The sequence below is a fragment of the Cucurbita pepo genome, chromosome 15 (assembly GCF_057944985.1).
Source record: "Cucurbita pepo subsp. pepo isolate OVF chromosome 15, ASM5794498v1, whole genome shotgun sequence".
NCBI lineage: Eukaryota > Viridiplantae > Streptophyta > Magnoliopsida > Cucurbitales > Cucurbitaceae > Cucurbita > Cucurbita pepo.
Genome location: NC_141812.1, coordinates 9,136,152 through 9,272,001, shown reverse-complemented (window position 1 = coordinate 9,272,001; position 135,850 = coordinate 9,136,152). Strand labels below are relative to the sequence as shown.

At 36.3% G+C, this 135,850-nt stretch overlaps 22 protein-coding genes, 2 non-coding genes and 1 pseudogene across 32 annotated transcripts; 15 read left to right on the top strand and 10 right to left on the bottom strand.

Moving 5' to 3' along the window:
* Nucleotides 1-361: 361 nt before the first annotated feature.
* On the top strand, nucleotides 362-3,016 carry LOC111811267 (gallate 1-beta-glucosyltransferase 84A24). The gene is made up of 2 exons (XM_023698035.2): nucleotides 362-1,634; nucleotides 2,462-3,016. Exons 1-2 carry the CDS (start codon nucleotides 654-656, stop codon nucleotides 2,930-2,932), a joined length of 1,452 nt encoding a protein of 483 aa, XP_023553803.2. The 5' UTR covers nucleotides 362-653; the 3' UTR covers nucleotides 2,933-3,016.
* Nucleotides 3,017-3,297: 281 nt separating this feature from the next.
* LIP1 (lipase 1) lies at nucleotides 3,298-9,348 on the bottom strand. 3 transcript variants are annotated; one of them, XM_023698048.2, is made up of 10 exons: nucleotides 9,109-9,348; nucleotides 8,266-8,376; nucleotides 7,589-7,729; nucleotides 7,067-7,177; nucleotides 6,159-6,302; nucleotides 6,034-6,074; nucleotides 5,854-5,930; nucleotides 5,262-5,357; nucleotides 3,780-4,091; nucleotides 3,298-3,643 (listed from the first exon to the last, which is right to left on the bottom strand). In XM_023698048.2, the coding sequence occupies exons 1-10, from the start codon at nucleotides 9,283-9,285 to the stop codon at nucleotides 3,633-3,635; spliced, it is 1,221 nt and encodes a 406-aa protein (XP_023553816.2). In that variant the 5' UTR covers nucleotides 9,286-9,348; the 3' UTR covers nucleotides 3,298-3,632. The 3 variants fall into 3 exon arrangements, with proteins under 3 accessions (XP_023553816.2, XP_023553815.2, XP_086974166.1); XM_023698047.2 differs by having other exon boundaries at nucleotides 3,298-3,617; XM_087118040.1 differs by lacking the exon at nucleotides 3,298-3,643 and having other exon boundaries at nucleotides 3,666-4,091.
* A 1,397-nt stretch (nucleotides 9,349-10,745) lies between these two features.
* LOC111811307 (16.9 kDa class I heat shock protein 1) lies at nucleotides 10,746-12,598 on the bottom strand. Its single transcript, XM_023698088.2, has 2 exons — nucleotides 12,392-12,598; nucleotides 10,746-11,314 (listed from the first exon to the last, which is right to left on the bottom strand). The coding sequence occupies exons 1-2, from the start codon at nucleotides 12,531-12,533 to the stop codon at nucleotides 10,854-10,856; spliced, it is 603 nt and encodes a 200-aa protein (XP_023553856.2). The 5' UTR covers nucleotides 12,534-12,598; the 3' UTR covers nucleotides 10,746-10,853.
* A 2,767-nt stretch (nucleotides 12,599-15,365) lies between these two features.
* LOC111811301 (uncharacterized) lies at nucleotides 15,366-15,740 on the top strand. Its single transcript, XM_087117926.1, has one exon. It carries the CDS (start codon nucleotides 15,366-15,368, stop codon nucleotides 15,738-15,740), a length of 375 nt encoding a protein of 124 aa, XP_086974052.1.
* A 629-nt stretch (nucleotides 15,741-16,369) lies between these two features.
* On the bottom strand, nucleotides 16,370-17,712 carry LOC111776403 (uncharacterized). Its single transcript, XM_087117925.1, has 2 exons — nucleotides 17,338-17,712; nucleotides 16,370-16,828 (listed from the first exon to the last, which is right to left on the bottom strand). The coding sequence occupies exons 1-2, from the start codon at nucleotides 17,710-17,712 to the stop codon at nucleotides 16,370-16,372; spliced, it is 834 nt and encodes a 277-aa protein (XP_086974051.1).
* A 1,845-nt stretch (nucleotides 17,713-19,557) lies between these two features.
* On the top strand, nucleotides 19,558-19,630 carry TRNAE-CUC (transfer RNA glutamic acid (anticodon CUC)). The gene has a single exon. It is a non-coding gene; the product is annotated as a tRNA-Glu (tRNA).
* A 1,183-nt stretch (nucleotides 19,631-20,813) lies between these two features.
* LOC111811302 (uncharacterized) lies at nucleotides 20,814-22,295 on the top strand. Its single transcript, XM_023698080.2, has 2 exons — nucleotides 20,814-21,162; nucleotides 21,935-22,295. Exons 1-2 carry the CDS (start codon nucleotides 20,814-20,816, stop codon nucleotides 22,264-22,266), a joined length of 681 nt encoding a protein of 226 aa, XP_023553848.2. The 3' UTR covers nucleotides 22,267-22,295.
* Nucleotides 22,296-23,163: 868 nt separating this feature from the next.
* Nucleotides 23,164-36,194, top strand: REV1 (DNA-directed DNA polymerase). Of its 3 annotated transcripts, XM_087118092.1 has the most exons (25): nucleotides 23,281-23,420; nucleotides 23,582-23,678; nucleotides 23,750-23,894; nucleotides 24,178-24,293; nucleotides 24,390-24,466; nucleotides 24,781-25,418; nucleotides 25,692-25,835; nucleotides 25,988-26,120; nucleotides 26,215-26,303; nucleotides 26,436-26,486; nucleotides 26,565-26,768; nucleotides 27,043-27,162; nucleotides 28,654-28,746; nucleotides 29,305-29,364; nucleotides 29,454-29,540; nucleotides 29,676-29,759; nucleotides 29,902-29,974; nucleotides 30,251-30,319; nucleotides 31,268-31,366; nucleotides 32,583-32,873; nucleotides 32,971-33,026; nucleotides 33,241-33,818; nucleotides 34,045-34,105; nucleotides 35,390-35,490; nucleotides 35,683-36,194. In XM_087118092.1, the coding sequence occupies exons 3-24, from the start codon at nucleotides 23,754-23,756 to the stop codon at nucleotides 35,429-35,431; spliced, it is 3,306 nt and encodes a 1,101-aa protein (XP_086974218.1). In that variant the 5' UTR covers nucleotides 23,281-23,420; nucleotides 23,582-23,678; nucleotides 23,750-23,753; the 3' UTR covers nucleotides 35,432-35,490; nucleotides 35,683-36,194. The 3 variants fall into 3 exon arrangements, with proteins under 3 accessions (XP_086974216.1, XP_086974217.1, XP_086974218.1); XM_087118090.1 differs by lacking the exon at nucleotides 23,582-23,678 and having other exon boundaries at nucleotides 23,164-23,420; XM_087118091.1 differs by lacking the exon at nucleotides 23,582-23,678 and having other exon boundaries at nucleotides 23,164-23,420; nucleotides 35,678-36,194.
* Nucleotides 36,195-40,136: 3,942 nt separating this feature from the next.
* LOC111811300 (basic helix-loop-helix (bHLH) DNA-binding superfamily protein) lies at nucleotides 40,137-41,798 on the bottom strand. 2 transcript variants are annotated; one of them, XM_023698077.2, is made up of 4 exons: nucleotides 40,859-41,798; nucleotides 40,718-40,780; nucleotides 40,510-40,611; nucleotides 40,137-40,425 (listed from the first exon to the last, which is right to left on the bottom strand). In XM_023698077.2, the coding sequence occupies exons 1-4, from the start codon at nucleotides 41,240-41,242 to the stop codon at nucleotides 40,285-40,287; spliced, it is 690 nt and encodes a 229-aa protein (XP_023553845.2). In that variant the 5' UTR covers nucleotides 41,243-41,798; the 3' UTR covers nucleotides 40,137-40,284. The 2 variants fall into 2 exon arrangements, with proteins under 2 accessions (XP_023553845.2, XP_086974018.1); XM_087117892.1 differs by having other exon boundaries at nucleotides 40,137-40,611.
* A 2,092-nt stretch (nucleotides 41,799-43,890) lies between these two features.
* LOC147789300 (uncharacterized) lies at nucleotides 43,891-51,315 on the top strand (annotated as a pseudogene). The gene is made up of 3 exons (XR_015411905.1): nucleotides 43,891-48,629; nucleotides 49,524-49,739; nucleotides 51,076-51,315. The product of XR_015411905.1 is annotated as an uncharacterized LOC147789300 (transcript).
* A 42-nt stretch (nucleotides 51,316-51,357) lies between these two features.
* LOC111811304 (zinc finger protein 7) lies at nucleotides 51,358-55,006 on the top strand. 2 transcript variants are annotated; one of them, XM_023698082.2, is made up of 3 exons: nucleotides 51,358-51,495; nucleotides 53,920-54,129; nucleotides 54,189-55,006. In XM_023698082.2, exon 3 carries the CDS (start codon nucleotides 54,223-54,225, stop codon nucleotides 54,877-54,879), a length of 657 nt encoding a protein of 218 aa, XP_023553850.2. In that variant the 5' UTR covers nucleotides 51,358-51,495; nucleotides 53,920-54,129; nucleotides 54,189-54,222; the 3' UTR covers nucleotides 54,880-55,006. The 2 variants fall into 2 exon arrangements, with proteins under 2 accessions (XP_023553850.2, XP_086974139.1); XM_087118013.1 differs by lacking the exon at nucleotides 51,358-51,495 and having other exon boundaries at nucleotides 51,506-54,129.
* A 2,226-nt stretch (nucleotides 55,007-57,232) lies between these two features.
* Nucleotides 57,233-61,961, bottom strand: LOC111811286 (cyclin-A3-1). Its single transcript, XM_023698059.2, has 8 exons — nucleotides 61,500-61,961; nucleotides 60,593-60,834; nucleotides 60,431-60,506; nucleotides 59,442-59,515; nucleotides 59,318-59,351; nucleotides 59,088-59,237; nucleotides 58,843-58,977; nucleotides 57,233-57,688 (listed from the first exon to the last, which is right to left on the bottom strand). The coding sequence occupies exons 1-8, from the start codon at nucleotides 61,929-61,931 to the stop codon at nucleotides 57,599-57,601; spliced, it is 1,233 nt and encodes a 410-aa protein (XP_023553827.2). The 5' UTR covers nucleotides 61,932-61,961; the 3' UTR covers nucleotides 57,233-57,598.
* A 3,783-nt stretch (nucleotides 61,962-65,744) lies between these two features.
* On the top strand, nucleotides 65,745-67,550 carry LOC111811310 (uncharacterized). Its single transcript, XM_023698090.2, has 2 exons — nucleotides 65,745-66,311; nucleotides 66,751-67,550. Exons 1-2 carry the CDS (start codon nucleotides 65,760-65,762, stop codon nucleotides 66,832-66,834), a joined length of 636 nt encoding a protein of 211 aa, XP_023553858.2. The 5' UTR covers nucleotides 65,745-65,759; the 3' UTR covers nucleotides 66,835-67,550.
* On the top strand, nucleotides 67,386-67,548 carry LOC111776522 (U1 spliceosomal RNA). The gene has a single exon (XR_002812259.2). It is a non-coding gene; the product is annotated as a U1 spliceosomal RNA (small nuclear RNA).
* Nucleotides 67,551-68,553: 1,003 nt separating the features above from the next.
* Nucleotides 68,554-70,977, bottom strand: LOC111811261 (pentatricopeptide repeat-containing protein At2g20540-like). 2 transcript variants are annotated; one of them, XM_087117848.1, is made up of 2 exons: nucleotides 70,123-70,977; nucleotides 68,554-69,888 (listed from the first exon to the last, which is right to left on the bottom strand). In XM_087117848.1, exons 1-2 carry the CDS (start codon nucleotides 70,774-70,776, stop codon nucleotides 68,959-68,961), a joined length of 1,584 nt encoding a protein of 527 aa, XP_086973974.1. In that variant the 5' UTR covers nucleotides 70,777-70,977; the 3' UTR covers nucleotides 68,554-68,958. The 2 variants fall into 2 exon arrangements, with proteins under 2 accessions (XP_086973974.1, XP_086973973.1); XM_087117847.1 differs by having other exon boundaries at nucleotides 68,554-70,975.
* Nucleotides 70,978-71,898: 921 nt separating this feature from the next.
* Nucleotides 71,899-74,005, top strand: LOC111811315 (uncharacterized). Its single transcript, XM_023698096.2, has 2 exons — nucleotides 71,899-72,285; nucleotides 73,681-74,005. The coding sequence occupies exons 1-2, from the start codon at nucleotides 71,986-71,988 to the stop codon at nucleotides 73,795-73,797; spliced, it is 417 nt and encodes a 138-aa protein (XP_023553864.2). The 5' UTR covers nucleotides 71,899-71,985; the 3' UTR covers nucleotides 73,798-74,005.
* A 604-nt stretch (nucleotides 74,006-74,609) lies between these two features.
* Nucleotides 74,610-77,589, top strand: LOC111811254 (Pentatricopeptide repeat (PPR) superfamily protein). The gene has a single exon (XM_023698015.2). The coding sequence runs from the start codon at nucleotides 74,686-74,688 to the stop codon at nucleotides 77,170-77,172; it is 2,487 nt and encodes an 828-aa protein (XP_023553783.2). The 5' UTR covers nucleotides 74,610-74,685; the 3' UTR covers nucleotides 77,173-77,589.
* Nucleotides 77,590-78,850: 1,261 nt separating this feature from the next.
* LOC111811283 (putative protein phosphatase 2C 63) lies at nucleotides 78,851-82,618 on the bottom strand. Its single transcript, XM_023698056.2, has 4 exons — nucleotides 82,198-82,618; nucleotides 80,523-80,896; nucleotides 79,468-79,704; nucleotides 78,851-79,385 (listed from the first exon to the last, which is right to left on the bottom strand). Exons 1-4 carry the CDS (start codon nucleotides 82,454-82,456, stop codon nucleotides 79,116-79,118), a joined length of 1,140 nt encoding a protein of 379 aa, XP_023553824.2. The 5' UTR covers nucleotides 82,457-82,618; the 3' UTR covers nucleotides 78,851-79,115.
* A 1,547-nt stretch (nucleotides 82,619-84,165) lies between these two features.
* Nucleotides 84,166-85,749, bottom strand: LOC147789299 (glutamate racemase). Its single transcript, XM_087117805.1, has 2 exons — nucleotides 85,703-85,749; nucleotides 84,166-84,637 (listed from the first exon to the last, which is right to left on the bottom strand). Exons 1-2 carry the CDS (start codon nucleotides 85,747-85,749, stop codon nucleotides 84,361-84,363), a joined length of 324 nt encoding a protein of 107 aa, XP_086973931.1. The 3' UTR covers nucleotides 84,166-84,360.
* A 1,530-nt stretch (nucleotides 85,750-87,279) lies between these two features.
* LOC111811305 (leucine-rich repeat protein 2) lies at nucleotides 87,280-90,505 on the top strand. The gene is made up of 7 exons (XM_023698085.2): nucleotides 87,280-87,536; nucleotides 87,910-88,042; nucleotides 88,128-88,199; nucleotides 88,462-88,605; nucleotides 88,839-88,910; nucleotides 89,007-89,078; nucleotides 90,192-90,505. The coding sequence occupies exons 1-7, from the start codon at nucleotides 87,458-87,460 to the stop codon at nucleotides 90,256-90,258; spliced, it is 639 nt and encodes a 212-aa protein (XP_023553853.2). The 5' UTR covers nucleotides 87,280-87,457; the 3' UTR covers nucleotides 90,259-90,505.
* Nucleotides 90,506-90,575: 70 nt separating this feature from the next.
* On the bottom strand, nucleotides 90,576-93,319 carry PUT5 (Amino acid permease family protein). The gene is made up of 2 exons (XM_023698036.2): nucleotides 92,294-93,319; nucleotides 90,576-91,254 (listed from the first exon to the last, which is right to left on the bottom strand). Exons 1-2 carry the CDS (start codon nucleotides 93,238-93,240, stop codon nucleotides 90,750-90,752), a joined length of 1,452 nt encoding a protein of 483 aa, XP_023553804.2. The 5' UTR covers nucleotides 93,241-93,319; the 3' UTR covers nucleotides 90,576-90,749.
* A 918-nt stretch (nucleotides 93,320-94,237) lies between these two features.
* On the top strand, nucleotides 94,238-95,737 carry LOC111811317 (small ribosomal subunit protein uS14z/uS14y/uS14x). Its single transcript, XM_023698098.2, has 3 exons — nucleotides 94,238-94,397; nucleotides 95,316-95,415; nucleotides 95,513-95,737. The coding sequence occupies exons 1-3, from the start codon at nucleotides 94,336-94,338 to the stop codon at nucleotides 95,519-95,521; spliced, it is 171 nt and encodes a 56-aa protein (XP_023553866.1). The 5' UTR covers nucleotides 94,238-94,335; the 3' UTR covers nucleotides 95,522-95,737.
* Nucleotides 95,738-105,163: 9,426 nt separating this feature from the next.
* LOC111811257 (QWRF motif-containing protein 2) lies at nucleotides 105,164-115,144 on the top strand. The gene is made up of 6 exons (XM_023698020.2): nucleotides 105,164-106,973; nucleotides 110,305-110,424; nucleotides 113,892-114,008; nucleotides 114,103-114,192; nucleotides 114,501-114,608; nucleotides 114,701-115,144. The coding sequence occupies exons 1-6, from the start codon at nucleotides 105,492-105,494 to the stop codon at nucleotides 114,779-114,781; spliced, it is 1,998 nt and encodes a 665-aa protein (XP_023553788.2). The 5' UTR covers nucleotides 105,164-105,491; the 3' UTR covers nucleotides 114,782-115,144.
* A 2,023-nt stretch (nucleotides 115,145-117,167) lies between these two features.
* Nucleotides 117,168-118,092, bottom strand: LOC111811299 (zinc finger protein ZAT6). Its single transcript, XM_087118162.1, has one exon. It carries the CDS (start codon nucleotides 118,019-118,021, stop codon nucleotides 117,455-117,457), a length of 567 nt encoding a protein of 188 aa, XP_086974288.1. The 5' UTR covers nucleotides 118,022-118,092; the 3' UTR covers nucleotides 117,168-117,454.
* Nucleotides 118,093-120,476: 2,384 nt separating this feature from the next.
* LOC111811285 (uncharacterized) lies at nucleotides 120,477-130,685 on the top strand. The gene is made up of 9 exons (XM_023698058.2): nucleotides 120,477-120,620; nucleotides 121,011-121,091; nucleotides 127,586-127,703; nucleotides 127,814-127,908; nucleotides 128,341-128,412; nucleotides 128,607-128,894; nucleotides 128,989-129,097; nucleotides 129,985-130,171; nucleotides 130,259-130,685. The coding sequence occupies exons 1-9, from the start codon at nucleotides 120,597-120,599 to the stop codon at nucleotides 130,359-130,361; spliced, it is 1,077 nt and encodes a 358-aa protein (XP_023553826.2). The 5' UTR covers nucleotides 120,477-120,596; the 3' UTR covers nucleotides 130,362-130,685.
* The last annotated feature ends 5,165 nt before the right edge of the window (nucleotides 130,686-135,850 follow it).

Below are 135,850 nucleotides of genomic sequence, written 5' to 3'. Positions count from 1 at the left end.
TCTTTATGTTTCTTTGTTTGTTGCCCTTGTCTTGATGCCTTTGGTTTCCCCACCATATTTTTTTTTTTATATCTACAAAACTTCATTTTTTTCGTCAATCTTTATCTTCAATCGAACGCTTTGTTCTAGTTCATTCATTTGGAAAAAATCAAGAGACGGCGTTTCAAAAAAACGACGATTAATCAAAATTCATAGTCTTATCTTCCAAGCTACGTACTCAAATCAACTACGTGAGTGGTAGAGAGAAATTTAGTGATGCCCGTTTATGTTTTATTTGGGTAACCTTATCGTTTTCCCTAATTTGATATAAACACGTGTGATCCGTGCTCATGCATTATTAGGATGTTAACTGAAGATATCAGATGTGTATAGGGACGAAGAGGAAGCTCCCGTGACTTGAAGTGGGCAGATTTGTTCGAAGGGTGGCTAAAGTGTGGCACTTGTTCGAGTAGAAAATTGTTAGATGCCCTCTCGAGTCAAGTTCGCTCGGCAAAGAGTTCGAGAATAAGGTAGGGTCCTGCCCTTCAAATGAATGGTTTCAAATGTTCGAAAGTAAAAACACGAGAATTTATGTCTAGACGATTTAGGTGTGATTGTTGATTGGCTCTTTCTCGCTATATAAGTGCAATCCATCAATCATACCACCATCCAACATGACTTCCATGGATTCCCTCCCTCATGTCTTTCTCGTTAGCTTCCCCGGCCAAGGCCACATCAACCCCATGCTCCGCCTCGGCAAAAAACTAGCCGCCACCGGCCTTCTCGTCACGTTCTCCACCACCGCCAACGCCGGTCGCAGAATGAAAAACGCCGGCAGCATCTCCGACGACCCAACGCCTCTTGGCAATGGCTTCCTCCGCTTTGAATTCTTCGACGACGGCCTCACCGACACCAGCCCCGCCATCCCCTTCGACCAATACATGCCGCAGCTCCGGCGACTAGGCGAGATTTCACTTCTCCAAATCTTGAAAAACCAAACCAAAGAAAACCGACCGGTCGCCTGCGTTATTGGCAACCCTTTTGTGCCTTGGGTGTGTGACGTGGCCGACCACCACGGAATCTCCTCCGCCATCTTATGGGTCCAATCATTGGCTGTCTTATCCATTTATTATCACCATTTTCATGGCTCTGTCCCCTTCCCATCTGAAACCCAACCAAATCTCGACGTTCAGCTGCCTTGTTTGCCACTTTTGAAGTACGATGAAATCCCGAGCTTCTTGCTTCCAAACGACATTTATCATACAATTGGGAAGACTATTTTGGATCAATTTTCGAACCTCTCGAACCCCTTTTGTATATTGATCGACACTTTTGAAGAGCTCGAGGCTGAGATCGTTGAATACATGTCGAAAATTTTTCCCATTAAGACGGTGGGGCCGTTGTTCAAGAATTGTAATGAAATCAAAACTAGTATTTCTGGTGATTGCTTGAGAATTGATGAATGTATGGAGTGGCTCGACTCGAAGCCAAAAGGGTCGGTGGTTTACGTGTCGTTTGGAAGCGTGGTGTATTTGAAACAAGAACAGGTTGATGAGATTGCTTATGGACTCTTGAATTCTGGGTTTTGTTTCTTGTGGGTTTTGAAACCTCCGGCTTCAAATCTCGAGGTCAAGCGCCACGTTCTTCCCAAAGAGGTTAGCAAAAATTTTTAACTGTGGTATGATATTGTCAAACTGTTGAGGATGGTTAGAAGATGAGTCTCACGATTGGCTAATTAAGGGGTTAGATAAGTAAGGAATACATTTTCATTGGTATGAAGCGGAGCCAAAAGTAAAGCCATGAAAGCTTATGCTCAAGTGACAATATCATATCATTATGGAAGGTCGTGATTTCTAATATGGTATCAGAGTCATGCTCTTAACTTAGTCATTTCAATAGAATTCTCAAATGTCGAACAGAGAAGTTGGGACCCTTAAAAGTGTAGTCAAAATTGACGAAGTGTCGAACAAAGGGTGTACTTTGTTCGAGGGCTCAAAGGGTCGTGATTCCTATCATGGTATTAGAGCTATGCCCTTAACTTAGTCATGTCAATAGAATTCTCAAATGTCGAACAAAGAAGTTGGGACCCTTGAAAGTGTAGTCAAAACTGACTCGAGTATCGAACAAAGGGTGTACTTTGTTCGAAGGCTCCAGAGAAAGGAGTCGAGCCTCAATTAAAGGGAGGTTGTTCGAGAGCTACATAGGCCTCAAAGGAGACTCTATGATATACTTTGTTTGAGGGGAGAATTGTTAGAGTCCCACTTCGGTTAATTAAGAGGTTAGTCATGAGTTTATAAGTAAAGAATACATCTTCATTGATACGAGGCATTTTGGAGAAGCCATAAGAGTTTATGCTCAAAGCGGACAATATAATATAATTGTGGAGAGTCGTGATTTCTAACGTTCTAAACCCAACAAAAATTAAACCAATATATTACCATGAATTCAATTTTTATTCATATTGTTTCTTGTTCTATTATAGTTCATGGAAGAGGCCGGCGAGAGAGGGAAGGTGGTTCAATGGAGTCCACAAGAACGAGTACTATCACACCCATCGGTGGCATGTTTCATGACGCATTGCGGATGGAACTCGTCCGTGGAGGCGATAAGCTCCGGCGTGCCGGTGTTGGCATTTCCGCAATGGGGGGATCAGCTCACCAACGCCAAGTTTCTCGTCGATGTGTTCGGCGTCGGTCTCCGCCTGTCTCGTGGAGTTGGAGAAGACAGAGTAATCAAAAGAGATGAGATTGAGAAGTGCCTGAGAGAAGCCATGGTAGGACCCAAGGCGGTGGAGATAAAACAGAAGGCTGTGGAGCGGCAAATGGCGGCGGAGAAGGCGGTGGCTGAAGGTGGGTCCTCCGACAGAAATTTCAAACACTTCATTGATGAGATTAGGAAACGGTCGATTGGTTGTGGTGAGAGATTCCATGTCACTTGTCCCTCTACTACCTAGAAAATTACAAACTTTCAAGCATCATGTTTTTTTGGTTTTTTCTTTTGTTTTTAGTTAAAAAGAATATATATATATATATATATATCGTTCAATTATGTTCATATAACTCATAATTTAAGAGTTTATTCTCAATCTAAACATACATTAGCCAATAAGATGCTTATTTAGATCGTATATCTTTATTTAAAAAAAAATTGTGGGGACGGCAAGATTTATGTGAGTAAATAAGACAGGTACGTTAACACATTTGAGTTTTAATACATATAAAGAAAAACATGTGAATTTGAGTTATAATTTTGTGAATTTGAGTTATAATTTGGAGGAGAAACATTAACGAAACAGAAGAAACTCAAGAACTAAAAAGATGAACTAAAAAGATTATCTAAGCTAAATGACTTTTCTTGGTTACAAAATATTCGCCTCGCAAGGCAATCCACATTGATGTAATGAAAGTGAGGGACCTATAACAATCATAAAACGTCCTAAATAATCGACCCGTTTGTCAAGTAGAGTTTTTCGAAATCTTCCATCTTTGCCTTCAATGACGTCAGAAAACAATTTGTAAACCTTATTATGGTCATCCCTCATTGGTCCGCGGATTCCATTATCGAGAAGTGTATCCACGGCTCCCCAACAAATTACCTGAATTCAGAAGGATTTTGACCGTCATCTCCATACTCGATCCCTGCATGTGGAGGCCTTAGTCGACCACTACCAAAATGAAACTGGCTGATAAAAAGTTCAAGAACTAATACATACATAAACGCAACATTTAACTCCCCATACATCAACACATACTTACAATGAATAACATTAACCAGAACTCATTTTGTATTTTACAAACTACCTGACTTTCCCAAGGATTTCAAGAATTTGATCATAGGATCATACACATCTTCCTTCGCTTTCATGCTCAAAATGAAGTCCACATGGCCATAATTTTCAAGGTAAACCAATTCTGGTACCGACTTCAGCTCCTTGATCGTGTGCTGCAGATCTGTCCAATCGGACAACTCGTCGCTGCCCCCGTATGCCATCCACAGCGGCAAGGACTTAGGAATACGGCTGAGATCAAATGCAGGAGGCTTCCTTTGGCCGTAGACTCTCAGATTCTTTAACAATCCGTAGTCATACCTGGAAAAAGTACCCTTGCGGATCACTGGTAAAAGAAAAGGAAGGCAGTTAAATCAGCTGTATCGAACAGCCTCCCCATTCCCTCCAGGAGGAGAAAAACATTCAATTTCAGTGAGGATATTAGTGATGGTTTAGGATCGGTTTTTCTTTTAAGGAGAAGTTTCTGTTGAGGATTGATCATGAGTTTATAAGTAAGGAATACATCTCCATTGATACGAGACCTATTGAGGAAGCCCAAAGCAAAGCCATGAGAAAGCTCTATCATCGTAAAGAGTTGTGATTCCTAACAGTTTTGTTAGTTCGGTAATACGGCAGTTAGAGACAAATAGCACTATCTCCAAATCTTTGAAATAGATGTCAGAATACATTCTTGCTTAATTCTTCTTCTTTCAAATTCTAAAGTATCAACAGATTTAACAACAGAAAAACTGATCCTAAATCATTAGTACTGTTCTCACTTTATTACGATACGACAAAGATGACTCGCGTTAGAAAACAGCTTGGAATAATAACCGAAGTTCGGTGTCACGGTCCAAGCCCACCGCTAATAGATATTGTCCTTGTTGGGCTTTCCCTTTCGAGCTTCCCCTCAAGGTTTTTAAAACACGTCTGCTAGGGAGAGGTTTCCACACTCTTATAAAGGGTGTTTCGTTCTCTTCCCCAACCAATGTGGGATCTGACATTTGGTCATGTTGTTTGCACCCAGCCAACGTGAAAGGAAATAAGAAGATTTTAAAACATCAAGCAGAAATTGGAGCTTTGATTTAAAGGAACAGGGGAAGGTGGAAAGGGAAGGTACTAGAAATTCAATCAAGGATGGGAGGATCCTCGGGCTTTTATAAGGGGATGATGGTTCTGGAATTTCTTGAGCAGCTGGAGGGGTAGCTTGAATCAGAGACAAAGTTGATGAAAACTGGAAAGCGAGGGATTTATTGGAGATGAAAAGTCGCTCAGGAAAGAGATTAAAGAGCATATGGAAATCCCTTTATGGAGTAGTCTCACGGGAACACTAAAAGTAACTTCCCTAGAGAAGTCTCACAAAGTTTCACAATCAAATGTTTAAGGATTTATATTAGACTTCACAAGGGAACACTAAAAGTAACATCCCAACAGATATGCAAGTGAAAAACTTATAGATTCATCGAAATCATAGTATAATAGAACATGAAGCTAAAGAGGATACTGCAGAGCGTACTTTGGAAAAGATGGTGCAAGTTTTTTGCTGATGATGGATGTGGTTCGTATTCGAAAAATAAGTCGAACCGTGAGCCATTCAGGCAACAATTTTCACCTGCCACATTATAAGAAGGCCTTGTTAGGAAATTTAACGTCTGCAATTGAATAGATTGAACATTCAAACTTGATACTTTCCTATAAAGAACAAAGCAACATTTTGTAGTCTTTCCAATCAAAAACTCATTATCGAGTTTCTTTTCTAGTTGTAACCAAATTGTTTCGACTACAAGAAGAAACATGACAATCCTGACATCAATAATTATTGAATCATGACATTTTTTTAAGTCCCATAATTGAAATTTTCCCATCCAAGGGCATTTAGATTCTGAAAAAGCTGTATATAAAGTTAAGTTCAACAAAATGGATGAAAATGCAGATATGCATGAGAGTAAAAAATGGAAGCTTAGCTAGTAGGTAGTCCATTTCTTGAATTGCTAGACAATTAACTAAATAATTAAAAAGTAGCAAGAATTTCCTATCTGGATTGGAAGCCAAACAGAAGGAAAATAAGAAAAGAGAAAGAAACATGATGCGCTTTGCATTTAGAGAACCTGTTATTGAACTTAGAACATTGATGCAGTTAACGAGCCGATCACAAAGATCATCTAAAAGGACTGTTCCCCAATCGCTGAAGTAGGGTACAAAAGATAGACATTAGTGTCATGATTATACTGAAGCTAAAAATGCAACCAATTACAGAATCAAAATAGGACATAGCATAGGATGACAACCTTTTAAAGTTGAGTTCATGAAATCCCGCGGCAAGAATTATCTGCCGAGAAAAATATAGGAACAAGCTTATTACTAGTATAATACATTTAACAATGCTAATTACACAATAACAAGCCAGGAATACCGTATCGAGATGTGTGTCAACCATTAGACGTACTAATGGAGCAGTGATATGCTCCAAGTACGATATGGGACTTAAAAGAGCAGCTGCTTCAACTTTCTTGGCTATGTCTGGCTGGGTAAGAGCAGCAAAAGACATAATTGTTCCCTGAGAAAAAAGACAAAAGATGACACATGTAACGGCCCAGATCCACCGCTAGCAAATATTGTCCTCTTTGGGCTTTCCCTTTCGGGCTTCCCCTCAAGGCTTTAAAACGCGTCTGCTAGGAGAAGGTTTCCACACCTTTATAAATGGTGGTTTGTTCTCCTCCCCAACCAATGTGGGACATCACAATCCACCCCCCTTCGGGGCCCAGCATCCTCGCTGACACTCTTCCCTTCCTCCCATCAATGTGGGACCGCCCCCAAATCCACCCTCCTTTGGGGCCCGGCGTTCTTGCTGGCACACCGTCTCGTGTCTACCCCTCTTCGGGGAACAACGAGAAGGCTAGCACATCGTCCGGTGTCTGGCTCTGATACCATTTGTAACGGCCCAGATCCACCGCTAGCAGATATTGTCCTCTTTGGGCTTTCCCTTTCGGGCTTCCCCTCAAGGCTTTAAAATGCGTCTGCTAGGGGAAAGTTTCCACACCTTTATAAATGGTGATTTGTTCTCATCCCCAACCAATGTGGGACATCACAGCACAAATGCAACAGTAAAAAATTTCAGATAAAGAATGTTAGGAATCACGACTCTCCACAATGGTATGATATTGTCCATTTTGAGCATAAGCTCTCATGGCTTTGCTTTGGGCTTCCCCAAAAGGCCTCATACCAATGAAGACGTATTCCTTACTTATAAACTCTAGCCCAACTTGGGATCCCTCACAACAATCCTCAACAAAGAATCTTATAACAGAGGGTATGTGAGACCTGTGAGTGCCCAACAACATAAATTTTCCTCTTTGTCAATGAATTTATGTAGTCAATCATGCCTGCAAGATCATACAAAGCCAAGTCTTCCCAACTCCAATCCCAAAACTCCTACAATCAGAATATGCTAGAGTCAAAGACATAACCAGAAACTAAACATATTCAACTTATGTTACATTACTGTCAATATAGTGCAGAGATTCGACACAAAATAGGCTTTAGCAAATGAACACAGTTAGCATGAAACAAATGGTTCTTAAATATAATCTGTCATGTAACTGCAAAACTCCGAAAAAAACTCACTCAAATTTGTTTGAACCTCCAAAATTAACTGTATGATACTCTCCACCTCAACACATTGAGCACGGAGAGCAGCAGCATGTTTGTATGTTATATAACTTTCTAGATACATCCAATATACACATAACACAATGAAGAAATTTTCTATTAATATGTTCTTACTCTGCATTTAATTAGCATCTTACCCACCTTAGGCATATTATAATAAAGTAATATAAGTACCTTCTCATCCTCTGATAGGGATGTATGCCCATGACTCCACCGAGTTCCACGCACATTTCCTATCCACACATCAAATCCATTATCTGCAAGGATAAATCCTAAAGATTCTCTTGCAGAATTCAAAAACCATGCATCGCCACCCTGCACAGCACCAGTTCAGGCAATGAAAGAAATAAAAAGCTAGTAGTTGAAACTCCTATCTGTAAGAATGATCCCAGTCTACAGATTATTCAAAATTCACAATCCATGTTTCAAAATGCTTTGAAATGTGCAGCAAACAGAAGGGAGAAGAATAACAAGGAAAAAAAAGAAAAAGAAAGACAGAAGTATAAGATACTTTCTTGGCTAAAAATTTTCCAGGAGCCTTTATGTCATTCATCTTACAATACCATTCTTTAAGCGAACTCGAAGGCATGTTTGAACAATTGGACTGTAGAAGTTTAAGGTTAATACTGACCTAAAAGAAAACCATAATTACTTTTTCTTGAAAACTAATCATTTTACTGGAATTTGTAGAAATGATGCAGTTAAAAATTTCAAAGAAACGAGATAAGTCTCAATAGTATAATAAAAATATCAGGCAACCTTGAAATCTTTCTAACTATCGCTGATAGGGTTGAACCATAAAGAGTAAAGTAATTTTGCAAATACAGTTGCAAAACTGTAGGAAGACTCACCATGAACAGTCCATGGAGTAGCAAAATTGGAGGGCCCCTTTGCTTTTCCAATTCTCCATCGCATGAAGATACTCGTTGAAGACCCAATAAAAATCCATCCTTCGTTTGTATCTAAGAAATTCATAACAAAATCACGTCCGTCAGTAATGCACAACCGTAATCAAGTACGCCCCTAAAACCACAATTCATCAGCCCGGTCTGCAATAATGAATAGCATTCCTCAGAATTCAAGAGAGTGATAAAAAGAAGATACTATTTAAAAATACATATGTATAACACGACTCTCCACAATGGTATGATATTTCCACTTTGAGCATAAGCTCCCATGGTTTTGCTTTGGGCTTCCCCAAAAGGCCTCATACCAATGTAGATAGTATTCCTTGATTGATCGTTCCTTAAATTAGCCGTGGGACTTTCATCATCCAACATACGCTACAAATGCTTGAGCCTCCAAATAGCTAATGAAAATTCGATAAAATCAAGCCAATACGGTCATTTTCCTTCGCGTATTATCTCTGTACTCATACTTTCTATCATGAACAAAAAGAACAATACAAACGCATCGGACTATCCAGAAACTCGACAGAAACAAATCAAACCAGGACAGACATCGAATCTAAGAATTAAATGAAAAATCATTCCATCATTCTCACCTCAGGAGAGAGAGGGAAAAAAAAACTCTCAAACAAGAAGCGTTAGAGCCAATTAGTTGACTAAATCCACTCCAGTTTCCCCAGTCAAAACAGAGCAATGAACACTAACATCCACAAACAATTCCTAATCCACTACTTCCACTAATCAATCAACCAAAGAATCAGAACCGATACGAGAGAAGCACAGTACCTGATGCTCCGCACAAGGATAGCCAACAGGTTGAACAAGTTGAGAGCACAAGGACTTCTGGTCAGACAGAGCGCGAGGGAGAATCGAGTACTCAAGGGAACGATAAGAGGAATCATCGGCAGAATGGAGAGCGAAGAAGCAAAGAAGAAATACCATAGCCATCAATGGCTTCGCCATCTTCAGGAACAAGATTGACCATCAAAGTAACAGCGAGCCAAATTAGACGCGAATTTGTAAGACTGGCCGTCCATTCAACCCATCGAATCCGTTGGTGGTTGCGCCCACGCGCTCACGCGCAACTGAAAGCGCGTGTAGGTTATTCCTTGCTTGAGAAGGGCAGGATTTTCATTTGGAAAAAACGTGTTTCTTAATCAAAAATCGATTTAGGAATTAAAAAAAAACATCACGACAAAAAAAGTCAAATTATCCATTAATGGAACAAATTTTAGGAGGAACATAAATTATTATTTGAGCCATAAATTGATATTTTTTTGGGAAATAATAATTTAATAATTTTATTTGGGTTATTTTAAGCCAATTTTAGATCAAATAATAATTTTATTTAGATAATTTAAAGCCAATTTTAAATTAAATAATAATCTTATTGGATAATATGAAGCCAATATTAAACAAAATAATAATTCTGGGCCAATATTAAACAAAATAATAACTGTAGGGGCCAATATGAGTAATTTTGAGAATAATTATAAAATAAGTAAAAATAACTATAATTTTTTTTATTAAATTATATATATATTATTAATATTTGACTGATCCCAATTCTGTATAGTCCTATAGAAGTTCCCGAAAAATTCATTAGAGGAATGTTTCCAATAAAAATTGTTTGTTCTTGTATATCCCTACGGGTTTTCCAAATTAATGGATACGTATAATTTAGAATAATATGTGAGTAATCATAGACAGCATCTCTTTCTCTTATCAGTGGTTGTCTATGAATGAAAATGATACCAAGATCTAGTGCTATGAAAATGATACCAAGATCTAGTTAATTCCTGCCTGTGTATTTGCCGGATTGTCCACCTAAAATAATAAAAAAAAAAACAAAACTTCGTAAGAAAATATATATAATAAACCCAAAGCTCTTATAGATGCAATAACAATATATAATAAACCCAAAGCTGTTATAGATGCAATAACAAAACTTCGTAATAAAATATCTCAAAAAATCTATGAAGATCGAATTAAGTCTCAAGAGGAGAATCGGTGTTTTACTACCCACCACAAATTTCATGTTGGTCCCATACTATTAATAAAAATATATATTAATATATATAATTTAATATTTTTATTAATATATTAATTTAATATTTTAAAATATATATTAATAAAAATTTATATTTTTACTTATTTTATTCAAAATTATTCGAAATTAGTTCGAAATCATCCATGTATATGATCTTTACCTAGAAATTAATATTCATTCATTAAATTATATTAATAAAAGTTTCTAGTTATTTTTACTTATTTTTGTTCGAAATTAATTCGAAATCATCCTCTATATATATATATATATATATATATATATATATATATATATATATATATATATAATCTTTATCTAAAATTAATATTCCCAATTTTAAATAAAAAAAATTATTAGTGAAAATAGCTATAAATTTTGATTAAATCATATAATATATATTCCAAAATTTATTATTCTCATAGAAATTACATCCAAAGCATAAACCTATTAAATAAGATCCTTCAAAATCCGTGTCATTATTTTAGACGTCAGCTCTGGAAGGCTTCAGATCCTCGCCGCCGGACATGCTCCCTTCCTCGATCTTCACCACCTTCGCCTCCTTCTTCTCCTCCGGCAGCTTCGGCACCGTCACCTTCAGCACCCCGTTCTCCAAGTGGGCTTTGATCCCTTCCATGTTTGCGTTCCCCGGCAGCCTGAACTGCCTCCAGAACCTCCCCGATGAACTCCTCTCCGCCCGGTGCCATCTCTCCCCTTCCACCTCGCTCTCTCCCTTCATCTCTCCGCTGATTCTCAGCACGCTTTTCTCCTCCACCTCGATCTTTAAATCCTCCTTCTTCACGCCGGGAATGTCCATCCATATCATGTGCTCCCCGCTTGTCTCCTTCCAGTCTGTGCGGGCTATTGACACTGTGTCCACCGCTGACCTTGGAACGCCTAGGGGACTCTGCTCTAGGATTCTGAATGGATCCTCCGAGAACCCGCCTGTGCGGAATAATAAGGATTAAGGTAAAACCATGAGAGCTTAGGTTCAAAACATTAAGTTGGTAACATGATATGATATGATATCGGAGCCATGCCAACCAGCCATCGAACAAAATGGTGCAATTTTAACGAACAAAAGGGTTATATTATTTTTGTATAGAGCTCCAGGAAAAGAAAAAAAAAAAAAAAAGCCAAAAAAAAAAAAAAGCCACGATTAGGAAGAAGCTATTTAAGAAGGTAGTGACGGAAATTCTGACACTAAATCGAAGTTCGATACCGTCAAAAATTCTTAACTATTGAATGGAACCAATTTCCGTCGAGCAATCCCGCTTTTTCGATCCAAAAAATGCATTATTGGAACTGGGTTGCCGCTACAAAAAAAAGATAGGTACCCGCTTTCTCGATCGGAAAAAAAATAGGTACCCGCTTTCTCGATCGGAAAAAAAATAGGTACCCGCTTTCTCGATCGGAAAAATGCAAAATGCATTATTAGAACTGGTTACCGCTATAAAATAGGTACCCGCTTTCTCGATCCAAAAAATGCAAAATGCATTATTAGAACTGGTTACCGCTATAAAATAGGTACCCGCTTTCTCGATCCAAAAAATGCAAAATGCATTATTAGAACTGGTTACCGCTATAAAATAGGTACCCGCTTTCTCGATCCAAAAAATGCAAAATGCATTATTAGAACTGGTTACCGCTATAAAATAGGTACCCGCTTTCTCGATCCAAAAAATGCAAAATGCATTATTAGAACTGGTTACCGCTATAAAATAGGTACCCACTTTCTCGATCCAAAAAGAAAACTGGTATTATTAAAAAAAGTACTTCGATAGTATATCATAATTAGTCAAGATGAGACGAATCAACTCCTTATGCGTTGAAGATCTTACCATTATTCGAGAAAGATTGAGGTGAATCCTATAATTTGAAGGCTTCATAGGCCTCAAGAAAACACTATAGTGTACTTATGAGAAGAAGACGGTTAAAAATTGTCGAGAATGAGTCCTACGTTAACTAATAAATGAGGTGATTATGAGTCCAAATAAACAATATCAGAAGATTCAACTTTACCTTGCATGATGGCTGGTTGCATGATGTCCCAGATGGAGCGGTAGGGCATGAGAGCGTGGGCGGCATGTTGGTGGGTGACAAACAGCAACACTGCGAGTGGAAGAAACGTGCAAACCATGGTTCGTGGTAGCCCCATACTCATCGCCGTCTTCTCAAATACAGAGAACAGAAAGCTTCGTTGATTGCAGTTTGGATGGTGGGATTGTGGGTGGAGGAGGCTTTTATAGGACGCCCACGGCGATGTATGAGGCGCCATTTGTGGATAAACTGTTCGCTTCTGACTGCTTCCACACCCATCTAGATGTCTCTAGACCACACCACCGCTCTCTAGCACTTCGCAGAATGCTCTCACGACACGACACGTGGCCTACGTTAATTTAACTTTTATAAAGAATAAAGTAACCAAAAATACTCTTTAAAAAAATTTAAAAATATTCTTAAACTAAAAAAAAAAATCTAAAATATCTCTTTTTATTATTATTATTTTATAAATAATGGGTTTTATAAATTTTTATAAACTTTTTTCATAAAAGTTAAAATGGTGTTAATGCTATGATAAATGATTTTCGTCTAACGGTAGAATTTTTGTAATTTTGTAAAAGTAAAAAGAATTATTATCTTAACTATTTCATATAAATTTTATTATTAACTTAATTGTTTATTACTAATATTTACCTAATTATTTTAAGTCATTAAAATTAAATTACTTAATTTTCAATATTACTTTTTATTAATGTTTTGATGGATAATTATATTTTCATCAATTAAGTTATATGGCAATATATGAAATAATACTCATTTTAATTTATTGTAAATTCAAATATAATATTTAATTCGGAAATATTAATTATTTTCATATTACAATATCCACATTCGATATTGACTTTTATGTTAAAATGACTAACATAAAAAAATTTAAATTGAGTTTTTCCTAAATTGAATAGAAATATCTCTATTTTCTTAAATAATTTAAAGTTTAAATAATTATAAATATTTTAACACATTCTCACCCCTTATAAAATAAAATATTTACTAATATAAGAAAAGCTATAATTAATGCTTTTAATAAAAATTAGTAAATAGTCTAAATTATCTCACTTATTCATTATTATATTTTTTTAAAAGTAAAAATTATAATAATGTTAATTATTTAATTATTTTTATTTAACTGTAAAATAAAATAATTACCATTCTCACTTATTAATTCTACCATTTAAAACTTTTAAATATTGAAATAATGTTAATATTAATTATTTAAATATTTTCAAGATCGTAATCTATTAATTAGTTTCATTACTCCAAGAGTTCAACTCAAGTCAAGTTCAATCTCGACTAAAAACTTAGATTATTTATTCAAATGATTGAATATAGAACATTATTTTAAAGATCAACGGGATCCACGAACGAACTCATTTAAAGAATATTTGATTCGGGTCGGTCAAGTAGACTCATTGAGCTACACTATATATTGGGCTGACCCAATTTAAGCTCGTGTCATATTTAGTTTATATTATTAATTTAAAAGAACAATTTTGTAATTTTTTATTTTAAAAAATATATATTATTTTTGGATGGTATTATCTAATTTAAATATTAAATATTAAAATATTAATTTACCAATTTTATTTAAAAAAACAAATGAAAAAAAGATTATTTGAGGAGTAAAAAACGGTAGATATTTTGCAGACCATAGATTAAAACGGTAAGTTTCGTAGTTGACTCAGTCAACAGTCAACTAGTCCACCTTTACGTAAAAATATTTATTTATTTATTTATGTAAAAAATATATTAATAAAATTTTGAAAAATAACAAATAATTTTTAAACAAAATACTCATTCGTTTAATAATTAATGACAATATATTAATAAAATTCTTAGCAAATTTTTAATTTATGGATATTTTTTAATAAAAAAAAATATTTATTAAAAAGTTCCTCACATTAATGAAATGGTCGGCAGAGACTTTTCAAACCAGATATGTTTGGTCTGCAATCAATACCAGGTTGACGATTGACTTACAGTCAACGATAAGGTCTTTTTTGTATTATTATTTTTATTTATGAAATTTCTCGGTAAATTTAATAAAGATATAATGTGCTTATAAATTATAAATACAATCATTAATACCTACAAATAAATAAAATATAAACTAATTAAATATTTAAAATAAAATAAAATATACTATAAATCAAATCGTTTTTATAATTAATATATTATTCAAATATTATATCTCAAACATTACCATATAATAAAAATATTTTACGATAAATTGTTACATACTAAAATTTAACAATTAAATTATTATATACTTAAAAATATAAATATTAAATTATTATGAAATAAAGTTTAGGGATTAAATTAATAGATAAAATATTTTTTTTTTTATCTATTATTTTAAATTAGAGATTATAATTTTGTAACATAGCTCATTCTTATTTTGACCCACTTGGGCGACTAGCTCGTGAACTGCTATTTCAGACAATAGTTTATTATTGGGTCCGAGAGTATGATCAGCCATATTGAGATTTAGACACGACCCAGACTGTTAAAGATATTTAGTAATAAATTATTGTTTACCATATATATCATATTTGATATTTTATTAGACAAATGTCTAGATATTTGCTGTAGGTTCTATTTATTGTTATTTCTGTTTATTACTGTTTAGATATGGTTGTAATTTATCATTTAGGTGGGGTGGATTAAGCAAACATTCTCATAGACTCCTGCAAACGGTCCATCAGATGGATGGTGCAAAGGACAGGAATTTAAAACACATTGATTCCACTCATTTCCGTCCTTTGCTTCACGGCTTACCGCTCGGTGTGTTAATACTCCGTGTTCATACTCGATCTAAATAAAAAGAAATAAAAATTTATGAAATTTCTAGGAAATGAGTTTGACAAGACAATTCTTCCATCTTCCTTTATTTAAAGCAACGAAGCTCACCACCTCAGCCTCACAAGCAACAATTATGGCTTCCAACAACATAATATTCTTCTTCCTCTCTCTCCTCCTCCTACAGGCGGTTTCCGCCGTTGATTACACAGTCACCAGCAACGCCGGTGGCACTCCCGGCGGCGACCGCTTCGACACCCAAATTGGAGCGGATTACTGCCGTCAAACACTGATAGAAGCCAGTGGTTTTATCTGGAGCATTTTCCGTCAAAACACTGACGCCGACCGGAAAAATGTGCGGAGTGTCAGCCTGTTGATCGACCGAGATTACGACGGAGTGGCGTTTGCTAGCAACAACCGAATTCACGTTAGTGCTAATTACATCGCCGGCATCACCGGGGACGTGAAGAGGGAGGTAACAGGTATAAAACTATCATTTTCATGCTCTTAAGGTTGTGTCTTAGATCGATCTATCAACATGATGCAATATGACACTCATCATTATATAACATGCTTAATATGGAAAACATCAATATATTAAAATAAAAGTCATGCAATCATCATATTCATCACAATGTCATTAAGTGCATCAAACATATCATGTACGTCATACATCAAAATATATAAATTACGTACATTATCATGCATCACAGCTCAAACATCATAACTCATACATCATCATACCTCATACATCGTAAATATAACTGTAACACATACAATTTCTAGTCTATCTTATAGTTAGACCACTTACTTGGTTGCCCTTGATCGAAGTATTCCCTAATTTTCCTTTATACTTGTCGAGTATGTTAAGCTAACGATGCCGTTGAAAAAGTATAACAGTGACAATATTATTATTATTATTATTATTATTATTTGATATAAGTTTTGAAGAAAGAAAATGTTCAAACATGCTTGAAAAAGTCAACATGTTCAAAGGTGCTTGAAAAGGTCAACATGTTTTTTTTTTTTCTTCCATAAGCTCCGACAACACAATTAAAACAAATAAAACTTAAAATTTAAATATTGAAGAAAATTACAACGACGTGCAAAAAATATTTAATTTTATTTAATCATTTGTAATTAATATTTAATTATTTTGTCGTACTCCGCCTTGTACTCCGCCCAAAGCTGGTCGGCCGTCGCGGCCATCAGCTCCACAAAGTAATCTTCGCTATAACCATTTCTCATTTTCCGGTTAAGCTCCGCCACGAACCCACTTCCCAACCCCTCCAAATACTCCAGAAACCTCGCCGTCACTCCTCCGCCGCCCTCATCCCACCTCTCACCATCTCCGGCCGCCGCCCACTCTCCTGGGACAAACCCGGATTTCAGCCTCACGAATTCCGCCACCCCTTCGATGAGCCCGGCCGGCGCCTCACCGTTTCCAGTCCACTGCCACACTTTAGTCAGCTCCTGGTATAAAATTCCGGCGAATTCGTTCCTCAGGTCGCCGGGATATTCAGCGATGTAGTTTGCGGCGATGAATATGTCGGTGCCGGAAGTGTAGGAAACGACGTCGTATTTGTTAGACGAACACGACTCTCCACAATGGTATGATATTGTCCACTTTGAGCATAAGCTCTCATGGCTTTGCTTTGGGCTTCCCAAAAGGCCTCATACCAATGGAGTTAGCATTCCTCACTTATAAACCCATGATCATTCCCTAAATTAGTCGATGTGGGACTTCCATCATCCAACACCTCCCCTCGAACAAAGTGCGCCTCCCCTTAATCGAGGCTCGACTCCTTTGGAGTCTTAGTCATTTTTGACTGCCTTCGAGGAGGGGCTTGACTCCTTTTCTTTAGGAGTTCTTTGTTCGATATTTGAGGATTTGAGGATTTACCAATTTATTGGCACGACTAAGTTTAGGGCATGGCTCTGATACCATGTTAGACGAACACGACTCTCCACAATGGTATGATATTGTCCACTTTGAGCATAAGCTCTCATGGCTTTGCTTTGGGCTTCCCAAAAGGCCTCATACCAATGGAGTTAGCATTCCTCACTTATAAACCCATGATCATTCCCTAAATTAGTCGATGTGGGACTTCCATCATCCAACAGTATTCGGCGTCGATGACGAGGCGGATTTTGTGGACGGTCTTTATGTCGGCGTCGGCGTCGGCGTCTTGCTGTTGGAATGTTTTCAATATGAAATCGGTGGCAATTTTTAGAGTGTTCTCTGCTTTGGAAATTCCGATTTCCTGGTCGAAACGAGTGCCGCCGGCGGTGTTTCCGGCGGCGTTGGTGACGGAGAAGTCGACGGAGTTTGTGGGTTTTATGGAGGATAGAGTTATAAGGAAAGCTAGGAAGATTAGATTGGGGGAAGCCATGGAATTTGGTTTATGAATGATTTTCTCTTCGGAGAAGACGATGTTGTTTATATGGGGAAACCTGCGATGGGCAAATTGGTCATTGGACATTTTAAATGATTAGATTTATTTGAGCTCGCTAACCCTTTCTCGTGATCCTGACTCACTAAATCTGTAACTGTCCAGACCCACCGCTAGGATATTATCTCCTCTCCAACCAATGTGAGATATCACAATCTTTCTCCTTGAGGGCCAGAGTCTTCGTTGGCACTCGTTCCTTTCTCCAATCGATGTGGGACCATCACCAAATCCACCCCCTTCGAGGCCAGCGTCCTTGCTGGCACACTATCTCATGTCTAACCCTTTGGGAAACAGCCTCTTCGCTGGCACACTATCTCATGTCTAACCCTTCCGGAAACAGCCTCTTCGCTGGCACATTTCCCGGTGTCTAGCTCTTGTATCATTTGTAACGCCCTAGACCCACTGCTGCAGATATTATCCTCTTTGGGTTTCCCCTTTCGGGCTTCCCCTCAAGACTTTAAAATGTGTCTACTAGGGAAAGGTTTTCACACCCTTATAAGGAATGTTTCGTTCTCTTCCCCAACCAATGTGAGATATCACAAGGCCGCCCTCGTAATTATATTATCTGATAGTGGCTTTGAAAATTACATTCTTTTAAATGACGGTACGTTGTAGGGATGAACTTTATGATGATCTTACCTCGAGAACAGGGTCCATACGTGCGTTTTATTGGTTGAAAGATGATAGATCGGAGTTGCACACATCCTATGAGTCTACGAGGCCCTACAAACTACCTAATCGATGCACCGAGTGTTAAGTTAGGGCCATGAGTTTATATGACCATCAAGCTACTAGCTATTTTAGGCTACCCCCTATTAGAGAGTTTATGGATAAGAATTAGAGAAAATAAATTAGTTAGAATATCTTGAAAAGCTCCAATAACGATTGGTCATTGGACAAATAGTCGATTTTAAATGATTAGATTTATTTGAGCGAGCTAACCTTTTCTCGTAATCCTAACTCACTAGGTCTATAACGGCCTAGACCCACCGCTATCAGATATTATCCTATTTGGACTTTTTCGAGAAAGGTTTCCACGCCCTAATAAAGGGTGTTTCGTTCTCCTCCCTAACCAATGTGAGATATCACAATCCACCCCTTTCAGAGCCCAGTGTTTTTGCACTTGTTCCTTTCTCTAATTGATGCGGGACCACCATCAAATCCACCCCATTCAGTGCCCAGCGTCCTTACTGGCACACCGCCTCATGTCTACCCCCTTTAGAGAACAACTTCCTCGCTGGCACATTGCCTGGTGTCTAGATTTGATACCATTTGTAACGCCCAAGACCCACCGCTAGCATATATTGTCCTCTTTGGGGTTTCCCTTTCGGGCTTCCCCTCAAGGCTTTAAAACGCGTTTGATACGGAAAGGTTTCCACACCCTTATAAACGGTGTTTTGTTCTCCTCCCCAACCAATGTGAGATATCACAAGGTCGGCCTCGTAACTATATTATCTGATAGTGGCTTTGAAAATTACACTCTTTTTAATGATCGTGTGGGGACGACTTGAGGTTGCTAGATGGCCTCTACTGATGATCTTACCTCGAGAAGCATGGTCCATACATGTGTTTTATTAGTTGAAAGATGATAGATCGGAGTGGCACATATCCTATGAGTCTACGAGGCCCTACAAACTACCAAATCGATGCACTGAGTGTTAAGTTCGGGCCATGAGTTATATAAAACTACTAGCTATTGTAGGCTACCAAAGAGCCAATAAAACGACTCATATTTGGCTGTGGGTAAGTCTATATGAACTTGGGTTTATGGATAAGAATTAGAGAAAAAAGAGATAAATTAGTTAGAATATCTTGAAAAACTCCAATAACAATAAATTGTAAATAAATAATTCTTTGATACGAATGAATATCAAATCCGTTGTAGTCTAGTTGGTCAGGATATTCGGCTCTCACCCGAAAGACCCGGGTTCAAGTCCCGGCAACGGAAATTCTTGTTTTTATTTTATTTTATTTTATTTTATTTTATTTTATTTTATTTTATTTTATTTTATTTTATTTTATTTTATTTTATTTTATTTCAAGAGAAAAAAAATAACGATTGGTTTTAAGGTAAATTTTTGCATTGATATGTTTTGAAAATTGTTTTCAAATGCTATGATAGGAATATTACAAATATTAAAAATAATATTTTCTATATTTAAATATATTATTTGACTAAAATTCTCGCAAAATTCCTATAAGACCCTTTGTTGAACCAAAATGCATCCCACACAGTGTCTACCCGAGAATTATCTCTAAATTCTTCATTCTCCAATCCCTTGAAGATTTTCTTTCGAAAGACTTCTACCCGTCTTAACTTTGTATTTGAGTCATAGTAATTATTTAGAAAATTTTAATTTAAACCATAAAGTAATTATTTAGAAAATATGATTATATTGACATTGATAATTAAAATATTTATACCAATTTGTTTTTTATTTATTTTTTTCTTGAAGATGGAAAATTCAAATGTTAATTACTTTTTTTTAAATTATTCTTTTGGTTTTGGACATTTCGTATTGGGTCATTTTTCAACGTTCAAAGATATATATAAAAATATTGTAACCATTTTATTTTATTTTATTATATAAAATGAGATGAGCGGAAAAGACAATGAAGAAAGCCAAAGAAATAAGACAAAAAGGTACGTTACAAGAATTAAGATTTAAAAATAAATTACTGTTGAGCTATACTCCTATTGAGATTATATTTATTATTTATTTACTACTATAATTTTCAATTTATTTAGTAATATAATTTTCAAAAATTATAAATATTTTGTATTAATATTTATGATTATAAAAATTAAATTGATTTTTTTTTTTGGTAATAATTTTAAAGAAAATATGAGAACAAATTTATTTTATAAAATTAAACTTGTTTATTAATATTATAAAAATATATATTTTTGACTAATTCTTTTCCAACAGTTTGATTTCCATATCTAATATTTAAAGACGTTTTATTTAAAAATTTTGATAATAATTTTTTAATTACTTTTCCAAATCCACGTAAGCAAAAAAGTCTTTTATTCCACGTCAGCGTTTTTAGTGGGCCATGGCAAGACAAGTCAACAGCTGATCATTCTTATTTAAACCAGCCAAGCTGCTAGCTAAGCTTCATAAACAACCATGGCTTCCAACAAGATCGTCTTCTTCCTTTTATCCTCTCTCTTTCTCTTTCAGGCTGTTTCTGCCGTTGAGTACACCGTCACGAACGATGCGATCGGAACCCCTGGCGGTATCCGCTTCGACAACGAAATCGGAGCGGATTACAGCCGGCAGATATTGGCAGCTGCCACTGATTTTATTTGGAACATTTTTCGGCAAAGCTCCGATGATGATCGGAAGAATGTGCAGAAGGTCAGCATGTTCATCGATAGAGACTATGATGGAGTGGCGTTTGCTAGCAACGACGAGATTCATGTCGGTGCTGACTATATTGCTAACTATGACGGGGACTTGAAGAAGGAAATAACAGGTATTAATATATTTTAATTTTAGGTCAAATAAATTTGTTCATTAATTTAAAATTTTTTCTTTAAAGATGGAAAATTAAACCTTTAAACTTTTTAAATATTGAGAGTTTTGAGAATTTATTAAATATAAAATATAAATTTAAGGATTTTGACAAAAATATCCCTAAATTTTAGATTTTGGCTAATTTTTAAATTTTTTTTATAATAATTTTAAATTAAAAAAATTAAAAAATATCTTTTAATTTTAGTTTTAGATAAAATTAGTTAATATTTTATTTAAAAATACACTTGATTATAAGGTTTAAAAAATATTCATTATGTTTAAAATAAAATTTTATTATACCTTTAAATTTTTAAAATTTTTTAAAAATCTTAAAAAACACTTTTTAAACTTTTAAAAAATATTTAAAGATAATTTACTCATAAATTAAAAAAAACATTAATATATGTAAACTTTTAGAAAAAGGTTAAATAATATATTTAAAATCGAAGAAAAAATAATATATAAAATGTAAATACAATTTATGAGGTGTAAATTCAACTGTAAGAATTAAATATTTTAAATAAATGTCTGAGAAGATAAATATTACTTTTGAGAGTCGAAGTGTATTTTTTATTTTTTAATTTTAAAAAATAATGTGTATTAATGAAATTTTTTTAAAATAAAAAATATTTATAAAAGATTAAAGATATTTTTGAAACAAAATAAAAACTATTTCCACCCCAAATTAATAATAATAATAATATATATATATATATTTTTTTTGAGGACAGGAGTGCTATACCACGAAATGACCCATATTTGGCAATGGAACGGGAACCCAAGTGCACCGGGCGGGCTGATCGAAGGGATCGCGGACTACGTACGGCTGAAGTCGGGGTATATTCCGGGGCACTGGGTGGGGCCGGGCGGCGGGAGTAGGTGGGACCAAGGCTACGACGTGACGGCCAGATTTTTGGACTATTTAGAGGGGCTGAGAAGTGGGTTCGTTGCAGAGCTGAACCGGAGGCTCAAAAATGGCTACTCCGCCGATTACTTCCTGCAGTTGCTCGGAAAGCCGGTGGATCAGCTCTGGGCAGATTACAAGGCCGCGTTCGGAAATTAGAACTCTTTTTTTTTTTTTGAATTAATTAATCAATTATTGCTTATTAACATATTCCATATTATGTATCCAACACTTTTATAATAAAATAATTCAGAAGGCTAATTAGGTAATTTTATAATTAATTTAATATTATATCACACCGCACGAATATTATATATATATATTAGAGAGGTACATTCAACACGACAATCTGGACCAACTCAGCTGAAATTATAGGGATTGGGTTGTATTAATTTTGATGAACCCGAGTTGATTCGATTCGATTTCGAGTTCATAGAATAAAAACTTCGAGTTGACCCGAACTAAACAAAAATTTATACATATATTAAGAAGTTAAGCATATTTCGGTGTCCGGTAGAGTGATAATGTGGCTTTACTAGAACTACTTGTACTGGATTTGACTTTAATCCAATATATATTTTTCAATATTTTTAGAGTAATTAATTGTAAAAAATGATGATATTTAGTTGTTAGGATGTTACAATTTTTGCCCGTTGTTATTGATGTTTTTTTAAAAATGATTATAGATTAATTTGTGTTAGAATGTTACTATTTTCGCTGGTTGTTATTGATGATTTTTTAAAAATGATTATAAATTAATTTGTGTTTGTGAATTTTTAATATTTTTATTTGAGATTTTATCAAATAACAGTGAATTTTGCATAAATAATTTTTTTAAAAAAATTAATTTTAGTAATAACCCTACAACTCAACCTGAACTTCTAGGTCGGTTAAAAAATCCTTCCATCCAACCTAATTCCTCGCACGCTAATAAATATTTAAAATGATTTTACATAAAAAATAAATAAATAATAATAATAACAATAATTTTTCCAATTTTGTTTGCATTTCCACGTGTCATATAAATATCGACGTTCAATTTGCCGCCTCATTTTAAATGCTACTCTACGTTTCCTTCCGCGGCACTCTTTTGCTTCCACAGGAGCGATGAATTCTGGTTCGTCTCGCTCGGCTAATTCCCCCGCCCAGAGATCCAAGCGAATTCTCGACAATTCTTCTCCGTCGAGCCCTTCCAGTAGCGGTGCCAACAAGAAGAAACGGATCGACCAGAAAACCCTAGGCGTCGCATGGGGAGCCAATTCCAGTTCATCCTCTCGCTCCTCTCGCAAATCGCCCTTTCCAGATTTCGGAAGGTTTTTTTTTTTTTTTTTTTCCTCTCTTTGCTTTCACATGTTCGAATTGTTAGATTGGGAGATGGCGGTAATTTGAATTTCACCTTTGCACTTTACTTGGAAGCAAGTTTGGTTAGTTGAATCATATATCTTGTAACGGATGTTCTACATGAATTTTTAAGTGAATTTTGGAGTGTTGGAGGGCCGTTATCAAACTGATGCTCTATCGGATTATAATTGAATTCGTTTAGCTTCTTAACTGTTGTTGAGGATTTTTTGGTATGACGTGATTAAAACTTATATAGTGTCTTTATCAAATTTTCTCCCTTAAGTTCTTTTTCTGAACACAGCTATATGGTAGAAAAGAACAGAAAACTGCACAATCAGTTTAACGTTGACGCTTCAAGTGCTTCACATAGTGGTACGAACTCCGGAAATCAAATATTTCAGGGCGTTTCTATATTTGTTGACGGTTTCACGATTCCTTCAAGTCAGGTAGTCTATCTAATAATTTTAAGTTGAGCCGTGAATGTAAAGTAAAACTACCAAGAAGTATGAGTTTCAATTTACAATTTTGCACTTGTTTTTTTCAGTTCTTTTAGCAATTTTTAAATCTTTCCTTTGAGAAGGAATGCTCGTGAAAGTTATGTAGAGAACTTTAGACTTTACAAGTTATAACCTTTTTAGGCCTGTCCTTATCTATTATTATTTTCAATTAGAATGATAATCTTGTTGAGCGTTTTGTGGGCAATTGTTACTGACAACAAGTTAAATTCAGGAATTGCGGGGTTATATGTTGAAGTATGGTGGCAGATTTGAGAATTATTTTTCAAGACGTAGTGTTTCTCATATAATTTGCAGCAATTTACCGGACAGTAAAGTAAAGAATCTCAGGTTTGGTTCGTGATATCTTCATTGTAAAAAAAAAATTATAGTAGTCTTGTTTTGGTGAAGAATTAAGATAAAACTCTTTTGTTGGTTATAATTCAGGTCCTTCAGCCGTGGACTTCCAGTTGTAAAACCCACATGGATCTTGGATTCTGTTGCTTCTAATGAGCTATTAAGTTGTAAGTTATTGCATTGCTTTTATGTGTGATACGTAAATTTAATTAGTGGATAAATGCTTCAGGAATACATTAGGAAGTATTTAATACCAGGTTGTTGGCACTTGAACAACATCAAAGCTATTTCATTTGTCCCGAAAAAAAAAAAACAAAAGGGTCTCAAATAGAGATGCAAATTAATATTTCCACCCGACAGCTGAAATGGATCACATTTTTTCTGTATAGCTTTGTCCCAATAAACGAAAAGGTCTCAAAGAGAAATGCAGACTAATTTTTGCGCCTGTTAGCTGATATGGATATCATTTGTCTGTTTCTAGGGGTTCCTTACCAACTTGATCAGCTTGTAAGTAATCAACCAAGATTATCAGCATTCTTTTCTATGAAAAAAGGTCCGATGTTGGAGAAACGCAAAATGTGCATGACTACTCAAAAGAACTATGGAACAGAGGATTCAATGTCCCTGGTGGCTGTGAATTTAAAGGTTTCACGGTCTGAAGTGAATGAATTGATAGAATCTAGAGCAGAGATGCATTCCGACTCTGAACTGAATCTTCAAGATAATGCAGATAGTGAACTGAATGAGAAGCCAAGTGATGATTTAGAGGCTGGCGAATTAAAGGATACAAGTATATCTGATGTAGATGAATCTATTGAATATGTACCACAAACCTGTGAAAGTTTTGAGATGCTTCCTCGAAATAATGCTGATGTAGAAGTAAAGAAAGAGCCAAGCAATGAAAAATGTGATCATGCAGATGAAGAACCAGGAATTGTTGATGTGGGTCAGAGCAGGGAAGAAAATATATCTAGTTTGCATGGTTTGTCTAAGTCAACTCACAATGATAGCACCAATAATTATTATAGCGATGGATCATCAAGTTCTTTGGTGGCCGGGTCTTCTAAGCTGCGGCATTCAAATTTTGGGAAGGCAGATTTTGTGGAAAGTTATTTCAAGGTACTTTAGGTTATGCAAGAGTTTTTTCCTACAGAGTGTCTTATTTGATAGTGATTGTCTTACCTACTATACTTTCATTCATGTCTTCTAAATCTCAACGTGTATCAATAGAGGGCTGTTGAACTAGGTCCAACCAGGTGCCTTAGTGAAAAATCAGATGGAGTAGAAAAACTATAGGCCTTCTTTCTAGTATTTATATTATTTCATTACAGTTTGATTTTAACTTTTCACTTTTCCCATTTCATAGACTAAATTTCCATTTTCAATCTGCAGAAGTCTAGGCTGCATTTCATTGGAACTTGGAGAAATCGTTACTATAAGCGTTTTCCACGTTCAGCTAGTGGGTCCAATTTTGTAACTTCTCATATCAGTGCTTCTTCCCATTATCAGTCTACCACTATTATCCACGTTGACATGGTAATTTTTGAGCAATATTGGTCCTTCAATATCTGTATTTTGGCTCTTTACCAAGAATTACTTGATTGAACTGGGGAGTTATTTTTTATTCATCATTATATTTTCGTTAATTCATTTTGAAATATACTAATACCAGTATGCTGCCGCCTCAGGACTGCTTTTTTGTCTCAGTGGTTATTCGAAACAGTCCACAATTTAAGGATAAACCTGTAGCTGTGTGCCACTCGGATAATCCTAAAGGAACTGCAGAAATATCATCTGCAAACTACCCAGCTCGAGGTTATGGTTGGTCTTCTAGTTCTCTATATACAAGCTATAACTCAAATCTAAGGCTTTTCTAGAGTATCAATTGATTCTCTCTTTACCCATGTTTATCAAGGAGTCAGAGCGGGAATGTTTGTTAGAGATGCGAAAGCTCTTTGTCCCCAACTTGTTATTTTTCCATATGACTTCAAGTCCTATGAGGAGGTAAGTGATTGGCTATCCACTGGGTTGGGATTTGTCAATCAGTTTGCTAAGGGAGGATGACAATCATATTCTACTTCTGACATCTTTCACATACAACGGTTTTTTTTTTTTGGCATGTGTGGAAATATGCAGGTAGCCGATCAGTTCTATGACATATTGCATAAGCACTGTGAGAAAGTGCAGGTCTGTTTCAGATAGCATTTCTTGTTGGCAATTCAATGTGATTTGCTTTGTTAACGTCCCAACGCATGTCAAATGCAGGCTGTAAGTTGTGATGAAGCATTTTTGGATATCTCAGGCACAGACAAGGTAGATCCTGAGGTTTTGGCTTCAAAAATTAGAAAAGAAATTTTTGATACAACTGGATGTACTGCAAGTGCTGGAATATCTACAAATATGCTAATGGCTCGCCTTGCTACCAGAACTGCAAAACCTGATGGCCAGTGTTACATTCCTTCGGAGAAGGTAGGTGCTAGGAATTCTTGCACTAAACCTTTATTTGATCAATCCATCATTCCTTACAACACTATGATTCAATTCTTGTTGGATTATTCATTTTGATGTCTAGAATGTTGTATCGTGTATTTTTGTCTTATGAATCACTTCACTATTTTTATGTGCAATCTTGAAGGTAAAGGGATTTGTCCTTTTTGTATGTTATTCAAGTTATACTTCCTTTTATTGTCGAGAAGAATGTATATAAGTTGTTCTTTCTACTCAGTCCATTTCATTTTTCTAGGTTGATGATTATTTAGATCCGCTTCCCATTAAGGATCTTCCCGGGATAGGGCGTGCCTTGGAGGAGAAGTTGAAGAAAAGAAGTGTATTTACTTGTGGTCAGCTGCGTATGATATCCAAGGTGGCTCATGACTTGTTTGTTTGGTTACTCGAGGCTTACATTAATGTCAAGGAATTTAGCTTTCTTTATTGCTAGACATATCTAATATTTTTTTGAGTTAGTTGCAATTTTCAAGATGATGTGCCATTAAACCTGTAAACATGTGTCATACACATACTCCTTTCTATTACGTTTCCTATTAAAAAAAAACATAATCTGACATTGACTAAAAGTGGTAAAAGACTCAGTAAAGGCAACAACTACATAAGTATAATGCTTTTGATGTAGAATCCAAAAGTAATTATGCGGGCGTAGGCCCAAAATGAATAAACCTCATACCATTATAGAAATATCGAGATGCTTCGCTGTCCTAACTAGTAGAAACTTTGGACTTAACCCTATTGATGAAATTATCAAGTGCCTTGCAAAAGAGTGATGAGTGTCGGAGATGTAGTCATAGAGGATCGTTAAAAAGATCTTGTATGTCAAATAAAAAATAGTTGTCTCAACAATGTGGTTTGTGGTAACTACCATGGGTTGGCCTAAAGGTTATTGAGACTAGGGAAAGAGTGAAAGAACTTAGAGGGAATGAATTCAAACTCCATGTGTGGATATTAAAATCCTACAAATTTCTTGTCAACCACATGTCCACATATTGTAGGGTTAGGTGGTTTGTTTTGTGAGTTTAGTTTGGATGTGTGGAAACTGGTTGGATATAAATATAAATCAATGTGACTCGTGTTAACTGTAATCTATTTATAAATCTATGTGATTCATTTTAGTGTATTACCAAACAAACACTCTACTCTGATAGAAATATTGTTGAAGAGAGGTTGGATAGATCTTTATTGGAGGGGAGGATTGTTGAGGATGCAACAAAGAGTAGTTGGTGTGACAAAGATGAGAGGATTATTTCATGATATGATTTGTAGTTGATCCCTTTCAACATATTGGCTTGGGAGAGAAGTGGACTTGGAATGTGATAATTGCGTAAATGTATTGATGAAAATTGTTATAAAAAGATGGTAATGTCTTTAATTTAATGTGATGATTTTGAAAATATTTTATACGTAGAAGATAACTGATTTAGTATTGCATACCATTTGTTTGTATGTTATTACTATCGTTTTCTGTTAATGTTAGGAGACTTGTGTATTTAGGCGCTCCTACTTTGACATGCATATGTTGTCCAGCATGGCAGAGATGTAGGAATTGTTGTCTTTCCTGTCTTGTTTAATTTGTGGCCTGGCGTGAGCTAATGCTAAAAATTATATTAATTCTCTTAGAACCTTTTTCTATTATTGTTGTACTGATTAGCAGTTACTCCTCAGTAGTGTCTCCGTAATGGATTTGCTGGTGGGTGGAGATTGATGTAGGGTTGCATGTAGAGGTCCATTTACATCCTAGAGAGTTTGGTTGTGGCTATGCTACGACTAAGTTATTTTGCTGAGTTTGTTATTCTCAAACTAAGTTATTTAGAACGCTTACTTAATTTACTCTCGACATGTCCAGGATTCTCTTCAGAAAGACTTTGGATTGAAAACAGGGGAGATGCTATGGAATTATAGTCGGGGGGTGGACAATCGTGCAGTTGGGTTGATCCAGGTTTGACAGAAACAAAATAACCACATAATTTTTCTTTAACTTCCAAGTGTTGTTTTGCTGATGTGAACTCGATTTTTTTTTTTTTTTTTTTTTTTGTCTTCTTTTAGCTCTTTGGTTGATTTTTCTTTGTTTAAAGTACAATAATAGATATATTCCTGCATTGGATTATACAGTACTGAATATACTAAAACCATTCAAAATCTTCATTCTAGGGTAGACAACGCAAATTTATCATTGTGATTTGCGTTGTAAAATGATAAAGGCATTATTATATGTCTATATAAATAGGATTTTATTAGTCTTTTGGTGTCATTTTACTATTGGTTTAGGGCTTCTATTTGTGCCCATTAATGTTACTTCCTATGGAACTATTGAAAACTTTAAAAAAAGTCCTTTTTTACATAAATCATGATAAAAGATGCATTATTTTGTCTCACTACCACCTTTATATTTTCCAAATAAGATTATCTCCTAACTGTGGCCTAGTTTTGCTGTCTAGACTTTCTTACATTGTCTCATAATTTCATATTTTTCATGTTTACCCTGCTTATGGTTCAGGAAAGCAAATCCATAGGAGCTGAAGTGAATTGGGGTGTTAGGTTCAAGGACTTTAAAGATGTGGGTAACATAAAGGGTTGCGTGTTTACTCATTTTAGACGAAGAAATACATATGAACGAATTAATAACTAATACTTTAGCTATTACAGTGTCAATGCTTTCTCTCGAACCTTTGTAAGGAGGTTTCATTACGATTGCATGGATGTGGAGTGCAGGGACGCACCTTTACCCTCAAGGTAGATTCTCTTTCTTTTGTATTCAGTAAGAAATATTATTGAGTTATTGTCCCTTCAAGATATGGATGAGATTTTTCCTTCTCAATTTATGTGAAAGTGCTATTAGCAATTCTTTTATGTGATGTATTGATTTAGATAAAAAAACGAAGGAAAGATGCCGATGAACCGACAAAGTATATGGGCTGTGGAGATTGTGAAAACCTGAGCCACTCGTTGACGGTATAGTTGTCTGACAAATACCTCCCATTTCCTTTTCATGAATGGATTAGTTTCTATCACCATGTTCATGCTATTGTATAATGCTTATTTATTACTTGTGTGAACTTTGACATCTAAAGTTTTAAGTTTTTTACTGTACTAGGTTCCTGTTGCCACTGATGACCTGGAAATTCTTCAGAGGATTGCAAAGCAGCTTTTTGGGTTTTTTGTCATAGGTAAACTAGGCGTAATTATGATTTTTCAGTTAATGGTAACATTTCTGCTTGCCATCCTGAATCACAGTGTCATTAATATATTATATTGTTTCAGCAACATTTCTAACATTAAATTGGCATAAGAAAAAGTAATACCGCTGGTTTCTTTCCCCCGTATATTTTAATTACTTTCTAGTTTTCCTTACTTTCTGGACTGAAAGACGTGCCTTTTTTAATTGAGTTAAATACGTATTATTTTCTTTAAGAATCTCTATGTTACCCTATTTTGTCATGTAGATGTCCAAGAAATTCGTGGTATTGGTTTACAAGTTTCGAAGCTTCAAAATGTGGATATCTCTAAGCAAGGTAAGTTCGTCTGTGTTATGATTTTCAGATACTATTGATGTTGCTTCTGTGGAAATGAAAATATGTATGAATAATGAAGAGAACTAGGGGGGACCTCGATGGATGAAAACAATTTCAGTGAACAAATCAGAAACTATTTTAACGAAGAATATTGAAAAAGGGTGCTTTTGGGAAGTGATCCCTCGGTGGTCGACATTGGTTTTGTTAGGAGAAGGAATAATAATCCTTCACATTGAGACACACGATCATGTCACTTCCCTCATAAACAGTCAACATTATCGAGATCTATAAGGGATGTGTTACTGTAGTAACTGAGAAGATCTTTCTGAAACTTTTGGGGAAAATCTTTTACGCAGTCCAAAGAGTTCAACATAGGAAATTCATCATCAACCCTTTCCTTTTAGTCAAAGCCTTATTGAAATGTACAGTAGAGGATAGTGCTTGGTTGCTTTGTTTGAATAAACGATGTTCCTGAAACCAGGAAATTGAATTCGAAATTTTATTGAATATTGATAACTTGCTGAATAAGAAAATACTGCAAAATGCTCCAAGTAGTATAAGAAAGTTTTCTACACACCATTTATTAGATCAACATGAAATCGCTTTGAAACCTGCGATCCATTTATTAACATCTTCGTTCCGACACTCCTTCACTAGGCTGTAATTTCTAGATAGGTAGTGAGGGGCTACTGATATCTAATTATATATCTTCCTAGAATCTAATATATGATCCACTCAAATTTTGAAAGAAGCATCCATTTCATATTTAAAAGACAAGTAATTAAACAAATGCTTGCAATTTGCAAAAGAAAATAAGGAACTCTTTGCCAAATTTTTATGTATTCATTTAATTAAATAATAGGTGGATTATTTTTATGTATTCACTTTTTTTTATATATTTTTTTTGGTGGAAAAATTGGTTTCATGTGAGTGTGTTTTCTTCTGAAGGGATGAAAAGAAATTCTTTGGACGCATGGCTTCATTCGTCTGGAACGACAAATGTGGAAAATAGTACTGGTCCTTTGGTAAAGGAAAGGGCTAATATAGGTATGGGAGTTCATCTTCCAATGGTCTTTATTTCTTCTCTTTTTTAATTTTAGGATTGATGTACTTCTGTTCTTTTCCACTGAATCGACTCTTTTAAGTTGAAGCAATAATTGGCGGGAATCATGCTAGCTCAACAGCTGTATTTTTCTTTGCTTTTTCCTCCTGTGACATATTGATATGTTAGTGATAGTAATACTATCTGATTTGATGAGATAGGTGGTGGTTAGTGTCACAATCGCACTTGTGTGGCAGCGGGATAGCGATTGTGCAACACTTGTTCTAATCCATGAACAAGTCAGCCGTGTGAAATTCAGACTTTGCAGACAATATTGGCGTATGCTCAAGTCTCAGGTCACGTTTGAGAGAAATGTTTTAGAAAACGTGAACGATAAAGAAAACAATGTTATAAACTAAAAGCAAGTAGGCAACAACAACAGCTTTGATAGCATATAACCTGAGTAGAAAGATTTGACAACTAGTCACATCCCCCTATAGTACATTTTTGGGGCATTTTAGCCCTGGTAGGTGTAAACATGGTTTTGGTGACCGGTCACACTCCGTATTTACACAAAATAATAGTGCATACCTATTTAGCATGAAAGCAAGTAAAAAGAATTTGGAACAGGCATGCGGTTATGGACAACACGTCCTGGACAAGCATGATCGAGACATCTGACATGCGGCTATAGGCAATACATCTTAGACAAGCATGACCGTGACAATTAGCATAGCTCTTTTAGTCATAAGGATTAGTACTTGCTTACCTCGTGAGCAGTTCAACCCTAGGAATGATGCTAGAAATCTTGTTGTGAGGCATCAGTATTTCCATATTTGCATACTAAGAATTGAGATCAGAAACGAACATGCAAATATGGAAATACTGATGCCTCACAACAAGATTTCTAGCATCATTCCTAGGCTTTTCTAATTTGTCTTCTTTACTTGCTTTAGAAGTGTCCCTACAGGGTTCCACATATAATCTGAGTACCTTAGTTCTCACGTGTTTATTACTTGTCATACTTCGTTCGTTTATGTATTCTAGTTAAATTAGGAGCCACATTTAACCTCGTCATCCATTTCAAATCTTCGGATAAGGAACACCACCTTTTCCTAAGCATTTATGACCACTATCCCCGTACTGATCTTTTGCATACGACTCTTTAAATTGGTTTAAAGGTGAAGCATCATTCTTACTTTGTTATAATAATCTTTACAGATAGTGAGAAACGGTGTGACTCCGGAGCTTTAGATCAGTTATCTGCTGATCCTACAAGCCATCTAATTCAATTGGAGAATAATCAGCTCCACTGTGAATCTTTGAACCCGGTTTCAGCTCCACCTCTGTGCAATCTGGATGTTGGAGTTATAGGGAGCCTACCTCCTGAACTCTTTTCAGAGTTAAATGAAATCTATGGTGGAAAACTAGATGATCTCCTAGCTAAAAGCAGATACAAAAGTGAAGCTTTCTTGTCTTCTTTAAGGGTTTCGTCTCAAGGACCAGTAGAAGGTGAAATTTATCTATGGAATAGCTTATTGTCCGGTTTTTGTAACTGATAAAGTTGCTGATTTTTTTTTCTCCCTTTTCTACTGTCAATCAAATGAAGGTGATAGACTTACTTCATCAGATGCCCAAGAAAACAAAACACAGTTGGAAAATAAGGTATTATTTAATGGACACTTTGGAATATATCTCATATTTTTCGTGTGCTATCATTCAGTATTTAACAATTATGCTACAAGTTGATTATGCCTATTTTTTTGTTTGTTGCTTCACTCTTTTTTTAATCTGAACGAACAGTTTACTGGGGTGAGAGAAACACCCTTCAATTCATTCATGTACTTATGTGCTCTTTGGTGTTTTTGGTCCTGTGCAGCACATTGTTGAACGTTCCCCACCTGCACAGATTTCTGGGGAAGGATTGTGCAATGTGGTGACTCCTATACCCACCTCTGGATCTCATAGAATTGATTTACTACCTTCATCTCTAAGTCAAGTAGATCCGTCAGTATTACAAGAGCTACCTGAACCACTGAGGGATGACATACTTAAGCAACTCCCAGCACACAGGGGAAAAGAGCTTTCTTTAGAACATTCAGTAAAAATTCATCACGAATCTTGTGATGCCACTGCCAGTACGTCTGGCTCAATAGACTCTTTCACGGAGAATGGTCTTTGGTGTGGGAACCCTCCTCTATGGGTTGATAAGTTTAAAGCCAGTAATTGCTTGATATTACAATTTCTTGCAGAGACGTATACAGAGTCGGGGTCACCCGAAAATCTTTATGGGATTTTGCTAAGGACTTTATCTAAATCTTGGCATCCTCCAGTTCCGGAATCTGATGGTTGGGATGGTGCTATTTATGGTTTATGTGAGCTTCTTAAGCAGTACTTTAAGTTAAAGATAGAGCTGGACATCGAGGAGACCTATGCTTGTTTTCGTCTTCTTAAGAGGTAATTTTGTATGTTTGTTGAGATGACCAGGTGATGCAGGCTTGAAATTTTGTGCCTCTGTTTCAAGTGGTCTTGCGTTGCTATCTGGTTTTATGATATTTATCATCCACCCTTTTTATTCTTCTTTTCTGGAATTTTAGACATGACCATGCTGATATAATGTTGGAATTACATTAGTTCTAGTCTTCATTGTGTTATCCTTTTTTTTTTTTTTTTTTTGTTTCAGGTTAGCGATGAAATCCCAGGTTTTTCTGGAAGTCTTCAACATTATCGATCCTTACCTTCAGGTTATTGCCTTAAAATGCTAATTGAGATCTTTGTTTCTTTTTTTTTTTTTGATAAAAAGCCAATTTTCATTGTGAATAAAATGAAAAAACATACAAAAAAACAAGCTCACAAAAGGAAACTCAGTCAGCTTGGTTCTTGGCTTTGCCATTTCCTCTCTCAAGCACTACTTGAAATGAAAGTGCAAGATCAATCAAACAAAGACTGATTTCAAACCTCGCTGTCGCCGAGTCAGTTCTTATGGCCGAATCCGCAGCAAGCGAATGCCTGAGTCATGGGACATTCCTTTCTTCAAGTCATTTTGCTTTCCTTTCCTTCTCTGTGGGCGGGCTAACTAGAAAAGTACCCTAGAGAAAAGAGTGTTGATCCAAAGTATTGATTCTTCCATAGATAACCTACCAGACATAGAACTTCACCTTTTTTAACATTTTCACCTTCCGAACGGAGGCAAGATCTATGGAAAAACCCTCAGGGACTAGGACTCCAAATATACAGTTCTCTTATCCCTTCTAAGTTCAAAGTCTCCCAATAAAGAAAGGATAGCTATAACCTTTGTCGTTCCCTATTAGACAAATAACAACGGAACTCGAATGAAGGAGAGAGAGCTCCGAGAATGAATCAAGACATCAACCATACAACAATTTTTCAGTTTTAAATCAGTGGTTTTTGATGTCAATAGTGCCCCTTTTTAGTTTTTGGCATCGGTCTTTGAAAATGAGTACAGAGGTATGGTTAACCTTTATGTGTTGGTCTTTTTATAAACAACGTGCAACATGTATTGATTAGGTGCTTCTCATTCTGCACTTAATGGCAAGTGGAAGTGACTCAAGGCCTTTTAGAGTCCTACTAGAGCCGCACACAAGACATTCACTAGCAAACGAAAATATAATTGGTGACAAGGAATTAACCCAAAAGATCCTTTCGTCTGCCGTTGGAAAAAATTAATTTTAGTTACAAAAATCTGAAAAATAGTTCTGCAAGGAGAAGGGGTAATCCTTCTAAAAACAAGTTTGCTCCCTCTCGATGTATCCTTAAGATAAGACCCTAGCCTGTGATTCCTCTCACAAACTGCTCATGCAATTCCTTCGATAGAATTGTTCTGTTGGACCTTTCCTTTCTTTTAATATGTCGTTGGAGATGGATATATATATATATATATATATATATTCTGTATTGAAGATACATAATTTAACAGGCTAAATTTTGTAGCTATGACATCTTTATGTCTTTATTGAAGTTGTTCAATTTTTTGTGTACTCTTTTCTCATTGCACTTCAAATCATCAGGGAGCAGTCAATGAATTCTACGGCGGAAGTTTGAAGGTGTAGACCCTTCACTCATACTACGTTTTGACCAGATAGCGTTGCGATGGAAATGTATGTGCAGGGTAAGATGCCTTCAATAATTCAGTGACGCATATTACAACTTGATCATCATTTGACAATCTTTAAACAAGTAATGTCTGTCGTTAACAATATACTTCAAATTGAATCATCAAGAAACTATTTTTGCTTTATCTAAATCCTATGACTTGAATGGATTGAAGTCTTACTTGTTCTTACAATTGTATGAAGTATAGGTTAAATGTTCATATGGAAGTGCTACCACTCTACTAGGTGATAAAGAAGTTAAGCTGTGGAGAACGAAGTATCTGCTTCTTCAGAAATTTCCTTTGGCATGGTAGTAAAGACAGGCCCAGGGGGTTCCCATCTCACTAAATGAAAAGAAGGTACAATCTCAAGCCCTTCTAGCAAAGTGGATATGGCGCTTCCAAGCTGAAAAAGTGGCACTTTGAGAAGAACTAGTGCGGCCGAATATGGTACCTTCCACTTAAATGAACATTAATTGAGATAGAAAGAAAGTCCGACCATAATATTGCCCGATACCCCTGGATTTGAGGTTTGAAGGTCCAGAAATTTGGGAAATATAAATGTTGGATGGTCAGTCTAATGGCACCGTAAACAAAATCACCCGAGTGTCCGGCCCATAAAGTATTATGACTTTCCTGGATGAGCTTCTTCCTCAATTCTCTCGTTATCTAGACATACAATCTGTTTTCTTTTGTCAGTAGAAAGCTCTTCTTTGCGTTCATCTAGATTGTGTGCATTATTGTGCGATCCTAACGGACATGGAAATATACCCTACAGGTCCAACAAGATGGAAAACCGTGTTAAAATGAGGAATGAAAGAGAGGGAGATGATAGTTTTTTTTTTTTTTAGATGAATATGGCTAGGAAATGAGGATTATATTTAGTTGATATACATATACGTGTTAATTATGTTGTAATATCAAATTTTAATTCTTTTTTTTATAAATGATGTTGAATACTATATTATATATTTTTTTTGTTATGAAATAAATTAGAATGTGATCATAGAGAATTTTCAACAAACGAAAATTAAAATAAATGACAAAAATGGTGGCAGAAATGGAGACACGAAAAAGAAATAGGAATAAACGTGATTACCATGGAAGGTTGCATTGAATGAAGTTTGAGAATATTTATTTTTCCATTATTATTATTATTATTATTATTATTATTATTATAATTCTTTCAAGCAAATTTTAGTCAAAACTAACAAACATGGGTTCTCATGGTTACATGTATCACACTTCATTTTTATTCAAACATGTGCTATGGCCGGCCAAGTCCCTATGACAGCAATTTTGTTTGTATTCTCCTTTTTCTTTTTCGATTGAATTAATAATTCAACGTACCACTACGATCAAACTTCTAAAACATGGTTAGACATTGAAATTGTTATTACGTGTGTACTATTAAGGGCGTTCATAACCAAATCAGGTTTAGAATAGTGAAACAATTTATTTAAAAAAATAAATCAGATGTTCCTATTTCAAATAAAAACGTGCTTACATAAGATACTCTCGCTAATATTCTATCTTAACTTTCCCTCGGTTTCTAACAAAATGTTAGCATTAGGAATTTCCTACTAGAACTTAATGCAAAGATTACGAGACCAAACTCTGCTTTTAACATTTTTGACCCGTAACCTAAATCACAACATAAAATAATGAATTTAAGGAGATCTGATTTTTGTTGCTAAAATGTTATTAACTGTTCTAAGAAACACTAAGTCATTACGATCATTTATTGAAAGGGTTGAGAGTGATCGAGAGAGAATCAAAAGGCAGCGAGCGACTGAAAGGAAAAAAATTAAGATGAAGCTGAGAAAAAGGACGTGCGACGACTGCTTCCAAAACGATTTTTTAACCTAACCCTGATCGGGCTTGACTTGGTCAACCCTAATACAATAATACAAACAACGTGGTTCACTTCTTAATATTTCATAATTTTATTTCTAGTTATTTATTGGTCAAATTTCATTCAAGTCTAATCGTAATAGTTTGAATATTTTCTATTTGAGTACAATACAATTTCTATTTTCTTTTCTCATTGTCCAAACATTTGCTATGTAAGTCCCAACGAGTTAAGACCATAATTGAACTTAAGTTGTGTTGTCTTCATGTTGCACGACCTAAAATTGCGTTGTCTTCATGTTGCACGACCTAAAATTTAGCAACTAATGTGAGAGTCTGATATTGATTGAGGAGGAGAACAAAAACACTGTTTATAAGGGTGTGGAAACCTTCCCTTACCCGACATTGAAAATCTTGAAGGAAAGTCCAAAGAGGATAATACTTGGTAGTGGTGGGTTTGGGCTGTTACAAATGGTTTCAGAGCCAAACATCGGACGATGTGTCAATCTTCTCGCTGTTTCCGAAGGGGGTAGACACGAGGCAGTGTGCCAGTAAGGACGCTCAGCCCTAAAGGAGGGTGGATTTGGTGGTGGTCCCACATCGATTAGAGAAAAAGGAACAAGTGCTAGCGAGAACGCTGGCCCCCGAAAAGGAGTAGATTGTGAGAATCCCACATTGGTTGAGGAGGAGAACAAAACCCCTAGCAAACGGGTTCCTTTTTATTTATTTATTTATTTGAATTCAACAATTATATCAAAAAAGATTGAACCATCGATATTTAGAACAACCACTATATTGACATAATAAATTCATAGCAACACATAAATACAATAATATTTATGGTCAACCAGAATCAATTAATTAACCATTCCACCACCTACCCATATTTATGTTCTTACATCCATTGACTTGTTTCCCGTTCTAATCGGGTTCTAATCTCATTCAACTTTATCTTATTTTTTTAAAAAAATTAAGAATATTTAATGTTTATAACTTAATATTAGTGATGCACTGTGATTTATAAATATTTGAACGAGTTATCATCTTGTTACGTATATTGGAACGAGTTAAGACCATAGTTGAGCTAGAGTTGCGTTATCATCTTGTTGCACGAACCAAAATTTAGCAACAAATGAACTCACATGAACCTAGCTCAGTGATAACTGACATGCACCCTGAAAACAAAGGGTTAAGTTGGGTTAGGTTGTGAACTCTATTTAGATTGTTAGGGTTATCAACCCAACCAATCGAACTTTCGAGTGGGTTCAAAAGTTTTTTCAGTCTAATCCAACCCAACCAATGTACACTCCCTATGTTCATGACAGTATGAGATCCCACATCGGTTGGAGAGGGGAACAAAGCACACTCGTTATAAAGGTGTGGAAACCTCTCCCTAACATATGTGTTTTAAAACCGTGAGTCTGATGACGATATGTAACGGGCAAGAGTGGACAATATCTATTAGCGGTGGGCTTCGGTTGTTACAAATGAAATCAGAGAAAGATATCGGGCGGTGTGCCAGTGAAGACGTTGGGCCCTTAAGAGGGTAGAATGTGAGATCCCACATCGGTCGGATAGTGGAACCAAATACTTCTTATAAGGGTGTGGAATCATCTCCCTAGTAGACGTGTTTTAAAACCGTGAGGCTGATGACGATACGTTACTGGCCAAAACGAACAATATCTACTAGCAGTGATCTTGAACGGTTACAGACTCTAAGATAATAATAAATAAATAACACACCTATGCCCTAAAGTCAAGACACCAAACCTCAACCTTTTCTTATATAAACACTAAGCCTTTCTCTTAACGCCATTGTCATCTTCATCTTCTTCCTCTTATTCTCTTCCATTCAAGTCCACTCCTCGAGACCTCTCGAACACGACCCTTCTTCCTCGACTTCTCCGGCGACAAAACTTCATGTACACAAAGCTTATTCCGGACCGAGCCACCGTGGTGTCGGCCATTGACTGTCTTGAAAGCTTATCCTTGTTGTTTGATTAGTTCTAGAGTTTTTATGCACGGTGAGAACGGTCTTAGCTTTTGTATATCCAAACAATTTTAAAATGGATTAAGATTGTCGCGAATTCGAAGGTTAAAACGATCAACTCCATCAAATGACTTTTCGAATTGTCACAAATCTACTGTTTATGACCGCTACTCGTTATTGTTTCATTAAATTTACTTCGTTAAAAGGTTCATGATTCGACTTTGGATGCTATAAACCGGTATCGAAATTTCATCCTAGATACATAAGATTTGATTTTGACGACGGTACAATATCAATAAAAATGACTCCTAAACTTGATGAGTCCTGTAATAGTTTCGATCCAGCTCAAAATACCCAAAAGTCGTGAAATAAAAAAGGGCCAATAAATGAAACGTCGATCATAGACTATCGAGATGGAAAGAACTTGCACCAAACCGTCAACGTCATTTTTTGGCTTTTCCTTTATTTGGATTTTTTCTTTCGAGCCTCCAGTCAATGCTAAAAGAGGTTTCCATACTCTTATAAAGAATTCCATTCTTCTCCCCGACCAATGTAGGTCTCAAAATCCACTCTCTTTAGGGCCCAACGTCCTCACTGACACTCGTTCCTATCTTCAATCGATGTCGTTCCTCTCTTCAATTGATGTAGGATCTCACATACGATGCTAAGGAGACTAAACTTATAATTTGACGTTTTAATACGAAACTTTTGAAGCAAACAAAACCCACAAAACAAAAGTGCCACTCATCTCTCTACTCCAAAACAATCATCAAAATAAACAAGTCCGACAACTCAAACCCCAAAAAACAGGAAAAGAACAAAAAAAAAGAACATCTTTTCACATCTATTTTCTTTCCCATCAAAAAAAGAACTGTCGATTTACAGCTTCTTCTGCTCTGTTTCTGATTCATTTAACTCAAAAAAAACACCAAAACTATATACACATAAAACTCCAAAACCCTCCTTCCTTCTCAGAGCTTCCTCCCCATGCCCATCGCCGGCGACCAAAAGTCCGCCACCGTACAGTTCGCCAAATGCAAGCTACACTCCACCGGAATCAAACACAGCCCTCTCCCTTTCAGCTCCCCCTCCGTTTCCCCATTTCCTCCTCCCTTCGGCGAAACAAAGCGAAGAAATGGCTTAAAATCAAATAAGAACAGGAAAATGCTCTGTTTTTTTTGAAACAGAGTGCTTACCAGCTGATTCTTGTCCAGGTAAGGACTGTACAAGACTTGAATTTGTTCGTGTAAAAATTTGATGTAACCCATTGCCTCGTGAAGAACTGAAGCTGTGTCTGTCTGTTTTGAAGCCATCAACATTCAAAAATTGATATCAAGTTCTTGAAAATGGACAAAAATGTAATGAAATTAGATACTCTGTTTTTTTTTTTTTTTTTTCTGCAACCTTCCCGAACGGCGAAACCAATTGTTGTAGCGCTGTGATTCTTTCTCCTAGCTTCTCCTTCTTCTAATATCACCAAAAAAAAACAAAACCCATTTCATAAAAACAGAGAAAAAAACAAGAACATGGCAAGAACTGACTGACCTTTGCATGTCCGGCAGAATAGGGAGCTTCAGGTTTGGTCTTTTTTGAAGCTTTCTGGTTCGACAATGGAGCTGGTTTAATGGCGGTTGTTTCTGGGTTTGATCCATTTTTTCTCTTTACGGAATCGCTGCATGCGTTGGCTGATCTAAGTCCCAGCTGGGGATGTTCTTGCTCTTGTTTGGTGCCGAAACAGAGCATCTTGGGGGGGTTTTCAATGGCGAATGATGAAGAAACAGAGTACTCAAAGATTTGGTGATGAACATGATGATGTTTATCAACATCGATATCATCATCTTCATCATGATCTGCGGAGAATAGAAGCTGAGAAAAAGTGGTAGCTGCTGCTGTTTTTGGGTCCCGACCAGAGGATTGATTTTCCGCCATTAATGGGTTGGAAAGAAAACAGAGCCCCAGATAAAAACAGTGTGAAATCGAGCTGCTGGTGTTTTTAAAAGTGTGAAGAACATCAGTGGGAGAAAAAAACGGAAGCTTTTTATGTTTTTTCTTTTGTCTCTGTCTCTGTCTCTGTTTGTGTGTGAGTGAGAAGCAGGGGATTATTGTGGTTTTGGTTAGAAATGGAGTGTGTGGAGGGCTTGGAAAGTTCCGAGATTTTGGTTTTTGGAGCGTTTTGGTCAAATGTTTTGGACCCGAGATGGCTGTGGATTTCGATGTCCGAAGTGGAGGCAGAGGAAGCCATTGTTATTGCCATTGCCACGGTGCTCTGTTTTTGATATGAGGCTCGAAGAACATGAGTTTCTTTTTAATTTGGTTCTTTTGTTTCTACTTATGATCTAATTGTGTGTGTATGTGAGTCCCTTTGTTTGATGATTTGATTCGATGGTTACCGTGAATGATCGATGTGATTATGTACGAGACGGAGAAAATTAGTGTGTATAGGATGTGCCAATATGTGAATGAATGAATCGAGACCATCTTCGAATGATAGCGATTATGAGAATATGATGGTTAAGAAAGACTAAGAAAACGGAAAGTTACTACCAGTATCGACAAGGGGTGTCTTTTTTCTCGGTGACTCGATCAAAGAAACTCTGAAGTTAACGTGTTTTGCTTCAAGGAATTCTATGTTAGGTGGTTGTGAGATCCTATATCGTTGGAGAGGAGAACGAAGTATTTTTTTTATATAGGTGTAGTAACTTCTCTCTAGTAGATGCGTTTTAAAACTATGAGGTTGATGACGACACGTAACGGGCCAAAGTAGATAATATCTACTAGCGATGGTCTTATGTTGTTAGAAATGGTATCAGAACCAGACATTGAATGGTGTGCCAACGAGGACTTTGGACTCTCAATGGAGTGGATTGTGAGATCTTACATTGGTTGATTATGAGAACGGAATATTTCTTATAAAATGTGTAAAAACATCTCTCTAGTAGATGCGTTTTGAAACTGTGAGGCTGACGGCAACACGTAACGGACCAGAGCGGATAATATTTACTAGCGGTAATCTCACGTTGTTACAAATGGTATCAAAGCCAGACACCGGGTGGTATGCCAATAGGACAATGGGTCCCAAGTGAAGTGGATTGTGAGATCTCACATCGATTGGCGAGAAGAACAATACATTTGTTATAAAGATATAGAAAACTCTATCTAGTAGACGTGTTTTAAAACTATGAGATTGACGGCGACACATAAAACGAGTCAAAACAGACAATATTTACTAGCTGTGGTCTCAGGCTGTTACAGTGGCATCTTAAGAATTCCACTAAAAAAACATGTCGAAAAAACTCATGTTTATTTGTAGGAACAGTTTTCACTTTTAAAGTGAAAAGTAAGTAACATGGTCATGTCGCAGAGACGGAGATAATTCTCACTCTTAGAAGTAAGAAATAAGTAACATGATTATGTCGCACGTGACTAAAAAAAAATATATATATATATATATCTCGATATCATCATATACTGGATCCTAATTTCGACTCCTAGGCAACGTAGTAAAATAAGGTAATATTATAATATTAGAAAGGGTGAAGTTGTAGTAAAAGAGGAGGGGGGGTTGGGGGTGCCGACATTTGGTGGGATTAATTCATAGGATGCCGTGTTTCCCCGACACCTCGACGGTTGATTGCTCTTATTTTCTCTCGCCGCCCTCCAATGTCTCGGCCACTGCCACGGCCCTACCTCCCGCCTGTCCTTACTTGCTTTTTTATTTATTTATTTATTTATTTATTTATTTATTTTAATGCAACAAAATCTATATATTTTATTTTTTATTATTTAAGTGAAAAGTTGAAAATTAATTCAAATATAATTTTTCTTAAAATATGATGAAATTTTAAAATAAGTATAATAATAAATGGAAAAACGGGGTCGATCTCGCGATTAAGATAGTCGCGTTAGAGGTCGCGCAACAGCTTCCCGTGGAGCCTCCTATGGATCATCTGGTCCGCTCGGGGAAAGATCGAGAATTTCTAGAATAAGCATGACACAAGCCTCCGTCTATGTATCGACTATTGGGCTCATAACAATACTACAATGGACTTATATGTTCGAAAACATCTTAGTTGCTTTAGTAATCCGTTCATCTTCTTTGCCAGCAAAGCTACAACACTGTTTGATAGTAATCACTCGTGTGCATCATGGTGTTCTCAGGCTTGTTAGTCCTCTTTTTTCCATGGTGTTCCGGCTATACGATGCCATGAATCTCGACCGGTGGTTGTCGGTGTCGTGCTCGTCGTGAGGTAACTCAACAGTCTTTTTTTCTGATCTCCCTCGTTTTCCCTCTATATTATGTTATTCTTCTTTGTCGGTGGATTCTATGAGGTGCGGCTAAAGGTTGTTGGTATCGGAAAAACGTGTAGAGTGAGGGTGCGAGAATTTTGACGTCGTCGGAATTCTCATCCCCTTTTTTCCGGCGGCCTCGTTTTTTTTTTTTTTTTTTTTTTAATCCTTGCATTGGTAAAAATAACAATAAAGAGAAACAAATTTATTTTTTTTATACTAAAAATTTGTAAAAATAACAATAAATAGAAACAAATCAATTATTGGATGAATTTTAAAGTAACCGAAGAAAGGAGAAAGAAGATTCCAATAATCGCGGGCCTCCACACGATAACCTCCAAACTCCCTCGATCATTGTATGAATGCGACGACGATCTTTCTTGGCTGCTTCGATCGGTTGCTCCATTTAGGTATTCCACTCTCTTCGTTTTGATTTTTTAGAAGTGATCACAATTTTGCATCGGTTTTTTGTTCTTTTTCACAATTTCTTCACTTCATTCGTTTGTTTGATTTCCAATCCACTCGAGAATAGCAATGCGTTTTGTTTCTCATTCGTTTGTGATGGAATTTTAGTTGCTAAACATGATTTTGTCGATCAACATTTTCGCGGCCTTTGAATTTTATCATTCGATGTGATTTATATGGGATTATCATAGATGAAGAGGATTCACGTTCTTCTTGGATGTGATTTATGTGGATTATCAGTGATTTGAACTTCTATGTGGTGGCCGGGAACTGGCTGAGCTACTCACCAAAGATTCATAACTGCTTCTTTTTTTATTTATTATTAATTTTTTGTAGGTTAAAATAGTTGACCATTTTGATTGTAATGTCCATGAGTTGGTTTATTTAATATATATTTTTCTCTCTTTTCTTTGTTCTTTGTTTTAATGTATGTAGGAATCTCTTTATCAATTCAGTATCTGTTTGGGTTTACAGGGATGTTAGGCATTTTTGTTTTTTTGGAGTTGCTATCATAAGGAAAAGGTGTTTTGAAAGTTTACAATTTCGATTTTATGTTTAGCCATTTGGGTGAAAAGGAATAAGAAGATTTTCAGGAACATGTTTGAATTTTCAAAATGTTTTGGATTGAATTCTAAAAACATAAAGCCTTTTTTCTTTGAGATTTTAGTATTATCCCATGATCTCGATTGCTTTTGTTGTTGTAATTACCTTGTTCAATATGTTTACACGGATTTTATGAAATATAATGTTGAATTTGCATTACTATAAATGTAGAGTCGAATTGTTTGGTTCTTTGTGTTCAAATTTGGCTCTGTCACTCTTTTCATCATGATTCATGTCGTGAATGACTCGTTGTTGGCATTGATCTTAGTGTATTATTAACGTCTGAGGTCAAATTGGAAGACTCTCAGAAATATTGTAATAAAAATTGTGGGAAGATTTGATGTTGCATATAGAACTTGGTTCTCACCATCCCTTGATTAGGATCTTGTTGCTTGCAGCACCCTGAGCTCGTGGTATATACACCTTTTGAAGTATCTTTATGTCCTCTGTCTTTGGCTGTAAAGATTAATCTCTACACTGTTGGACATTTGTTATACTTGTATTGAAATATGTGATAATATGTTATAAATTCGCGTTATAATTCATGCTTTCAAGCACTGCAGAGGGTATCCATCAGCTCGTGTTATCCTCATGGGTCATTGTTAGGAATCCAAACACAAAAAAGATATGAAGGCATTAAAGATTGTTTTGCAATATCTTATCAGCAGCCTTCTCCCTCTCCCGAAGTGTGAGATTCCACATCGGTTGGAGAGGAGAACGAAACATTTTTTATAAGGGTGTGGAAACCTCTCCTAGCAGACGCGTTTCAAAATCCTAGAGGGAAATCCCAAAAAAGAAAGCCTAAAGAGGACAATATTTGGTAGCAGTAGACTTGGGCCGTTACAAATGGTATCAGAGCCAGACACCGGACGATGTGCCCGCGAGGAGGCTAAGCCCCAAAGGGGGTGGACACGAGGTGATGTGCCAGCAAGGACGCTGGGCCCTGAAGTGGGGGGTGGATTGTGAGATCTCACATCTATTGGGAAGGAGAACAAAACATTCTTTATAAAGGTGAGGAAATCTCTCCCTAGCAAACACGTTTCAAAAACCTTGAGGGGAAGCCCAAAAGGGAAAGCCCAAAGAGTACAATATCTGCTAGCGGTGGGCTTGGGCCGTTACACAAAGTCCCACAATGGAAAATCCTCACCAAAATGATCCTCCTCTTAAGGTGCCCCAACTCCCCTTATTTATTCATAACGAGTACACCACTATTTAATTATCACTATGTCCTTACTACTATTCTACTAACATTCTCCTGGTGGCGAAGGCTTAGGATGCTTAGGCGTACTTTCCAGGGTCCTATTCTAAAGATCCGAAAGTTATATAATCTTATAATTTAAAACTCTTGCTGTCTTTTAGAATTGGTCTTAGTGTATACAAAGCCTCGCCATGGATTAGCGCAGAGTGTGCTATGAGCCGGGTGCCCAATATTTCAGTTTTCAGAAAAGAAAACAAAGGGAAAATGTAACAGGTATTTGATGTAACAGGTAAAAAATTGTTTCAGTTTAGCTTAGTATTTGATGTTCTTGTATTGTTTTTAGTAAAATTTAGATGTAATCTTGTTAATTTTAACAAAATTATGTCTTATTTACTTAATAAGCATCACGCGCCCACCTAATCTTAGTATTTGATGTCCTCGTATTGGTTTTATTAGTTTCATAATACTAATAAAACTAGGTTGGGTGTAGGGGGTCGATCTTTATTTTCTTACTCAGGTAAGTCCACCGCTAGTAGATATTGACCTCTATAGGCTTTCCTTTTCGGGCTTCTCCTCAAAGTTTTTAAAACGAGTATGCTAGGGAGAGGTTTCCACACCCTTATAAAGAATGTTTCATTCTCCTCCTCAACTAATGTGGGATTTCACAATTTTATAAGGGTGTGAAAACCTCTTCCTAGCATACTCGTTTTAAAAGCTTTGAGGGAAAGCCGAAAAGGAAAAACCCATAGAAGATGATATCGGCTAGCGGTGGACAGCCTTGATTGTTACAACTTAGGTCGAGTTATCCATCTTTTTGGTGTTTGTTTGGGGACCTTAGTGCAACTTTGTTAAGGGCCGATATTGTTGACTTTATCAAAAGAGTGCAATCAAGCACTAAATTGGACTCCTCGGTTGATGTCTTTCGAGAAGTCCTAGGTTATCAAAAGAGTGCAATCAAGCACATGTTATTATGTCATTTAAAGAATTTCTAATTACCGAGGAAGAATCAGAAGAACAATATAGATCACAGGGATCTGAATTCCACTCCACTGCTATACGGGTCAGTTTTGGATTTCATCACTGTCAACCATTTCAATACTAGTATGATATATAGGACATAGAAAATTCTTGGAATTTTTATTTCAAAATTTTTAGACTAATAGTTGTTGTAAGATTCGGGGCGTGGATTGTGAGATTCCACGTCGTTTTAAAAACTTTGAGGGAAAACTTGAAAGAAAAAGTCCAAAAAAGACTATATCTAGTAGCGGTGGGCTTGACCTGGTATTGGACCTGTTATTGGTACTCTTTCTTCGCACTCTAATGGTTTGATTTGTTGGTTGGTTTCAGGATCCATACTTAAAACAATGTCTTCTTTGGAAATTTATGAAGAATCCAATCTAGAATGTTACTGTGGAGTGCTAAGATCCTTTCATTTAGCAGCATCTTAGGATGACATAGCCTTAAAGTTAAGGGCGAGGTTCAAACGAAGAAAGGCTTATGGTGGATACCTAGGCACCTAGAGACGAGGAAGGGCGTAGTAAGCAACGAAATGCTTCGGGGAGTTGAAAATAAGCGTAGATCTGGAGATTTTCGAATAGGTCAACTTTTCAAACTGCTGCTGAATCCATGGGCAGGCAAGAGACAACCTAGTGAACTGTGAGTGTCGTGCAATCGCAAGTCCGCTGCCATCATAGTGCGATTGTTTTTTTTTTTTTTTTTTAATTATATCACGAAACTTTTTCTTCAATATAATTTTTTATAATGATTCCTCTTGAGAAATTTTGTTACTTGTCTTGTCAATATCTAGACACTCGCTAGAATTTTTGGCGAAGAAACTATTAACGTGGATCTCTCTACTCCATGAACTATTTAGAGTTGACATTGAATAGGTCACAAAAGACGAAGTCGATTTCTACCCGTGCACAACACAAAGTGGATTGAACTTTAGAGAACATTTTGTGCACATATTTTTTTGTCGCTAAGACAAGGACAAGATAAGCCAGAAAGAAGGAAAGAAATAGACGAAATTGAGTCGGAATTTGAGTCAGTGATTGAGATTTTCTTTTCTTTTATCAAAGTTCCTTCTAGAGATTTGGGTAGGGGAATTCTCTAAATCGATATGATTTTCGAAACTAAATAATAGAATATAGATGAAGATAAGAACTTAATCTTGATGTCATCTTGGCCGTATATCCAATGTTTTTGATCAAAAGAGTCTAGAAGTTCCTCACGAGCAAGAATATGAAAGGTTTCTCAAGCCCTAATCTTGCTCTTCAAATTCCCGTGTGGGTGTAGCAACCCTACAGGAGATTACGATCGAGGTTTGAACAATCTAACATCTTATACTATACGAGATAAGATATTTATGTTCTTCGAACGTTTCATCAACCAAGTGTATATATATATATATATATATATATATATATATATATATATATATCAAGGAGTGCAAACCATCTACAAATAATCTAACGGTCCACAACTGAGGGCACAAGATAACTATCGTACACCCCCAGCACAATATCTCGAAAGAGAATTTCCGAATGCCGCGAAACTAAAACCGACGTGAAGTCCCAACACCGTTAGCATCCTCAAAACAGTCACAGCGTAGAATCTGAGAAGACGATGGCTTGGCGCTCTGGATCGCTTTCTCCGACGCTAATGTCCACCGCCCGCTCTTCATCTTCCCGGTTAACTTCATCGGAAGGCTCTTCAACTCCTGCCGCGGCGCCTGCCGGCCTGCTAATTTTCTGCGGCTTCCAGGTTTCCTTCGCCAAAACCCGCTATCATTGCTTCTTTGTGTTGCTTAACTGAAAACGCTAGCCACGAATGTTTTTCACTTAGTGCCCGGTTGTACTGTTACATTTTTTCGTGGTTTATTGATACTTAACTGGCTGTGAATTATGCTTGACGAATTGTTGCAGATACGGAATCTTGAGAATTTTTTCTTTTGTTTGGTAGTTTAATTAGCTGATAAAAAATTGGAGAGAATAATTAGAGCAAAGATGTATTCGATATACGGATGGTTCTTGTTTATAGATTTGTTGGCCTTCCATTTCATAATTTAACGCTTGTTTTTTTGCGGTTACTTGTAGAAAGTAGATGAAAAAGGAAGTGGACCACTTCTACTCTCTTTTCCTGCATCATGACCCCGGAATATATTATTGACTGGAACTGTTTGCATATGATATGAGGAAATTGGCGTCAGAATCTCAAACGTGGGAAGTTATTTTACTGTAAAATTGTAAGTGTGTGCCTTCCTTAAACTTAGTGTTGTGTCTATAATAATCTACGAACTCTTAACTGTGTCTAATAAGAATTTGGATTTAGGTCTTTGATTTGTCAATTTCGTGTTGAATAAAACTCCAATTTACTAACTTATTGATACAAAATTGAAAGTTTAAAGACATGTAATGTATTGTTTTAAATTGTACAACCTATGTCCAAAACTTGATATATACCACAAACTTGTAACTCTACGTTTATTTGGCATTATTTATTTTTGGCTCTATTCCATATTGGACATCTTTCTTTCTTTGTCGTATATGATATGTGTTTTTCCAATTTATTCATATGAAGAAGATATCATTTCTCTATTCTCTAGGTAATAATGGATGTCGCTGAATTTTTGGGTGATCTGTTTGATATTATATGTAATTCTGTGTTTCTTCTTTCGTTTACTGTTTTTTTTTTTTTTCTTCTTCATACTCTAGGAGATTGGGAGAATTGGGATGAATACAATCCTTTATGCCAACTTGCAGCATGACAGCAACTCCCTTCCTGACATCCACCTCACTGTCAATGTTAGGGCTTTTTACGAGCTGTCTCATGGTACCTTCTGCCGTCCCTGTCAATATCGCTAGTGGTTGCTTTGTGAGTCTTGCTTGTTCTAGGACACATTATATGCACAGTCAGTAGATTTTCACTCTCTTATTGTTATTTATCTGTGGCCTAGATCCTAGGGTCGCATTTCAATAGTTAAGTTTGCACAACAATGGTTTCTGTTTATGGAATGGAAGGTAAAATTAGTCAAGAACACCAAGTCTAGGTGATTAGTTTCTTCCGCAGATTGCATTTGTGTTTGGTTGATAAGATCTTAAGAAGGATTTGGAAGTGAATTGAGAAGCGGGAGTGGGGAAGATGGATTGTGCTCAAGTATATTCACTCATCCTGAGCTGGAGACTGATACGATGTTGTCGATTTTTTTTGTCCTCTTGTGCTTTTGATTTTGAAGAATACATTGGATCCTAGTATTTTCCAACTTATATTTAGACTGGGAACCAGGAAATGAATTGAGAAGCGGGAGTGGGGAAGATGGATTGTGCTGAAGGATATTCACTCATCCTGAGCTGGAGTGTGATACAATGTTGTCGATTTTTTTTTTTTTGTCCTGTTGTGATTTTGATTTTGAATAATACATTGGATCCTAGTATTTTCCAACTTATATTTAGACTGGGAACCAGGAAATCTAGCTGCTGGATCCTTGATGGCGATTGGCAGATAGGTTGCAATGCTAGTGTTAACTTATAGACAAATTTAAATAGTATTTTGTGCCATCATAATTTTGAGAATATAAACATAATGATTCAAGCAATGGAAATGGAGTGAAAACTTTTGGACCACTTAGAAAGTGTCTTTTTTTTCTTTCCTTTTTTATGGGAGGGTCTCGAAGTTGTCTTTAAAAATTACCTTTTAGACTAAATTTGAACTATGAGTTGTATGTGCAATTTTCCATACATCTTAAACTCCTTTAATTTAATGGAATTTATTTTGCCACACGTTTTCTATTTGCTGTGAGTTTCTCCACTTTAATATTTTGGATCAGACTTGCAGAAGGATAAGTCATAATAAATGCTAGTAAAATTGGAAAATGTGATCATGTAAAGAAATTGCTAGAGATATCGGCTACCTCAACTCAACTAGAAGTTTCTGCATTTTCGTATTATTGCCTCATTCTCTGTTTAGATAAAATAGTGAGAATGTCGTGCTTTTATCGCTTACATATAACCGAAAATTGTGTGTAATTCTTTTCTCCATTTGGCTGATAAATCAGGACATCACGTTAGGTGTTAGGTGTTAGGTGTCTGTTTCATGGGTTCAATCAATATCGTTACCTTGTATTTGGGCAGAGAAACACTTGGAAGATGAAGTGATGACTTTGTTTGTTAACTTTCTTATTGCTTCTCACAGCTGCCGTTGGCCCTTTCAGGTATTTAAGTTAAATGGGATTAAACATGGCCATGTGCGGCAATACGCGGGCGCAGGGGACTCGTGAAGAGTTGTTACTTCAGGAACTAATGCTTTGGAAATACGATAAAAGTTTTCTTAATTATATTATTGATCAGAGCAGGGATTAAAGCATTTGCTAGATTCTTGTGTCATCTAGCTGTTGCTTCTCATTCATCATTACTTACTACGTCATCATTGATTTACTATTGAAAAAAGAATTTTTTTAAAAAATTGTTTTCCGAAGTCAATCAAACAGCCATCGAGAATTGGATGGATGTTAAATTTGAATTTGCGCTAACACTTGCTAATTTGCAGAGGTTGACCAGGTTGCAAGGAAACTTTGGTCTCAGTAGCCTTCCGAACTTTTGGATCCGCCGACACTTTATTCCCACGTCATTATGTGAGTATTGCTGATGTTTGTTGAATTCCAAATTGAAACTTTATTCTTCTTCTTTTTGGATGGGAAAAAAACGTATATTAACAAAAGGCCCTACAAAAAGGGCAGATAAAATGTCAAATGAGATTACGTAGAAGACTCCTAATTGGCAAAATATTTGCTGCATCAAGTCACCATTACGAAAATCCTTTGGTAAGGGACACCAAGTAGATGAGAAATCTAACTGGATCCTAGAAAAATTCATCCCGACCACTTGAAATTCATGGATTTCTCTTAAAATCTAGATCCACTGCTACATTAGTTTAGATGGTTCTGCCCATTGAAACAAATCCTCACCCTACAATTCCGGAGAACATACCAGCCAATATCCAAAATTTGGAGGAGCTTATTCTAGCACAAGGCTGCAAACCGGCAGTGGATAAAAGAGATGGGACTAATCCTCTTCATCCTTAACCAACTAGGGAGATAACATACTAGTTCGGCAACCTCTTTTGAACTCTACAACAAGTTCTCAACCTTTTTAAACAAAGACCCTAAGAAAAGTTCACTCCTTAGGAACATCACCTTCCAAATGAGACGGCCTACCAAACTGCAAGCTTGTAACAATCACGAGCCCCCATCAAACCAGTGTGCAAAAAAGGATAGAAGTTTCTGGTTGCAATTACAGGAGAATAGACCAGGTGTGGGGAAGAGTTTCTGTGATTTGTTAGTTCTAAACCGGCTGCATGGTGATTATCCCTTGAAAACTAGTTAGATAAAAATGGAGTAGGGTAATTATCGTAGAGTTAAAAACACTGATTAGACAGTCGGTATCAAAAGGTGAATGAGATTGCCAGACAGAAATCTCATTCTCTCGAAGCAAATATTAGTTTTGTTCAACGGAGTGGGTTTTCTTGTGGATGGAAATATTTGATCGTACATAAGTTTTTGTTGAGAAAGAGAGAATCCTGAGAATCCTCTAATGGATTCCCTTACTATTACAGGAAAGTGGGAACTTGTAGCCCTGAGAGGTCATTCTATCAAAAGCCAAAGGTCAATAGAATAAGTGGTTTCATAATGCTTCTCCAACTGTGTTTTCACAGGGTCTACCATTATATATATTGTCTTGAAAAAGGAAAAAGGAAGCTTAGCTACGCACCAGAAACTAAGATTTCTTATTATTTGATGTGAAGTTTATATTGGATTAAGAATATTAATAGGTAAACATATTTAGTAAGCTGAGTTGTTTCAAAGAATTCTTATTTAAGAAAAGGGGAACTGAGGGAAGGTGTCGAAGTTGTATCTCGATATGGACCTGTATGGCTACTGATTATTCCCTGCGTTGATGATTATAAATAAGCCTAAGGTCCTAAAGTGAAATAAGTGCCTTAGATCCCAAATCCAATCAAATCAGTGACAGGACAATCATTTGGATGCGTTATTGGTAACTGTTGAACTGGCTGATAATGTAGTATAGTGGCTTCTTGTCTTGTAGTGTTTTATCTTGGTGATGCCCATTTTTCACCAATAATGTGCTGATGATGCAGCCAGATTGGGTAGGAATAAAGCACCAACATAAAGAAAAGCCCATTTTACACACTTCCTTATAAAGAGAAACCAAATGCATTTTAACCCTTATTCCTTCCATTGTTACTATTCTCCAATACTCGTCTGTAAGCCCATTTTCACCCCCAACAAAATATCAAATCAAAAAAGCACTAAGAAATACCACCACCACACCCACTTAGTTGTCACTAGGATTATTGCTATGCTGCATATGACATTGGTGAAGCCTGTTTCTTTCATGTGGGATTTTTTTAGCACTAAGTTATTCTATCAATGATAGATTTCCCCCCTTTTTTTGGTGCTATCCACACATCTTTAAATGGGGTAAAGAAAAACTGTAAATATTTGGGTATTGTCCTCTAAAACTTATTCTTGTCTTATTTTTGTTTTAGTTTATTAAATGAATTGCTTTTAAAAATAAATCATCTTTCTTACAAGTTACAGGATTGGTTAGATACTTCTTAAGAATTATGGACATGTTGTGATTGTTTCTAAGTTTTTTTTTTTTTTTTTATCTTGCTTCACACGGATAGACATATTTGAGCTGAGCTTGAATTTGTTTGTATTGAATTAGCTTAGTAACCAGGTAGTGGGTTAACATTGATAGCTTAGTCGCCCCTCCCAGCTGCCTATTTCATGCTTGATAAAACTCAAAAGATCGTTCGTATCTCTAATGATTTTGTGAGATTCTTCCACGAGAAGTTTCTAATACAATAAGCAATACAATTTTAGAGAAAACCAATCTCATTAGCTTCTCAAAAGCAAGACCAAAATGATTTGTTAACTTGGTGGGTAAGAATCAGAAATGGCAGGCAACTGAAACAGATTCTAAGATCATGATTTGACCATTATTGGCATATTATTTGGGATTGTCAACTGTAGGTGTTTCTGAGAGTTACTTCAAAAAGGAGACATCCATCTATAAAGTTATTGAGGCTAAGTTTGGAAAGAATATGGTCAGGAGGAAAAAAGATTGATAAAAGAAACCAAAGCTACAAACGTTAATTATATGATCCAATGTCTCCTCAGCACCAAGCCTGACTAAGTGGGGCAAAACCAAATAGAAAAGAAGACAAAAGCCATGTTTTGTAGGTAACAAACAACTCTCTGAGGTCTCTCTGAGGTCTGATAATCTCTCTCTTTTTCAACAGGTTCTCAACCAGACAGCCATAGCCCTGGAAAGTTATGGAAGATAGAGAAGAAGAAGCAGCAAAACTAACAGCTACTACCCAAAAGCCAGGTGAATCAAGTCCCACAAGAATCAAGATAAATGAATCAACAGCAAATGAAAATCCTGCAAGAGGGTGGCTGAATTTGAGCTTGGGTGGGAATTTGCAGCCCTCCAATGGCACAGATGATTCTGATTCCCAGCCATTGATGAACAAGCCAAGCAGCAGCAGTTCAGCTGCTGCAACTGCCAAGATGTTTTCATGTAACTACTGTATGAGGAAATTCTACAGCTCACAAGCATTGGGAGGCCACCAAAATGCCCACAAAAGGGAGAGGGGAGCAGCAAGAAGATACCAATTTCAAAAAATAATGGCGATGATGGGTCTGCCTCCATTAATGAATAATGCTGCTAATTTTATGGTTCGATCTTTGGGTGTAAGGCCTCATTCCCTTCTTCTGCAGAGACCAAACAGAGAACCCCTTGGCCATGGAGGATCTTCTGCAACTGTCGCAAGGTTCTACGGCGCCGCCACCTCCGCCGCTGCCGCCTGCACTTTGGAGGATGATTTCATGGACATAACTTGGCCTGGAAGCTTCCGATTGAACACACAACAGCAAACAGAGCCACCGATGAGCGAACCGCTGAAGCTTGATTTGAATTTAAAGCTTTAGTAATTGGGCGTTAATATCAACGTAGTTTAGTGGTTAAGGCAGGTTTTAAGTTTGAATTTTGACCTTCCTATTTGTAATGTAAAATGTAATATATAATTTATAAGAGGTTTTATTTTTATTATCGTCATCCTATTTGTAAGGTAAAATGTAGTAAATATATATATATATTCTCGGGATAAATTATTGGAAGCTATTGGTGAACAGGTCCCATTTTATAATTTTTTTTTTTTTTTAAGAAACATTTATTAATCTAAATGATGTTTATTACTTTCCATTTCTGCCAGTAACATTTTTTAGTTGAGCTAAACTCGAATTATGTTTGTGTTTGCTTAGAAGTTCAATTTATTATTAATATTTTAAGGATAATTCTTCGTACTTTTCTAATTTATTATCAATGTTTTAAGGATAATTTTTCGTACTTAATGCTCAATTTTTTAAAAAAATACATTTAATTTAGCCGTTGAAGTGTGTCAAGTTTTGGACATATTTATCCCAATTACTCAATTGTTGATTTCATTAATGTCATTAATGTAATTTATTTAAATTAGTCAATAATTTAATTTATCTTTTATATTTACTATGTTAGAAGGTGATATTGTTTCCAATTAAACAGGGAGATAAATTAAAAAAAGAAAAAATCTATTAATAAATTGTTATGGAGTGAAAGCATGATCTTCATTCATGTTTTTTAAATAGGATACAAACTATCAACTAATACCTAAAAACCTAAAAATTAGAAAAATATATAACTAATTAAATCGTGTAAATAATATAAAATATACTATTAATCAAATCTAAGATAAAATATACTACTAACAACTCCCAAAATATCTCAAATATACCTCTAACTAATTATTAAAATATATTTCCAAATATTCTTAATAGAGCTGATTAATAGATAGTCCTCATTTTATCTACCTCTAACTAATTATTAAAATATATTTCCAAATATTCTTAATAGAGCTGATTAATAAATAGTCCTCATTTTATCTTTGGAATGAATCATCAAACCCGCTCGGTTCATTTTGGACGTTCTTTAGTTAAAATGTGAAGCTTACAAAAGATAATCAACTTTCTTTTGGAGAATGATTTAGTGGTTAGGTGGCTATTATTATTAGCCACTCGTCATGCTAGGATTGGCTAACACATGTTGAATCACATATTGGGCTACCATTGGCTCGGAGAACCTCGATCTAGAGTTAACGACAATAGATGTCATGGTCATTTTTGTCCAAAATGTTCAAGAAATATGTGAATAAAATATTGTTCAAATTATCACAAGGTGTCGCAATTCATGCCGTTTAAAGAAAAATCGAACCTTCATTTATTTTTGAATTGTTACAAATTTTGGATGGTTAATAATTTAAAGTTATGGTGTTTGCTTCGTGTATTTTAAGACTTATTTACGTAATGGCTAATTATGATCATAAATGATAAAAGTTACCAACTCTTGAAATACTAATGGAAGGCCAAAGGTTTCATTCCGAAACTATATAAAGTAATGACCCAGTATCGAATACTGGTGATAATATCAGCAAAAGAACATTCTCCTGTGCTTTCAGACATGCCGAGCTTCACATATTGTTGTACAGTCAAAAGGGGATCGATTCCGTAAAAGATGAGATCAGTAAATAGAAATTAACTGAAATTTTATTTTTGTAAGATCATCAATATTGTTCCAAGGGTGTTTTTAGAGTATACCGAATCAATATAGCTATCCTTCTTCTGACACAGCAACGCAATTTCACAATCAATATCGAAATAAAGCACTAAAAAATTTGTTTCTTCTTTTCTTGGTGCTTGTCCAATGTAGAATCATGTACCATTCATTCAATAGAAAATTATAAAAATTTCTGTACGTAGTTAAGTTATATTTGTAAAAAAGATTTAGAAAATATAGTAAAAAAACGTTTTTGCTTTACTTTAGTCAAGTTCCAAGTTCCTTTACAATTCTATATAATTAAGTGACATTAAAATCATTTAAATTTAACATAATCAATCTTGCTAGTAGTAAGTCTCATACGAGTGTTCTTACCACTCTTGTTACACCTCTTTGAATTATTTTTACTCATTTTATTTAAAAACAAACACAATCATTTAAATAAAATTACCAATAAATTTTTTATCATGAAAGTTGACAAAAAAAAAAAAAAATAAATAAATAAATAAATAGTTACTTTCTATTTGATTTCACCATCACTATACCATTACATTATTTCTTTAAATTCATTCTTGCATTTTACATTTAAGAGTAAAACGAAATCATAATCAACCTATAGAGTAGATTAACTATAAAATTTAGAGTTTTAATTCAAATAACTATTAATTTGTAGAAAATTTAGAGTCTCACATGGAAGGTCGAACCAATAATTTACTTGCCTGCTGTATAGTAACATAAAAAAAAAAAAAAAAAAAAATCACAAAAACGCCTCCCTTAAGCCTCAAACTAAGTCCTACAAGGGCGGCCGCCGGCACCACTAAGCTAAAAATGCCGATGTTTATGCCTAAACCTGATTACTAATAAAAAATATTCTAAAGCTGGGCCTATGCTAAATCAACCCATGATTATGATTCAATAGCCTATCTAACAAGTAAGAATGGGTATCTTCTATCTAATAAGTACCTACTTCTCATTATTTGTGCCTGGTTAACTGTGCATGTCATGCTAGCCAATGGAAGAGAAAGAGTTTAAGCATCGAGGCATCGACCAGTTATGTTCTTAAGAACCTGTTGATGATTGCTGATCAATGTCCTCGAAATAATGTGCAGGAATTTCTGGGGGAGACGATAGCTCTGCCACACACATGAACTGCAAAATAAAAAGATTTATCATTAAATACATGATCTTAACATTTTTCCCTTCAAGAGCTTGAATATTGGCTTAATTTATGTAAACTAGAAAGAGATTTGGATTCAATACCTATAGCAGTATAATCTTTTTCAAATTCTTTCTAGACTATAGGTTGTGATTCAAAAGTCTTAGAAAATAACTAATGAAATATGTGTTGTGAGCCGAAAGCGGAACAAATGTACTCATAACACCCCTGAACGGAATTACACAAAGAGACACCAAGATATTTACGTGGTTCGGAGAGAAGAAGTTCCACTACATACATCCACGGGTAGCTACCAATTACTAATAAACAAAGTGTTACAAGTGAATACCTCACTATCACACTACAACGACTCTCACCAATATGTCACTCAAGAAATACAATGTGATACCCAAAACTTGATTTTATCAGCAGAAAAAATGACATTATATAGCCTTTGGTTGAACCTAAAATTGTCAGCGAAACTAACCAAACCTAAAAATATCAGCGAAACTTAAAGTCCCAGAGAATAGTAGGACTAATCAGTCTTAAAGAATAGGACCTTATGACAATTTACAACAATATGTACGCATCGAACTATGACTCTCCACCATGGTATGATATTGTCCACTTTGAGTATAAGCTCTCGTAGCTTTGCTTTTGGTTTCCCCAAAAGGCTTCATACCAATGGAGATGTATGTTAGGAATCACGGATCTCCACAATGGAGATGTATGTTAGAAATCACGGATCTCCATAATGGAGATGTATTCCTCTACTTATAAACCCATGATCATTCCCTAAATTAGCCAAAGTGGTACTCACTCCCAATAATGTATTCCTTATTTATAAACATATAATCATTTCCTTAATTAACCAATGTGGAATCCCTCCTAACACACATGTGAGATCCCACATTGGTTGGTGAGGAGAACGAAATACCCTTTATAAGGGTGTGGAAACCTCTCCCTAGTAGACGAGTTTTAAAAATCTTAAGGGGAAGTCTGAAAGGAAAAGCCCAAAAACGACAATATCTGTTAGCAGTAGGCTCGGGCCGTTACATTGCAATACCTTAAATTCTTTCTAGAATATACGTCATGATTCAAAAGTTTTGAAGGAAAATAACTAATGAAATATGTACGCACACAGTACCTTATGCTGCTTGTACTTGTCTCTTAAAGCTAGTAAAGAGCTTTTTTTTCTGTTTAATTGCAAGTCATGAATGGCAAGAATGCATTCCTTCAATTCAGATGGCCTGTAACCGGAGCAATGTTGTAGTGCTAAACACTGCAAAATGTGAAAACCCAATAGTATTATAATGAAGCTAGCAAGAACATTATGAAACTAAACCATAATTTGGTTTTAAAAAAAGTGCTACGAACATATAACTTACTTACCCAAGGCTGGTTCTGTGGTTTGATTGTCATTCTCGAAAGAAAAATGGCTGATGCAGCGATCTTTGAAGGTAAGAATTGAACAAGACGGTGATCTAACAAACTTAGCTCCGCAAGATAACAACTCAAGAACTCAAATTCCAAGTCTGGAGCCTGCTGGTAGCGTTAACTATTTAGAATCAAGAACAAAAGGGGAGGCATAAAATTGGGAAGTTGTCATGGATGGGGCTTACCTTCCAATTTTCCAAGGAAACTTGTGTAAATATTCTACAATATGGCAACAATGTGTTAATCGCGTATTGGGAGAATTAGAATTATAGATTTGTATGAAATGAAATAGTTGAAAAACATTCTTGCCTGAGAAAATTTTTTGTCGTGGGGGCACCTTCAAAGGTCAAGAATTTGCGTACATCTCTCTCCATATTCAATGCCTGCATATTAAACAAAACCAGATAAGAACCATAATCATATCATCAAGAGGGAAAGAATGGGAGCTTGTATCTAAATGCATAAGAACCAAAATTTACAGCCAAGTCTTGTTACATCAGCTCAAAAGGGGTATAAAAATCTTGACAAAATATTAATATTAAATAGTTTTTGAAACACGGTTATGAATAACAAAAAAATATGAACACAAATACTATCACAACGATATTTATAACTCATAAACCATATCTATTTTCATTGAGATTTTATAAAGTGGATCATCAATGTTTATACTATAAGGTATAGTGGATATTGATTTGGCTTTTAATATAGATAAAGATTTATGGAAGTAGACATGTCATATGGACAGTTTCTTCCTTTTTGTTGCAATTTTTGCCTGGGAAAACGAGAATGCAAGATGTGTTAGGAAACACAGACCCTTCAACCTCACGATTTGGGACTCCCCTCCCGACAATTCTCAATAATCCTCCTCTCGAATAAAGTACACCATAGAACCTCCCTTATCCGAGGCTCGAATTATGCTCGACTCCTTCTCTGGAGCCTTCGAACAAAGTACACTCTTTGTTCGACACTTAAATCACTTTTGACTACACCTTTGAGAATCACAACTTTTTTGTACGACATTTGAGGATTCTATTGACATGACTAAGTTAAGAGAATGGCTCTGACCACAATGGTATGATATTGTCCACTTTGAGTATAAGTTCTCATGGTTTTGCTTTTGGTTTTCCCAAAAGGTCTCATACTATTGGAGATGCATCCCTTATTTATAAACTCATGATCAACCTCTTAATTAACCGATGGGACTCCTCTCCTAACCATCCTCAACAAAATGTTTATAGCGCCAAATATTAGAAGAGAAAGCGCAACTTAAGCATAGAAAGGACAAAGTGCAGCACCTGTTCAATGGTATACGCATTATCAGTTATATAGCAGAAGTCTTCAACGTGAGGAGGATTGATCTCTTCATACTTCCTACAGCACCAATCAAAATAGCAGTGAGATTTGTAACTAATACCACAAACATTACCAAATAAAACTAGTGGGTTCGTGGTAAATACGATGCAATTAGCATGCAACAAACACCAAGAAGTTGTAGCTTGTTTCTGTCAACAGCATGCCAGGATAAGTATCTGTCAATGTGTGATACAGTGAGATATAGGGTGTCTGATACAAGCTTGTATTCCTCAGCAACGTCTATTAACCAATCGACTAGAATTTCTCGGAAACGAGGGAACGTTACACTGGAGTGACCGTTGTGAGCCTTTCCAATGTTTGGCAGTACCTTCATGTGTAATTCCATCTGATTCACGCAAGGAAATAACTAGTTGGATCAAATATCGATAGCGAAGAATCCTCAGTTCATATAAACGCAGAAAATTAAAGAACTATCGGAAGAGAGGAATCTCGGATTCTCTTGAATTAATATATTCGTAAACGAACAAGATGATGAATCAACGATTAAACTGGACGAAGAAATTAAGATATCGCAATTCTCAGTTCGTATAATCGCAGAAAATTAAACAACTATCGGTAGAGAAGAATCTCGGATTCTCTAGAATTAATATATTCGTAAACGAACAAGATGATGAAGCAACGATTAAACTGGACGAAGAAATTAAGATATTGCAATTCTCAGTTCATATAATCGCTTCGCTACACGCAATATCTCGATCTCAGAGACCTAACTAAATCCATATCTAAAATCAAGCCCTAAAACATATCGCAATGCTCAGTTCATATAATCGCTTCACTACACGCAATATCTCGATCTCAGAGACCTTGCTAAACCGATATCTAAAATCAAGCCCTAAGACATATCGCAATGCTCAGTTCATATAAGCACTTCACTACACAGAGAACTTGCCAAACCAAGACAAAGTAAAGGTATCGCAGTCCTCAGTTCATTTAACATCTCGATATTTGAAAAAAAAAAAAAAATCAAGACACAGAAGCCGAAATCCATACCTCCAGTAATCGAAGTTGGTTATAAATGCTAGAAGCAGAGCCAGACTTCTTAGAACAATCAACAGACCTTCCTTCAGGAAGTTTCTCTTCGTCCAGATGCTTATCCGTCATCTCCTGATCAGAAAGAGAGCACTGATTCGAACTGAAGATCAACGAGTTGGTGATCTCGTCAAGCACGGCTCTCTTATTGGCAGTGGCCAGTTGCAAGTCTTCCTCCGAGTTGCGCTTCTTCGACGTTCGGACGGAAGGCTTCTGGCACTCCGGCGGGTCCATGGGAGACGGAAAGAATCCGATTACTAGAGGGGGAGAGAGGACAGGAGAAGGTTGTAGAGTTAGTCGGAGAAGGCAAACGGGGTGGAGAGGAGAATCTGAGAACAAGAACGGAGTAATGAAATAGAGAGGTAAAGGAGGGAGAAATGCCGCCATTTTCATGAATTTCAAATCTTAACGTCAGAATCTCCGGTGATCGTCTCTAAAATTTAGATAAAGATAGCGCGCTCTATTATATATTTTTTAAATATTACTATAATTAATTTATAAAAAATAAATCATATACTAAAAATAAAATAAAATAAAATTATATATATATATATATATATATATATATTAGATTCTTCAATTTTATAAATAAATCTTTAAAATTTAAAGATTTATTTATAAATTAATTAAATAAATCTTAAAACTTTAAATTTAAATATCTATAGGGTTTATTTAAAATAACAATGATTTATATTTTTTTATATATATTTTGATGTTGATGTGTTTTTTTTAAATTATTTTAATATGTACAAATTGTGAAAATAATATTTTTTTTATTTAAATGCAAAATATTTTTTTTTTAAATGATAAAAAATTTAATAAATGTTTATTTAAAATATTCTAAATAATAAATTATAAATAATATGATATTGTAAGGTAATGATTATGTAAAATACTCCTAAACTTTATATATTATTATATTTTATTGTTGAAAAAAGTACTGATCTTAACCTTTTGTAATTAACTATGTTTTTTAAAAATTACTTAATTAAAAAAAATTAAAATTTCTGTTGGCTTAAATGAATAGATTTTTTAAATCGGAGATAAATTTAATTTTTTTAGAACAGACTAAATTTAATTTTTCAATTTATTGAGTTACTTGATCCTTTGAGGATAACTACTCTCTTACTCGTCCGGTAAAATATGACAATTCAAATAAATCAACACATGTTGTACACTTTATTTTTTCGAGATCGTAGTTCAATTGGTCAGAGCCCTGTCTTGTCAAGACAGAAGTTGCACATGTTGTACACTTTATTCTCTCGATATCGTAGTTCAATTGGTCAGAGCTGGGTTTGAGCCCATCAGTCCCGATGAATCCAATATTATTTGTTACGCTTATACAAACTCTGAACACTCAAATCATGAATTATTACAAATTTACAAAATTATGATATATAAATTTTCAATGTGTCGTTAACGTATTTCGTTCATACCTAAAATTCGATTTTATATTTAATATGTAAAGTTAATTAAAAAAAACGACTATGTTAAAAAATTTGTAAATTTTTATAAACCAGAGATTTTATAGACACAAATGATAATAATTGACTCCATCACAGATTGAACCCAACTCAAATTTTAAATTTTTTTTATTAAATTAAATTCGAACGGTAAACTTTAATGGTTTGATTTGAATAGTTTGAATTATTCGAATTATCGAAATATTTAAATATTCCTAAAATAAAATTGAAAAAAAAAAATTAGAACATGTTGCATGGCTATAAAGGTTGATTAGACAACTCGACTGAAACCGATTTACCCTTGCTTTCACTCTAAGTTGTCATCCCTTTTCCTTCCATTATAATATATAATCATAATAATGTCCACCTCTTTTTCACATATTCTTGTTTGATAATATATGATTCTAATGTAAATAATGATTTTAATCAAAGTTGTAACCTTATTGTATAAAAATTATATCATTATAATTTTTGTTACTTTATAATATTCTTTTTAATGTATGATATCTATTATTGAGTACATAAACATCTCGATAAAACATTTTTAAAAATTTAAAAGTTTATAAAATTTTTTAAAAAAATATTAGAGGATGTTAAAATATAAGGTATTTTTATTAATCTATTTAATTAAAGAATCAAATAATTTTTTTTAAATTAATCATTTTCACAACTTAAAAAAATAAAAAAAACTTTGGCATGGTCCACATTAATTTAAAGTTTAATTTCATCCAAATCATTACGGTACACAAGCCTTTAATAATACACTTTTGACTTTTGAATGTCTGTCACACGTCACCGTCACCGACGTCCAGCCAATTAGAGCTCGACACCTACTTAGGACTCACCAAACACTCCGGTCCTACTTTGAGTAACATTCAAATATCCTTGAAAATGTTTGTATTGGCTATTTATTTTAATAATTGAAATTGTATTAAAATAAAGTTTTCTTCTAAATAAATTATTCCAAAATTTATAATTCTATTTTAATTTTTTTTAATATATATTAATTATCACTTAACTATCATATTATAAACGGGTCAAATTTAAAATTTATTTAATCTGTCATTTTAATTTTAAAAAAATAAAAATTAATGTAGAGACTTTTGAATTTGATTATAATAATGTTATAGTTATTGAAAAATAATTATACTCTATAATTTGTATATTTTATAATATATGAAGATTTAATTAAAATAATTATATAAATTTAAAAAAGATATTTTGAGAATTGTTTGTTTAATAATAATATTATTATTTTCACATTATTAAACCTCGTACCATTATGTTTAGTTGTACAACTGCTACCCAATTATCTCCCAAATTTTCTCACTATTTTTTTTTGTTGTAAATTTATTAATTTTGTTAAGACTGAATTATTTATTAAAAAAAACCTTTAAATTGTGTATTTTTTTTTTCAATTATCCTCCAATAATATCCTTAAATTAAAAAATTAAAATTAAAAATAAAAATAACGTTAAATTTATATAAAAAAATGTCTAGAAATATCTTAAACTTTTAAAAAAATTTCAAAAACATCCTTAATTTTTTCAAAAATACCTTGTTTCAATATTTTCCAATTTTAATATTATAAGTCTGGAATTTCAATACTTTATTATTTCATTAAGATGATATATATATATATATATATATATATATATTCTAATATTCGAAGTCATTTTATTAGTTAACATCAGGCCGATACCGATGATATCAAGCATAGAGTAATTTTAATATTTATAAATAATTTTATTATAGATGTTTTTAAATCAAAGCAACTACTTGATTAGTGAAGATCGAGATTAAAAAACACATTAATTAGGTAAGTTCAATATACACATTTTTTTAGACTAACATACTTACGGAGTAAGTCACACATTCTAATGAAAGGTCTAAACAAATAATTAAAGCCACTAACATGCAAATATAAACGACATAAATATATGATTATTCATAAAATTGTTACACACTTGTAGATTGGTTAATTAACTCCAATAATATACTTACATTCATATATATTTTGAAAGAATGTGATTTAAAAGGAAAGAGAAAAGTGAATGGAGAGTTTGGCGATTGCAATAATTTAACTTAAACATCAATGGGTTTAATCATGCATCATCACGTGGAAGGCCCCATTCATAATTGATATTATATAAATGCTTCTTTTAATTAATTTTAAAAAGAAAAAGGACGGGACAATAATACATGTCTTCCTAGATTGAATTGGGTCGAGTTGAGAAATTTTTTAATAATACATGTCAATAGTGTTCCTAGATTGAATTGGGTCGAGTTGAGAAATTTTTTAGACTCAACCCAATTATTCGAATTATAATTTTTTTAAAATTTAAATTAGCTTTTATTAAATAATGAACTCAAATCTAGTCAAGGATTGAACGGGTAAGAAATAAATAAATAAACATAGGTATATATAATTATATGAGTTGGATTGAGTTGAGATTTTACTCTTGACACGTCATTTTAGATCGAGTGTAACGGGTCCCATAACATGGGACACGTGGCAGTCGTAGATTCTATGTGGATCGAAAGTTTGATTGTCGGTTGGGCCCACCGACAGTGGGATACGTGAGATATGTTTGGTGGCGGGTGGCGGGTGGCGGTTGGCCACATGCGCCTCATCAAATTTGAAAATTCTTCATTCATTATGCTTATTGGATGTGAAATTACCTAAAATGTCCTCCGTTTCCTAATTCTTCTATTTATTCTCTTCCTCTCTTTTGATTTCAGAAGCCAAGCCACAATTATGGATCCTCAAGCATTGTTTTGCTTCACTTTGATCTCCATTGCCTTCGCCGTTGCCGGAGCTCAGCCCCCCTCCAGTCCACCCACCGCCACCCCCGCCCCTCCCACCACCACCACCGCCCCTCCTCCCGCCACTCCTCCTCCAGTATCAGCTCCCCCACCTGCCACTCCCCCTCCGGCTTCCCCACCTCCAGCCACTCCTCCTCCGGCATCCCCACCACCGGCCACCCCTCCTCCAGCTTCCCCACCTCCTGCCACTCCTCCTCCGGCATCCCCACCACCAGCCACTCCTCCTCCAGCTTCCCCACCACCGGCCACTCCTCCTCCAGCTTCCCCGCCACCGGCAACCCCACCACCTGCAACCCCACCACCAGCCACTCCACCTCCTGCACCACTGGCATCACCACCAGCGGCGGTTCCGGCTCCTGCACCCAGTAAGAAGAAGTTGAAGGCGGCTCCGGGTCCGGCCCCAGTTTCGAGCCCGCCGATGCCGTCGGCCGAGGGTCCAGGACCCGCCGGCCCAGAATCTCCTACCCCATCTCAGAACGACAATGTAAGCTTCATTATATACTTCGATTCATCCTACATTAATCTTCTACTAAATTTTAAATGTTATTAAACTAATAATTCTACATTTTCAAATAATTTTTTTAGATTCATTAAAAAAATTAACTCATTTTTTACATTTTTTTCTAATTTTAAAATTATTATCCACAAAATCAAGAGTTCATAGATCTAGACGGTGTAAATTAAAATTTTACGGTCATATTTAATGGAAATTATATAATACACAAAATTAAAAGTCTAGAAATATATTAAACACCCTCTAAAGTTCGTAAACTTTTATGACACGAGCATGAACGAAAACTTCTAGATCTTCTTGCATTTCACGTTACGTTTTTCATTAATCATTATCATCGAACACATATTCACGAAAACGCTAACACGACACGTCGGGTTGATGGACAATATTATTATTATTATTATTGCAGAGTGGAGTGGAGAAAAGTTGGAGAAAGGAGACAATGGTGGGGAGCATGTTGATTGGAATGGGATATGTATTGATGATGGCTTAGATTTCTTCCTTTTTTTTTTTATGCTGTCTATGTTGGGTTTTCATTATTCTTCATTTTGCCTGTTCCTTATTTCATTTCATTTTGATTATTATTATTATTATTAGCCCATTTCTTGTTTGGGACTTTTGATCTCCATATATATAATACCCATTTGCTTCGATTACGTTCTCTTGACTCAGTTTAAAATTGTCGGGATGTTTTAAAATTATGATTCGAATCATTCAAAGCGTGTACCTGAAATGTTATGCTGAAAAATGTTTTAGATGTATCGGGTTTAGATAACTGAATATATGATAATAAGATAATGTTCGAAAATTTGAATCGTAGAGCTTGTTTTTACGATCATGTTCTCGTAAATTTTTACTATAAGGTTAATGGTTAAAAAAATTGAGGTAAAAAATTTGGGTGAAGAATTGAGAATAGGGCATTTTTACTAGCCAAGAGGTGAAAGGAGAGAAGCTAAATTTGGTTGTACTTGTCCCACATCGAAAAAGCGGAGGAGGTGGCTGTATGGGGGGCCTATAAATATGATGGGAGAGGGACGTTAGAACATACTTACCTGGACGGGGTCAATGGGCGATCATGAAGGCTCATGGCCTAGATTGGTGACCTCCATTGCACTGTTGGAGGGGTGCCCGTCTAAGGTCTGCCCAAAGTGGCGGAACCTACGTCGTTATTTGTGGCAGTGGGGGCCTGCGTTCGCGCGGCCCCTGTCAGTTTTCAGTCTTAAGGTTTTTTGTGTTCATACTAAGAAAGTTGGGGTATGTAAAATGGATTTTATATCTTAATGATCTCGAATGGCCATTTTGTACCAACCCAATAGTACGCAATTTTATAGCCTTGGTTTTTTACATTTGTCACGAGCGAATACTACTACTATTTTCGTGTAAAACATCTACTACTATTTCATCTTACAAGTCTATTTTTGTGTAAAACATCTTACAAGTCTATTTTCGTGTAAAACTTAAAACATTTTAATTCTATTCTCGTCTAAAACATCTTACAATTCTATTTTCGTGTAAAATCAATTCTATTCTCGTGTAAAAACATCTTAATACTTTAGATAATTCTATTATCGTGTTATTTAGTAACCTCAAGATCACCTCCTCCTTTGTTTGGTGTAAAATCAATTCTATTCTCGTGTAAAAACATCTTAATACTTTAGATAATTCTATTATCGTGTTATTTAGTAACCTCAAGATCACCTCCTCCTTTGTTTGGGGACTGATTTCACTCACTCCTGAACCAGAATCCTCCTATTATCGTGTTATTTAGTAACCTCAGATCACCTCCTCCTTTGTTTGGGGACTGATTTCACTCACCTTTTTCACTCCTGAACCAGAATCCAGAATCCTCCTTTGTTTGGGGACTGATTTCACTCTTTGACTCACCCTTCTTTCACTCCTGAACCAGAATCAGTGAAGGATCATGAATGTTTCGTCTTTAAAAGCATTCATTCTTCACTGTAAAAGTCTCATTCTTCTTTCGTTTCGTCTTTGACTTCCTTAACAAAAATCTTTCCTTCCTGAAAAGAACGAAATCAGGAAAAGGAAAAAACAGATGAGAGACCGACCAATAGAATAGGTTCAGGAGTGAAAGAAGGTTCCGGTGAATTACGAACAATTTTTTCAAGAATTTGAATCAAAATCACAAATTTGGGAGTTTTGGAGATAACATTGGGACTAGAAAATAAATTGTTGAAGCTCGAGAACGTGGAGAGAGTATCAAGTACGAGATACTGTTCCATCAGACCTGATCAATAATTGTCCCGTGCGAGAATGTGGAGAGAGTATCAAGTACGAGATACTGTTCCATCAGACCTAATCAATAATTGTCAAGTGTTTATCGATAACTATAGGGTAATGAATCCCCATTTAAATGGAGAACGAGGAAAGGAGTGAGAAGATATTTTATCCCTATTAGTCAAACGGGGACAAAGACGAGGATTATATTCCTCACTCCCATATCCACCCTTTAGCCCACCAAATTCCCATATACACAAGGGAAAAAAAAATTCTGTAGAGCAATCCCTACAAATTTCTTGCCAGGAATCTTCGCCCAAATTTTCACAAAGGTAAAATGATTGCTAGATAAACGCATTCAATACCTTGTGAGGCTTCTTTTCTATGGGATTACCAGCTTCATTTGCCTCTCAAGCTCACTCAACGTACTGTATAACAGATCCACACAAGGATGTAATTTGGTTGCCGAGAAGAATTCATGCACAATCCCATCTATACTGATCCAACTCCGCCCTGGCTGCTTATGAACACCCTTTTCTCTCATAAACCATCTCAAAGCCGAGACATCATCCCATTGAAGATCAGTGGCAAATGAATTCGCCTGCATTACATACCCTGCAGAGCTTTCGGGATCTACTTCAACAAGCTTTTTCGAAACATATCGTGCCAACTCGAATCTCGAATGAAGCAGGCAGCCTCTCAGCAGAGAACTCCAAACAAAGTTATTAGGTTCAAAAGGCATGGTTGAAACAACTTCAAGAGCGTCCTCGACGCAGCCCGCTCGAGCAAGGAGATCAATGTAACAAGCATAGTGTTCTAGACTAGGCGACGTTGAGTAGCGGGTAGCCATTTGAATGAAGATTTGACGTCCTTGTTCGAGAAACCCCGAATGGCTACAAGCAGATAGTAAGCCAATGAATGTTCCAGTGGTTGGTTTTATATCAGACTCTTGCATTTGGGAGAAAAGCTTCAATGCCTCATCGGCTTTGCCGTTTACTGCAAGGCCCATGATCATGGCATTGAAGGAGATTACATCTTTGCAGATTAGTTCATGAAAAACTTGTTTTGCCTTCTCCAAACTCCCACTTTTACAATACATATCAATCAATGCAGTGGCCAACATTTTGTTTGATGCAATGATACCTCTGCGCCCGCCGTGTTCGAGAGCTTCATGAACCCGACGACCAAGCTGCAAATCTCCAATTTGAGCGCAAGCCGAAAGGACGGTAACCATTGTGACATGGTTGGGTTTGCAATGGGGATTCTCAAGCATTAGACGGAAAAGGGTCAAGGCCTCCACAGGGCAACCATTCTGAAAATATGCATTTATCATTGAATTCCAAACAATAGCACTTCTCTTATCAACAATTTCATTGAACTTTTCTTCACTCTTTTCAATCTTCCCCCACTTCCCATATAGATAAACAAGAACAATATTGATTGAATCACAACAGGAATCAAATTCATTAACCAATTGTGTTAATTCTGCAACCCATTCTTCAATTTCAGCAATTTGAAGCTTAGAACAAGCAGATAGAACACTAACCATGGTGTCATCCTCCGGCTGGATATGCTCTTTGATCATCATCACAAAAACCAGCAGAGCCTTTTCAGCAAGACCCATATGAGCATAGCCAGCAATCAAAGAAGTCCAACAACAAGCCATTTCTCTCTCAGACATTTCGTCGAACATGTTATGTGCAGAACCCATATCCTTCAAACCTCTCGCGTAGACTCCAAGAAGAGCATTGGAGATAAAAGAATCACCCAAATAACCCATTTTCATGACATGGGTATGAACTTGTTTCACATTAGGAGAATGGCTGGAACGGTGAAACGCCTTGAGAAGGAAAGAAAAAGTGAAATCATTAGGGGAAACTGAAAGCCGCTTCAAAGATTTGAAGATGGAAAAGGCAAGAAACGAACAATTCGATTCAGCAAGTACTCTGATAATCGCGTTGCAAGGAAATATGTTCGGCCGTAGGAGTTGATTGAAGACTCTGATTCCAACAGAATGTGGGTAGTGGCCGATAAGTCGAGTTGCGATTAGATTGTCCTGATGCTTCAGCAGACGAAAGACGCGGCCGTGAATTTGACGGAGGCGGGAACTGTTAATCCGGCCTTGGAGGAGGTCGGAGAGATTGATGAACTCAGGATTTATACACGAAGAGCGCATAGCATAAGATTTGCCATTAACCATTTGCGCTTTGGCTTCTGAGACATATCATCGAACACTTCCCGATCATGAAATTCATCCACTAAACAAAGAACAGAAGGAGAAGCACACGCAGATCTTTACTGGAAGCAATCCAGAATCCCGGCGAGGCTAAAGCCGACCAAAGAACTTTCTTCTGCCACCGGCGGGAGGGTAATTGCCAGAACAATGTTGTTTAAATAAAAATAAATGTAATTTCCAAATTTTGTGGAACACCAAAACGGTGCGTTTTGGTTCCCATTAACCAAATTTATTATTTATTAAAAAAAATATTTGTATCCAATTATATAGACATATATTTATTTTATTTTTATTTAATTTGAATTAAGTTCCTAAATCATTTAATATTTTTTAAATTAATTAATTTATTGGACATCAAATTAAAGGGTATTTTTATAAATTCTTACAATTTTAATTTTATATATAATATTAAAAAATGTAAAATAGGTTAAAAATTTAAGGATTTATTGGACACAAAATCTAAAATTTATCGACATATTAAATATTCCTGAACTTATGAGATAAAAATTGAAAATTTAACATCTTTTAAAAATTTCATAAATATATTAGACATAAATCTAAATTTTTATGAACTAAACTCGTAATTTAATTTTTTTAAGTTCAATTAAGAGGTCGGACCATTCACTGTTATATAGGGGTGTATATTGAACCCGACAACTCGAACCGACCCAACCCAAATTATAGGGGTTGGATTGGGTTGGGTTGAGTTGGGTTGAGTTAGTGTTTCGAGTTGGGTTAGGTGAATTTTCTGAAATAAAATAATATTCGGATCGAGTTTTGAGTTCATTAGACATAATTTCGGGTTTGTAAAAAATATTCGGTTCGTGTTTCGGGTTTTACGAACTTCATAATTATTTTTTTACTCTTTAGAAATTTACTAAATATTATTTATAGGTTTAATCCCCAAATTTGCCATTTGAGCCGAAATATTAAATAAGGAAATCCCTAAAATATCCATATAAGTAGGCCGGCCCACTTTGACCCGAATGGGCCGGCCCACTTTGACCATACTTGGGCCGGCCCATTTACCATAATGGCATTGTTGTAATTCCAGCGAACCTGATGGATTAACGCGCGTTCAGACTTTCGACTTTCGAGCTTCTCGGTCTCACCGCTTCATCTTCGCTCTATCCATTTTTCGAACGTGCACACAACCAGTCGTCAGTTCCGGCCATGGCTTTCGTCTCCACCTTCGTCTCCGGCGAACCGTCGCTCCTCGTCGCCAGAGCCTCCGTTGTCGTCTCCTCCGTCAAGCATCCCTATCAACTTCCTTTGCCTAATTTGCGCTTCTCCCGCACCATTACCTTCGCTTCCGCCTCCAACCAGACCACTGCCTCCTCCCGGCAGCCCCGTGGCATCATGAAGCCCCGGAGGATTTCGCCGGAGATGCAGGCGCTTGTTGGTGCTCCCGAGATTTCTCGTACCCAAGCCCTTAAGGTCATTTGGACTCACATTAAAGAACATAATCTTCAGGTAGACTCTCTCCTTCCTCTGTTGTTTTTCATTTTTCTTTTTCTTTCCTCGTTGCTCTTTCGTTCATTTGTTTATGTTACTAGTTTTCAGAGAATAATCCTTCAAGTTTATGGTATTTTTTTTTCTCGAGTTCTGTTGTTTGATGTATCGCCATGGATGAAAAATATCTTGTGCTGAAATTAATCCAAGATCTTGGATCTTGTTCTTTAGAATTTCTTACAGTTTTCTTTCTAGAATACGCTTTAATGACCGTTAGATTATGTTTCTTCCACTCATAAATCATTTGTTTTGAAGATGCTTTAGAATGTGGCCTTTTGTATTAGTGAAGTTTGTAAGTTTAGGAGATTTTTGCTCAGAGTTGTTGGGTTCTGAGGAGGCTGTAAGATGTATTGGCATGGGTTGAAAATGTCTTGGTCTGAAACGAGGGTTTTGGAGGTTGGTGTACACGGAAGTCCACAGCTAGCAGATGTTGTCATATCGGGCGATGTGCCATCGTAGATGCTGGTCCTCGAAGGGGGTGGATTGTGAGATCCCACATCGGTTGAAGATGAGAACGAAACATTCTTTATAAGGGTGTGGAAACCTCTCCCTCGCAGACACGTTTTAAAAACCTTGAAGGAAACCCCAAAAGGGAAAGTTCAAGGACTAGCAATTAGGGTTTAGGGTTTAGAAATTAGGGGTTGAAAGCATAGAACCTCACAACCTTGAAGTCGAGTCGATTTGTTGTTTTGTTTTCGATTATTTCTTCATTCTTATAAAAACTTAGTGACAAAAAAAATCATAATTTGCGACATAGCTGGCTCCTTAGAAATCCATGGTTCAAAGCACGAAACCCCAAAACCCGAATGTCGAGGCGATTTGTTGTTTTATTTTTTATAACTTCTTCATTCTTATAGAAACCTAGTGAGAAGAATTAATTTGCAATGTAGTTGGCTCATGAACCCTAGAACCCTAAAGGTAAGTCGATTCATTGTTTTGTTTTTGATAATTTCTTCATTCTTATAGAAACCTAGTGACAAGAAAATCATAATTTGCAAAGTAGTTGGCTCCTTAGAAATCAGGGTTTCAAAGCACGGAACCCCAAAACCCTGAAGTCGAGTCGATTTGTTGTTTTGTTTATGATAATTTCTTCATTCTTATAGAAACCTAGTGACAAGAAACTCATAATTTGCGACATAGTTGGCTCCTTAGGAATCCCGAGCCCCAGAACCCCGAAGTCGAGTCGATTCGTTGTTTTGTTGTTTGATAATTTCTTCATTCTTATACAAACCTACTAACAAGAAAATCATAATTTGTGACATAGTTAGCTCCCTAGAAATCAGGGGTTCAAAGCACAGAACCCTGAACTCGAGTCGATTCATTGTTTTGTTTCTAATAATTTCTTCATTCTTACAGAAACCCAGCGACAAGAAAATCATAATGTGCGACGAGAAGCTGAAGAAAATATTCGGAGGGAAAGACGAAGTCGGGTTTCTGGAGATTGCAGGGCTAATAAGTTCCCACTTTCTATGATGATTTGAAGAATGGAAGATGAACTTTGTTTGTCTGTTTTGGGAGTCGCTCAGGTATTATTGCTCACTGAATCCGTTCATAGCCCTCTTTTGGTTGAGTAGTTGGATAGAGAAGAAGCTTTTGTAAGAACATGTTTATGTAGGGATTGTTCTATGGAAATCTTTGTTAGTCCTTAGTTTGGGTAAAAATGTGTTACTTTTGTACTCTACATGCCTGCCTTTTCTGCTTCGGTTCGCCCTATCTTAGTCTCGAGTACCTCGACGTATAAAAATTAGTCAATTTGACACTCACTCTGTGGCTGTCGTCCTCGTGGTGAAACATGGTATTATCTATTGGTATGTCGTTACTTAAACTAAACAATACGAGCTTCTAAACGTACTCCATAGGGTTTAACGAATGTCGTTACTCTACAAATTTTATAATTTCATTCAAATCCCGCGATTTCATTTTAGTCATGGCTTCCCACGGTTTGGGTTTGGCAATTTCATGACTTCCCATGGTTCGGGTCCTGCGATTTCACTTTAGTCTATACTTTCGATTGTTCAAATTTAGTACAACAACGATTATATTTCACATAAAAGGACAATATTGACCAAAATAAATATTATAATATTCGTATTATGAAAAAATATGCGAAAAATATCGACCGAAATAAATATTTAAATATTTAATTTTTTTTTAATGTGAAAATATATTTTTTTTTAGAATAAATTCAAATTTTAGGAAAAAAATTGTAGAAGATAGAAATTTTATAAAATTTATTGCTGTAAAAAAAAAAAAGAAAATTAAAATTAAAATATCTTCATCTTCAAATCCAGAGAGACCACAACTTCAGCTAAACCCCTACTGCAAAATCCTCAACCCCGCGAAGCTCTGCGGTGGCCAAAAATGGCGGACAAGGTTGCTCTTCCTCTCCTCCTCCCCAATCCGCCGCCCTCCAAGCCCCTCTTCCCTGTCTTCCACCACCAGCCTGCTTCACACTCTTCTCCGCCGCCGCCGTCGCTCTCTTCTTCTTCTTCTTCATCATCATCATCCCACATATCCCCTATTCTTCAAGACCTATTTCTTCCCCACAAAGACTCCTCTTCTCCTCGACCACATCTTCCCAAATCCACTTTCAAATCCCGCAGCCGAATCGGACGGTCCCGCGACCCGAACCGCGGGAAGCCATGGTCGCACCACCGTCTCTCTACTCAAGGTCAGCGAATTCACGATTCTTTACTTAACCCCGAATTCGATGCCTCCTCGTTGAATGAAATTTTGCTTCAATTGTTTGAAACCAGTCCCGAAGGACTTAATTTCACCCCCGAGTCTGTTTCCTTAGACATTTTGGGGATAATCAAAGGGTTAGTGTTTAACAAGAAGAATGAATTGGCCTTGCGTGTGTTTGATTTTGTTCGCAATCGGGAGGATTTTGCTTCCATTTTGAGTAGCTCTGTGATTGCTGTGATTATTAGTGTACTTGGTAAAGAGGGTCGGGCTTCTTCTGCTGCTTCTTTGCTTCATGAGCTTCGAAATGATGGAGTTAATATAGATATTTATGCTTATACTTCTTTGATAACTGCTTATGCTAACAATGGGAGGTATAGAGAGGCTGTGATGGTGTTTAAGAAACTGGAAGAAGAAGGTTGTAGACCAACATTAATTACTTATAATGTTATCTTGAATGTCTATGGAAAAATGGGAATGCCTTGGAGTAAGATTGCTGCTCTTGTCGATAGTATGAAGAGTTCCGGGATTGCCCCGGATTCGTATACGTATAATACGCTTATTAGTAGTTGTCGACGGGGGTCATTGTATGAAGAAGCTGCAGAGGTGTTTGAAGAGATGAAAGCAGCTGGGTTTAGTCCTGATAAGGTTACTTACAATGCGTTGTTAGATGTGTATGGGAAGTCTCGGCGGCCAAAGGAAGCCATGGAGGTTTTGAAGGAGATGGAAGCGGGGGGGTTTGCGCCTAGTATTGTTACTTACAATTCGTTGATATCGGCTTATGCACGGGGTGGTTTGTTAGACGAAGCTATGGAGCTAAAAACACAGATGGTGGAGAAGGGGATTAAGCCTGATGTTTTTACTTACACCACATTGTTGTCTGGTTTCGAGAAGACGGGAAAGGACGACTATGCGATGAGAGTATTTGAGGAGATGAGAGCTTCGGGGTGCCAAGCAAATATATGCACGTTCAATGCGTTGATTAAGATGCACGGTAACAGGGGTAATTTCGAGGAGATGATGAAGGTTTTCGAAGAAATTAAGAGATGTGAATGTGTGCCTGATATTGTTACCTGGAACACACTTTTGGCAGTGTTTGGACAAAATGGTATGGATTCTGAAGTCTCAGGAGTATTCAGAGAGATGAAGAGGGCAGGTTTTGTGCCTGAGAGGGACACTTTTAACACTCTCATGAGTGCCTATAGCAGGTGTGGCTCTTTCGATCAAGCAATGACTATCTATAGAAGAATGTTGGATGCCGGGGTGACTCCCGATCTGTCGACTTACAATGCTGTTTTGGCTGCGTTGGCTCGGGGAGGCCTTTGGGAGCAGGCGGAGAAAGTTCTTGCCGAAATGAAGGGTGGTAGGTGTAAACCGAATGATTTAACGTACTGTTCTTTACTTCATGCTTATGCCAATGGCAAAGAGATCGAGCGGATGTCTGCACTTGCTGAGGAGATCTATTCCGGCGACATTGAACCTCAAGCTGTGCTTTTGAAGACACTGGTTTTGGTTTATAGTAAAAGCGATCTCTTGACGGAGACAGAACGTGCTTTCTTAGAACTAAGGAAACAAGGTTATTCGCCCGATATAACGACTCTAAACGCTATGGTTTCTATTTATGGTAGGAGAAGGATGGTTTCAAAGACGAACGAAATTTTGAACTTCATAAACGACAGCGGCTTCACTCCAAGCTTAACAACATACAATAGCTTAATGTACATGTACAGTCGTACCGAGCACTTCGAGAAGTCAGAGGAAGTCCTAAGGGAAATTATTGGTAAAGGAATGAAGCCCGATATCATTTCATTTAATACCGTTATCTTCGCCTACTGCCGAAATGGTCGAATGAAAGAGGCCTCGCGAATATTTGCAGAGATGAAGGACTTCGGGATCGTCCCTGATGTAATTACGTATAATACCTTCATTTCATGCTATGCAGCTGATTCCATGTTTGTAGATGCGATTGACGTGGTGAGGTATATGATCAAGAATGGATGTAGGCCGAATCAGAACACATACAACTCTCTAGTAGATTGGTTCTGTAAGCTAAATCGTCGGGACGAGGCAAGTAGTTTCGTCTCCAACCTTCGCAATCTCGACCCACACATAACTAAAGAAGAGGAATGTAGGTTGCAGGAGCGTCTAAGTAAGAAATGGTCATAGCAACGAACACTGCAGCTTGCGTCGTGGGAGATGCCTACTTCAGACCCGAAAGAACCGAACCGCTCAATCGGGGTGCGGAAGGTCAACTATAGGAGATTCCTACTCTTTCCATGCTCTTTTATGGCTTTGTAGGAAGACCTGATGCTACACTAGATTGGAAACTTGGTGCTCATCGTAGAGGGATCAGCATAATTATATCCATATTCTGTATAAAAGAAGTGTGGAAGCACCAGCGTTAACATCTGTAAGTAAAATCATAGCTCTTAATATCTTGTCAGATGATACCATGTCTGGTTGATTGTGTTGATAGATTCGATATCTTAAATCATGTGTGGTTCCTCTGTTTTATAGCTGTCTCAAAATATTGATGATAATAATGATAAATTGTGAATGGTGATCGAGTTAGATTTGATAGAATTCTGCCCATGAGACTTCTGAAAGAAATTTAGTTCGTGAAAGTGAACTTGATTTTTGTGTTGATTTTATTTAGGTGTAGTAGTATAGTCTATCTTTTGATTCTTTCTGGAACGGTCGAAGTCCACCGCTAGTAGAGATTGTCCTCTTTGGGCTTTTCCTTTCGGGCTTTCCCTCAAGGTTTTTAAAACGTGTCTGCTAGGGAGAGGTTTCCACACCCTTATAAAGAATGCTTCGTTCTCCTCTCTAACTGATGTGGGATCTCACAATCCATCCCCTTTCAAGGCCGAGCGTCCTTGTTGACACTCGTTCCCTTCTCTAATTGGTGTGGGGCTTCCCCTACCCCCTTCGAGGCCCAACGTCTTTGTTGGCACACCGCCTCATGTCCACCCCCCTTCGGGTGACACATCGCCCGATGTCTGGCTTTGATACCATTTATAACGACCCAAACCCACCGCTACAAATATTGGCCTCTTTGGGATTTTCCTTTCGGGCTTCCCTTCAAAGTTTCTGAAACGCGTCTGCTAGGAAGAGTTTTCCACACCCTTATAAAAGATGTTTCGTTCTCCTCCCCAACCGATGTAGGATCTCACACTTTCTCACAATTACTTGGCTTGAGGGTGGATGATGACTCGAGTAGCTTGTCTATCCTAGCTTACTAAGTTTTTAGGAACAACTTTCGACTAGCACTTGGATTGTTGATCTTCTGATCGACACTTAGTTATTCTGATTGACACTTAGTTATTCTTATTAGAGAATCAATCAAAATGTTGAAGTCTTATGTTCTAGATGACACTTCAATTTATCTCGGAAGTTCTTAGGTCTTCAAAGAAGATTTTGGTTTTTGAAGCCTTATCATCTACAAAGTGTTCGAACTTCGAAGTTTTCGGTCTTTGGAGTCTTGTGAGTTCTTAGCTTAAGTATATAATTAACTTCTGGACTTATTTGATCTTGGATCAAATGGTATGTATATGTCACAATTTGACTGAACTAATCTCATTTTTTTTATTAGAGATTCAAATCTTCTCCTGATATCATTGAATCCAAATCCTACCACTTGAAGCTTTTGGCTATCCATTAGTAACATGCATCGAAAGACTACCGAAATCAGCATCGTGATTCGCGATATCGTTGATATCAGCGTCATGACTCGCGATATCGTTGATATCAGCGTCGTAACTCACAATTGATATCGTTGCATGTCGATGCCCACCTAGGAGTACTCAAAATTTCCAAGAAAGCATGTAAAACTATAGATATAATGTAAAAGGGGGAAAAGTGCCTGCCATTATTGAATTTCATAAACCTCTTGCAAGTCAATGGTGGAAAAAAGATCCAATCAGAAACCAAGAAAAAAAGTTATCAAAGCCAGCTGATTCCCATTAGCAGCAATCAGTGACTTAAAAAAATTATCTATACATTTAATCAACTCTGTTTCTTTCACTGATGAACCACCCTGTCCCATCCTCTACCTAACAACCCTTCTGTTTCTGTGTATCTCTTTAATTTTGCCTCTCAAAATCAGTTCTTTAGATCTTTGTGTGAAGTTTTTCCTCTGCCTCATAGTTTGAGTTAAGAGAGAAAATATCAACAGGTGCAGTGGTGTACCCGGCAATAGCGTTCTTAGCTCCACGGGTGTGTGAGCTTATGTTGTGGTCGAGATAAACGACAATGACAGTGATGTCGTCGTGGAAATGACGCCGAATCCCCTTTTCGATCTTCTTTAAGTCGGTGTATCTCATCTCCCGTTTCCTTGCTGCTTCGTGGAGGGCTGCACGAACTAATCTCTTTGCAATTCCCTGAAGGAGTCAAAGAAATGTTAGAATGTGTTTGGAGTTTGTGCTTTGTAAATGACATAAATGGGAGTTCTCTGTAACTTACTGCTCTTGGGTTCTTGGAAACTATCTCCACAGCAGCCTCATCAGTAAGTTGTTCCCAGAGGCCATCTGATGCAAAGATCAGGAATAGGTCTTGAGGTTTAAGCTCTCGAGTTAGGATTGAAGGTTCGGCAGTCATTACTGCTCGCTTCAATGGAACGGGGTTCCCGAATTGTTGGAATATTGGATCCCGGTTGAATTCGGGTTTCTTTAGATAGACGTCACCTATAGATCTTGAAACCTGGAGTTTCGAAAAGGATAAGAACAGCACAAATGAATTAATAACTAAGATAAGCACCATAGGGAATAAGACTAAGTCAAGAAGAAAGTTCAGACAAATTTCTTTGTTCCTTTCTGTCAATGAAGCTTTTTCCAACATAAAGAGAAGCAGAGTTCTCATTACAGAGTCACAGTTAACAGATTCAAACAGAATACGTTCCAAGTCCACCGCTTTGGGCTCCCCCTCAAAGTTTTTAAAACGAGTCTACTAGGAAGAGGTTTCAACACCCTTATAAAGAATGCTTCGTTCTCCTCTCCAACTGATGTGGGATCTCACAATCTACCCTCCTTCAACTCGTTTTCTTCTCCAATCGATGTGGGACCCTCAATCCACCCCCTTCAAGGCCTAGCGTCCTTAAATGGCACACCGCCTCGTGTCCACCCCCATTTGGGGCTTAGCCTCCCCTTTGGCACATCGCCCGATGTGCTCGGATACCATTTGAAACGGCTCAAGCCCACCGCTAGTAGATATTGTCTTCTTTGGACTGCTCGGATACCATTTGAAACGGCTCAAGCCCACCGCTAGTAGATATTGTCTTCTTTGGACTTTCCCTTTCGGGCCTCCACTTAAGGTTTTAAAAACGCATTTATAAGGGAAAGGTTTCCACACCCTTATAAAAGATGTTTCGTTTTACTCCCCAACCGGTGTGGAATCTCATAGAACTCACCAAGATTTTGATTATTAACTGATGAGAGCAAATTCATTAACAGCAAAGAAAGCACCAAGATCTGTTCTATCAAAATCGAGGAGCCATTAAACTTCAAGAATGCAAAAGTTACCTGAATTATGCCTTTGATCCTCCAAACACCACGGGTATAGACAACTACATGGGAATCATCAGGATGAAGTGCGACAACCTCTTTCCTAACTTCATCTACTCCAACATTGTGATCAGTCGACAACCGTTCTGCAACTACCGGTGTTCTCTTACTCTCCGAAACTCTACGGCCAAGCACAGCTCTCGAATCCCCGAGATTCGCTACGTATAGCTTCGTATTCGAAATTGCACCTACAAGACAGCATGATCCAACTGAAGCAATCTGTGGCTTTGCAGGCAAAACCCGCTTAACCAAACGCAGAAACTCCTCTTCTGTGGCATTGAATGCCTTCTTAATAACATCCTCCGATAGCCCACCTTGTTCTGAAGCAAACTCTGCAACAAAAACTTGAAAGGTAAATTCAAATGAACAATTCCCAGTGTCTCTCTTAATCCCCTCTTCTCCTTCTCAGACTTTCAGAACAATGAAAAAAGAGCCTAGAATCTACGAAAAGCACCCTACAACCCAAGCTCACTGCTAGCCGATATTGTCCTCTTTGGACTTTCCCTCTCGAGCTTCCCCTCAAGATTTTTAAAACGCGTCTACTAGAGAGGGGTTTCTACACCCTTACAACACCCTTACAAGGAATACTTCGTTCCCTTTCTAAGGGATGTGGAACCTCACAATCCACCCCACACATCTACTAGGGTGAAGTTTCCACACCCTTATAAGAAATGCTTCGTTCTTCTCTCCAACTGGTGTGAGACCTCACAATCACCTTTTGGGGCCAGCGTCCTCGCTGGCACACCGTCCGATGTCTAGTTCTAATACCATTCCTAACAGCCTAAACCCATGTCTAACTCTAATATTGTCTGATTCGGCCTATTACATATCGTCGTTAGCCTCACGGTTCTAAAACGCATATACTAGGGGGAGGCTTACAACACCCTTACAAGGAATACTTCGTTCCCTTTCTAAGGGATGTGGAACCTCACAATCCACCCCACACATCTACTAGGGTGAAGTTTCCACACCCTTATAAGAAATGCTTCGTTCTTCTCTCCAACTGGTGTGAGACCTCACAATCACCTTTTGGGGCCAGCGTCCTCGCTGGCACACCGTCCGATGTCTAGTTCTAATACCATTCCTAACAGCCTAAACCCATGTCTAACTCTAATATTGTCTGATTCGGCCTATTACATATCGTCGTTAGCCTCACGGTTCTAAAGCGCATATACTAGGGGGAGGCTTACAACACCCTTACAAGGAATACTTCGTTCCCTTTCTAAGGGATGTGGAACCTCACAATCCACCCCACACATCTACTAGGGTGAAGTTTCCACACCCTTATAAGAAATGCTTCGTTCTTCTCTCCAACTGGTGTGAGACCTCACAATCACCTTTTGGGGCCAGCGTCCTCGCTGGCACACCGTCCGATGTCTAGTTCTAATACCATTCCTAACAGCCTAAACCCATGTCTAACTCTAATATTGTCTGATTCGGCCTATTACATATCGTCGTTAGCCTCACGGTTCTAAAACGCATATACTAGGGGGAGGTTTCAACACCTATATAAGAAATGTTTGGTTCGCCTCTCTCACCAATGTGGGGATCTCACACAAACAGAATCAATTACGAAAAAAAAAAAAAACGAGACAAACGAAATACACAAAAAGAGGTTTAAACAGAGTCTCACTATGCATATACGGAAAAAGATGCTTATTCACAAAGCGAGAAGCCTCAGGGCCGCCATGGCCATCATAAACACCAACATACGTAGCAGAGGAAGACGTGAAAACCTGACTCTGATCCTCAAGACAGGAATTAGCCTGCACAACAGCGATCGAATAATCACCAGAAGCATGAGCCTTCAATTCCGACTGCCACAGCAGCCCATCGCCGGCCCACCGTCCAATAAACCGCTCAAGCGGCCTGCAACACGACCTCAACATCATGAGATTCCGATCAAAAACACAATCAAACTCCGTTTACAACCGGAAAATCGAACGCAGAGGGAAAAATCCTTAGAGAGAGAGAGAAGAAGAGGCGGAGTGAAGTTAAAGAGGAGAGCGAAAGTGTGAAAAGCCGAAGAGCATCGCTGAAACGGCAACCATTTTCATACTCTTAAAGCCCAAATAAACTGTCCATTTTTTTCCCTTTATTTTCTTTCCTTTTCCCTTCGTCCTCTTTTTAATATCATTTATTGACTTTTCTACCCTCCTTTTGCTCTTTCCATATATAAATAATATAAAATTTCATTTTCAAATTTATATTTATATTTTAATTATAACCTCGATAATTTTACCTCACGAGTCGTCGATATCGTTACTACGTGCATGTCATTAAGAAAACCACGGGAAACTGTAACACAACCGATAAATATCTTCCTCATCTGCCTCGAGTATCGACAACTTAGCTAATAACTCTCGGGTATGCAAACACATATGTAACAGTAATTATGAATGCTTAACTTGGCGGGACTTTAAATCGTTTCGTCGTTTATATCGTCCCTCTTTGACCAAAGGAGGATGATTAACTGATTTTATTACAAGACATCAGAACGCTTAATGATGCATACGTTAGCTGTTAAAATGACATACATTTCGTGTTCTAGACAGTTTGCTATTAAAAGTCAACTCTCGATCATAAGTTTGTTATACGATTTCCTCGAAGCCGAAATCAAACAAGTGTTATCTTTGCGTTTCAGTGGTGAAGCAAAATGATCAATGCTGGGTTTTGTTTGAACGTTTGATGACCGAAATTCAATGAACCTATCAGTTAAAGATGAAACTAATCGTGACGATGAATTTGAACGGTGAAAGAAAAATCACAACGAACATCAGATAAAGACACATGTATTTGACTTTAGGTCTTATCCATTTTTTCCTTTTGTATTTATCATAATTTTAATATCATATCGAGACAAATATTGTTTCTATCTAATTCTCTGTCGGATTCGAACATAGTTAACTGATAAAAGAATATATCTCGACCATAAAAGAAAAGTCATAATAACATATCTCGTCGGGTATCAACTTAAATATATTACGAGACGAAAAAAAAAATTGTTACAGCTCAAGTCTACCGTTCACAGATATTGTTTTCTGTAAGCTTTTCCTTTTGGGGTTCTGCTCAAGATTTTAAAACGCGTCTACTAGGGAGAGGTTTTCACACCTTTGTGGGATCTCACAATCCACCGTGAGGCTAACGTCCTGCACAAAACTCAGTGTCTGACTATGATACCGTGAGGCTAACGACAATACAAAACTGGTAAAATTAAAGAATATCTGTAAGCAGTGGACTTGAGCTATTATAAAATTAATATAAAAAAATAAAACAATATTTAAAAATATTTAAGAATAAGAATTAAAATAATCAAAAAAAAGTTAATCATGATGGATTAGTGCATTTGATTAATGATTTTAAAATAGTTAAAACCGTTCAAAATTTTATAAACATATTTTTAATAATTTAAAACCAATTGGTACGTTAAAGACATTTTTAGGATAGCATTTCAAGCACGTGCTTGTTCAGTGTCGATGAAGACTGAAGAGGCACCTCTCAATCTCTCGAGAAGCCTTTCTAAAGATTCGTATTGATATTTTTTCTAAAATACAAACCGAACTAAAAAACACGAGCGTGGATGAAATTCAACGAGGGAATAGATTGTTATATTAGTATTTCATTCGCTTTATAATGGTAATTTACAATCTACCCATAAATACATCTATTAAACTATACATTATTAGAAGGCCAATTTGGTCATTACACAATCTTACTCAACTCGAAACTCGAAACTCAAGTCTTTACACATTGTTCATTGTTCCATTGGCAGCTAGCCATATTCCGACCCCAAGGGTCAATCCCGACCTCCGAAAACGGTGTCGGGGTTCAGGTCATCGACGCCATCGGAATCCCGAAACCAGTAGGGTCGAGAGAAGGAAGCTGCATTTGTAGGGATGTCCTTCATGACCCACTCATGGCCCGGAGGGTAGTAAATTCGAGTGCGAGAATGAGGCACCCAAGTGGGTGAGTTATAGGCCAATGGCTCGGTCTCTGCCTCGTCTTCTCTTTGATGTGTGGCTCGTTGGCCTGTGGACGCCATTACAAGGCTGCTCAATTGGCGCCTCACTTTCCTGTCATGCAACTAGTTAGACCTTCAAAAATTTTCAAATTGGGTCGAGTCACGTTAATCCGAGCTTGACTTAAAACGAGATTGAATTGACTTAAAAAATGTGAACGAAAAATCCCACTGAATTGAGGTCACCGGGCCTATCATATCAAAAGGGTTGTCAAAAGAGAACCCGACTACCTATTTCATTCGACGCTACGGGGCGGGAGCCTGCCCGATTCAACCAACTTTTGGATAACAAGAAGGCGAATTGATCTGCTTTTATCTAGGAAAAAGCCCAATAAGCTACCAACTCGATGCAGGTCATGTGACCAATAACTCGACCATTCTAGCTTTATGCTTATCTAATATACTGTTAATTCATTCACCCAGATAAAATGAATGTTTAAAATTTATGAAATTGAGGTCATTATCTGTAACGTTCGAGTAAAAGAGACATCAGCATGAAAGTAGTCACGAGGATATGATGATTAAGAAATACTTAAATAATTAAAAATTACTATATATACCAGTAATGTGTATTATAAAATTAAGCGTGTTAAAGCTTAGAAAAATTATGTATCGAGTAACCTACCTCAAAATTTTAGACATGTGAGTGAAAAAGCATCATAAAAAAACATGGTTAGCTCGTGCAGACAATCTTCACTTCTATAAGTTGTCCAAGACAAATAAAAACATAGTCATGTTGTACGAGAATATTGTGCAGACACTATTTTCATGTCTGATTCTATAAATACGACAATATCTGCTAGCGGTGGGCTCGGAGTGTTACATTTTATCTCATGAATATCTTTATTCATGAGAATAAATTATGTCTCGGAATACACTATTTCTGTGTCAAACACTGTAGCTACCAATTCCCGACTCCAATTCACGGAATCAAACGACCTTATAGACTTTTTCGTAAGCCAGTGAAAAAAAACACTAAATTATAGTTTAAACTCAAACACGATACACGGACCAACGTGTATATTCTCGATTAACGGGTTAAAAGTTTGAATCTATCGACTCTACGGGTCGTTGAACTATTTAAACACAAAAAAACGTCAAAAAGGGAACATTAATTTACCTAAGAAACAATGCATTTGCTTGCATAGCCATGCAAATTCTTGCCATGCTTACGAGGGAGAAAATGACGGAATTTTCCGGGAAAATCCAAAGCCAAACAGCTTGAATTTTCTTTCCGGGAAAATCCAAATTTATAAGGGATTGTTCATGTGAATAACAATCTTTTGCCCAAATCCAACCAAAACAAGTTCATTTTTCAAAATCAAAGCTAAACCCATTAACAAGAACAGTGAAAATTTAAAGGTTTGTTTCTTTTTTGGGAACAAAATTTTCAAAAAGGGAATGGAACGCGTTCTTGCAACGTGTGGCTCGAAAGCTTTGATTTAATGTCATCATCGGTGGATGCCTTTGTATTATGGGTGTACACGAGTTGGGTTGAGAAAATTTTTTGGACAAAAGTTCGGGTGGATTGAATTAGTAACCTAACCCAACCCAGCCAGACCTATGAATACTTATAACATGTCAATGTATATTATAAATTTTTGTTCGGTTTGGTTCAATCTGAAGTTTTGCCTAATGAACCTGAAACTTGAACCGAAATTATTCGAGTTCAGAAAAATTAAACCAACCCAACCCGAAATGCTAATCCAACCCAACTCAACCTTTATATTTTAAGTTGGGTCGGTTCGAGTTGTCGGGTTTAATGTACTTCTTTTTTGTCATCAAAATAACCCAAGAGTATATATATATATATATATATATATATATATATATATATATATATATATATATATATATACATACACATATATATGTATGTGTATATGCATGTTACGGTTTTGGTCACATAAACTAATATATATACTCAAATATATATTTGTTTGTGAAACCGTCATATATTACCGTACGTGTTACATAAATAACTAAAATCTCATAAAACTCAAATATAAGATATTCACAGTCATGTATCACTAACATTTATTACAAACGTCAAATATTTTTAATCTTCACAACAGTCTTAAAAAGTAGGGTAGAATTGAGCTGTGAGCTTTATTTTTGAGTTGGTTGGGTTGACTCGATAAAAAAAGTCAAACTTGTGAACTAAACCTAATTTTCGAATTTTCAAGAATCCAACAAAACTCAACCAAGAACAATAATAATAATCGAACTCTCCTTACTATTTTTAGGGGTTCAAATTATTCCGTTTATCAAGTCATATAAACACTCTTATTTATTAGAAACCGGACACGAAGAATCGTGCTCGAGAATCAAAAGATTAGGTACAAAAGAGGGACAAATCAGGACATAACCAGTCAAAGGACACCTTGGGGCCCATTTCAGACCCATAACTTTTTAACGGTCAAAACCCATCGTCTTCATTGTGTTCTCAATCCACAATTCCCCAAATCAACGCCCTGGGAAGAAGAAGCCTGTTAGTTTCGTATACGGTGGTGGGCCCTCACCGCCGCCCCACCACCACCATTCACGCGGCGGTGCTGTCTCTCAACAACCCACCAATCAAAGCAAAGCACCCATTTCCACACTCACTGTTTTAAAACAATGTCTTCCCTCTTCTCTTTCTTCCCTGTTGCTGTTCTGTAAGTTGTTCTGCTCTTAAAGAGTTTCTTTATGGTTGGTTTCTCTATTTTTTTCCCTCTTTTCCTTTCCATTGACTTGACTGATCGATCACTCTGAGTCAGATTCCTCATCGATCCCATTGTCTAGTCTTTTTTTACATCTTTTTTCATCGTTTTTACCACTATTTCTCTTCTGGGTTTTCTTCAATCTCTCTGTTTTCGATTTCTTCTCTTGCAATATGGCTTCTGATCTTATCATCCTCTGCTTTCTCCTTATGGGTCTCTCTTTTTCGCCTGTAATTTCCACTAATTCTGAAGGTAAACTTTGAATCCAATTGAATGCCTATGAACTGTTTGATGTTTTGCCTCTTTGAACTTTTTTTTTTTTTTTTTTTTAATTTACTTTTGGCTTCTTTGATTGCCTGTAATTTTCACTAATTCTGAAGGTAAACTTTGAATCCAATTGGAGCCCATGAACTGTTTGATGTTTTGCCTCTTTGAACTTTTTTTTGACTTCTTCGGTTGCCTGTAATTTCCACTAATTCTGAAGGTAAACTTTGAATCCAATTGAATGCCCATGAACTGTTTGATGTTTTGCCTCTTTCAACTTTTTTTTTTTTAGTTTAGTTTTGACTTCTGGGGTTGGTTTTTGAGTTTCTTGTTCATGGTTTGGTTGATCTTCTGGTTTCAGGAAATGCTCTACATGCTCTTAGGAGAAGGCTGTCTGATCCCACTAATGTGCTGCAGAGTTGGGACCCTACGCTGGTTAATCCTTGCACTTGGTTTCATGTTACCTGTGATTCTGAAAACCATGTGATCCGCTTGTGAGATTCTTCCTATATGGGTTTCTTTGATTGCCTGCAACATGGAACATAGTTGAAATTGAGCCTCTTTTCTCTGTGTTTTCAGGGATTTGGGAAACTCGAACATTTCTGGGACTTTGGGGCCTGAAATTGGTGACCTCCAGCATCTTCAATATCTGTATTGCTCTACATCTTCATCAATTTGTATATATGTATAGTTTTTCATGTATTTGAGCTTTGCCATGTTTGATATCCTATAAATTTTCCTGTGAGCTGACATGTTATCGTGTCTGTAACCATTCGAGATGCATGTAAAACTGGTGGAAACTAACAGAAGAGTATAATATTTGGGTTCTATGAAGAGTATAAGGAATGGTGTCATTCATAGGTTAGAAATTCTATGGCTAAAAGAACATGTCTTGTTTTTCAATGCCTTCCAGGGAGCTCTACAGGAATGGGATAAGTGGAAAAATCCCCACTGAGATAGGTAATTTGAGAAACCTCGTAAGCATGGATTTGTACGAGAACAAATTTGAAGGAAAGATTCCAAAATCTTTCGCCAAACTCAAGTCACTTAGATTTCTGTAAGCATATCCGTGTTTTGTTGATTTGTGAGATCCCACATCAGTTATAGAGGAAAACGAAGCATTTCTTATAAAGGTGTGGAAACCTCTCTCTAGTAGACGCTTTTTAAAACCGTGAGGCTAACGGCGATGCTTAACGGGCCAAAGCGGACAATGTCTGCTAGCTGTGGGGTTGGGCTGTTACATCATTTCTCTCACTATGTAATCTAATTGGGTCCCATTTGCATAAACAGACGGATGAACAACAACAAGTTAACAGGCTCGATTCCAAGGGAACTTTCATCACTCTCTAAACTCAAAATTTTGTACGTTTGATTTAGAAACAATTGCTTCGTTCTCTAGTCTTGTTCTCTCTCAACATTTTATGGAAAACTAAGGTTGTCTTTTAACTTTTCCTGCAGTGATGTCTCAAACAATGATCTCTGTGGAACAATCCCTGTTGATGGACCCTTTGCTGATTTCTCGATGGAAAGGTGACAAGCTCTTTTGATTTTTGTTCTTCTCTGATTTTCTCTGAACATATTTCATGAATAAATTTACTTCATAACTAAGATAACTGATGTTTATATTTATATATCATATGCATATCTAGATTTGTTTATATTTGAAGTTACTAAGCTTATGTTTATATACTTATAAAACAAGTTTTGATGTATGATACTCTTAAAGTTATTATTTTTGTTTTAAAGTTTTGAGGCATGTGTAATTAAGTGTTGGACTCGCGAGTTGTAACAACTAGTACCTTACTCATGTCTATTGTGATACCGAGTATCTGCCACGTGTCCTACAAGTGATGGATTGTTGAAGTATTTGAACTGTCTCGAACTGTCTTGTTACCCTTGTTAAAATATCTATTGAGAATGTGACCAGAGTTTCACATCCTTAGATTAGGGAAGAACGTGAATATATAAGTGAAAGACAATGTGGTATGAGGTTTTTTAGAAACAAGTAGACAATATCATATGTTTGTTTTGGTATGTAGAAGCTTGTTGTCCTTAAAAAGTGATATTGGAACCTACTTCCTATTTAGCCATGTCAGTAAAATTCTCGAGCGTTGAACAAAGAAATGGCGACTCTCAAAAGATGTATTCAAGGTGTGATCTGTAGTTGAGCAATATGCTCTAGTAAAGATCTTGGAGTTAACCTGAATAAGAGTTAGATGGATAGATGACTGTTTGAGGGGAGACTCGGGGGTCTTTGTCTCAAGAGGAGGATTGTTGGGAATGCAACTAAAGCTCTTCCTTGGCTAGATTAGGAGAAGTATCTCCATTGGTATGAGACTTATTTCCAAAGTAGACAATATCATACCATTGTAGAGATACGTGGAGGGTCTTGCCCCCTAACAGTATCCATATTACATATGCCATATTACATATGTCACCATTGTTGTTCTTGATCGCCGGGCTGAATTTCTGGTTTTTGGGAATTTATGGCCACTCTTTTTTCTTGCTTGTCACAACGACGAATCTAACCTGGAATCCTAGAGTACACGTCCAATTGAATGACATGTTTCGATGACCTTCTCTGTTATCACAGATTCTTGATCGATTAACTGTAGTATGTACATGTTCTCTTCTTTGCTGCAGTTACGAAAACAACAGGCTGAGTGGCCCCGAGTTGCAAGGACTTGTACCATATGACTTTGGATGCTGAACTGAGCTCGAGCTCGTCGATCCTTAGACTAAAACAGCATGGCTTAGACAGCATAAGAAGGTTCATGTCAAAATTATTGCCTCTGATAATATAGGAAGATAAGAATGTATGAGCTTCTCAACGAGAACTAACGAGAATCAATTGTATCCTATAGTCGTCCAACTTTGCTAGTTCTGTTTTCCCATTTGTTGGGATGAAGATTGTTCCATATCAGTAGTAGTTCAACTTCAAGCTTTCAAGTTCAAAAGTCTAGCAGCCTTCTAAATACACATTGCAGTCAAAACTAACCCCTTTGTGTTGCATCCACAGACAACATATCAGCACAAGTATAAACCTTTCAAGAGAATATGAACACAATTTGTACATAAATATGTTTACATAACAATGTATTCTATGAAACACTTCGATATTCATCAATCAAGCACCCGATCTTCGAAACCGCATGGTCTGCATGGGTTTGGACTGTGTCCGAGTTGGGGAATCTGTGGATGTTATTGGGTGGCTATATTCGGAGACGAAGGAGATTCTGAAAGAAGCCGAATCACTGCCTCATCGAGAACTTCTTCCCGTGGTTGCGGCTCAACCAGCCGATCTTCCACATCAGGAAGAGTAGCTCCTTGCTCATCTGAAATAAATTTGACCCATCCTCTGTTCTTTGCTTGTGAAAGAGAAGGGTATAGAAGAAACCCTACAGCAATTATAACCCCACTGATTAAGAATGTTTGTGCAGAAGCTAAACACATGACAAGAACCAGCAAGGCTGCAGGTGGCAAGCAAAGCATTATGGCACCAAATGTTTGCAAGGGAACTTTGTAAGGTCTGTGGAGGTCTGGCTTCTTTATTCTAAGTTTTATAAAGGCAGCAAGCTCCAAAAGCATTCCTATGGAGTATAGGAAGTTGAGAAACTCGAGTATTTCTTGGAAACTCATCCATGAGAGGAAGATAACCCCAATGGCAGAGCACAGAATGCTGAAGGTGGGTGTCCCATATTTTGATCTGCAAAGTGAATGAGAGACAGTAGTTCAATAAGATCAGCTGTTGCATCCACAATGTGCCTGTAAATCAAATGGATCAAAACATTGGAAGAGTTTAAGGAGGAAGTTCACTTGGGTTTGGGTATGAAGATAGAAGAAAAGGAGTTTTGGAAATGTTTGGCATAACGTTTTGAGCTACCTAAACTCATCTTGGAAGTTTAAAGAACTCCTAGGAGTCTTATAGTCTTAGGGGTTCTAGGATACTTCTAGACGAGATCCCATAGTAGAACGAGTGTCAGCGAGGACGCTAGGCCCCGAAGGGGGTGGATTGTGAGATCCCACATCGGTTGGAGAGGAGAACGAAACATTTTTTATAAGGGTGTAGAAACCTTTCTCTAGCAGACGCGTTTTAAAAACAATGAGGGGAAGCTCAAAAGTGAAACCCAAAGAAGACAATATCTGCTAGCGGTGGGCTTGGACTGTTACAAGTTATGTCAATGTCAACTTACTAATAAAATACATATTGTTATCCCGACCCATTTGAGCTACCTATGGTTTCACGTCCATGGTGATATAAACCTTCGACCTGCCCCCTCAAAGGATTGCTATTATGACTCACTACCACTGATTCGAGCTACAAATCTCATTTGTGAGTCAGATGAGATCCCACATCAATTGGAAAGGAGAACGAAGCATTCTTTATAAGGGTGTGGAAACCTCTCTCTAGCAGACACGTTTTAAAAACAATGAGGGGAAGCTCGAAAGTGAAACCCAAAGAAGACAATATTTGCTAGTGGTGGGATTAGACTGTTACAAGTTATGTCAATGTCAACTTACTACTAAAACACATATTGTTATCCCGACCCATTTGAGTTACCTACGGTTTTACGTCCATGGTGATATAAACCTTCGACCTCCCACCCTCAAAGGATTGCTATCATGACTCGCTACTACCAATTCGAGCTACAAATCTCATTTGTGGGTACATCAGGCAAGACTATTGCTACTCAAGTTGCTAACAATACAGAACAATGAGAAGGAAACTAAACAGAACCACCAACCTTGAAGCAAACACAGAAGGAATCATGCCCATCTCACTCATCCCAAGCAGTTGATATGCATCACTACTCATTTCAGCCTCAAACAACCCCATGTTAGACATAGCAGCAGCCGCTTGAATCCACCACTTCAGCCACGCCCCACCAATCAACGCCCCAACCTCAGCAAAATACCCATCACTCCACTCACTTGAATCTGTCTCCAAAGCACCAGTCCCAGCCAAAAGAGGAACCAAATAAGAACAAACCACCAAAACCACAGCCCCAAACATAGCCTTGGGGAAAGTCTTGCTAGGATTCTCAACCTCCCCAGCTAAAGTACTTGCCTTATCCCAATAGTTCAGATTCCAAAACATACTATTGAAATAACCCCTCCAATTCACCATGCTATAATCTACAACTAGCCACTTCCTAGGCCTTATTCTGGGAATTGAAAGAATGGTCATCACTACAAAAGGGCAAAGCGAAAACACAGCAAGAACAACAGCAGAAAACCCAACAATATGCAGACCACGATAGTTCAAGTAAGTTAAAGAAGCAGTGATTCCTAACAGAGCTGGAATTCGAGCAAATATATGGCTAAAAACAGGAAACGAACGCTTCAAGTAATCAAGAAACAGTACAGGATACAGAGCATTATCCATTACCCCACTGAACCATTTCCAGAAGCCCTCTTGAAACCCCCAAAACGAGCCAAAAGCTGCTGATATCCAGACCACATATCCGCCGTTTTGGGGGAAACTTGTGGCGAGCTCCGCCGTGACCAACGCCTCCGGAATACTCCAAATAAAGGGGAACACTAAGAAACCTAGCAAAGCTAGAAGCGGACCACCGCCAGTGCTCACGGAATCCTCCACTCCGAAGGGTCCTCCTGAAACGTCGTAGAAAATCAAAGCGATGAGAGGAAGAATGGTTAGTTTTGGAGCAATATTAGCCCTCTCGTCGCCCATGGACAGGACAGGGCTGTTCTCAGAGATGGAGAAACCGCAAAAATCAAACGGAATTGGGAATATGAGCGAGATCCGCTGGAAATTGCAGGGAAATGAACCTAAATCTGTGCTGTTCTTGGCCAATGGGAATGGGTTGAATGAATTACTCTGAAGAGGACAAAGGAGAGAGAAATAAAGAAGAATCTCTCGGATTTTGGAATTTGTTGATTAAGGCGATCGGTTGACTTCCTCGTCTTCCTCTCGTCCTACCCTACATGGGATAATTTAGTAAAAAATCATTTTGGGAAGAACAAAACGAGCTTGTGCTCAAAGTGGACAATATCATACTATTGTGAAGATCGAGCTTGTGCTCAAAGTGGACAATATCCTACCATTGTAAAGATCGAGCATTCAAAGTGGACAATATCATACCATTGTGAAGATCGAGCTTGTGCTCAAAGTGGACAATATCAGAAGATCGAGCTTTTGCTTAAAGTGGACAATATCATACAATTGTGAAGATCTGTGATTCGTAACAAGCGCTTGTATCTCCCAAGTTCTTTGGATAAGAGGTAAGAAATTAGATAAAAAATAACAATAAAAATAATTTTAAAACTATTTGCAACTACCAGCCAAATATTAGGTCAAATATAAACAACTATTAATTAATTTAATTAATTTATGCCTTTTAAGTTAATAAATAAATTAAAATTTAATTAAAAAATAATTAATTTATAAGATATTACGTTTCATTTATAATAAATTTAATTTTTTTAGAAAAGTAGGGAGACTAAATTTATAATTTTGAAATATTAATAAATATAGTATTTAATATTATAAATTAAATTCATTTTTATAAATACAAATATGCATTATATTATATTACAAAATAATACAAAATTTTAAACATTTATGAATATATTATACAAATTATGTATTATATTTGGAAATTATATTAAATTATTTTCGGTACACGCTAGGGTTTCGTCTCTGATTGCCGCTATAAATACTTACTTTTCCTACTAACGATCGTTCGTCAGAAGGATTTTGCCGCTTCTTGGAATTTTTGAAGCCCTAACGAGCTCAACAGATTTCCATCTCGTAGGCGATCCAATCATGGGGCACTCGAACGTCTGGAACTCGCACCCTAAGAGCTATGGTCCCGGCTCTCGCACCTGGTAACTTGTTTTCTTGTTCTCTGTTTCTCTTTTGAGATCATTCCGATTTGATTTAGTTGATTTTTTCTTGTCTGCTGCATCCGATTTCTTCTTTTTCTCTAAGAACATGGTTAATTATTTGGATTACAGAGTGGAATTTGGGTGTTTTGTTAATCTGATGGGGTATTTTGACTTGAGAGATGATTATGTGATTGGTTTTTACTCTTGAGTTGGCACAGTTTGAAGTAGTAATAGTTGGAAACAAGCACAAGGACTGATTTATCTCTATACGTTCGTGCTGAAAAATATTTGTGTCGACTATAATTTGTGCTATGGTGGGCAATTAAGTGAAGTTATTGTAGAATAGTTCCCAAATGTTCTTCTATCTATTTGTACTGTCTGTTAAAATTGATTAGGCATGAGAACTTGTCTCGATTCTGGTTATGTCCACGGTCAAATCATTTTATGTGTAGATTATTCTGGGTCATAGTTTTAATGTTGATGAAACGGTAAGGAGTTCTTAGTATTTGCTCACTTAAGCTGTCTGTGATTGTTGGTTGAACTAGACAGTAAGTACAGTTGGATAATGGGATGAATAAAAGGATAGATAAGATGCTCCATAGGTTTCCATGATTGAGATTTATAAATTTTGGATACATAGATACACTTGGTTGGGTTAACATTTATTTATAACAATGATATGAAGGAAGGGGTTAACATCTAATGTTGGGTTAAAATTTATTCAGAACAATGATATGAACTAAAAGGTAGCAATGACTGAAAGGATTGATAAGATGCTGCATAGGTTCCCATGATTGAGAGTTATAAATTTTGGATAAATAGAAACATTTGATTGGGTTTACATTTATTCAGAATAATGATATGAAGGTCTTTTTTTGTTTGAATTAAAATCTGTCTTCTATTTGTCTTGTCTTTTAGCCGGGTATGCGGTAATCCTCATGGGTTGATCAGAAAGTACGGCCTTATGTGCTGCAGACAGTGCTTCCGCAGCAACGCCAAGGAAATTGGATTCATCAAGGTAAAAATTTTACGTTCTTGTTTCTTTTGAACTAAATTCATATCAAGACTTTTTCAATGTCTTCTGACCCTGTTGAACCCCTCAACTCTTCTTGCAGTACCGCTAAATGGCGAAATTTTGCCTCTCCTGCCTCTCCCATTAGAGAATGTTTAATGGATAGAATATGGTTGCTGGATTTGCTTATATAAAAGAAAGAACCTTGAACTTCCTTTCTGTCCCTAGTTCATTATTTCCTTGAACCTCGTGTTGATTGTTGAACTTAGGCTACTACAATGTTTACTGATTTTGAAGATTAAGTTAGTGCGTTTCATTTGTCCGAGTATTCTTGTTTTCCTCTCGTTCCTTCCTTTTTCCCCCCTAATGGTATTGCTTTATAAAATGTGCGGATTAGAGTAGAAATCGAGTTGACCATCATAGTTTGTTTGGTCTAGCGTGGAATGGTCCATCTACCTTAAAGGACTTGGAAGAAATGAATTAAGGTCATGGTTACTATCTATTTGTACGTCTAAGGTTTCGTCCTAACAGTATCACTTTTATATGTACGGATTAAATTAGAAATCGAGTTAAACCATCATGGTTTGGTCTTGCGGAAAAGGGTCTATCAGGTAGAAATGAATTCAAGTCATGGTCACTATCTAGTTAGGTCTATTTAGGATTTAATATCGTATAAGGTTTCGTCCTAATGGTATTACTTTATAAATGTACAGATTAAAGTAGAAATCGAGTTAACCATCATGGTTTGGTCTAGTGGAAAAGGGTCCATCTACTTGAATTTAAGTCATGTCACTATCTATTTAGGATTTAATATCACATAAGGTATAGCTAATGCATTGACCGAACACGTATGAAGTAAGGACCTAGCCACACTACTACTGATTGGTGTCCCTACTGTGATGGTATTTCAAATGGGGTCCTCCCCATTAGGCATTAATGCATGCTAAATTCAGTCTGAAACAGGGTCTGGTCTGAACTTATTAATTATGTTGTTGTTACTGGTAATTTGTGCATAGTTTTTAGTGATCTGTGGACCATTTATCAATTGCTTGGGCTGACCAGGGGACAGTCAACAATCTTGAAGGCTTGAATATTCGTTCTTGGGACACTTTGTAGACCAGGCCCCTTTCCTTTTCCTCACAGCTTTGGTGAAGTATTTATTTTTGTCTTGCAAATTTAAATGATTTAATTATGATATCTATAAAAGTTCATTGAATTTAAATAATAATGTAGGTAGAGGTGGATATAGGTTTTGAGATTTTAGTTAAGACACTTTATGAATGAAATACTTTTGAGCATTAAATTTTCAGGAGGTTAAATGGATTTGTCAAGTGAATTTAGTGGCGGGTTGGTTGGTGACTCCGAGCAATTTGAATAGTTATATGCAGTAAGCCGTTGTTGTTGTCGTTTACTTACATTCCCTAATAACACTAATTTCAATTTCTCAAATCTTGCTTTCAAAACTCTCTTTTGAAATCTCTCTGTCCCGTTTTTCAAAACTTTTTTCTTGAACTGGGGCCTAATGCTCGAGCATACGTCGCTTGGCCGTAGGTGACACAAGAACGAGTAGGCTTAACTCACTTGTTGTTGGGAAGTGAGTGTCGAAGAATTTCTCTAGAATCCTACAAGATCCATTTGTTCTTTTTTCTCTATGGTTAGAACTTCATATGGGTTCGAATCCTATTGAGAGGTTCACTAGAGATCAGAAATTGTTGAAGAAAGAACAAGATGTTTCTTTTGTCCCTTCCAAGCGGTCGGAAATTAAAGAAATATAGTTAATATATTCAAGATAATTACGTATTTACAATACCGTCTCAATTCATCCTATTTCATTAGATCTGGGATGTGACATGGATATGGACAGTTCCAATAAAATTTCATTCTTGAACCAGAGGGGATACACGTTACACCACGATTTTGAATCAAGAGAGAGATTTCAATTGCAAGTTCGCTGTCATCAAAGAGCGATTGTGACAAGTGGTATGATTTCAAGTGCAAGTTCATTGCAAGTTCGCTGTCATCAAAGAGCGATTGTGACAAGGGGTATCGTTCATCTCAAATCTTAATTATTTCTTTATAAAAGAAAATTAATCCACATTTATTGTTTACTTTAGTAACTAAAATCTCTGAGTATGGTTACAACGAACCAGATTAAGTGTACCCGTAAATTAGAACCGAATTTTTTGTTTTCCAAACCATCAATCTAATTCAAATTGAAAAAATAACTCTAAATTGAAAAGATTTGTAGGTTATATGTAAGTATAAAAGTAACATACCTTATAGTAATCTATTTTTGTGAAAACCTTCGAGAAGTAGCAACTATAATGTTACAATACAAACTACTTTTAGGAAACACATAATAATAAAGCACTAAAGTCTATGTTGTCAGAATTTCCAATGATGTAATGCAGCCACCAAGTGCATCCATTTCCCCTTTTTTTTTTACCCACTCCACCACTTTTATATCTCAATCGGACCCACTTCCCCTAAAAATAGTCGAGGTTCATACAAGTTGATATAGACACTTACAAATACTAAAAATCGAGATTAAGAATTTTCGTATCGGTCGTATAATTTAGCCGAAATACCAACACAAGTTTAGCTCTTCACCTAGTTGAGACATCTGTCATCTACAGCGATTCAAAGCTAAACACGCATAATTCTGAAATTCATTTGATTGAGCCACTACAAAAAAAAGTATTTTATTACTGTAGGGAGTAAGTTTTAATTTTTTTTAAGGTTTTCTTAACCATCATATCTTTGGTTCGGATATAGTATCAATTCATTCATGTATCTCTCTCTTACTCAAGCATCATATATCCATCAACTTCCACTTTTAGTCGTCCCCAAACCACTTTTTTCTAGGAAAGATTTCTCTCTAATAACAATGGTAACGAGAATGACCTATACCATTCAACTCTTATACCAACGTGAGTTCTTTTAGCATATTTCGTTCCTACTCACATATAAAAGAAGAAAAAATCCTAAGAGAATTGCTCCAATATATATATATATTCTTTTGATACTATTCTTTAATAACAACCGGTCGATATAAATGTTGAAAAGGTCGGAACGTTACATTCCTCACCTGCCAAAGGCTCTAAGGATTGAGAGCATAATGGGAAGTAGTTGAATTTAATGTTTGAATAATACATTGATCAAAGTTAAACAAACTCACACCAACATTTACTCACCATTACTAACTCCAACTTTCAAATCTTTTCAAAATTCTATATTTTTTTTTATAAATAAATATTAAAAACAACTTTGAATTTTATTATATTTTCGTCCATTTAATCTTCAAATATTTTAAAACAACGTTGAATATAGCATAGTAGAGATGGACGGAGAATATAATCCTGTCTCCAGCCCCATTTGTTTAGACGGAAGAAAATATTTTCCCCGAAATCTCTCATTCCTCGTCTAAACGGAGAATTTCTTCTTATTGGGTGAGTCCCGATGTGACGTCTCACGTTGATTGGAGAAGAGAACAAAACACAAGGGTGTGGAAACCTGTCTCTAGCATGTGCGTTTTAAAGTGTTGAGGGGAAAAGCCCTAAAGAGTAAGCCTAAAGAGGACAGGGTCTAGGCCCTTATACGACTTAAAGCCTTGAGGGAAAGTCCAGAGAGGACAATATCTACTAGCGGTGGGTATGGGCCGTTAGACGTTTTAAAGCTTTGAGTGGAAGCCCGAAGAATACCTCAAAGAGGACAATATCCGCTAGTTGTGGGTCTGAGCCGTTACACCCAATAACACGAAAGCAACCACATTAGAGTTACATTGACTTCTCCAAACTTTTCTCTTCAAATATCTCAATCTTTAGCTCTAAGAAAGTGTGGAAAATGTGTAACCTATTGCCTAAACATCTAGAAAATATAATAAACCCTAAACCCGAAAATAGTCACATCACGACTCAAACTCGGGATTTCTTTATACCAATAAAATTAAAACTCAACGGCTTGTTTGAGAGACTAGTTTTACCAAACTTCTACTACGAAAGGCTCCGCTCTTGATGGAATTGTCCAAAAAAAAAAAAAAACCCGTACCCACCGTTCATGAAACAGTGAGACAAATAACTGACTTGGAACAAAATTGGGAACCAAATTGTGATGTCCCACATTGGTTGGGGAGGAGAACAAACCACCATTTATAAAGGATGTGGAAACCTTCCCCTAGCAGACGCGTTTTAAAGCCTTGAGGGGAAGCCGGAAATGAAAAGCCCAAAGAGGACAATATCTGCTAGCGGTGGGTCTGGGTTGTTACAAAATAGTATCAGAGTCAGACACCAAACGATGTGCCAGCCTTCTCGTTGTTCCCCAAAGGGGGGTAGACACGAGGCGGTGTGCCAATAAGGATGTTGGGCCCCAAAGGGGGTGAATTTAGGGGCGGTCCCACATCAATTAGAGGAAGGAAAGAGTGCGAGCAAGGACGCTGCGTCCCGAAGAGGGGGTGGATTGTGTTGTCCCACATTGGTTGGAAAGAGTGCGAGCGAGGACGCTGGGTCCCGTGATGTCTCCCGTGATGTCCCACATTCGTTGGAGGACAATATCCACTGTCAGTGGATCTGGGTTGTTACACAAATATATGTTCTAAGTGTTATTACCACAGTCACTCTGGGTCTCTATTCTCGGGACAGTTTTTAAACATTTATGACAGATTAAGGGTAATATTAAAACTTTGTTTAAGCTAAGATTATTATTATTATTATTATCATCATCATCATCATCGAATCGAAACGTGACATAAATAATTATTAATATATAATAAAAGAATGTGTTAAATGGAAGCAATGGTAGAGAGAAAGGTATTTGAGTATTAAGGTTATAATCACTTCATAAGCAAACAAAACCATTGTTAACAAACAAACCCAAAAATATTACTTTTTAACCAATTTTTATTTATTTATTTATTTATTTATTTATTTTTATTATTATTATTATTATTTTTTTGAGTATGTTTTAAGTCACATTGGGGAATGAAAATTTTTATTTTTTATTTTTTATTTTTTAACATATTCTCTCTCATCATTTTTCTCACATTAGGGTTTTTTTTTTCTCTCTCTATGTCGTTTTTATATTATAAGTTCGTTTGAGATTTTGTTAGAGGTGTACACGGGTGGGATTGGGTTTGGTTCGAGAATTTTTTTGGATCAATGTGAAATTTTGGATGGGTTGAATGGGTGATTCGAGTAACGTGAATAGTTTATAACCTAACCCAACTTAACCCGACACAACCCAATGAGTGACTCGAACAACCTGAATAGAGTTTATTACCTAACCTGACACAACCCAATGGATGACTCGAGCAACTTGAATAGAGTTGCAATCCAACCCAACTTAATCCGACACAACCCAATGGGTAACTCGAGCAATTTGAATAGAGTTTACAACCCTACCCAACTTAACCCCACACAACCCAATGGGTGACTCGAACAACCTAAATAAAGTTTATAACCTAACCCGACACAACCCAATGGATGACTCAAGCAACCTGAATAAAGTTTACAACTCAATCCAACTTAACCCGACACAACCCAATGGGTGACTCGAGCAATTTGAATAGAGTTTACAACCCTACCCAACTTAACCCGACACAACCCAATGGGTGACTTGAGCAATCTGAATAGAGTTTACAACCCTACCCAACTTAACCCGACACAACCCAATGGGTGACTCGATTAACCTGAATAGAGTTTACAACCCTACCCAACTTAACCCGACACAACCCAATGGGTGACTCGAGTAACCTGAATAGAGTTTACAACCCTACCCAACTTAACCCGACACAACCCAATGGGTGACTCAAGCAACCTGAATAGAGTTTACAAACCCAACCCAACTTAACCCGACACAACCCAATGGGTAACTAGAGTAACCTGAATAGAGTTTACAACCCTACCCAACTTAACCTGACACAACCCTCGATTTTTCATGTTGAGTTTGACATGTTATATTAATAACTAAAATCTCACAGTATTCACATATCAAACATTCACAAGTCATAATGTATCACTAACATTGATTATGAATATCATATATTCTTAATTTTCATAACAATCTTAAAAGTACGGCTGAGTTGGGTTGGGTTGTAACTCTATTTTCGAGTCAACTTGATTAAAACAAATGTCAACCCGCGATCCGACCCAAGTCTTTTGATTTTTTAAGAACTCAACCCAATCCAAACTCGGGGTTAGTCAGGTTATCAAGTTATATGAACAACCCTAGACTTGATTCATTTTTGTTATGTTTCAATTGAATAATATTTAAAGACAATTTTAACGACAAAACATGCTAGAACCAATCAAACAGTCAATTTTCAAGCACCCGGTTCATGGGACTAACCAAAAGAGAGAATGGCACAATCGAGACTTCCTTAGAATACCTCGATAAGAGCTATTAGCTCAGTTGGATCGACATAAACACAAACGACGTAGACTCGTGAGTCTAGTCAACATGAATTAGGGTTATATATATATATATATATATATATATATATATATATATATATGAGAGAGAGCTTCAAAAGCAAGAATTTTATTAGGCTTATAAGCTTAATTAATGTATTAATTAATCTAATTAATGATTATTAAGTGCTTAAGTATATCCCATTATCTCTTTAATTTTCCACTTAAAAATTATTAATCATGACAAAAATTGAAATAATTATGATTATTTTGGAGAAGTAAAATTAGGGTTTGTTGGGTTAAATATTGGCTTTTGACTTGAAATCCCTAATCAATAAAATAATTCTAGAACCCGAACCGTCTCGGTTGAGATTGAGCTGTAAAGTTATTTGTGATAAATTAGGTTTAATTTGACATCATTGAATTTCGTACATGTTTGGTTTGGTTGAGTCACGTTATTGGGTTTATTAGCGATTTCTAATATTGTATCAAACTGTATATTTGGTCGTTTTCTTCTACTGTAATATCGAGTGTTTGAAGGAATCTGATCAATTCAACCAAACTCGTAGTATTTAGGTTAAGTTATGAACTTATTTGAGTTAGATTTTGTTCAAATAAATCTGACCAACCCAAACCCAACCCAACTCCTGTAACATCGAGTGTTTGTAAAATTTGGTGACTCAAACAATCCTAACTCGTATTATTTGGGTTGAGTGATCAACTTATTTGAGTTAGATTTGGTTCAAACAAATTTAACCAACCCAAACCCAACCCAACTCCAGTAATATCGAGTGTTGAAAAGTCTGGTGACTCAAACAATCTGACCAACCCAACTCGTACTAACTGAGTTAGATTTGGTTCAAATAAATTTGACCAACTCAACCCAACCTAGCTCTTTGAGTTGGGTTATCACCTTATTTGAGTTGAATTTGGTTCAAATAAATCTGACCAACCCAACCCAACCTAGCTCGTACTATTTGATTTGGGTTATCAACTTATTTGAGTTAGATTTTGTTCAAATAAATCTGACCATCTCAACCCAACCTAGCTCGTAAAATTTGAGTTGGGTTATCTACTTATTTGAGTTGAATTTGGTTCAAATAAATCTGACCAACCCGACCCAACCCAACCTAGCTCGTATTATTTGATTTGGGTTATAACTTATTTGAGTTAGATTTTGTTCAAATAAATCCGACCAACTCAACCCAACCTAGCTCGTATTTGAGCTGGGTTATCAACTTATTTGTCTTAAACTTGGTTCAAATAAATGAAAATAACATTAATTTAGTTGATCTATAGTTACTCAAATTATATATATATATATATATATATATTGCAATTTTAATTAATATTGAAAATAAATAAATAAATAAATATTTTACGTAAAACAAAAATTTAAATAAATGATCTGAACAATTTAAATATCAGATCTCACATCCGTTAGAGAGGAAAACGAAACATCGAAACAATGTGAAAACCTCTCCTTAGTAGATACGTTTTAGAACGTGAGATAAGTAATGGATCAAAACGGACAATATCTGCTGAGCTTGAACGGTTACACTAGACCTCTTGATTAGTTAATAACTCAAATATTTTATAATTAAATGAGTTAAATTGATTAGTTAATAATTGAGTTTAGGGTTGGTTAGGTCTAAAAAAAGATTAACCACCCTAATACGAATTTTCCACGTGTAAATAAAATATTAAAAAAAAATTATATACTATTAATTGTAAACGAATGAATAATTATTATTTTATATATTTAACTAGTTTGACATTAATTTATTAATAAAGAAATTGTAATTTATATGGTTTAATTATTTATATGTAATTTATCCTATTTTTAATTGAAGTACCAATAATGCAATTTATTTAATTTTTTAAAAAATTATTACTAAATAAATATAATACTATTGGATAGTTTAACCTTATTATAATCATGTGCAATATTTAAAAAAGGTATTTTCATAATTTAAATTACAAAATGGTAGGTATTTTAGAATTAAAAATAAGAGAAATTAATATATGTGCCCCAATATCATACAATATATTTATGAGCTCAATAAATATATATATATACATACATTTATGAATTTTTATACGATCTATGACTTCTAAATTTTACCGAATGAATTTTAAAGCGTATTTTAAAATTTAAACATTTTTTTTATCTTGTACACGAGTTTGATGATTGAATAAAAGAGGAGTATATTAATGAATTGAGACCACTTTTGAATGAGAGTGATTTTGTAACAGCCCAAGCTCACTGCTAGTAGATATGGTCTGTTTTGACCCATTACATGGGCCACTTTCAGGCTCACGGTGTAAAATGTGTCTATTAATGAGAGGTTTTCGCACCCTAAATCAAATCTAATTCAAATAACTAAATCAAATCTAATCGAAATAAGATGAACACGAATAGTAATCAGTTTATATCTAATCTAATCCTAACCAAAATGACCTAAGTCTTTGTTGGCACACTAGCCAGTGTCTAGCTTTTGTGTCATTTGTAACAACTCAAGCCCACCACTAGCAGATATTGTCCACTTTGATCCATTAGTACCGCAGATATTGTCAACTTTGATCCATTACTACCCGGTGTCTAGCTTTGGTGCCATTTGTAATAACTCAAGCCCACCGCTAGCAGATATTGTCTACTTTGATCCATTACTACTCGGTGTCTAGCTTTGGTGCCATTTGTAACAACTGAAGCCCACCGCTAGCAGATATTGTCCACTTTGATTCATTACGTATCGCAGTCATCCTCATGGTTTTAAAACGAGTTTGTTAGTACCCTCTCCAAGATGTGAGATTTGAATTTTTAAAACACGTTTGCTAGCAGATATTGTCAACTTTCATGCATTGCGTATAGCTCACGGTTACAAAACTCATTTGTTAGTGTACTTAGTTCCCCTCCATGTGGAATTTAAATTTTTATTTTTATATCTAAAAGCTTATTTAAAAATTTAAAAATAATAAAAATTTAAAATTTAAACATCAATTTTTAAAGATAAAAAACAATTTAAAATAACATAAATGTTTAAAAATAATAAAAATAAATAATGATCAGAATTATATATATATAAAAAAAATTATTTAAAAATTTTAATAAGGCTGAGGGAGACCCATAACATTATTTTTAAAATTTAAAAAAATAAAAAAATTAAAGGTTATAATATAAATAACCAAATATTTAAATAAATAAAAATAATAAAATAATAAAATAATAAAATTACATAACGTCTCTCCAAAGACTCCCATAAACCCAAAGGGAAGAGCACTGGATAATAAATACAGAATTCATATACAAAATACAGTCTTCTCTTCTCTCTCTACTTTCTCTCTCCTCTTGTTTTTCCTCTGCGAGTGAATTTGCAGAGCTCTCAAATCTTGCCTGTCACCTACTCTCTCTCTCTCTCTCTCTCTCTCTCTCTCTCTCTAGCCCTGAAGAGAGACGGTGGTGAGCTCTGAGAGAGGGAGGGTCCATATTCCATGAGCAGTGATTTCATTGCTTTAACGGAAAATGTTGAATCTGGCAAGCTTCGTCGTCCTTTCTGGAATTTCTTGAATCTTCTGTTTTGAAAATGGGGAAGAATTCGTCACTGAGATCGTTGTTTTTGAGGATTCGAGTGTGAAGAAGAAGAAGAAGAAGAGGAGAATAGACGTTTTGTTGCATCGATGGTGGCTGCCATTACTGGAGCAGCTTCAACCCATACCTCAATCCCTAAAACCTCGGCTCAACGGAGTGAGCAGCAGCAAGATCATCTCAGAAACCAAGCGAGGCCTCCGCTGTTACCTTCCGAGAGGGACAATGGGATTCTCAACCGGAAACCTAGAGGCAGACAGGTTCCTTCAAGGTATATGTCTCCTTCGCCTTCGACTTCTACTTCTAATGCCTCAACTACTTCATCGTCGGCTTCTTCTCGGCGATTTCCGTCTCCATTGCTCTCTAGGTTTACTAATTTGACCCCTGCATCGACTCCATTGCCTTCGTTGGGACCTAAGCGGTCCCAATCGGTGGACCGGAGGCGATCAATGACGCCCCGGTCGATGACTCCAGTTATCGATTCTAGACACGGGAATGCGAGTGAGAGTTCGGCGGCTGCGAAGCTTTTGGTTACTTCGACTAGGAGTTTGTCGGTTTCGTTTCAAGGGGAGGCGTTTTCCCTTCCGATTAGTAAAACTAAGGCTACTGCGACGCCGATGAGTAATGCAAGAAAGGGTTCGACGCCGGAACGTCGTAGGGCGACTCCACTTAGGGATAAGAGCGATGGGTCTGGAGTTCAGGTGGAGAATTCGAAGCTCATTGATCAACATCGCTGGCCGGCGAGGATCCAGCATGCGAATTTGAATGGGAACCCGTTGTCGAGGAGTTTTGATTGCGGCGCTGAGCAGAAGAAAGTGAATGGAATGGGATCTGAGATGGTGGTTCGGGCGTTACATCAAACAATGCAAGATGACAGTAGAAGAGCTTCTTTTGACGGCCGATTGAGCTTGGATTCAAGCAGTTCTGAGTTGTTGAAGGCAGTTCGGCAAAGCCCAGATGCGGATTCAGTGAATGAGTCTTCTGTGCCCTCTGATCTCACTACTTCTGATACGGACAGTGTATCCTCCGGCAGTACTTCAGGAGTTCAAGATTGTGGTTCGGCTGCCAAGGGGCGAAATGGGCCTCGAGGTATTGTTGTATCTGCGAGGTTTTGGCAAGAGACCAACAGCCGGCTGCGGCGCTTGCATGATCCTGGTTCTCCTTTATCGACTAGTCCTGGGGCAAGACTGGGAACCCCATCAAAGTTCAGTCAGTCAAAACGGTTCTCAAGTGATGGTCCACTTTCATCTCCACGAACAATGGCTTCCCCTATTCGAGGTGGCACAAGGCCTCCATCCCCAAGTAAGCTTTGGACTTCTTCGGTATCATCGCCATCAAGGGGAATGTCTAGTCCTTCCAGGACGAGAAATGGTGTCGGTGGCTCCTTGGTTAGTAATTCAATGAGTACGCCCTCCATTCTCAGTTTCTCTGTTGATATCCGGAGGGGGAAAATGGGGGAAGATCGCATTGTTGATGCACACGTATTGAGGCTTCAGCATAACCGTTACTTGCAATGGCGGTTTGTGAATGCAAGGGCGGATGCAACGTTCATGTTGCAGAGACTAAACGCAGAGGTAATTCTTGTGTGCAGGATTGCTTACCCTCTCGATTATTTCTGTGGTTTTTTTTCCCAACCCCATTATTATTGTGGAGGTTTTCAATATCTACTTGCAGTTTAGCTTATACTTTGTTCTTGTTCTTGATGCCCGCCCTGTCTCTCATAGATTGTTACATCCAAAAGTTGGACTTAAATCAGATCTGACGTTTCTAGCCATATCCACTACTTTCAATCATCTTTCTTCTAGATTTCTATCTTAAATTGCCTGTTCAGTAACTACTGAATCTTTCATATGGAACTTCCTGTGGGCGGGATGTATGAACGGAGGGGATGCTCACCGCATTTGGTCACGATGCTATTGTCCTTAGGTGGTATAATTAGTTTTCCTCATTTAGGGATTTAGTTACAGACATCCTTGGAGAGTTGTTCTTCCGGATTTGAGTATTTTGGGTGAGTTTCTTACTTGGTTAAAGAGTCTTGAGACACGTAGTTCATCCTTGGAGGTACAATTTTCAAGGAAGCAAATGTTTCACATTTTTCTTTGTACTTGGAAAATTGGATTCAATTTTTCTTTTTAGGATTCTACTTTTTCATTTCCTTTACTGCACTGACACTACTCATGAATTATCTTCTATGCTCCCTTCTACTTAAAGGATAGGATCTAGTATAAGTTTTTTTCTCGATAAATTCCTTTACTTTCCTTTTTGAATGAGGTTTTTTTAGTCCTCTCTTCTAGAACCCAAACCCTCTACTTTGGTAAAAAATTCCTGTACTTAACTTATGGGATGGTAGAGTTTCCACCAATCTAGGTGCTTGTCTTTTTTTATTTATTTAAACACTTTTGGAAAGCTAAGGGATTGTTTGGAGTTTGTTTTGATTTTTTAAAAACAAAAAATCGTTTTATAATTAAATGGAAAACTTCAATTTATTTGTGATGAAATGGAAACTTCAATCTATAACAACTATGGTGACAAAAGTCTGATGTGGAAGGGACTTGTATATGTCCGTTCCTTAAGAAGCCATATTTTGTGTGTGATATATTAGATTAACTATTATCTTTATATACGGTCTTCAAAATGTTTTATGCTAGAAAGCCAAAATCTGTACTTCCTCAAACTATTTTCACCTTCTAGCATGCTTTTTGAGAGTAGAGACAAGTTATTGGACGATCGTAACAAAAGTCTAATGTGAGTGAGACATATATGTTTGACATGCAAGAAGATACGATCGATTAATATGTGTAACTCATGAAGGTGCTTTCTGAAAGGCTGAAATTCACGCTTCCTTTCACTCTTTTCACCTTCCAGTTTGCTTTTATTGGAAAGAGACAATTTATTGATTCCCTATTGTGGCTAACGAGGTGGTAGATGACTGCAAGCAAAGGCACGTGTGGGGTTTTGAGTTCAAATGGTAACTTAGAGAAGGGTTACCAGTTGCAACAAAGTTGATTGGTCTTTCCTAAATATTGTTCCACAAGCTAGGTAATTGGTGGTAATTGAAGGAACTGAATGTATGGGGGTATCAAGATGAATTGGCTGACACTGAACAAGCTGACGAGAGCCTCTCTGGGACTTTCTCCTTTTCTTCCAATCCATTGATAAACTTTGTGAGGTTTTTAGTCATTGGGAGGGATCATATTATCATGGTGGCACTGAGTTTAGGAGAGTAAATTTGATGTTTGCAGAAAAGGGGGAAATTTAAGTATGTGTATCAATGAAAACTTTGAATTAGTTAAGCGTTAGGTTCCCTTATTTGAAGTGACTCTCTCTCATCCTCCCCACACCGCCCCACCAGCCCCCAACACCCAACCTTTGGTGTCCCTGAACCGCTCCGTCCAACTGCCTCTCCTCACTAATGGACAGAAGAAAATACCCACACTTGGTTTCCATTGAAAAATAGATGGAAAAACACAATCGAGATTGAGCACCAATACTGAGGAAGTAGGGCAAAACTCACTAAAACCACAAATGACATCTTTTTTTATCTCTTCACTGGACGTTGGTGCTTTGGATAACCAAGACTTTCTCCACACTCCTTCCTACTCCACTCAACCAAAAGTTCTTCACAGAAACTCGAGTTGACGACCTGACCTTGTGGGTTGAAAAGACTTCAAACAGGAAGGGAACCATTGCAGAAATCGCCAAAATAAAAAACAATGGAGGATTGGACAAACTCATTATCCCAAACAGTGAGGGCAGAAGTGGTTGGCGATCCTTTTATGCCCTATTACTTAATTCTGCTCCGCCCACCCAAACCATCCAACCAATCAATACAGCTAACCCCCATAAATTTCCTCCCCCCTTCTGATCTCCCCTTGCCCGTGTAACTACTGGCTTCTCCTTTCTAACAAGGCAGCAATGTTTCTGTATCTCCTGTGTTTCTTGACCCCTTGTTTAAACTGTCCATTGTCGTTCTTGGCAGTGGCACCATGCTTAGGGTAAGGCAAAATACAAGCCGCCCAAAGTATGATTGTTAAAGTTGGTTCTATTTAGTTGATTACTCTGTTGGTGCTATCCATCATGGACGTGACTAAGTCTTACTCTTCCATGAGGTCTCCCCTACCTTTCTCAGGTTTGGAGGCTTGGAATTCCTATCAAGTCCCTGATCTATATTTTGATGATTCAAGTTAATTTTACCAGTCATGATAAGCAAGCATCCAAATGGTTTGTATAATTTGTAACTAGAATAACTAAGAATATGATTGTTGTGGTTGGTTTGGTCATGGAGTGGGGAATGTATTCTGGGGGAAATGATTTGGTTTAAAATATAACAACAAAGAAGTTGTGGACAGAAACAATAAATTAAGAACGTTTACAGAAACGACTAATTTTTTTCTTTTTTCAACATCCTCAGAAATCTTCCTACCCCCTTCTATATAAAATTTCTTAAAGAAGAGCCCTTGATAGCATCCAATGGTTTTTATAGTGGTTTTAGTCCTTCATCTTCTATATAAAATTTCTTAAAGAAGAGCCCTTGATAGCATCCAATGGTTTTTATAGTGGTTTTAGTCCTTCATGTACCTTTTAATATCTTTTAATTAAAAAAATAAAAATACATTAATGAAGTTTCTGCTTTCTATCGATAGAACTCGTTTGGCCCTTTTATGTTTACTAATACTACAAGTTGTCATTTCATGATTTCTACATTACTAATTTCATGTATATCTTTAGTCGTGTCTTTTTCCATAATTTTTTGAATATCTGAATGCATTTCTTTTTTAATGCGAAACAAATCTACGTGAACACACAATTTCATTCATAGAGTTTGTGGAATTACTTGCTGCTATATCAGTGTGATTGGGATATTGAGTTCATTAGTTTTATTGTCTTTTTTTTTTTCTGCGCCAGAGGAATGTTTGGAATGCATGGGTCACTATTTCAGAACTAAGGCATACTGTCACACTTAAAAGAATCAAGTTACTATTACTACGGCAAAAATTGAAGCTGACGTCCGTCCTCAAAGGACAAGTAAGATTCAGACTCCTTTTCTTTTTTTCTCTCATAGAACGTCATTTGGTCGATATTTTTGTCTCTTTAAATGCCATCATATTATATAGCACACACAAAAATGCTATCGAACTTGATAAGTATCTTTTCTTCCTTTGCTTGGTGAGGAAAAAAAAACATTGCGTCATTCTTCTAAATGACACTTGAAGTGCCATTTTATTACAACTCTTGAAGTGTCAATGAAGTAACACTGACCAAATTACATTTGATTATATGAAAAATTATTCTTCTTCTTTCAAGTTGAGCCCTTCACCATCAAAAGACTTAGGAAGGTTGGATAAACAGCACCTGACCATCAAGGATAGAAATTGATAGTTTATGACTAACTTGTGACCAATTGACAATTTTCTATTATTGTCATAATTTATTCATCTTGTTTCGTATTTGTGACCAATGACTCATATTTGTACTTCTGCTCATTGACTTGGTTTCTCATTAGGTGTTTTTTTGTAAATCTATTTTATATGATGGTTTCTATTTTTTCCTTAGTGTATATATATATATATATATATATATATATATATATATTCCAGAGCACCCTAGCCATCTGCGTTCTGTAGGAGTTTGTTTTCAGTATTTTCTTGGAAAAGATTATGACTGTTCTCTTTTGAAGATTAACATTCAACCATCTATAAATCTTCGACTCATAAACTTTCAAATTTCATTGACAGTGGCATTATTGACCAATATCTAACCCACTTGTTAGAATTTTTTATAGAAAAATGAAATATTAATTGACTAAGGAACCTTTGTAGGATGAAAGATTATGACTGTTCTCTTTTGAAGATTGACTTCAAAACCATCTATAAATCGAAAGATTCATAAACTTTCAAATTTCATAGACAGTGGCATTATTGACCAATATCTAACCCACCTGTTAGAAATTTTTATAGAAAAATGAAATATTATTGACTAAGGAACCTTTGTAGGATGAAAGGGATGATCAAAATGTTCTTATGTAGAATAAGGCAAAAACGTGAACTAGTTTTCATACATTTCATGTGTGCAACATTGTTACATTTGGGACTTATTAATGTTTGATTGACTAAGGAACCTTTGTAGGATGAAAGGGATGATCGAAATGTTCTTATGTAGAATAAGGCAAAAACGTGAACTAGTTTTCATACATTTCATGTGTGCAACATTTTTACATTTGGGACTTATTAATGTTTATTTGATATCACCTGATCTTTTTATGCGATAAGGAACTCTCCTATATTAGGTTCTTTGATACTAAAGTTTTTTTTTCCTAATTTTATATTCTTTTTACAAGAACTAGTTCTTGGTTGTTAGTTGGTGTAAATGCTCCCCTTGAAGAAGTATGTCGTAACTCTGTTGGATGGAGTCTCCCCCTCTTTTTTAATTTCATAGCATCAATGAAAGTTTAATAATAGCATGTATATATATACATACGTATATGCATATTGCCTGTTCTTACTATATGAGCAGGAAAGATACTTTTGGTTTCAAGTTTTAGTACATAAAATTAGATCCGTAATTCATCTTTTTCATGTTTCTCAACATACATGCAACTTTTGTTTCCCAAAAGAAAGACCATATACAATATGAAAAAGAAGGCTCTGAAAGTTTTACCCATTTGAAAGGCGACTTTGACGAGTATTAAATCTGTTTTGGGTAAAAAAAAACTACACTGAATAAATGAAAACACAAAATGAAGGAGAAGAAAGCCTCATCCCAGGTCAAGGAAGTTTCAAAAAATTAAAAAAAGAAAAGAAAAGGAAAATACAATTAGGGCAAAGAGAAGAAAACCCATAGTTACCGAAAAGGTTGAACAATCTGGACCAGGTAAAATCCACAAAGCAATATGCTCTAACAAAATAGAGAACACTCTTCTCTTATAGATTCAATGGTTTCTTTCCAACCAATAGGTGTAAAGAAAAGCTCTAATAAAATTCATCCAAAGAAGCTTTTGGGCGTCTTTGTAGGGTGATAATCAAAGCAGTCACGGAGAAGAGTAATGATGATACTGTTAGGAAGAATAATGTGCGACCCAAATGAGTTAAAGGAGGGTAGTCCAGAAATGTGAAGCCTTTGAGCAAAGGATGATAAGGTGATCTTACTTTTCTTTCTTGTTTGTGAATAAGGCACATCAATTTGGGGGAGGTTTCGTTGTTTGGTCACTCCCTTTCCGTTGAATGACTTTAGTTTTTCCTTAGTGTGAAAGATTATGATTCCCAAAAGGTTAAGCTTTTCGTGTGGCAGATTATGCAAGGAAGAATTAACACATTGGAATTGGATGTCAGCCAGGGAATCCTCTTTGGTCACACCACTATTGTATTCTTTGTAGGAGGACAACAGAGGTTTTAGATCATTTACTCCAAAGATGTGATTTTGTTAGGGTTGTGTGGGGATGTTTCTTTTAGATGTCTAGTTTTAGCTTTGCCCGCTTGCAAGGTTGTAGGGAGACAATTTCCAAGCTTCTTCTTATTCGTCTTCGGCAAGAAAGAGCTGTTTTTTTGGCAGGCTGGGTTTCCTCCATTTTTATGGGGTCTTGGATGTGAGTGAAATAATATAATATTTAGATGGAGTGGGTATTCTTTCATTTTTTAGAAAATATAAGTTCGGTTTTTCGTAAAAAAGAAAAAAAAAAAAAAAAACCCCTTCCACCATTTGCACATGGGATAATTGAGAAAAGGTAGTTTTCATGTAATCTTCATATGTCCCCTTCGTTTGCACATGGGATAATTGAGAAAGGGTAGTTTTCATGTAATCTTCATATGTCCCCTTCGTTTGCACATGGGATAATTGAGAAGAAGAGACTTTATATTTTTATCAATACTCTTAACCCTCCCCTAAACACTAATCAATATAGAACTTTGATTATTGCACTCAAACAACGGATCACCATATGTCCCCTTCATTAGTCATTTATAGGGAATCTTGCCTGTTCGATAGATTTCAACAATGGATCAACAAGACTACATCTCGAGGCTCATAACTTCTTTATTCATCACTCGAGCACCTTGAGAATTCCACTGACCTAGCTGATTTTTCTAAGAATTGCATTGACATGGCTGATTTTTCCGAGAATTTTGCTAACATGGCTTATTTTGTTACGAATTCCACCGACATGACTGAGTTTGGGGCTCTGGCTGATTTTCCTAAGAATTCCATTGACATGGCTGATTGTCTTGAGAATTCTACTGACATGGCTGGTTTTCCTATGAATTCCACTGACATGGCTGATTTTGGGGCTCTAATATCACTTATTGGGGACAATGGACCCTTCACATTACTATAACGGTATAATATTACCACTTTGTACATAAACTCTCCTAGCGTGGTGACTTTGTCTTACTGAAAAAATGTCTTTAAGTTTGTGTCCTTGTGGTGAATGATCGATTTTGTGTTTATTTTATTCTTCGAATTCTAACATGAGCGTTTTAACTTAATCGATGTGATTGTAGATAAGTTATTTGGAAGAATGGGCTATTTTAGACAGAGATCACACCAGCTCCATGCTTGGAGCAACTGAGGCTTTGAAGGCCAGTACCCTACGGCTCCCAGTTGTTGGGAAAGCAATAGTATGTGCTCCTGCACCAATCTCTACCTTCATTGAAAAGCGGTACTAATCAATGTTCAAAATATGAAGAAAATAAATCATTCTTATTTTATCAGGCTGATATTCAGAACCTGAAGGATGCTGTGGGTTCAGCTGTTGATGTTATGCAGGCAATGGCACCTTCAATATGCTCTCTCTCATCTAAGGTGCTGCTTTACCTTATAATTTCTACCTGTCTGATAAAGTTAATCATTTTTCTGCAAGCCTAAGTTTACGAATAGATCACTCGAAACTATGTACTTCTGTAGATTCAATTTAGGTTTTTCGGTTCGGTATGAGAAATCTCGGGATGCCGGTCATTTTCATTATCGTATGGTGTTCATCCTGGAGGCTGAAAACTAATGTTTACCCTTTTCTATAGCTTTCCAATTAAGAATGAAAAGATAATGGCATCCTTGACTTGTATTCCTTTGACAAAGCTTATATCTTAGAAATGGTTATGTCTCATTCACAGGTAGAAGAAACAAACTCCGTTGTGGCTGAACTGGTTAAGGTGACGGCAAAGGAACGGATTTTCCTTCAACAATGTGAAGACTTTTTGTCCACTCTAGCAGCCATGCAGGTAAGTCGTAGTTATCGAATCTTGATAATCGAAAAGTGAACTGTCTTCGTGTTGCGTTTCTTTTTGTTTTACCGTTTGGTCGTTACGAATAGGTGAAAGATAGTAGCTTGCGGACGCACATATTGCAACTGAATCGATTTCCAACAAGACAGCAGCCTAACAATTACATGTAGAACTGATATGATCCTGATGATATATGTCTCACTCCTCACCCGTTATTCTACTAACATTACACGGACCCCGTCTCGTTTTTCGACCCGATGGAGGCAGAAACTGAAGTAACACAAGAACAGATTGGTGATTTTTAGGATCTCTGGGTTTTGAAACCTTCTTGGTGGCTCCTCTCTATGTTGTTAAATGTATCTCTTTGTATCTGGAAAAAAAGAAAAAGATGAACAAACAAACAAACAAACAAACCCCATCCCTTTGATTAGCTGTGTAAAAGTGCTGCAATTCTCTATCCCTTTAGCCAACGAGAAATGCCAATGCTGAATGTGTATATATATGTAATGTTCTCATCATTGTTGATTCTTGTAGTTTGTGAATTCTTGCGACTCTCATTGGTTAAATAGTGGCGTCCTTTTTCCGTAACTCAACTGATCACGACATCATTTCCGTTTGACTAAAGATTTTAGTAGATTGATAGAGTTGTGTTCGTTGTTGTAACAGTGCAAGTTTACTGTTAACAGATAGCTTTGTTTCATTACATATTGTTGTCAACTTCACAGTTTTAAGACGTGTGTACTATGGAGAGGGTTTAGCCTTACTTAGACAAGTGTCTTACATCGTCCGACGACTGACTTTGATACCATTTGTAATAAATTAAATCTACTACTAGCATATATTGTTTACTTTTGCTCGTTACGTACTGCCGTCAACCTCATAGTTTTAAAACGCGTAAGGTTGATGGTGATACGTAATATGCCAAAACAGAAATATCTGTTAGTAGTAGAATTGGGCTGTTACAGCAAATATTAGAAAGTATTAGAAAGATCGGCTCATTCATTTTTATTGGTAATGTTTTAATATTCACAAGATTTTCAAATAATTTAACTATTAATTTAATATAGTTTAATTTTTAAAAAGAAAAATTAAATATGTATTTCTAAATCTCTTGAATAAAAGAAAATTCCACTTGAATTAATTAATTAAATTAGCCAACCAAATTGGAATCTCTCTAACAAAACTAACCAACATTTTAATATATATATATATATATATAAAATGTAGCTCTACATATCAATATTTCATCCACTCGGATGTAACCTATAATTATACCTGCCAAAGTTAGCATAAAACAGCGATAATTGACATATATTCTTTTTTTATAAAATCAACCGCTCAAATTCTTGTACTCCTATTTATTGTACTTTAAAAATATATATTATATATATTTGTTCATTTAGCGTGTCTGGTTGTCGTTCGTGTCTATTTAGTACCTATGTAGATTTTTAGTGCATACTTCTTCTATTAACGTACACCCGTCATTTTGAACACTTTTGCTTTATAAATTATTTTAATTTTGTTAATAAAATCAACACATGGTAAATTGTGATGGACGACTGGCTAGAAAAATGATGAGTGCAGTTCACGATGAACCTGAGTATCTATGAGTTTCAGTCAATTATTAGCTCTTCAGTAGTACGTCACAACAAAATTTTAGATTGATTTTGTTAATTATTATTCAATATTTATAAAGAAATGAATTAAGTAAATGTTCAAACAAGACCAAATTAAAAAACGTGGAAATTTCCCAAAATTAACGGTTAAATATTTGTTTATTTAAAGATAATTGAAATTAGGAGTTTATTGATTAATAATGACATTTTCTTCCACCTACACGCAACGGCGACGTATCGAAAGATAATTTAAACAATTTTAGTTACCAACTGCCCTGTCTGTCGTTTCATCGATTTTGACATCGCACCAGAAAAACGACACAGCGTTTTGAGCCTTATTTACAAAAAAAATAATAAATACATTTTTTAAAATTGTAAATTTTATCCTTAATATATTACAGAGATTTTTTTTTTTTTTTTTTTTTTTTTTTGTCATTTTCACTTTGAAAAAAAAAATTAAATTTCAGGAAAATAATCAAATTTATTTTTATTTGAAAAAATCTATGATTTTAATTTTTTGTGGTAAATGTTCGGGCACAATTTCAAACGATATATGATACCATAGCGATCATCAGCATATTTCGAGCTGGTGGCGTTTGCATAAGCAAATAACCCATCGAGTTGAGCTCGTGTTTCTAGTTGGTATGCGTAGGTTTCACCTTGACGTGTCCATTTTGGATATATGTTATTGAGAGATTTTTATGCCTGTATAAGGAATGTTTTGTTACCTTCTATATCCGATGGGATCTAACAATCTGCTCGTTAGGAGCCCAGCTTCTTGGCCCATTGTTAATTGATATTGTCCATTTTAGAGCGTATTGTCGTCAATCTCACAATTTTAAAATTTACTTATTGCTACTCGCCTCATGGTTTTAATATTTTTGTTAATTTAACTTATAATTTTTTATTTTTTTTAAAGCTGGCACTAAAAATGAATGGATGAACATGAATCACATGGATTTGTCTCCGACACACTCATCATTACGCCCAGTTTTCATCTCTTAAATAATTAACAACATAATCAAATTTAATCTAATCCACAAATAATTAACAACTGTTCTTATCTTTGTACAGAATCAAATCAATCCAAGAACAAAAAACAGAGGATTTGGGGTCGCCGGAGATCGGAATCGGAATCGGAATCCTCGGCTTCTTCAACGGGTGAGGGCTCTCCACTTCTTCCTCTGCAAAGTACTGTCTTTCACTTTGACTTTGACTTTGACTTTTTTATTGCCGGTCACCGGCGGGAAATCTCGACCAAACCTCCGGCATGGCAGGGACGTTAAGGTCAAATTCCCGGAGATGGGTATGCGTGAAGCTGGAGCTATTACTATTATTACCACTGCCGCCGTCGTAGTGCCGTCGCTTATGGCCGCCGAGAGCCTGACCGGTGGGAAAACACTTAAAACAAATGGAACACTGGTGGGTCCTACAAGAATTAGCCACGGTGGCAGTAATCGCCGCCGAGACTTTCTCTCCACCACCGCTGCCATCGGATTTCCGATGGCTAGCCTTATGCCCACCAAGCGCTTGATAGGAGGAAAATGACTTATTACAAACACTACAAGCATAAGACAAGGACGGAGACGAGGAAGGCTTACTATCAGTGTCAGAATCTGGGATTCTGCCACGAGCTAGAAAGAGAAGGCAAAGGGCAAAGTACTCGTCATCGGAGTCGAACCGGGGTCGTTTCGAACGCTTGGATCGATGGGTCGATGGGTCGAAGGGCTTATGATTGAGGAGCTGGTCGTGGGCGAGCGCGGAAGTAGGGGAATTGAGAGCTTCCAAGGCCATAGGTGAGGCTTTGTGTTTAGTTGGGAGTGAGGGAAAAGAGGAAGGGAAATTGGGTTATAAAGAGGGAGGTGGACAGGTGAGTGAGTAGTGAAGTCGGTCAACTGAAAGGAAGGGAGTTGGAAGCTGAGGGTGTGGTTGGCGGTGCCTAAATGGTGGACCTTGAAAAAGTCAAACTAAAAAGGGTTGACTGTTCTTTTTATTTTTATTTATTTATTTATTATTATTGTTATTTTAATAATTAATTAAAAAATGGAAATTAGAAGAACTAGACGTTACTAGTGAGTGGGAGAATTGTGGAGTGTCCCTCACGCATTAATTTGGTTTTATTTCTGATTTATTTTTTATTTTATATTTAATTAGTCATTCATAAAATATATAAATTATAATTTTTAGGAATTAAAAAAAATAAATTTTAAATAAAAATATTAGTAATTCTTTTTTTTATAGGGTAAAATATTTGTTTATTAAGTATAACATATATAAACTATTTACATTTGAATTAATTTTTTTTTTTATAAAATTTTAATTTTAAAAATAAAAAATAAATTGGTTTAAAATAGTATTAATTTTTTTAAGGGCCACGTGTACTTCTTATCGCATTTTCCATAAAGCCCTTCCCTTTCCAACTCACAATGCTTCTACGTGGCACCAACCTATTCGACAGCTGTTCACTTTTTATTGGCTAACACCCATCATCCACCCTCCCCACCCAACTCCTTAATTCCCTTATTACTTTTTATTTTAAATTTAAATAATATTGTATACATTATTTAATTAATTTCAACGTTATTTTATATAATTTAATATATTTTTTTGATAAGTTAAATTACAAGTAATTAATATATTTTTGAAATTTGAATTTTATCTTTAAAAATATTAAATAAATACTTTTTTTTTAAAATCTAATAGATCATTTATATTTGATTTTTATATTTTTAAAATTAAATTATTAATATTTGAAATATTTATAAAAGAGGAAGTATAATATTAAAAAATTTAAAAATATATTACGAGTATTTTTGTAATTTATTAAAAATTGAAATTGTAGAGTCGTCGCCTTACGTCGTCTACGTGATAGCGACGGTCAAGCCCACGTCATCAATACGCGCTTCTCTTTCGCCACGCTGACGCGTGTTCCTTCTTCTTTGGGTCGCACAATGCTTCCATAACTGACAACTAAAACCTGTCACGTTCCCACATGGCCCTCTTTGATTGGCTGCTTCAACTAAATTCTCTCCACGTGGCCTCCTCCTTGTCCATCACTTGCCATGTAATCATCCTAGTCAAAATATCCACTTTTTTTTTTCAACAGGTTTATTATTTTCTCTCTTCTTCAATGCCACGTGTCAAAATACGATACGAGACGAGCATATAGGATACCAAATATTATCAAACCATGTGACCTATTGAGCTCGATTAATCGAGACGAGGTGTCTCTATGTCACTGATGCATTTAAAGCATCATGACTTTTGATGAGTGCCCGCAGCGATTTATTTTCAGTAGTAAAATGGTGGTGATCGTTGGTGAGTGACGACAGAATTTAGTTGTTGTGAGTGGTGGTCATCGGAGGTTGTCGTTCACCACATGGCCTTCTTTCATTGGTTGCTTCGACTAAATTCTCTCCACGTGGCCTACTCCTTGTCCACCACTTGCCACGTAATCATCCCAGTCAAAATATCCTTTTTTTTTTAACACGTTTATTATTTTCTCTCTTCTTCAATGCCACGTGTCAAAATACGATACGAGACGAGCATATAGGATATCAAATATTATCAAACCATGTGACCTATTGAGCTCAATTAATCGAGACGAGGTGTCTCTATATCACTGATGCATTTAAAACATTATGACTTTTGATGAGTGGCAACAATTTATTTTCGGTAGTAAAATGGTGGTGATCGTTAGTAAGTGACAACAGAATTTAGTTGTTGCGAGTGGTGGTCGTCGGAGTTGTCGATGGTATTCTCTTATAGTGGATGACGATGGTAGTGGCGGGAGACAATGGTTTATACTGTTTGTGGTGGGTTACAGTAGCGGTGAAAAGTGAACTTAGTTTGAGGATATTTTGGTAATTTAGTACATTATTAAAGTGTGATTTTCCGCCCTTAAAATTGAAAATAAAAAAAATATTAATTTTTAAATTTTCATTAATATTTTAAATTTTTTTTTAAATTTTAAATATATTTTTTAAATAAAATATTAATGTTTCTATCGCAAAAAAATATATTTTAAAAATCTTTAAATTAAATATTTTTGAGACAAAACTCCTTATTTTATAACTTTAGCAAAAAATTTAAAAGGAAAAAACAAGGGAGAGAGGGAGAGAGAGAGGGAGAGAGAGAGGGAGAGAGAGAGAGAGAGAGGGAGAGAGGGAGAGAGGGAGAGAGGGAGAGAGAGAGGGAGAGAGAGAGGGAGAGAGAGAGAGGGAGAGAGGGAGAGAGGGAGAGAGAGAGGGAGAGAGAGAGAGGGAGAGAGGGAGAGAGAGAGGGAGAGCATTGGAGATCTGAATCCATGTCGTTGAATTGTTAGCTTCGCCATTGTATCCATCAGAGCGTCTCCGCGCCGGTCACTGCAATGGTGGTCTGCAAATGCCGCAAGGTACTACAACTCTCCCTCCTCCTGCCTCTTCTGTTGCCTGTACAGGAATTTGGATAATTTCTGATTCGGATTGGAACGTGGAGGCTTGGTTGATATTCATTTCGTTGGGATTTGGGATCGGATCCGGGTTTGAGAGTTTGGAATTAGAAGCGATCTCAATGCTTGACTAATTGATTGTTTGAAGAGTTAATTTCTCTGGATTTTCACGAATTTTGGAAGTACCGTTATTCGGATCGAGGAAATGTCTAAGGCTGATTGATTTACTGTTTAATTGAATTAAGTTTTCTTATTGTTGCTGTAATTTGTTATCGTTACAACCTTGTTGTTTCTGGCTTTGTTAAAATGAATGAACTTACGAATACCATTTGTTTTGTGTTTTTGGTGCTTCAGGCCACGAAGTTGTATTGTTTTGTTCATAAGGTTCCCGTATGTGGAGAATGCATTTGTTTCCAAGAACACCAAATATGCGTGGTAAGCTTGTGTATTTGAAAAATTCTCTTTGTATTTCAGTTTCTTATCGCATGTTCTTTTTGTAGTTTATTTCTAGCTGCATTGCCATTCCCCAGTATAGCCACTCTCTCTCTCTCTAGTTTCTTGCGGTTTACAATATGATGAGCTGATGGATAATTTGGATGCTTAGCTACCATGATAGACCCATTATACTTTCCACCTTTTGTGTACAGTGCAGAAATGGATTATTTACGTAAGGGTTCACCTGATATGTGTGCGTATAGAGAGTGATGGATTAGGTGTAAATCATGTTAATGTCTCTTAAGCATAGAATTTCAGCCCTTCTTATCAAAAGATGTCTTCTTTCGTGCTAGGCCTTCGTGGCGTGTCATATTTGAGTGTGCTTCTAAGAATATGGATATTCTTTTTATGTGATTCAATTTGAATTCTTTTTTTATTTGGGATTTTTGGGGTTTTACTTACCCTTCCAAGATAAAAGGCAGGGGACCCTTTGGTATGTTGCTCTTTTTTTCTTATCTTAGTTGGAACATATAACCTTTTTTTAATTTTTTTTTTTTTTTTATAAATTTGATAAGAAACCTGTAAAATGTATTGAAAGAAAGAGAGAAACGAAAGACTGCCTAAGGGCTGGGGGAAGAGAGTTCCCACTCCCTGAGAAGCTGCCCTCCAAACTATAAGGATCAAAGAAACAGGCTAATTACAAAAGAATTTGCTATAACTGTGAGACTACCAAGAAGCATTGAGAAAACTCTTTGAATTGAGAAAGGAATTCTCCATTGAGAAAAAAAATTTCCATTTCACAAGATGACTTCCAGCCGTGAAATCTCCCCCATCATACTAAAAGTCTCTAGACAGTGTCATCCTTTTAGTAATTCCAGCCGGCACTTTAAAGAATGGGAAAACTCTTTGAATTCAGATTCAATTGAAGAAAGATGTACAGAGCTTTTAGCATCCAAATGTTGCCTTTCCACCCTCCTCTTCACCTATCTTACCCTAAAACAACCATTTTGTCTTCACCCCTTTGGATCCAGATGTAGGTTTAATCAGGGGAGTTGTTTACTCGATAAAGGATTTTACACCTCGTGATGGCATCTCTGAGGTTGATTTTGAGGTAAGTTTGAGTTGTGTGAAATCAGTCATTCAGCCAGTGGATTTCAGTATGGAGGCTGACATTCTTGAGGATTCTTTTTCTGAAGCTTTTGACTTAACAGTTCAAGATTGTGATAAGAAAACTCCTCTCATTTCTTCATCCAATCCAAACAAATTTGCTCCGTTGATAGAAGCATGTGGTCTTGAGTTACGTGAAAGTTCTCGTTTGGCTTAAGAAGGAAGTCATGTTATGATTTACTTTGAAAGGTTTTGTTTTATCTTCTCTGAGGTAATTGGATTAACTTACATGAAGATAATTTTTAGTTCTTTGCTAGTGATGGTTCTTCAACAGCTTCTTTTTACAAGATTGTTATTATTGCAAAGCTGAAGAGTTTTTTCGAGCAGTTGTGCAGATTTGAATCTGGAAGTTTAGAATTTGATGGAATCAATCTTTTTGGTATTGAGAAGCTTTTTGATTTTGTTGAATAGGTTGCCTTCTGGTTGGTTTTTAACTTTTTTGTTGGTCGATGATTAATTATTGCTTTTTTTTTTTCGGAAGATATGAAGTAACTACTGATTCTCAGCGTTTGGTGGATGCCTTATTCGTAGTTTCATCCTTCTTTTGAAAGCTCTCTAAGTCTTTTGGTCAAAAATATTAGAAAAGTTATTGGTTCTTTAAATGTTTATGTAAGGACTCTATTTTTCTACTGTACTAGTGTCACTGCCATATGCATGACGTAACTTTTTTTATGGGGAAAATATTCATTTAAAATGACTTCATAAAACGATGTCATGGACTTATATGTTTAAGAGGGGGTCTTTAAGACAATACTAAAAGAAATATAAAAATAAAACAAGCTAAATATTAAAAATAGCAATGTCCTATACTAACCTAAGATCTACAAAATTAAATGCAACTATCCTATGCAAGTTCTATGGTCTTTAATTGCGACGCTGCTGTCAACCGTAGGAGATGCCTCATCTTTACTTGAAATATAAAAGTAGCACATGACTTGAGTATTTTAAGAAATACTTAGTGACTCTACTATTGGGGTTAGGGTTGAGTATTTTAGAAATATTCAATAAGTGACCCACTAGGGTCAGGGAATGCAAACACATGCAACCATGATTGGAGATCTATAATTTAAAACCATCATAGAGGTGGCCTCCAGTCCAGACAAATTGGATGTGTAGTACTTCCCTACACACGGCTCACACATGCGAGCATGAGCCCACCAGGCGGCTCGTACACCCCTTGAACCCATCATAGTCGAGCTAGTTGGCTATAGCCGGACGTTCGGAGGTACAACAAACCTTCGGATATCATGTAAAGCATGATGATGATAATGATCTCAACATAGTGTACGCGTCCGTACATATCATCATAAAAGGAGAAGTAACCTGATGTGAATGAAATACAATATGCATGAATTCCTTATAGTTTTCATTTTAAATCATTCATGTGATACAACCCCACGCATTTTTTACATGTTACTCTAGGTGACATGCATGCATAAGCCTTCAAACATTTCTCATTTATAACATTATTCAGGGGTTGTGTATCAGAAAACTCTTCATTATAATGAACATGACATTTCATAAATGCACATCATCGTAATATGGGATATCATCATATTATGTCATGTCATAATGCGTCGTCATTCTACCGTATCATAGCATCATAGTACATCATATCATCACAAATTCATCATAACATCATAGTATCATAACATCATCATGACGCATCCTAATATCATATAAACATACATGACACGTACAAGGGTCACTGGGCACGTGTCGTCATATATAAGACAAATCTTCCGATCGAGCCGATAGTAATGCTACTTACTTGGTTGGCCTAGGTCAAAGCTACTATGACTCCTTGATGCTAGCTTAACACTGCTCTTTGAAATTTAATTCTGCCAAAGGAGTTCAACAATCATAAATTAGAATTCTAATATGGGAATTGGCTCACCTAATTTTGCATAAAATAATTTAAGCTTACTCTTAATGATTTAAACTAGCTAATCCTAATTTTGCATAAAACTCCTAATAATCTAAACTAGCTAAGCTTAATTTTACATAAAATAATTTAAACTTACTCCTAGTAATTGTGCCTAAATAATTTAAACTTGACTCAAAAAATTTAAACTAGCTAAAAGGTAATCATATCATACTAACCTTAAATGCTTCCAAAGAGTTGAAACTAATAGGAAAAAGGTTCAATCTTATCTGGCCCAAGCCTGATTTGCCAAGATGCTTGCCTGAAGCCATCAGAAAATATATTCTCTGACTGGTTTTGAACCGTTCAAGTGGGATGATAAAATGAAGTAAGGGACCTCCCTTTTATAGTGGAGATCGAACTCTCCACTTCTCATTCTCAACTTAAGCGATGTGAGACAATTTCTCTTTTATTTTTTTTTCTCTCTCTCTTTTTTTTTTTTTTTTTTTTCTTCTTCTAATTTTTGGGTTATTACATCATACACATCTAAAAGAAACTTTTATCCTCGAAAGTGTCTTAAGGTCATCCAAATTAAGGACGAGACAAACAATCTCATGTTCTTTTCGTAGATATGAGGTAGGATTCTTACTTTTTGAGTTGCATTATTACTCTGATTAGTTATCTCTTCATAACATCATTAAACTTTATTGACCTTCCTATATCATCCAGCACATCTTTATACTACGGTTGAGGCTAGCAAATTCCTTAACTTCAGAAAGCTCTTCTCACAGACTCAATTTTAGTGCGAGTTGTGGTTGCATAAATTGATTGAGTCTAACTCGAAACATTTGAACAAACCTTCTACATTGTTAGAGTGAGGGAACTTACAACTTTATTCTCTAGATAAGGCAACTCACGTCGTAGATTATGAGTTCTTACAGGTAGACGATGACCCAAGTTATGAGAAAAGACTAATAAGAATTTTAGCCCGAGAAGTGGAGGTCTTTTGTACTAGGAAAATGGTCTTTACAAAACCATCAAGCGGAAGAAACTATGTGAAAACAAAAGGAAGAGATGAGGGAGAAATATCCTGAGAAGTAATTCCAAGATTAAGATACTTTTGAGGACGAAAGTTTCTTTTAGATGTGTAAGAGGTAATAACCTAAAAATTAAAAGAAAAAAAAAAAATAGAAAAGGAAAATTGTCCCACATCACTTAAGTTGAGAAGTGGGGAGTTGGCCTCCACTATAAAAGGGAGGTGCCTTACTTCATTTTATCATCCCACTTAACGCTTTGAAGCGAGTTAGAGAATATATTTTCTGACGACTCCAGGCCAGCATTTTGGCTTATCCAGCTTGGGCCTGATACGCTCGAACCTTTTCTTACTAGTTTCAACTCTTCGGAAGCGTTTAAGGTTAGTATGATTACCTTTTAACTAGTGCTCGGACCCTTTCTTACTAGTTTCAACTCTTTCAAAACGTTTAAGGTTAGTATGACTACCTTTTAGCTAGTTTAAATTTTTGGAATCAAGTTTAAATTATTTATGCACAATTAGGCTTAGCTAGATTAAATTATTAGGAGTAGTTTAAATTATTTTATGCAAAATTAGGCTTACCTAGTTTAAATTATTAAAGTGAAATTAAATTATTTTATGCAAAATTAGGTGAGTCAATTCCTAGAGTAGAATTCTAATTTATGATTGTTGGACTCCTTAGGCAAAATTAAGTTTTAGAGAGCAACATTGAGCTAGTATCAAGAGTCGTAGTTGTTTCGGCCTAGGCCAACCAAGTAAGTGGCCTTACTATCGACTCAGTTGGAAGATTTGTCTTTATGTATGATGACATGTGCTCAGTGGTCCTTGCACGTGTCATATATGTTTATATGATGTTATGATAATATGATTCGATATGATATTGTGATGTGTTTCGATGGTGCTATGATGTGAGTTGATATAACATTGTGACGATACGATGTACTATGATGCTATGATACGCTAGGATAATGATGCATTATTACATGATGACATAAGATGTATGATGATGATTAGACATAATATGATGATATCCCATATTACGATGATGTGCATGTATGAGATGCCATGTTGCATTATTGATAAAGAATTTTCTGATACACAACCCCTAAATGATGTTATAAATGATGAATGTATAAAGACTTATGCATGCATGTTACCTAGAGTAACATGTGAAGGATGTGTGGGTTTGTATCATATGAATGATTTAAGATAAAAACTATAGGGATCTCATGCATATTGTGGGTTCATTTACATCGGGTTACTTCCCCTTTTATGATGATGAGTATGGACGCGTACACTATGATGATGATGATGATGTGATGATGATAATCATGCTTTGCATGATATTCGAGGGTTTGCTCTGGACGTCCTGCTACGACCAACTAGCTCGACTACGATGGGCCTAGGGGTGTGCGAGCCACCTAGTTGGCTCACACTCGCACGTGTGAGCCATGTGTAGGGAAGTACTACACATCCCATTTGTTCGGACTGGAGGCCACCTCTATGATGGTTTTAAATGATAGGGCCCTAATCATGGTTGCATGTGTTTGCATTCCTTGATCCCAATAGTGGGGTGACTTACTGAGTATTTCTTATAATACTTAAGCCATGTGCTACTTTTATATTTCAAATAAAGGTAAGACACCTCCGTATGGTTGACGACGACATCGTAATTAAAGACCATGGAACTTGCATAGGGTAATTGCATTTAATTTCGTAGATCTTAGGTTAGTAGAGTGCATTGCTATTTTTAATATTTACCTTGGTTTATTTTAATATTTCTTTTGGTATTGCCTTAAAGTCCTTTTCTTAAATGTATAAGTTCATGACATCGGTTTATGAAGTCGCTTGAAATGAATGTTTTCCGCATAAAAAGTTATGTCATGCATATGGTAACGACTCTAGGTCAATAGAAAATTAAGGGACATTACAGTTGGTATCAAAGCTAGACACTGGGCGATGTGCGAGCGAGGATGCTGGTCCCTCAAGGGGGTTGATTATGAGATCTAACATCGGTTAGAGAGGGGAACGAAACATTTCTTATAAGGGTGTGGAAACCTCTCCCCTAGTGGACGCATTTTAAAATCTTGAGGGAAAGCTCAAAGAGGACAATATCTGCTAGCAGTGGGCTTGAGCTATTACGTATTAGAGCTAGACGCCAAGCGGTGTGTCTGCGAGGATAATTTTTAAAGTTAGTTTCCAGAACAAAAACTGAAAACAAAAATAGCGTTGCGTTGTTTTCACACATTTTCTTCGATATTCTTTCAACATTTATGGCTATGAATCTTTAAGTATAACTTTATTTAAATGTGTTATTGTTATATTTTTGGTTTAGATACTATTTTAGTCACTGTAATTTTTCACACATTCTCTTTGTTATGCTTTCCTTTTAGATTCGTTCTATGCTAACGTTGCACTTTCTTCTTTAAGGTTCGTACCTATTCAGAGTGGGTATTGAATGGAGATTACGATTGGCCTCCAAATTGTTGCCTGTGTCAGGCTACGCTCGAAGGAGTTGGTCCTCAAACGACTCGATTGGGATGCTTGCGTATGTGACTTCACATATTTATTTAACTTCTTTCCATACAGATGCTAAGAATAGAGTGAATTTCAATTCAAATGTTGAAGTAGTTGTGTAATTCATTGTTCTCATGTTAGATGTTATTCATACGGATTGCTTGGTCTCACATATCAAGAGCTTTCCTCCATCCACTGCCCCTGCTGGATATGACTGTCCCGCGTGTTCCATTTCGGTATGGTGTATATCCGCATGCTATTTATTATTGATAGTCAAATTCATAAACGATCCTCGCACGTGCCTTTGAAGACTCGATGCTTTTGTTGTGTTGTTTCTTCTGCCTGATCAATTTTAATGAGTCCCTTTTTTAGTTTAGTTTCTAGAATCTATATTTCTTAGTTCAAGATCCCTCTTACTAACTGGAATCAAAGAATTAGTAGATCTGTTCCGCTCAAAATAGGAATGGACTAGGGTTATGAGCTTATAATCTATAATATGACGATCGAGTCGATTCCATGATTATAAGTTCATTCCATAACAGGTCACATCGGAATAGGGCTAGGTTATATACATTCTAGGGTCATTCGAGCCTACTCTCAATAATGGAAACTATGCTATTATCTCAGATGTCTGATTGTTTTATGGTATATGTAAACTCTTGGTGCAGATATGGCCTCCGAAGAACTTCAAAGATTCAGGATCCCGCCTACACGGAAAACTAAAGGAAGCCATCTTGCAGGTTATGTTCACGCTTGACGTTACAGTTTTCGAACCAATGATCATCTCAATTCTCATATGACTATGTTTCTACTTTTGTTCTTGCGCTTCTAGTGCCTACGATATGTTACAAGATGTGTCTACTATTGAAAGCGAGCTATGTCGCGATTGTAGCATGATATGATCTTATTGATTTTGGTTCTTTTTGTTCATCAGACTGGTCTGGAAAAGAATTTGTTTGGCAATCATCCAGTAGGATTATCAACAACAGAACCCCATGGTCCTCCCCCAGCATTTGCCTCAGATCCCTTGGTTTCCTCTTCAGGCAACGCACATAACAATAAGAGTTCATTAAATTCAATAGCAAACGTCGAAACGAATACGGGTGAAGGGTTCTCCGCCCCGACTGGAACAGGATCTTCCAAAAATGACATTGCAGATATTGTAGAGATTGAAGTGCCTGGTTCAGAAGGGAATTTTGTGAAAAGCTCAAGTCCTTCAGGCGTAAGAGCATCTTGTCTTAGTCAACATGTGATTCATTTTCTTACTTTCAGTTCGTTCTCATATCTTTTGTTTTCAATTTTCAATTGCAATCCAGCCTGTTGCTACCACAAGAAAAGGTGCACTCAATTATGACAGGCAAAATTCTGAAATTTCGTATTATGCTGATGACGAAGATGGTAATCGTAAGAAGTATGTTCGAAGAGGTACGTTACATGCTTTTGGATATGACATGTTGTCACCTAAGTGGCTGTTTGTTTCCCTCTAGATCCCGTAAACCCGCTTCTTTGTTCAAATAGTCATCAAACTATTGTCTGGCCTGGGGTGGTGGTGGAGGGGGGATACCATTCCTGCAGCAACGTGTTGTTCCCTTTTCGACATCCACAAAACGATTGGTTATCTACAAAAACGGTCACCTAAGTGGCCGTTTGTTTCCCTCTAGATCTCGTAAACCCATTTCTTCATTCAAATAGTCATCAAATATTGTCTGGCCAGGGGGGTGGTGGAGGGGGATACCATTCCTGCAGCAACGTGTTGTTCCCTTTTCGACATCCACAAAAACGACTGGTTATTCACAAAAACGGTCACCTAAGTGGCCGTTTGTTTCCCTCTAGATCTCGTAAACCCGTTTTTTTGTTCAAATAGTCATCAAACTATTGTCTGGCCAGGGGGGTGTTGGAGGGGGGATACCATTCCTGTAGCAACGTGTTCCCTTTTCGACATCCACTAAAACGATTGGTTATTCGCAATCGCTAAACATTAAACAAATTCAATCTTCTAGCATTCCCTGATATTTCATAACCAAATATTGAAGAAACCCCTTCAGTTTTTTTCATATAAGAGTGAAGCTTTTAAATCATATATATTGTATTCCTTTAAGTTGTGATATAACTTCAGTTCATCTTGGAATTCCATGAAGCCGAGCGTGTTCCCCAACGGGACAGTAACGTCCCCATTTACTAACGCAACAGATATCTTAGAGAGACTTGAACCTTTTTGTTTTTCATTTTCACAAATAGAGCACTGAGCTCTTTACTTCAGCCATGGTAGTCTGGAATTTATTGTCATCACTCCATTTCTTTGTTACCTGCAGGTCCTTTTAAGCACAAGTTTCTTAGAGCACTACTTCCTTTCTGGTCAACTGCATTGCCAACTCTACCCGTGACTGCACCTCCTCGTAAAGACGCATTGAGCGCCAATGATGTCGGTGAAGGTCGTGTTCGGCACCAACGACCCTCTAGAATGGATCCGAGAAAAATTCTTCTTATCATAGCAATCATGTAATACCCATGGATCTGTTCTCTCTCATTCTCTCTTATATGCTTTATGGTTTGGCTTGAAATCATGGAGAGATTTCATGTGTGCAGGGCATGCCTGGCAACGATGGGCATTTTGTACTACAGACTTGTACAAAGAGATATCGGAGAAGAATTTGTGGAGGACGAGCAGCAACTGCAAGCAGCGCAATGAAAAAACAATAATATTTGAAGCAGCGCTTAGCTGCTCTGCTGCTTCTGGTGGTAGAATTTGTTTGGCTCCTTGAAATCATCGGACCTTTTGCCAATTTCATCATACAAGCATTGTAAGTATCTCTTACTTGAGGCTTCTCTGCCCCATTTGAGGTGAAGTTTTTGTTGTCATCTTACAAACTCTGTTCTTGTGTGTGTTCCTTCTCTCACTTGTATGGATTGTTCATCAGAGAATTAGGTTAAGGAAAAGATCTTTCATTGGAACTAATTTATTTTGTAATTACCCATTTACTCAATAATCTTACATAATAATACTTGTTTTGGAGATGTGGTAATTCTAGATTTTAGGGGGTTTATTCGTCGTTTGGAACGGGTTTTGAACTCGTTGATTTTATGTATTAAAGTGTAACAGCTCAAGCCCACCGACCGTAGATGTTGTCCTTTTTGGGGTTTTCCCTTTTGGGCTTTCGTCAAAGGTTTTAAAACGCGTTTGCTAGGGAGAGGTTTCCACACCCTTGTAAAGAATGTTTTGTGGGATCCTCAAACTGATGTGGGATCCTCACAACCCATCCCCTTTGGGGTCTAGCGTCCTCGTTCGCACTCGTTACTTTCTCCAATCAATATGGGATCTCATAATTCATCCCCCTTTGGGGCTAGCGTTCTCGCTGGCACTCGGAACCCTCTCCAATTGATGTGAGATTCTATCTAACAGACACTTTTTAAAAACCTTGAGGGGAAGTTCGAAAGGAAAAATCCAAAGAGGACAATATCTCTTAATCGTGAGTTTGTGTTGTTACATGAAAAGATTTTGTATTCAACATAATTGAGAGATTGGTACTTGCAAATTATCACCTCTCTGTAAAAACGATAAGGTCTGTCATCGAACCACAAGAATGACTGTAGGTATGTAATTAGTCTTCATTCTTTCATGCGTGCACGTGTCATCTATCTACAAAAAGAACCGTAAGTCATTGAGCGCACGTGCACGTGTGATCTAACTATAAAAACAACCTAATAAGAACGACCATAAGTCCTTGTTTCACTTAGTAAACAAAACATGGTTCTCAAGATCAGCTTAATCTATCGAAGGGGCCTATTTTTAGGTGGTGAACGGAGTTCTTCCATTCATTCATTGGTATTTATTACTGATATGAAAATTTTTTGTACCTTCTTTTGTCTCGATCCATGGTCTGAACGAGTCACATACACCCTAGTACATGTTCCTCGACGCTGAAGGTATTCTCAAAGGACGAACATTTTAACGAAAGTTACTAATATCATAACTAATTGAACTATGCTTAAATTAACTATTGTATTTATAAAGCAAACCAATTATTGATAACAACCCTCGTATCAAAAATAAAGAAAGATATAAACCGTTATTATTTCTCTCTTCTTGCTTATATAACGTCTCTTTCGAAAATCTCTCTCTGCCCTCGTTTTCTAAAACCTTCTCTTAAAATTGAGGCCAGAGACTCAAGCATACGTCGCCTCGTCGCTTGGCCGTAGGCGATGCAAGAACGAATTAGCTTAGCTCATTTGTCATTGGAAAGCGAGTGCCGCACAATCGCAAGTCTTGCCATCAAAAGTGCGATTGCAATAGACAGAAGAATAATTACAAAATTAAGAGTCAAACTTCAAATTATTTACATAATATAATGCATTACATCATCAAGGACCATTACTTAATTTAAAAAATATTGAATAATTAATAGAAATGTTATCAATTAATCTCTCTTATGATATATGAATAAATAATTGAATATTCTATGTAATATTATAACAACATAATAGAACCATGAATTAAATATAAAAATAAGAGCATGAATCAAATTCCAAATTGGGACTATATACACACAACTATATACTTCAAAATTTTGTTTCAATAATTTTCTACAAAATTTAATTTCATTTATTAATGATATATTTTTTAAAATAATGAAAATTACCTTTACTAGTAACTCGGTTTTAACTCTTAAGGGGCCGTTTCTTCTGTTTCAAAATTGAGATAATCGAAACCTTCTATCTTAACTCTTACGGGGTCGTTTTTTTAATTTCAAAATCGAGATAATTGAATTTTTCAAATATTTGAAAATTATAGATGCTCGAAAATATAAATGTTTGACTTTTATATATATATATATATATATATATATATATATATATTGCAAAATTTGTAAAAAGTAAAATAAATTGAAAGTAAAGATATACAAGCAAAATGCCCTAGACTTGCGAATGAGAAAAGGGTATGAATGTGGGGGCTCTTCTTATTTTACAGAACGGTTTGAATTAACCCCCGATCATATTTTTCTCGAGATTAAAGAAAAGATGGGCAATCTGTCTTTTCAGAGCTATCGTCCCACTAAAAAAAATATTCTTGTGATAGGACCCATTCCAGGTCAGAAATAGAGTGAAATCATCTTTCCTACTTTTTCCCGTGACCCTGCAACTAAGAAAGATGTTCACTTCTAAGAAAATCTCAAAAATTCATAATTCAAAAGGTCATCCAAAACTCGTTAATACCTCTATCATGGTCATCTTAAGATGTTCGGGTATCTCGAAATACCTAGATATCTTACGTGAGGTAATCTAAATACCCGTTCCATAAGAAATCTGGATTCCTGCTAAATAACCTACCCGTAAACATATTTTTTTACAAAGAATATTAATATTCTAAAACAAAAACATAGATTAATACCTCTTTTTTTTTAGAGCCATACCATAATTTCCTATATTTTATAGTAAGAATTTGTAATAATAATTTTTTTTCCCTATAACTAACAAAGTGGAGAGCACAACATATTTACATATACATATATCTATAATAAAGAGTCTCTCACCTAATTTCTTTTTTTTTTTTTTTTAATTCTTATTAATTTAGTGAATACTAAAATAAATAAATTTATAAAATAAATCCTAACGTAAGCCATGTTTTAATTATTTTATATTTGGGCGTGTGGTTGTGTATATATTCATATATATATATATATATATATGAATATCAAAATAGATTGGGTTAATGTTAAATTATGAATAATAATTTTAAAAAATAGAAAAATAATTTATACTAAATTAATAAAAATACTCTTAAACTTTGTATTTTGTTATCGATAAAATTATAAAATAAAAAAAATAAAAAAATACTTACAGTTGATTTTGAATGGAAATCATTAATATTTTGTTTAAAAAATAGGTTGAAATTTCAAAATGGTTTAAAAAATACACGTTATTAATGTAATTTTTTTTTTATAGTACTACGTTTCAAAAATACTCATAAACTTTTCAAAAAAAAAAAAAAAACACATTAAAACGTTTGTTGTAGATAATTTATGAGGTGTCGATAGACGATTTTCATCTCTACAGTGACGATAAGAATTTTATTGAACTTTTTTAAAAATAAAATTTAAAGGTGTTAATGCTACTTTTAAAATTTAAGAATATTTAATCTTTCTTAGCAATCTTATTTTCATGATCGATTTATTATTAGGATGTCGTCTCGTTTCATTGATGTGTCTCTCCTTTACTCGGGTGTCACACATGCTTACCAACTTCTACCTTGGTTTGTCTCCGAACCACATCTTACTAAGAGAAATATTGCTTTGGTACCGTTTGTAATGATCATGCTAAGGATTCAGAATCTAGATTTGACGCTTAATGGTCTCGATAATTTACTGTATCTCCTATGATATGGTCATGTTGCTTACTTCTCGATTTCTAAGAGTATGAAGACTATCACCAAAGGCCAACACGAGGTAGAAGCAAGGTTCTCGATGAAAGACCTATTGAATTGAAGAGAACTGGACCAAAGCTAACCTAGTCACCAAATTGAACTAGCGTGAACCGATCACGTCCTCTCCAGCCGAGGAACACTCAAACACTTTGGAAATTGAGGCACCAATCGAAATATTAGAACAAATGACTTTCACAATGGTATGATATTGTCTAGAAATGTAACAGCCTTATGTCTGACACCGCTAGCAGATATTGTCCGCTTTGACCCATTATGTATTGCCGTCCGTCTAACACCTTTAAAACACATCTGTTATGGAGAGGTTTACAGCCCCTTCTAAGGAATGTTTCGTTCCTCTCTCCAACCAATGTGAGATCTCACAATCCACCCCCTTGGAGACCCATAGTCCTCGCTGGCGCATCGCTCAGTGACTAACTCTAATACCATTTGTAACAGCCCAAGCTCAGTGCTAGCAGATATTGTCCGTTTTGACCCGTTACGTATCACCGTTAGCCTCACAGTTGTAAAACACATCTACTGGGAAGAGATTTCTACACCATTTTAAGTAATGTTTTGTTCCACTCTCCAACCAACGTGGATCTCACAATCCACCCCCATTGGGGACCCATAGTAATAGCCCAGTGACGGGGTATGATACCATTTGTAATAGCCCAAGCTCATTGCTAGTAGATACTGTCCATCTTAACCCATTACGTATCGTCGTCAGTCCCAAAATTTTAAAGTACGTCTACAAAGAAGAGATTTCCACACCATTTTAAGAAATATTTCATTCCCTTCTTCAATCGACGTGGGATCTCACAAATGACCTGTAGGACTTAGTTTTATTGCGAAGCTACCAAATGATGTTAAATAATCTTTTAAACACCAATCACCAAAAACTAATAGAATATGAAGAACAAGATGGATCATGGCTATGGAATGCCTAATTTTTAATGAACATCATCATTTTTTTCCCACAATACTTTATATTTTTATTTTTTTTCTTTGCCCACTTCGATATAAATTTATACGATTAATACAGACAGAAAATCATACAAATCTTCGACGTGTAATGCATATCATATGTAAATTTCTTTTTATTTTTTTAAATGTCTAATCGATTTGTATTTTTTATATGGTTTAAATCTTACGACTTGACAGAGAATGCGATTTTTAAATTTTTTTAAGAGTCGGGTAAATTACAATATTGGAATATTATACAACTACTCAACTTGGCAACATGTTAATTAATATTTTCCATTAGAATTAAATTATTATTCAAGCTTGAAATAGTTTATCAAAGTTTTAGTTCTTCGAAGAGATAAATTTAGACACTTTTAAAATATATAAATGAACCGAGACTACATTCAAATAAGAGTGATGTTAAAAATAGGACGGTTGAGAAAGATTTAAAAGAACCGAAATTATTGAGTGTGCTCGTGACAACTTTCTTAAGAAGCATGTGAGTGGGAACAAAGCATGTTAAAAAGACCCGAACTCTTGGAGGTAGTTCAAGACAAGTAGATAAAGTGGTCATGTAACGGGGATGTAAGAGAATGTTAAGACCATCAGGTGTCGAATCCAAACTCCAAATTGTAATTGGAATATTAGACATGGGGCGTTGATTTTGTCTCTTTACGAGACATCAAAAGTTTTGCTTTACTAATACTTTACCCATTTTTTTAGATAAGGAGAGTCTAGTAGAGAAATTATTCAAGAACGATGCCACGATGTAGTTAGTTGCTTTGCTCCATTATGTA

Bases quoted from the DNA above. Each gene is read 5' to 3' on its own strand.
- LOC111811267 (XM_023698035.2), top strand. From the start codon at position 654: ATGACTTCCATGGATTCCCTCCCTCATGTCTTTCTCGTTAGCTTCCCC. The intron at 1,635-2,461 runs GTTAGCAAAAAT...GTTCTATTATAG, and splicing joins GCCACGTTCTTCCCAAAGAG to TTCATGGAAGAGGCCGGCGA.
- LIP1 (XM_023698047.2), bottom strand. From the start codon at position 9,285: ATGGCGAAGCCATTGATGGCTATGGTATTTCTTCTTTGCTTCTTCGCT. The intron at 8,377-9,108 runs GTACTGTGCTTC...TGAATTTCTTAG, and splicing joins ATCCTTGTGCGGAGCATCAG to ATACAAACGAAGGATGGATT. The intron at 6,075-6,158 runs GTATTCCTGGCT...TTTTCTCGGCAG, and splicing joins TTGACACACATCTCGATACG to ATAATTCTTGCCGCGGGATT.
- LOC111811307 (XM_023698088.2), bottom strand. From the start codon at position 12,533: ATGAGTATGGGGCTACCACGAACCATGGTTTGCACGTTTCTTCCACTC. The intron at 11,315-12,391 runs GTAAAGTTGAAT...TATTCCGCACAG, and splicing joins GCAACCAGCCATCATGCAAG to GCGGGTTCTCGGAGGATCCA.
- LOC111811301 (XM_087117926.1), top strand. From the start codon at position 15,366: ATGGCTTCCAACAACATAATATTCTTCTTCCTCTCTCTCCTCCTCCTA.
- LOC111776403 (XM_087117925.1), bottom strand. From the start codon at position 17,712: ATGTCCAATGACCAATTTGCCCATCGCAGGTTTCCCCATATAAACAAC. The intron at 16,829-17,337 runs GTCCCACATCGA...CATTGTGGAGAG, and splicing joins AATACTGTTGGATGATGGAA to TCGTGTTCGTCTAACAAATA.
- LOC111811302 (XM_023698080.2), top strand. From the start codon at position 20,814: ATGGCTTCCAACAAGATCGTCTTCTTCCTTTTATCCTCTCTCTTTCTC. The intron at 21,163-21,934 runs GTATTAATATAT...TTTTGAGGACAG, and splicing joins CTTGAAGAAGGAAATAACAG to GAGTGCTATACCACGAAATG.
- REV1 (XM_087118090.1), top strand. From the start codon at position 23,215: ATGAATTCTGGTTCGTCTCGCTCGGCTAATTCCCCCGCCCAGAGATCC. The intron at 25,419-25,691 runs GTACTTTAGGTT...TTCAATCTGCAG, and splicing joins TTGTGGAAAGTTATTTCAAG to AAGTCTAGGCTGCATTTCAT. The intron at 32,874-32,970 runs GTGAAATTTATC...AATCAAATGAAG, and splicing joins GTCTCAAGGACCAGTAGAAG to GTGATAGACTTACTTCATCA.
- LOC111811300 (XM_087117892.1), bottom strand. From the start codon at position 41,242: ATGGCGGAAAATCAATCCTCTGGTCGGGACCCAAAAACAGCAGCAGCT. The intron at 40,781-40,858 runs GTCAGTCAGTTC...TGGTGATATTAG, and splicing joins ATTCTGCCGGACATGCAAAG to AAGAAGGAGAAGCTAGGAGA. The intron at 40,612-40,717 runs GTTGCAGAAAAA...GCTTCAAAACAG, and splicing joins TGGTTTCGCCGTTCGGGAAG to ACAGACACAGCTTCAGTTCT.
- LOC111811304 (XM_023698082.2), top strand. From the start codon at position 54,223: ATGGAAGATAGAGAAGAAGAAGCAGCAAAACTAACAGCTACTACCCAA.
- LOC111811286 (XM_023698059.2), bottom strand. From the start codon at position 61,931: ATGAAAATGGCGGCATTTCTCCCTCCTTTACCTCTCTATTTCATTACT. The intron at 60,835-61,499 runs GTATGGATTTCG...TGCGTGAATCAG, and splicing joins ACCAACTTCGATTACTGGAG to ATGGAATTACACATGAAGGT. The intron at 59,238-59,317 runs GTAAGCCCCATC...CGCTACCAGCAG, and splicing joins TTTCCTTGGAAAATTGGAAG to GCTCCAGACTTGGAATTTGA.
- LOC111811310 (XM_023698090.2), top strand. From the start codon at position 65,760: ATGGATCCTCAAGCATTGTTTTGCTTCACTTTGATCTCCATTGCCTTC. The intron at 66,312-66,750 runs GTAAGCTTCATT...TTATTATTGCAG, and splicing joins CCCCATCTCAGAACGACAAT to AGTGGAGTGGAGAAAAGTTG.
- LOC111811261 (XM_087117847.1), bottom strand. From the start codon at position 70,776: ATGGTTAATGGCAAATCTTATGCTATGCGCTCTTCGTGTATAAATCCT.
- LOC111811315 (XM_023698096.2), top strand. From the start codon at position 71,986: ATGGCTTTCGTCTCCACCTTCGTCTCCGGCGAACCGTCGCTCCTCGTC. The intron at 72,286-73,680 runs GTAGACTCTCTC...TCATTCTTACAG, and splicing joins TTAAAGAACATAATCTTCAG to AAACCCAGCGACAAGAAAAT.
- LOC111811254 (XM_023698015.2), top strand. From the start codon at position 74,686: ATGGCGGACAAGGTTGCTCTTCCTCTCCTCCTCCCCAATCCGCCGCCC.
- LOC111811283 (XM_023698056.2), bottom strand. From the start codon at position 82,456: ATGATGTTGAGGTCGTGTTGCAGGCCGCTTGAGCGGTTTATTGGACGG. The intron at 80,897-82,197 runs GTGAGACTCTGT...TTTTTGTTGCAG, and splicing joins TCTTTTTCCGTATATGCATA to AGTTTGCTTCAGAACAAGGT. The intron at 79,386-79,467 runs GTAAGTTACAGA...TGACTCCTTCAG, and splicing joins TTTCCAAGAACCCAAGAGCA to GGAATTGCAAAGAGATTAGT.
- LOC147789299 (XM_087117805.1), bottom strand. From the start codon at position 85,749: ATGGCAAGAATTTGCATGGCTATGCAAGCAAATGCATTGTTTCTTAG. The intron at 84,638-85,702 runs GTAAATTAATGT...GTTGCATGACAG, and splicing joins GCAAATGCATTGTTTCTTAG to GAAAGTGAGGCGCCAATTGA.
- LOC111811305 (XM_023698085.2), top strand. From the start codon at position 87,458: ATGGCTTCTGATCTTATCATCCTCTGCTTTCTCCTTATGGGTCTCTCT. The intron at 88,043-88,127 runs GTGAGATTCTTC...CTGTGTTTTCAG, and splicing joins GAAAACCATGTGATCCGCTT to GGATTTGGGAAACTCGAACA. The intron at 88,200-88,461 runs GTATTGCTCTAC...AATGCCTTCCAG, and splicing joins CTCCAGCATCTTCAATATCT to GGAGCTCTACAGGAATGGGA.
- PUT5 (XM_023698036.2), bottom strand. From the start codon at position 93,240: ATGGGCGACGAGAGGGCTAATATTGCTCCAAAACTAACCATTCTTCCT. The intron at 91,255-92,293 runs GTTGGTGGTTCT...TTCACTTTGCAG, and splicing joins CCTTCTGTGTTTGCTTCAAG to ATCAAAATATGGGACACCCA.
- LOC111811317 (XM_023698098.2), top strand. From the start codon at position 94,336: ATGGGGCACTCGAACGTCTGGAACTCGCACCCTAAGAGCTATGGTCCC. The intron at 94,398-95,315 runs GTAACTTGTTTT...CTTGTCTTTTAG, and splicing joins GGTCCCGGCTCTCGCACCTG to CCGGGTATGCGGTAATCCTC.
- LOC111811257 (XM_023698020.2), top strand. From the start codon at position 105,492: ATGGTGGCTGCCATTACTGGAGCAGCTTCAACCCATACCTCAATCCCT. The intron at 110,425-113,891 runs GTAAGATTCAGA...ATGTGATTGTAG, and splicing joins CGTCCGTCCTCAAAGGACAA to ATAAGTTATTTGGAAGAATG. The intron at 114,193-114,500 runs GTGCTGCTTTAC...TCTCATTCACAG, and splicing joins TATGCTCTCTCTCATCTAAG to GTAGAAGAAACAAACTCCGT.
- LOC111811299 (XM_087118162.1), bottom strand. From the start codon at position 118,021: ATGGCCTTGGAAGCTCTCAATTCCCCTACTTCCGCGCTCGCCCACGAC.
- LOC111811285 (XM_023698058.2), top strand. From the start codon at position 120,597: ATGGTGGTCTGCAAATGCCGCAAG. The intron at 127,704-127,813 runs GTATGTGACTTC...TTCTCATGTTAG, and splicing joins GACTCGATTGGGATGCTTGC to ATGTTATTCATACGGATTGC. The intron at 128,413-128,606 runs GTTATGTTCACG...TTTGTTCATCAG, and splicing joins TAAAGGAAGCCATCTTGCAG to ACTGGTCTGGAAAAGAATTT.